Here is a 144,179-nt window from a genome sequence, read left to right on the forward strand (position 1 = left end):
CGCGCCTTTACTTTTTTCCCTTTCTTTATTTAGCTTATCGGGCCTCTTGTTAGAAGAGTGGCTATTTTTGTAATATACGGCAGGCGAGTCACCTACTTCAGCTCACTTTAACGTTCTCTTTATTGTCACTCTAAACTACTTCGTCGTCTGCACTGTCGTATCGAAAACAGCTGACGCGGTAGCCTCACTGGCTTGACGCGGGACTTACTCTAACGGGCGCCGCTAGATGTTTTGCAAGAGGCGCTTTCTTTTTCGGCGACTGTCTCAGCAACCTCTAAATCCGGCGTGGCGAATAGGCACACAATTTCTTCTTTATTGGCTTTTCTTGTCTCTTTCTTTTTTTTATTCAGATCGTCGGTACTTCGTTCAAAACGCAAGTCGTAATGTTAAGGCGCTTTCTTCTAGCTACATTTAACATCGCTGTCGTCTTGCAGCTTCATCCATCAGTTTGCTGCTCCTGTGACCGTTCCTACCAGTCCACAGATTCGCACAACCTTCCTGAGGCCGCGTTCAGGCCGCCGATTAGTCAGTTTGCACGACATTTTCATTTTTCGCTGGCATACAAACAATGCCGTGGGCCGGAGTATACAGGCTGTCCCTGCTAAAGTTAGCCCAGCTCTTAAAAAAATAAAATATACGAAGACAGAACCATTGGTACTCTTGTCAGCAGTGACGTAGCGCACCAGGAGGATTTTCCTTTTCATAATTGAACTATCGATAATTAGATTAATTAACGAACTTCCTAATTACTGAATTGAAGGCGCCAATTTCGATAGAAAAGTAATTATTGTGTTTTAATGAACCCGATTCAGTTGTCTTCAGCGTGATATGTCTCGCGTAATTATTTTTTCCGCGTTATAAGGAACACGCGTACAATATGAAAATAGCCTCATTCCCCAACGGCTTCAAGGAGGCAAGAGGTGCTTAAATCGACCGCTGTGCAGATATCTTCCCATTCTAGGACAACATACTCCAGCGTTTCCCTAGCGTTATCGCAGCAGGCACATGCTTCTTGCTTGTAGTATCTCGCTTCATAAGTGCGTGGTCTAAAGCATCCTGATCTCGCTTGGGAAAGTAAAGAACTTCATTTCGGTTATAATAAATTGCTCCTTTCCTGATTCCGTTTTTTTCCTCTTAAGTAGTTACTCATGGCAGGTTTCTTTTCCATTGCCGCCACCCCTGAAATTGTCGCAGCCTCTCCGACTTTCAGCTTGACGAGCTTTGTCGCCATGCTGCTCACCATACCGGTCGCATACTTGATGGTAAACTTCCTAGTTCTTTTCCACCACTGTGAATCAACCTTTTTGCTGTACAAATACCTAACAATTCACCCAGCCCTTTTACTTTCTTCCATATTCCTCGGATACACGCAACAAGCCTCGAGCGACCAGTCACACGGCAATTTTGCGTGTATTCGCGGGCTTTTTTCCCGCGCGCAAAAACGCTTTTATGTAGTACGTGTTGAGCAGCAGAAAGCTGTATCGAGAGTTTTTCATGCTGCTCTACAATTTTCTGATTGTCACTTTTCATCTAGTTATCATATTGGAGTTGATTAAATTAATTAAGAGTAATTATAAAATTAAGCTGAATTATGAAATTAAGCGATGGAAAACAACATTACCTCGGTTCTGTCTATCTACGTGGTATTTGCATATTTTTAAAATTTGCCTCAAGTTACGGGGGACACACTATATATCGGAAGTAAATTTTCGACGAATGAGTGATTGATCTCAAAACACTCGACGAGGAAAAGACATGCAAATGGCGCCCAACGCAAGTGTAAAACCTGCCGCAACTTTCCATGGCAACCTCCACTGTAAAATAATTTACACAATTAAAATTGAATAACGGTGAAAATTATTTTACACTGCGTTCTGCTGATTTAACGTCAGGTGGATGAGATGGGTCTGCAAGTCGACACCCGCGGGCACTGCAAAGCTGAAAGCCCTGAAAATTTTATTTTGTGATATTACCAGATGGAAACATGGTGCTGAAGTCCCTCAACTAAAATGGGAGTATTGTATTGTACATGGATTTTCTTTTTTAAAAAAAATTATGGGGTTTTACGTGCCAAAACCACTTTCTGATTATGAGGCACGCCGTAGTGGAGGACTCCGGAAATTTCGACCACCTGGGGTCCTTTAACATGCACCTAAATCTAAGTACACGGGTGTTCTCGCATTTCGCCCCCACGGAAATGTGGCCGCCGAGGCCGGGATTCGATCCCGCGACCTCGTGCTCAGCAGCCTAACGCAATAGCCACTGAGCAACAACGGCGGGTTGTTGTGAGAGTTGTGTTCATGTTCACTGCACTTACTTAGCACACACGCTAGTTTACGTCAGAAGACTGAGCTGTGCCCAGTCTGCTGGGATTTGTAACATGTCGGACGGAAATGTGGCCGCCGAGGCCGGGATTCGATCCCGCGACCTCGTGCTCAGCAGCCTAACGCAATAGCCACTGAGCCACCACGGCGGGTATTTTCTTTCTTTTTTTTTTATCGAGAAAAAAGACCTTCTAAAGCAACAAAATAGGTGCTTTGTATTTTTTACTTGTGCTTTAGTTTCATTTCTCGAGACCATGCAGGCAATTATTTTACACCCACAACTACTTCGACGGATTACATTACCTAATTTTGACGGCATAAATCAATTTCGAGGCGCTTCACTATGCACATTGTTAAATTTAGGTTATACTGGAGCAGTGAGACTCACCCCTTAGCAGATAATTTATCTTTGACATTCCAAGCAGTTTTCCTTGCTTCTGGCGTTCCATACAGAATACCGGGGCTTTACGTGCCAAAACCACAAATCTGATTATGTGACACGCTGTAGTGGGGGGTGTCCGGATTAGTTCTGACCACCTGGGTATCTTTAACGTGCCCCAAAGGCACGGGACACTTGCGTTTCTATTGGAGCTCCAAAGACGCGATCGAAGCGTAAAACACGGTAGATATATGAGGCTGCTCTAGCCGTAAACTGAACTTTAGCTGTGAGAAATTAGCGTCGGGGTGATCGTTCGAGAATCGGCCCTTTGCTCGACCGAGGCGCGCATGTGCCGTACCCTACAGCAGCGAGCGCCGGAGACGTTACGGTGTCGGTGGTTGAGAGGCGGTACTTACGATACGCGTGCGACTTACTCGGGTGTTTGGGACCACTCTGCGTAGGCTCCTACGAATTTATTTATTTATTTATTTATTTATTTATTTATTTATTTATTTATTTATTTATTTCAAGATACCTTAGAGGCCCCACGAGGAGCATTGAGTAAGGGGGTCATCACAGCAAAAAAGTTAGTTGCACACGAAAATACCGCAAAGATGAGTATGAATATTTGATGTTTAATGGCGCAAGGGCCAGGTGTGGCCAAAGAGCGCCATGCTAGTGTTAATGAGTTCGCAGTGGACTGATGGGTTCTGTGATCCTAATGTGCCGTGGCTGTAAAGGGGCCTAAAAGAGTTGATGTAAATTCCATAAAATCTGCGTGTAATAAAATTATGGGAATGACTATTGACGTGTACTATGAACATTAGAATCCATTGAGAAAGAATGATGCAATATATAAAATACATGAGATGCTAAAATTGTCTAGAGCACTACTGCCTCACTAGAGCCCTTGAAACCCAAGGGCCAGAGGCCCTTGGGTAAAAAAAAATGATCCTAGCGATTCCTTTGGAAAGAGAGAGAGAGAGAGCAAATGATAAAGGAAAGGCAGGGAGGTTAACCAGGACTGAGCCCGGTTGGCTACCCTACTCCGGGGAAAGGGAATAGGGGACGGAAAGATTAAAAGAAGAAGAGAAAGTTTACTGAGGATATCGTTCGGTCACTCAGTCCAGATCACAGACGCTGACTCAATCCAGTAGCTTTCAAATATCGCAGCAGAGCTTTTGTGGCCTTTTGTAGCTGCGATATGCGAGGCCATGGTCCCAAGATGTTGTTCAAGGTGAACGGTGTTCTACCTAGCTGATTGAGAGCTGTGCAGAGGTCATGTCTTTCGTTTTCAAAATATGGGCAGTAGCACAGTAGATGTTCTATAGTTTCCTTGACACCGCAGGCATTGCAGTCGGCGCTATCAGTCATTCCAATCAAAAACGTATATGCATTGGTGAATGCGACGCCCAAGCGTAAGCGACACAGCATTATTTCCTCATTTCGCAGAAGCCCTGGTAACAGCCGCAGTTGCATAGAGGGGCCGAGGGAATTCAATCGTTCTTGGGTGAATTCAGGTGTGTGCCACTTCTCTAATGTCATACGGTGTGCTACCTTGCTTAGGTGTTGGGCTGCGTCGGTCCGCGATAAAGGGATAGAAACAAGGGTTGCTCCTTCGTGTGCTTTCCTAGCAGCTTCGTCAGGGAGGTCGTTCGCGGAGATACCGCAATGGCCAGGCAGCCACTGAAACACGACGTCGTGTCCTTTCGCTATCACACGATGGTGCATTTCTCGTATCTCCGACACTAGTTGTACACAGGACCTGCGACGAATAGATGACAGAAGACATTGTAAGGCCGCCTTCGAATCGTAGAATATTGTCCACCAACTAGCGGGTTGGTTGTTAATGTAATCAACGGCACCTCAGAGGGCAACAAGCTCCGACCCGGTCGATGTTGTCAAGTGAGAAATCTTGTATCGGATGCTAATTGATCGTGATGGTATAACCACTGCGCCGGTGGAGCTGGTCTGAGTGGAAGAGCCATCCATATATATGTGGACTCGGTCAAAGTAGAAAGTGTTCAAACAACCCAGAGCTGTTTGCTTCAGGGCCAAGGTAGGCAGGTCGGTCTTCTTTCTTATCCCTGGAACCGTAAGACGCACTTGAGGTTGTTTTAAACACCACAAAGCTGAGGTTGAACGTGCTGAGGGTGTGAAGCCCGATGGAAGACAGGCACGATGGATGCTGACCTCGTTGGAAAAAGACGCCTGTGGTCGTCGTTCTGGCAGGCAGGAAAGAGAGCTTGATTGCATGCGTGAAACATGGCGAATATGGGCCCTAAGCGTGTTGGTGCTAATGTAAGTCGTGATCGGATGGTCTCGAGCCACTGTAATCGTTCCTGCAGTTGAGGCGCTCCGCGGAAGGCCTAGACAAACACGTAGTGCCTGTGCTTGCACGCTCTGAAGTTCTCGAAGATTTGACTTGCATGTTTTAGCAAGCACGGGAGAACTATAACGTAGCAATCCGATAAAATGTGCTCGATATATCTGTAGCATGGAGCCCACTGACGATCCCCATGTTTTCCCGGCGATGAACTTGAAGACATGAACAATAGATGTGAGCTTCTTCTTCAAGTGGGCAACATGAGGGCTCCGAAAGAGGTCCCGGTCCACAATGACACCCAAAAACCGATTATTTCTCTTGTAGGAGATAGGCTGGCCATTGATGCATACTGGATAACGAGACATCGGTTTTCGTGTAAAACCGACTAACGCACATTTTTGTGTTGAGATGGTAAGGCCTTGTGTGTGAAGATAGTGAGATGCCTGTGTTGCTGCTTTCTGTAGCCTTGCGCGAACGTACAGACGAGTGACCGCTGATGACCAGATTCAGATGTCGTCGGCGTAGATTGAGACACTCACTGTTTCCGGTAGGGATTCGGCCAGCCCAAGAAACGCAAGGTTGAAAAGAATAGGGCTTAGAACACCACATTGACTTTGGAAAGAGATGTGCTACGAAATGAATGGGCTTGTAACATGTAGCACAACATCTTTCAAGAAAGCGAGGACTGCTTTGGTCTTAAAAAGCGGTTCTTCACTAAGAAACATAGCCGGATGCAGGGGAATACAATGGCGGTATGCAAAAGGGAAATGTTTCCTTCTGTCTCTTTCGGCTTCCCGGCACTCCAGGAAGACATAGAGGACGGTCAGGCTTTCGCCACATCTACCACAGGTTGCAGGCTCGTTACCGGTAAGGAGAGAGTATGAGTGCCGAATGTGTGTCCTATTCTTAGTCTAGTGAATAGGACGTCTGTTCTTCGTGTGTTCGTAGTTGGGAGCCAGAGACCTAACTTGGGTTTATTTAGGTGAAGCTTATTACTTGTTTCTGCGTCCCACAAGCGTTGCCAGTGGCTTCGCAGTTTGTTTCTTAGGAAAGGCTTCATGTCTGTGGCAGGGACTACAGCAGAACGAATGCCCTGCGATGCTATTGATTTGGCCATCTCGTCGGCAAGCACGTTTCCCTCGATTCCTCTATGGCCAGGAACCCAGCATATTACTACGTGTCTATGTGATAAGTAGATGTTACATAAGAGTGAGTAGAGTTCATTGAAGACAGGATTCGTATGCTTTTGTAAAGAAATGAGTGCTTTTACAAGACTTAACGAGTCTGTGAATATGATTGCTCTGTCAAGTTTCAGTTTCTTTATATGTTTTACTGCAGACAGCACTGCATAGGCTTCTGCAGTGAAGATACTTGTTAGTGGGTTTAACACGTCAGATTCAGAAAAAGACGGACCAAGAGCACTGTAAGATACGCCAACATGTGATTTTGACGCGTCTGTGTAGAATTTGCTGCAGGAGTACTTCGACTGAAGTTCAATGAAGTGCATAGCGATTTCGAGATCAGGAGCGTGCTTTGTGACCTCTACAAAGGATACGTCACAGTCTATCACCTGCCACTCCCAGGGCGGTAATAGATATGCTGGAGCCATTAGGCGATGTTCGAGAAATGGGGATTTCTCTTACACGCAATGAGAAAGGCAATCTCATAGAGGGTTTATTACGAAAAAGTGTTTGACACGTCAAGTCATTAACTGTTGTGAAACACGGATGTTCCTTATTAAAGCGCGCTTTGAGAAAATAGGTGAAGCTGATGTATGTTCTCTGAACATGGAGTGACCCCTCATGTGACTCTACGTATAGACTTTCGACAGGGCTTGTTCTAAAGGCGCCAGTGGCCAGGCGGATACCCAGGTGGTGGACGGGGCCTAACATCTTTCGCGCGCTCGGAGCGGCAGAGTGATGAACCACGGCACCGTAGTTCAGTCGTGATCGAACTAGGGTCCTGTAAATATTCAATAAACACGGTCTGTCGCTACCCCACGTTGTGTGGGATAGGATTTTAAGTAAGTTCATTGTTCTAAGACATATTGCTTTAAGATATTTTATGTGAGGAATGAAAGTAAGCCTGGAGTCAAGTGTAACACCTAGAAATTTGTGCTCTTTGTTGACAGGAATTTGTTGTCCGCCCAGTTCTACGCAAGGATCTGGGACCAGGCCTCTCTTTCTTGTGAAGAGACCACGAGAACTTTTGTGGGGGTTGACTTTAAATCCATTTTCGTCTGCCCATTCGGACACCTTGTTTAAGCCCTGCTGTACCTATCTTTCGCATACTGTGAGGTTGCAGGATTTGAAGCCTATTTGTATATCGTCTACGTATACGGAATAAAAAATGGCCGGTGGCAGTGAAGCACGTAATGTGTTCATCTTAACGATAAAGAGAGTGCAGCTGAGCACGCCTTCCTGGGGTACACCAGTTTCTTGCGTAAAAGGAAGTGACAGTACACTGCCGACTTTTACACTGAAGGTACGATTGGACAGATAGCTTTCTATTAGGTTTAGCATATTACCAAGGATGCCCATTTCTGACAAGTCTCTTAAGATTCCGTAACGCCACGCTGTGTCGTACGCCTTCTCCATATCGAGGAGTATGGATAACAAAAACTGTTTGTTACAAATGCGTCCGGGATATTTCCTTCTATACGTACAAGATGATCAGTTGTGGAGCGCCCTTCTCTGAAGCCACACTGATAGGGATCAAAAATTTTGCTCAGTTCAAGGAAATAAATAAGTCACCGATTAATCATTTTTTTCAAATACCTTACAAAGGCAACTTGTGAGGGCTATCGGGCGGTAACTTGCCACTGAGGAAGGATCTTTGCCTTGTTTCAAAACAGGGACCACAATGGCTTCTTTCCATGCAGTTGGAAGGTATGCTACAGCCCAAATGGTGTTGAAAATTGTGAGTAGTGTAACTAGGGTGTCATTGTGTAAGTTTTTGATCATTTCATACATGATTCTGTCAGATCCCGGTGCAGAGCTCTTGCATGCGCTCAAGGCAGCTCTCAACTCGGCAATACTAAAAGGACAGTTGTATGGTTCATTCTGTCAACATTTTCTTATGAGTGGCTTACATTCTTCTATTTGTTTATATTTCACAAAGGATTGCGAATAATGGTTTGAACTTAACACGCTCTCAGAGTGCTCCCGAAGTGAGTGTGTCTGATCTTGCTGTGTATTTACCAAAGGGAGTGAATATGTTTGTCGCCCTCTAATCCTATTAACCCTGTACAAGACTTCGGCCTCATCTGTAAACGAGTTAGTACTCGATAAAACCTCTGCCAACTTTCTCTTCTGGCCCTTCGGTGGGTTCTCCTGCCTTAGGACTTTACTTTCTTCAAGTTGATAAGATTCTCTGCAGTGGGAGAAGCGCGTAGCAACCCCCACGGTTTGTTCTGTTTCTTACGAGCGATCCTACATTCGTCGTTCTACCACGGCACACGCCATCTGCATGCCAAGCCACTTACTTCAGATATGCATTTAGATGCAGCATCTATAATGAAGGCTGTAAAATACTGCACAGCAGCATCAATTCTTAAAGAAGACATGTCATTCCATGAGATACATGTGAGAGTTCGGAATTTCTCCCAGTCGGCTGTATCGATTTTCCACTTAGGAGCCTGTGGTGGATATTCGCTTTCTCTTTATGTTCTTAGCAGTATGGGGAAGTGTCGCTCCCGTAAGGATTGTTCGGAACTTCCCATTCGAGTTCAGGCAGTATAGACGGGGAACTATGCTGAGATCAATTGAAGAAAAGGTTCTGCTTGCAAGACAGTGATATGTGGGTTCCTTCTTATCCAGAAGGCATGCACCAAAAGAAAAAAAGGAACTGTTCAACAAGACGACCTCGCGCATCTATACGAGAGTCGCCCCACAGGCAGCTGTGCGCATTTAAATCACCCAGAACAACATAAGGTTCTGGCAATTGATCCATAAAGGACTGAAATTCATGTTTGTTTAATTGGTAATGTGGGGGTATGTAAAGCGAGCTAATGGTGAGGAGTTTGTTTAGGAGAACAGCTCGAACCGCCACTGCTTCAAGAGGAGTTTGTAGCTGTAAAAGTTGACACGCAATGTTTTATGGATAACAATGGCAACACCACGCGATGATGCGACAGCATTATCGCGATCTTTGCAAAAAGTTATATACTGTCGGAGAAAGTTTCTGTATTTTGATTTTAGGTGTGTTTCCTGTAAATACAGCACTTTTGGATTGTGTTTGTGGATGAGTTCTTGCACACCATCAAGGTTTCTAAGAAGACCTCTGACGTTCCATTGAATAATTTGTGTATGCATATTGGAAGTAAAGAGGTGCTGTGTGTACAGAAACAGAAGTAGTAATTACAGAGATTAGATTACAGAGCTCTTTCAAGGCCCTGTAACCGGGGTTTTGCCTTTTCTGGAACGTTCGAGGGAGCCTCGCCGCTCCTTAGGCGCTTGGTGCGCCTGGAGGATAGGTGTAGTGTCCATTGCCTCTTGTGAGGCGCCGGACACGCGCTCTTGCGAGCGAGAAGTTTTCCGAGAGAGCCCTGCCTCGGAAGGCAAGACCTCTGCGCCCACCAGCCCGGAGGTCGATGGGGCTCCCTGAGGGATTTGGCTGTGCCGGCTCTTGCCAGCGCTGGAAGGGGCCGGGAATCTTGGGGCAGCCTTAGCTGCGCCAACCTTTGGGGTCGATGGTCCCTTCTGCTGGGTTGGTCGGAGCCGCGCTAGCTGCAACCGCCGCGGAGGCAGATGGCGTAACTGCCGACTCACTGCTTGAGGGTCGGACAGCCGCCGGAAGCCGTTGTGTCACTGCCCCCTGACGCGTCACTTCGGCAAAGGTTTCCTGGGCAGGTATGAAGCCCGCCTGCGTGCCTCCTTGAATGATATATTCTCCTTTATTTTGATCGTTACAATTTCTTTTTCTTTTTTCCAGGATGGGCACGACCGCGAGTATACGGCGTGCTCACCGTCACAGTTCACGCAGCGGAGAGTGTTTTCACACGAGTCAGCGGAGTGCTCATGAGCACTGCATTTTGCACAAGTTTGGCGGCCGTGGCAGTTCGGTGAGCTGTGGCCAAATCGCTGGCATTTAAGACATCTCAGAGAGTTTGGGACATATGGTCTGACCCGGATCTTCACATATCCTGTCTCAATACTCTCAGGGAGCACACTTGAACCAAAGGTAAGAATTAGATGTTTTGTTTTGATCGCTTTTCCATCGCGCCTTAACAGAATTCTCTTAACATTGATTACGTTTTGATCGCTCCAGCCTTCTAATAGTTCAACGTCCGTAAGCTCCATCAGATCATCATCTGAAACTACACCACGGGTGGTGTTCACCGTGCGGTGCGGGGTCACTGTTACTGGGACATCTCCAAATGATACAAGGTTAGGCAGTTTCTCGTGTTGGTTTTTGTCGCGGAGTTCCAAAATGAGGTCACCGTTAGCCATCTTTGATGCTTTATAGCCTGGTCCAAGTGCCTGAGTAAGGGATTTCGAAACAACAAAAGGTGAGATTGTTCGTGCTTGTTTTTCTTGTTTGTCAGAATGGATGACATGAAATCGCGGGAAAGCTTGTTTTTGGCGTCCAAAAAATTCAAAGATTTCTTCGGTGCACCCCCTCTTTAGGGAGCGATCAGGTAGTGTAGGGAAGGAACTAGTCATAAGTGAGAGCGTATTTTTCAGCAGCCACCCACCATGGAGCCCAACAAGGGGATGCTGCAGGGCCTGTAAGAACAGGGCCTACAAAGGCCAGCTATACGCTACCACTATAACCACATATAATACAACATAGCTTGGCTATTCACACAATGTTAACCCTTGCTGCCAGGAAGATCGGAAGTAATAAAGAAATGAGTAGGAGCTAGGAAAGATGTAAAAGCTAGAGAGAAAGACGAAGATTGGAGAGGAGGATAGGAAAAGGCAACTACCGATTTCCCCCGGGTGAGTCAATCCGGGGGTGCCATCTACGTGAAGCAGAGGCTAAAGGGGTGTGTTGCCTCCGCTGGGGGGGCCTTAAAGGCCCGAACACCCAGCATCGGCTCAACCCCCAGGATCCCCCTTTCCCCGGACACGGCTAAGCCGCGCACGGGTACACGCGGGATGGTCCAACCATCGTGTGCTAGGGTACGCGGAGTCGCAGCGCACCAAGCGCCTGCTGACGCAGCCGCCCGGGCAAACATGAGTAGAAATAATCGCTGCAAAACAGGGTTACAAATGCAGAGCTGCGGTAGTAAACAAACATCGGATAAGTTATATCACGCACATTGCTCGCACACATAATCAAGCATCGTGTAAAAAAAGTGTAGTGTAAAGCATGAAAAGCAGAAAAAATAAACAATACTAACAATGCTGAGACAAGCAGAAATCAAATTTAGGGGTAGCGTACACAACATCTGACAGATTTAGTATGCACACTGCTCGCGCACGTGATAAAAAGTGTAGCTTAAGGCATGAAAGAGGAGAAGAAAACCTGCGTCACGTTACACAGGTATACAGAACAAGGCGTAAAGTACGACGCTTTTTGATGACAGAAACTGCATCTATCCGTCTGCGTGAGAGTGCTCTCAGGAAGAGAATTCCACAATTGGGTGACTCGTGCCAAAGCTGACTGATTAAATGCATCCATGTTTCCGTAGATGCGAGTGATTGATTGATTGATGAATATTGTTTCTTGGCGCAAGGGCCAGAAATGGCCAAAGAGCGCCATGACATTTGGTGAAGAATGGCAATGAGTATCGATGAATATGGCGGTTATCGAGTGGCTGTATATTGGCCTAAAATATTCGCTGTAAATGCTGTAAAATATGTATCAATTAAAATAATGTCAATGAGAAGTGAGTCCTACGGTTGTAAAAGTACGTTGAGAACGATAAGATACTAAAAGATGTTAATTTATAGCAGCACCAGTGCCTCTGCAGAGCCCTTCAGTGCAAGGGCTGCGAGGCATGTGCTCTGTAAGTGATTTCATTGCAGCTACAGCCTCTCAGCAGAGGCTGTGCTACAAATAGCCTGGCCAAATGATTTCTATGGTATTAGTTTCTTCTAAGAACTTGAGTACTGATTTAAAATTAATTAGAGGGTCGTTGCCTAAAAAGAAAACTGGGTGCAGAGGTATATTATGACGGTATAAGGAAGGGAAGAACTTTTTTCTCTCCTCTTCTAATAATGGGCACTGAACGAGAACATGAAGGACTGTAAGTCTACTTCCACACCTAGTGCATGTCGGAGGGTTAGTTCCAGTTAGAATGTATGAGTGAGTGCTATAGGTATGCCCAATTCTTAACCTACAGAGCAGTACTTCCTTATGTCTGGTTGTTTTCTCAGAGATCCAGTTTCCTATTTTCGGTTTGATTAGGTGCAGTTTGTTGGGTACCTGAGTGTCCCATTGCCGTTGCCAATATTTCCGTAGTTTATGCTGTAAAAATGGTTTAAGGTCTGTGTAGGGTACAGGTATATTAATGTTTGCATCACAAAAAGGTACGGATGTAGCCCTTTCGTCAGCAGCTACGTTGCCCTCTAGGCCTCTATGGCCAGGCACCCAACAAAGAACAATCATTTGGTTAGACAGGTACGCTGAACATAGAAGGTTATAGACTTCATTAAGGATGGAGTTTTTGTGTTTTCGTATACTTGATATGCAGCTAACAACGCTTAATGAGTCTGTGAATATGACAGCCTTTCTTATACCTGTTTGTTTGATATGTTTCACAGCAGAGAGGATCGCGTATGCCTCCGCTGTGAAAATGCTGGTGTTTGGATTTAATGCACCGAACGTTGAAAACGAAGGTCCCAGCGCTGCATAAGCTACACCATAAGTAGACTTTGAAGCGTCTGTATAAAACTCTGCGCAGGAGTACTTCGCCTGGAGTTCGAGGAAGTGTGAATGTATATGCACCTCAGGCGCATGTTTTGTTATTGCGACGAAAGACATATCGCACTGGATAGACTGCCATTCCCAAGGTGGTGCAAGGTTAGTGGGAGTCATTAGGACTGTTTCTTGATGTTGAATACCGGTTTCATTAGCCAGTTGTTCTAAGCGCACAGATAGAGGAGCTCGAACAGACGGGCGGTTACGGTAAAGTCTTGCAGAAGATAAGTCAAGTACAGTTGAATAACACGGATGTTCGTCATTCGATTTACATTTTAAAAAGTAGCAAAAGCTTAGGTATGTTCTGCGTAGGTGTAGGGACCATTCGTTCGCTTCGACATACAGACTTTCCACAGGGCTTGTCCTAAATGCGCCTGTTGCCAGCCGTATACCTAGATTGTGGACCGGGTCGAGAATTTTGAGAGCACTGTCCGATGCGGATTGGTACACCACGGCTCCGTAGTCGAGGCGTGATCGTACAAGGCTTTTATACAGGCTAAGCAAACACCTCCTGTCACTTCCCCAGCTTGTTCGAGAAAGCAGCTTCAGCAGGTTCATAGTCTTTAGGCACTTGGCTTTAAGATATTTTAAGTGGGGAATGAAATTAAGTTTTGTGTCCAAAATAATACCTAAAAATTTATGTTCAAGACTGACCGATAGTCGTTCTCCGTTAAGGTCAATGGCTGGTTCCGGTGAAATGCCTCTCTTGTTTGAGAACACATGTACTTTTTTGAGGGTTAAATTTAAAACCATTTTCTTCTGACCACTTGGAGAGTTTGTTTAGGCCAAGCTGTAACTGTCTCTCGCAGATGCTAAGATTGCATGATCTAAAAGCTATCTGTACATCGTCTACATAAACCGAGTAAAAGAGTGTGCGTGGTATGATGGTATGTAAGGAGTTCATTTTCACAATAAAGAGTGTACAGCTCAGCACTCCACCCTGCGGTACACCTGTCTCCTGTACGAATGATCGTGACTGCACATTGCCAACTCTAACACGAAACGTTCTGTCAGACAGGTAGCTTTCAATAATGGTCAGCAGGTTGCCACGTATACCCATTCCAGAAAGATCCCGAAGGATCCCAAAGCGCCACGTAGTGTCATACGCCTTTTCCATATCAAGGAATACAGATACGACAAGCTGTTTGTGGATAAAGGCTTCACGGATGTACAGTCGCGGTCAAAAATACGCGGCCCACGGCTCCAGTCGGCGGAGCGGCCGCGAGCCGCACCGCGGCGCTCGCGTCGGCGCTGCGAGAGTTTGCGCTCTGACGACAGGTATCTCCCTCGCTCTCGGGCGGATACGTAACGGACGATACGTAACGGGCGGATACGTAACGGATACGGACGATACGTAGGGAGATACCTGTCGTCAGAGCGCAAACTCTCGCAGCGCCGACGCGAGCGCCGCGGTGCGGCTCGCGGCCGCTCCGCCGACTGGAGCCGTGGGCCGCGTATTTTTGACCGCGACTGTACGTTTCCATGCGGACAAGCTGGTCTGTCGTCGACCTACCTTCCCTGAAACCGCATTGGTATGGGTCTAATGTTTTGTGGGTTTCAAGATAGTGGAGCAAGCGTTTATTCACCATCTTTTCAAAGAGTTTGCATAGGCAGCTTGTCAACGCTATCGGTCTATAACTATTTGGCAAAGAAGGGTCCTTACCCTGTTTCAAAATGGGAATTATAATGGCCTCTTTCCAAACAGAGGGAATCTGGCCGGAAGACCATATACCATTGTAAAGAAAAAGAAGGGTTTTTTGTGTTTCAGATGGCAAGTGCTTTAACATTTCATATATTATGCGGTCAGAGCCTGGGGCAGATTTGTTGCAGCCGTTTAGTGCTGCTTGAAGCTCTGCTATGCCAAATGGTCTATTATATACCTCACATTTTGCAGTTTTTCCTACTAATGGCTGCCGTTCTATTCGTGATTTATGTTTTTGAAATGTGTCCGAATAGTGCGACGAACTGGATATGCGTTCAAAGTGTGCGCCTAGAAAGTTCGCCTGGTCTTCCATACTATCTCCCTGTGTATTTACTAAGGGTAGCGAGTAAGGTTGTCGACCTTTTATTCTGTGCACTCTATTCCAGACCTTTGTCTCATCCGTGTAAGAGTTAATTCCTGATATATAATTTTGCCAACTCTCTCTTCTAGCTTGTCGGCGCGTTCTCCTTCCCTGAGATTTGACATGCTTGAAATTAACAAGGTTTTCTGCAGTCGGAGAATCGCGGAGCAGCCCCCATGCTTTGTTCTGCTTTTTACGCGCGTTACGACATTCCTCATTCCACCATGGAACACGGCGCTTCTTAGATGATCCCTTTGTTTCTGGGATACATTTGGTCGCGGCATCAATCAGAAAAAAGGTGAAGTATTCAACCGCGGCTTCCAGGCTTAGAGCAGAAACGTCAGCCCACGATATGAGAGTAATTTTTCGGAACTGTTCCCAGTCGGCTGAATCAGTTTTCCACCGAGGAAATTGTGGGGGACATTCATTCGTCTTCGGTGTAGATAGAACGATCGGGAAATGGTCGCTCCCGTATGGATTTCTAATAACGTTCCATTTAAGATCAGGTAAAAGGGTGGGTGATGCAATACTGAGGTCTATAGAGGAATAGGTCTTATGTGCAGTATTATAATATGTAGGTGCCTTCCTATTCAAAAGGCATGCACCAGATGAAAAGAGAAACTGTTCAATCATCCGACCTCGCACATCGCAATGAGAGTCACCCCATAGGTTGCTGTATGCATTGAAATCTCCTAGAACCAAATAGGGTTGGGGTAATTGATCTATTAATGCATAAAATTCATGTTTATGGAGCTGATAGTGCGGGGGTATATACAGAGAGCAGACGGTAATAAGTTTGTTTAGAAGTATGGCTCGAACGGCCACTGCCTCTAGGGGCGTTTGTAGTTGTAGATGTTGACACGCTATACCTTTATCGAGTATAATGATTACACCGCCAGATGATGCGATGGCATCATCACGATCTTTTCAAAAAATAACATAATGACGAAGAAAGTTAGTGTGTTTAGATTTCAGATGGGTTTCCTGTACACACAGCACTTTTGGAGTGAGTTCGTAGAGAAGTTCTTGAACATCATCAAGGTTTCTGAGGAGACCTCTGACGTTCCACTGCATAATCAGCGTGTCCATAGTGAAGTTAACTTGGTGCTGTGTGTATGGAAATGGAAGTTATACCTTAGATTACAGAGCCCTTTCGAGGCCCTGTAATCGGGGTTTTGCCCTTTTTGAAGCGTTCGAGGGAGCCCCGCCGCTCCTTAGGCGTTTGGTGCGCCTTCAGGACAGGTGTAGTGTCCATTGCCTCTATTGAGGCGCCGGACACGTGCTCTTGAGAGCGAGAAGATTTCCGGGTGAGTCCCGCCTCGGAAGGCAAGACCCCTGCGCCCACCAGCCCGGAGGTCGATGGGGCTCCCTGAGGGATTTGGCTGCGCCGGCTGTTGCCAGCGCTGGAAGGGGCCGGGGAGCCCGGGGCAGCCTCGGCTGTGCCAACCTTCGGGGTCGATGATCCCTCATTCTGGGTTGACGGGGCAGCGCTAGCTGCGACCGCCGCGGGGGCAGATGGCGTAGCTGTCGACTCACTGCTTGTGGGTCGCACAGCCGGCGGAGGCCGTTGTGACGCTGCCCCCTGACGCGCCACTTCGGCAAAGCTTTTCTTTGGCAGGTATGCTACCCGCCTGCGTGCCTCCTTGAATGAGATATTTTCTTTCACTTTGATCGTTACTACCCTAGTAGATGGGAAAACGGATACGCACCCACACAAATGTGCATGCACACATGCACAAACACATGCATACAATGCCGCAGCATTGTTTGTGTACGTGTGCCATGTTAAGCTTGGCTGTGCGTTTAGATTTGAGGCAGAGATGTGCACAATGCAGGCTAGAACCCAGTTCCAGAAAAACACTAACAGGTGCAATGTTAGCGTGCAAATGCAGCACACACAAATATTACTTGTGTTATACAGTATATAAAGTATATAGTATACAGTATATGTATTACCCCGAGCTCGCTCCCCTCCCCCCTGTTCCTTTGCTCATGGAGGGAGGCAACACTTGTGTGTGAAGCCGCCATCTTTCTTACCCTCGCAGAATTTCACTCGCCCCTAAAGCGCCAGATGCGCAGGGTGTGATAGAATTTTATTGCACTGGGACTTTATACAGAACATGATGCAGTTTCACTTCGGCGGTCGCTCTTGTCATGCCGCGCACGATTTGGGAGGTGCGTTTTGTAGTTCAATCATTTGACCATCTGCATCCACGGAAGCTTAAATTTACTGTCTCGGCATTCCTTTGCTGCGAAAGCGAAATTTCGTTATACTGGAATTGCTTACAAACATACTTTGTTATACTGACGTTCTAATTACACAACATTCTATGGACAAGAGGTTATGAAGGGGAATGAAGTTAAATACTTCGTTATATCAAGAATTTCGTTATATTGAAGTATGTTATATCGACGTTTTACTGTGCCCTTACCTATTTCTGAATAAATAGACATGCTCCACACATCCTTTTGTGTTGTGCCCATCTCACTATGTTACATGGATATCACTTCTGGCATAATTAACTCTTGCACTCAATACTATGGTAGTGCGAGTGAACAATTACTCTTATATTATCTCCACTTCCTTCAGCCGTCACTTTTGCAACAACTTCTGGTACACCAAGCCTCTAGTACGCCTACAAACAATGTACTCCAGGTATGGTTTACTGATTCTGTACAAGTTAACACTTTTGCAAAATGGTTGATAACCAGGGTATGATGATATAGTTCTGAATTTTTGCCATCTGCTTTTTCTTCTACATTTACATTTTCCTTTAGAAATTGGCCTCATGTCAGAGCTGGCCTGGAGCTAAGTCTTCATCTTAACACAACTGTTCTCTACCATCAAAGAAAGACAGAAGGAAGTGAAAACGGCAATTTTGAAAGCAGTTGCTTAGGTGTTGGTCACCAGACAAGAGCTGCAACATGGCCTGGAGGTGGCACTGCTATACCTAGTGTTGTTTAGCTGTTGCTTAGTGGCAACTTCTCCGGAGCACATGGTTGCTTCTTGAACCATTTGACTGCACTCTATGAACAGAATTGCAACTGGCAGACAGAAAACAAATTCGCAACTCTGCTTACTTTGGGACTATATGCAATAACTCCATCTGATCAATACAGTCGATTTCTAACGAAATCGCCTCTGAAGTGAAGTGATGACGAATAGGCAGTCACCTAGCTTGCTTCAGGTTATCAAGATTTACTATATCTGCTGCAGTCTCGCATTTTGCCTATCTCTTGAAGTTATCTGTGCCAGCAGTGACCCTGGTTTTATCTCTTACCTGCTTTTTCTTTTCTTTCAAATACTCTAAATGTGTCTTGACTACCTTGATTGCACTGATCAGTTAATGCTCCGATCAGCTCTGCACCCCATCATTAGTGGAAAGTGAATGTTCCTTATGGTTCTCCTGCTCAATATTTTGACATTGCATTGCAGTGTGCCAAGTCTGGATATTTTCTGCAGCCTGCTTGATATGGTGGTGGTGCCATCTGGTGTGGCGAAAATTGATACTGATTTCTGTGAATGAACAATGTTTGCAGAGCATGATTATGTAGAAAAAAAAAAGGTTATCGTAACGACTGGCAGAGCATGGTGAGCATTGTTTCGTGCGACCGAAACTTCGAGCTCTGTAGGAACAGAGAAATGAAGCATTGGTGTTGTGAGTGCCCGGAAGTGGCAGCATTTCATATTCAATAACACCACTCGTAAAAGGCGCAATCTTTATTTGAAAACAATTTGCGAGAATGTCTCCTTCATACCTAACACACTCCACATTTTTTTTCTACAGGCATTGTGGGGCCCCTATGAAACGAAATGCATGAAAATGCACGGACGAATTTGCCTCAATACAAAATTGTGTGAGAGTGTGCTGTCAAAACTCTGAGCTATAGCACAGCCATAACTTTGAGAGCAGATGATAAAAAAAAATTGAGTTGCTACTCTGAACGCTTAGTCACAGGAGCTTGAGTCATTGGGATCTTCGCCAAGTTTCCTGGAAGTTAAGAAAAAAAAGATGGATTACAATGTTTTCTAGCACAGTTGAGAACAAATTATTACTTAAAAATTCTCTTTTATTTTCCATCAAATTCACAAGCTACATAGAAAAAAAAACTAGCAATAAAGGTACACTGCAACACTTTTTGAACATGACAAGGAAATATTTGTGATCTGCAGACCATGCTGCCATGAACAAGTGAGCCAAATAATATTCTGCTGCATGCACGAGGGAGCACCCATCACCTTGCATAGACGATTGGTCACTTTCTCCTGTGGCTTTCAAGGCTTTGTCTATTCTTTCTCCTCTATGGTGTCGTAGACCTGCGTGACAGCCCACAGGTGCCAGTCATAGAGCAATTTGTTCATGTCAGTGTGTTATTCCCAAGTGCAAGTATGCACGCTTTTTTTTTTATCGACCTTGATGTTTGCTGACATTGAAATGAGTGCTTTTGGAGTGTTTTGCTACATCAAGGACGATGGCAAATTTTTATTACCTAGATCTCCCACTTTGTAATTTCCACAATCCTTATCAGAAAAATTAACTGATTACTTTAACCATAGTTTAATCGCGCTTACCAAGAGCACATAAAAGACCAACTACACAGGCCTATGCTCCATACACACCCAGGCCTATGGACCAGGGACATGGCGTAATGTGAGCCAGCCTTTGCAACCCAACACTCCATGAAACCACCCCCTTAACCTTTTTACTCTTTTGCAAACCTCTAAAGGTCAACCAGACATGTGACCCTATGCTCAGTGTACTTGACCCAGTGCGCTTGATTCCCAGCAGATTTTCATCAATGTACACCTTGTTCATCTTGCCACCTTGGTGGGTGCCTTGCCAACGACTCTGTGTGCATTTTCTCCCAATATGCTTGTGCCACTTCAGTAGTTTGTTGCAACATATTGCAGTCATTGATTGCAATGGGCTCAGCTGCCAGTCATTTGGCAGAACATTGTAAAAAATGTGGTTGTGAGAGATATCTTGAAGACTGCGTGTTTTTGGAATGCTACAAAGAGCAACGTGCCCATTAGACTTAACGAAGATTTTCACATATACCAACATGGCAGTTCTTGTCTTCACGCGCCTTCTATATCTGTAGATTGTAGTGATGATGATGATATGTGGTGTTTAATGGCGCAAGGGCCAGGTGTGGCCAAAGAGCGCCATGACAAGTGGTGATGTTGACGATGTATTATGGAGATGTGGCTTGGCTGTAAAGTGGCCTAAAAATAGTTGCTGTAAAGTGCATAAAATCTACGTGATATAAAATTATGGCGATGACTAATGACGAATACTATGAACATTAAAATCCATCGTAAAAGAATGACATAGAATTGAAAATATATGAGATGGTAAAAATAGCTGGAGCACTGTTGCCTCGCCGGAGCCCTTGAAACATAAGGGCCTAGAGGCACGTGCTATACGAGAGAACTATCACAGCGCCATCCTCTGAAGAGAGGAGACGCTACGAACATGTGGGGCTAACAACATGCAATACAACATCTTTCAGGTAACTTAAGACTGCATTGGTGTCAAAGAGTGGTTCTGGACCAAGTAACATAACAGGATGAAGGGGGATGTGCTGCCGGTATGCTAGAGAAAATGTTTCCTTCTTTCAGATTCGGCTTCCCGACACTCCAGTAGAACGTGGAGGACGGTCAGCCTCTCCCCGCATCTACCACAGGTTGGAGGCTCGTTTCCCGTGAGTAAAAAGTTATGTGTTCCAAAAGTGTGTCCTATTCTTAGACGGCAGAAGAGGACATCTGTCCGGCGGGATTTTGTTACAGGAGGCCACAAACCTAATTGTGGCTTTATTACATGCAGTTTATTATTTATTTCTTCGTCCCACATGCGTTGCCAGTGATTTCGTAGTTTCCTTCTTAACAGAGGCTTCAGGTCTGTGAGAGGGACTGAAGCAGTAGGATTAACTGCATTCAGTGAAATTGATGTGGCCATCTGGTCCACTAGAACGTTACCCTGGATGCCCCTATGGCCAGGCAGCCAGCAAATAATCACATGCTGGTTAGATACATATGCCTTACATAACATGGAATAGAGTTCAATTATAACAGGATTTTTGTGCTTACAGAACGATATCAAAGACTTCACGACACTTAGGGAGTCTGTATATATAACTGATCTTTTGAGTTTTGATTTCCTTATATGCTTCACGGTCGATAATATTGCGTAGGCTTCAGCCGTAAAGATACTAGTTTTGCGGATGCAGTACGCCGGATTCCGACAAGGATGGACCGACGGCTGCATAGGACACCCCGTCGTGCGACTTCGATGCGTCTGTGTAGAACTCCGTGCAGGAGTGTTTGTGTTGGAGTTCCCGAAAATGCATTTGGATTTCAATGTCTGAAGTGTGCTTTGTAACTTGAACGAAAGATGTGTCGCATTGTATCAGCTGCCTCTCCCAAGGAGGTAGCAGCTTGGCTGGATGCATTAGGCGAAGCTCGAGGAGTGGAACTTGCATTTCTTCACTAAGCTCCCTCACACGCAGCGAGAAAGGCTGTCTTACGGAGGGACGATTGCGAAAGAGTGTAGCGTATGTCATCTCGTTAACGGTATTATAACACGGATGTTGAGGATTAGAGTGGACTTTCAAAAAATATGTTTGGCTGATGTATGTTCTCTGGATATGAAGTGACCACTCATTCAATTCTGCATATAAACTTTGTATGGGACTCGTTCTGAAAGCGCCCGTGGCTAAGCGGATTCCTAGATGGTGGACCGGATCTAGCATCTTTAGCGCGCTCGGGGCGGCAGAATGGTAGATCACGGCACCATAATCTAATCGTGACCGAATCAGGCTCTTATAGAGATTCATTAGGCACGTCCTGTCACTACCCCACGTAGTTTGCGATAGAAGTTTCAAGAGGTTGATTGTTTTCAGACATTTTTCTTTAAGATGTTTTATGTGTGGGATGAAAGTGAGTCTATTGTCAAGTATAACACCTAGAAATTTGTGTTCTTTGTTTACAGGTATCTGTTGTCCACACAGTTCTAAGCAAGGGTCCGGAACCAGGCCTCTCTTTCTTCTATACAGAACACAAGAACTCTTGTGAGGATTGATTTTAAATCCATTTTTCTCTGCCCACTGTGACACCTTGTTCAAACCATGCTGTACCTGTCTCTCGCAGACTGTGAAGTTGCAGGATTTAAAACCTATTTGTATATCGTCTACGTAGACGGAATAGAAAATAGCTGGTGGTAAAGATGCACGAAGCGTGTTCATCTTTACGACAAAGAGCATGCAGCTGAGTACGCCACCCTGGGGTACCCCAGTTTCCTGTTTAAATGTACGCGACAGTGCAGGACCTATTTTCACTCGAAATGTACGGTTCTCTAGGTAGCTCTCTATAGTATTTAGCATACTGCCGCGGATACCTAGCGCGGAAAGATCGCGCAGGATTCCGTACCGCCAGGTTGTGTCGTACGCTTTTTCCATATCCAGAAATACAGATAAGAAGGATTGCTTGTGCACGAAGGCATCGCGAATGCTCGCTTCGATGCGCACAAGATGGTCGGTTGTCGATCGCCCTTCCCGAAAACCACATTGAAATGGGTCAAGCATTTTACTGGACTCTAGGAGATGCACGAGACGACGATTGATCATTTTTTCAAATACCTTACAAAGGCAACTTGTCAGGGCTATCGGGCGGTAACTTGCCACTGAGGAAGGATCTTTGCCTTGTTTCAAAACCGGGATCACAATGGCTTCTTTCCATGTAGTCGGGAAGTATCCCGCAGCCCAAATCGTGTTGAAAAGTGTGACTAGTGTAACTTGGGTGTCTTTATGTAAGTTTTTGATCATTTCATACATGATTCTGTCAGATCCCGGTGCAGAGCTCTTGCATGCGCTCAAGGCAGCTCTCAACTCGGCAATGCTAAAAGGACAGTTGTATGGTTCATTCTGTTGACATTTTCTCATGAGTGGCTTACATTCTTCTATTTGTTTATATTTGAGAAAGGATTGCGAGTAATGGTTGGCACTTGACACGCTCTCAAAGTGCTCCCCAAGTGAGTCCGCCTGATCTTGTAGGGTATCGCCTTCGGTGTTTACCAAAGGGAGTGCATGTGCTTGTCGCCCTCTTATCCTATTGACCCTGTTCCAGGCTTTCGCCTCATCTCTGAACGAGTTAATACTCGATAGAAACTTCTGCCAACTTTCTCGTCTGGCCTGTCGGCGGGTTTGCCTGCCTTCGGATTTTACTTTTTTAAAGTTGACTAGATTCTCTGCAGTGGGAGAAGCGCGTAGCAACCCCCACGCCCTGTTCTGTTTTTTACGAGCGATCCTACAATCGTCGTTCCACCATGGGACACGTCGTTTGCAGGCCAAGCCTTTTACTTCTGATATGCATTTAAATGCGACATCTATTATGAATGCTGTAAAAAACTCGACTGCAGCGTCAATTCCTAACGAAGACAGGTCAGCCCATGAGATACTAGTTAGAGATCGAAATTTCTCCCAATCAGCTGTCTCAATCTTCCACCTAGGAGCGTATGGTGGATATTCGTTTTCTTTATATGATCTTAGCAGTATAGGGAAGTGGTCGCTGCCGTAAGGGTTGTCGGTAACTTCCCATTCAAGTTCAGGCAGTACAGACGGGGAGACTATACTAAGATCTATTGACGAAAAGGATCGGTTTGCAAGAGAGTAATATGTGGGTTCTTTCTTATTGATAAGGCACGCTCCAGAAGAAAAAAGGAACTGTTCAACAAGGCGACCTCGCGCATCTATACGAGAGTCGCCCCACAGGGAGCTGTGCGCATTGAAATCGCCAAGAAGAGCATAAGGTTCTGGCAATTGATCGATCAAGGAGTGAAATTCATGTTTGTTCAGTTGGTAATGCGGGGGTATGTAAAGGGAGCAAATGGTGATGAGTTTGTTTAGTAGGACAACTCGAACCGCCACTGCTTCAAGGGGTGTTTGTAGCTGTAAAGGTTGACACGCAATACTTCTATGAGTAAGAATCGCAACACCACCCGATGATGCGACGGCATCATCGCGATCTTTGCGAAACGTAACATACGTACGGAGAAAGTTTGTGTCTTTAAATTTTAAGTGTGTTTCCTGTAAACACAGCACTTTTGGATTATGTTTGTGGATGAGTTCTTGCAAATCATCAAGGTTTCTAAGGAGACCTCTGATGTTCCATTGAATGATTTGTGTATCCATGTTTAAGGTAAATTGGTGCTGTGTTTACGGAAACGGAGTGGATGCCTTATATTACAGAGCCCTTTCGAGGCCCTGTAATAGGTGTTTTGTTCTTTTTGAAGCGTTCGAGCGATTCTCGACGCTCCTTAGGCGTTTGGTGCGCCTTGGGGACAGGTGTAGTGTCCATTGCCTCGTGTGAGACGCCGGACAAGCGCTCTTGCGAGCGAGAGGTTTTCAGAGGGAGTCCCGCCTTGGAGGGCAAGACCCCTGCGCCCACCAGCCCGGAGGTCGATGGGGCTCCCTGAGGGATTTGGCTGTGCTGGCCGTTGCCAGCGCTGGAGGTGGCCTCGGAGGTTCGGGCAGCCTCGGCTGCGCCCACCTTCGGGGTCGATGGCTCCGTCTGCTCTGTTGGCGGAGCAGCGCTAGCTGCAACCACCGTGGGGGCAGATGGCGTGACTGGCGACTCACTGACTGTGGGTCGGACAGCCGCCGGAGGCCGTTGTGACGCTGCCCCCTGACGCGCCACATCGGCAAAGGTTTTCCTGGGCAGGTACGATAGCCGCCTACGTGCCTCCTTGAAACTTATATTTTCCTTTACTTTTATTGTTACAATTTCCTTTTCCTTTTTCCACGATGGGCACGACCGCGAGTACGCGGCGTGCTCCCCATCACAGTTTACACAGTGGAGAGTGTTTGCACAAGCTTCAGTGGCGTGTTCAAGGGCACTGCATTTGGCGCATGTTTGGCGGCCTCGGCAGCTCTGCGAGCTGTGGCCAAAACGCTGGCATTTGAAGCATCTTAGGGGATTTGGCACATATGGCCTGACACGGAGCTTGATGTACCCGGCCTCTACAGACTCGGGCAGAATACTTGAACCGAATGTGAGTATCAGGTGCTTTGTTTGAATTTCTTTTCCATCCCTTCTTATCTTAATTCTTCTCACATTGACGACATTCTGATCACTGAAGCCCTCCAGGAGCTCAGCCTCTGTTAGTTGGAGCAAATCGTCATCCGAGACAACGCCGCGGGTGGTGTTGAGAGTGCGGTGTGGAGTTACTGTTAGTGGAACATCTCCAAATGATACTATACTGGGCAACTTTTCGTACTGTTTCTGATCATGGAGCTCTAACAAGAGATCACCACTTGCCAGCCTTGATACCTTGTAGCCTGGGCCAAGGATATCAGTTAAGGACCTGGAAACTAGAAAAGGGGAAATGTTTCGTACTTGTTTGTCGGATTGTTCTGAGTGGATGACATGGTAACGTGGGAAGTTTGGTCTTTGACGTCCAAGGAACTGGAAAACTTCATCGGTGCGCCCTCTTTTGTGAGGGCGATCAGGAAGCGGAGGGAAAGAGGTTGCCATAAAGGGATTGAATTTTCGGCAATAACGCCAGCCACCCACCGTGGAGTCCTACAAGGGGACGCTACAGGGACTGTAAGAACAGGTCCTGCAAACGCCAGCTGTACGTTATCACTATAACCAAATATGAGATAACCTAGGTTGGTTATTCACACAAGGTTAACCCTTGCTGCCTGGAAAATTGGAAGTAAACGGAAGCTAGGAGGAGACAGGAAAGATGAAAAAGTAAGAGAAAGACGAAGATTAGAGGAAGAGAGAGACAGGAAGAGGCAACTACCGATTTCCCCCGGGTGGGTCAGTCCGGGGGTGCCGTCTACATGAAGCCGAGGCCAAAGGGGTGTGTTGCCGCCACCGAGGGGCCGTAAAGGTCCAAACACCCGGCATTGGCTCAACCCCCAGGATCCCCTTTTCCCCGGATACGGCTAAGCCGCGCACGGCTACACGCGGGAGGGTCCAACCCTCGTGTGCTCGGGTCCGTGGTGTCGCAACACACCAAACGCCTGCTGGCGCAGACGCCCCTGCGGGGAGATTGTAGTGAAATATGCTACTCATCGAATGTGTGATAGCATGTCGACAAAACCGTGGTAAGTGATGAATTGATGTTCTTATGATCTCTGCACAGATTCTCTTTTATAGCAATGCAGTTGATATGCAATCAACACTGGTTGCTGGTCAGTGTTGTCTTCACTGTGTCCCGTCATTTGTGCTGTTCGATTCCCATCTCAACATAAACATTCGTCATCCACATCACTAGATGCGTGTGTGGCAACCGCACATTGCAGTCGTGCATGTTGTTTTTCCAGAACAGCGTGCTGTCAGTGCGGAGTTGGAAGACACTTAGTTTCACTCATACCTCAAGGGTCGCAGAGGAACATATTTACATGAGGGGTGGGCAATGAACACTGCAGTTCTCATTTAAAATGTTAAATTGGGTATGATCTGTTAACATGGCAATGTGTGTGGGAAGGTTGTCCCAGCCCTCTACCATATGTAGAAAAAGGACCACTGGAAAGTCTTTGTACGGGTTCATTTGCAACATACAGAATTTGATTGGAAATGGAGTCTAGTCTGATGAATACATATCTCCTGATGACAAGGAATAGAAAAATTTATGATAAAGACACAGACATGCAATGTTACAATGGCAGGCAATAGGATGAACGCCAAGGTGAGATTTTATTGCAGATAAACTAATGTTGTTAGAGTAATTAAGTTAATGAATATGAAAGCATGGTTGTGGCCGGATTCAAGCATATTTGTAAGGTTAGTTTGATGATTCATAAAAGTGGCATTAGCAAAGTCAAGTTTAGGTCTCACAAGTGTTTTACAAGCTATTAGTTTTGTGGTGGTGGTTGCCAATGCTAGGTTACGATGAAGGTAACCCAGGACTCAATTAGCAGAATTAGTAATGTTGACAACATGTTGTGACCATGTTATATCACAGGAAAACCTTGTTACAATGAAGTTGAAGGGGAAGCCAGAATCGCTTTGCTATATTAATTGCTTCGTTATATCCATTACTGTATGTACTGCAATATGAACCTCAATGAGGATATTGAGGGGAATTTTACTTAGTTACATCTATTATTTCATTATAGCGAGGTTTGGCTGTACCAACATATTTAATGGTGTTAGTAGTGGTTAAAAGAGCTTTATGGGAGTGTGTAAGTGGAGGCTGTGTAATTATGATGCCAGTGAAAAGACATTACGAAGGTCTTGTTAATATTGATGGACATTAACTAGTTGCTGCAGCAGTCCTGTATTTTAAGATCGTTCTTCAAGTGGGAAAGACTGAGACGGTTGAACCACGGGCTGCACAGAACAAAGCCGTTGGCAAAAAGTCTTATGTTAGAATTGATGTTGAGCGGCAGGTCATTTATATAAATTGAAAAGAGGGGGAGGGCCTAATGCAGTACTTTGGGAAAAACCAGAGGCTACACAAGAGAATGGAGACCTACAAGAATTAGCAACAAAAACCTGCTGTCTATCAGCTAAAGAGTTGAAAATCTAGTTGAACATAGGCAGGTCTAAGACATGATAGCTTGAGCAATAAGCGATGGTGAGGAACTTTATCAAGTGTCTTTTCAAAATCAAGAAACGAGTGAATTTCATGAAGTAAAATAGTAGGCCATGCTTACTTGGGTGACAAAAGTTGTTAGAAGACAGGAAATGCGTTACTTCAGAATGCACAATACTCTCCATTATTTTGCAGCGTACATTGCACTCTTGTTGCACGCTGCATATTTGCCACACAACAATAATCGTCATCTGTCTTGTCCGCATTTCCTTTCTTTAACGTGGCGACCCTGGTACTTTCCAGTAATGAACGGCATGCACGTTATCAGCATGACATAGCATTCCCAACAGGAAAGTAACGGGCGCAGCATTTTCAAGAAAGGAAACGCAGGCAAGACAGATGACGATTATTGTTGTGTGGCAAATATACACTCCAAAGGTGTAAACTTTTCTCAGAGTGTGGTGGTGGATATGGGGTGACAATTAACTGGTGATGTCCAGTTACCTTTCTTAAAGACAAGAATGACCTTCCCAATTGGCCAGTCAACGGGAACTGTACTAGTTATATTTTAGCGTTTTCAGTACTTTAGCATTTATACTGTCAATTACAGCTGATAACAATTTTTTTAGTTTATCAATGGCATTAGCAATACTAATCGGGCAAAAGATAATACAGCACACGAGGGAATGCACACAGGATGGCAAAAAAAGAAAGGTTCTGAGTAGATTTGTGGGTGAAGACAGAGCTTAATATAGTATTTGATATTTAGGTAGGGTAGAACTTAGTATTACATAAGGAAATTTCGCTTGTGTCCTCAGGTTTAATGGTTTTCTAAAACCATTTGGGATTCCTGTAGCATAGATGATAGAGCGTCATAGTAAATGTTATTTTTGGTTTGCATAATTAATGCGATGTACTCGTTTACGGCAGAGTACTATTTAGTGCATGCGAAGTTGTATTTAAGATGTTTCGTAGAAATAAATAAAGTCGAACCCACTTGTAACGATACCAATTTTAACAATATATTGTTTATAAAAATGAGAGGCTGCTGCACTGTGAACTTTTGTAGGTTTTCGATGGTGAAATAACCCACTTACTAAAATGCCCCCATGCCACATTATCGGTAATAACATAGAAGTCTGGCTGCTGGGTGTCCTTGCCAAAAGGGGATGAAATTCAAGATCCTTGGAAAAAGAAAAAAAAATGAAAAAGAGAAATTCTATCTGCCGCACGATCGCCCACTGCCCCGACGGCAGCCGTGCACACCTCTCCCGTCGCCCTTCCACCCCTCCGAACAGGAATGGACTGTGCCACTGCACTGCTCTGCTCCTAGATTGCTCACTGGCCCCTCACTCTGCACAGTTTCGCCAACAGATTAAGTTACTTGTGCTTGTCTTTGTTGGTTGTGTTGAAGTCGAGCCTGGCCATGTGGTTTCTTAGCCTCGTTTGACTCATCGCTGAAACAGAAGATGGCTGACGCACGACGTTGCTGGTGAAAAGAAAGTGCACCGCTGTAGACTTGGAAACGAAGTGCTTCCGACCGATGAGGCAATTGTCGCAAACTAATTTGCATCAGATAGCGACAATGGTAGCGAAGATGCCGTAGGTCAGGCTGCCTCAATATTGTCCTCGCAGGAGGCCTTGCACAAGATTCAGTCCCTCTGGGGCTCTGTTTTTGCGAGTGACCTTCCGCTGAACTATGTGGAGCACCAGGATGCCTTGGAGAAGGATGAAAGCAAACTTCGTGTAAAGCGAGCAAGGTTGGTGGACATGGGGTTTTCTAGTGCAAGCTCGTGAGAAGTACGCGGCAAGATGCTTGTGGCAATCTCCTCCCAGCATTTCTTCTACATTTCTCAAGCTGACAGGCTGCTGCGTAAACCTTCTTGCATATTTTAGAAGGCCCGCTTTGGGGCCACAAAAGCCATGCCCTGGTGAAGCTCGCATGTCGCTTGCCGCCTGTGATCTCTCTCTGCACTTGTTACAGCAGTGACATTCTTGAACGCTGACCGCCATGGCTTGTTAGAAGCGCTCGGAGTGTGCAGGAAACAGAGTTAAACAGTTAAACAAGTGAACACAATCAGCAGCCAGATGGACGAAGGTGGTGGGGAGAGTCACTGGTCTCCCCACCCTTATAGTTTTCTCGCAATAGCTCAGCCATCTCCAGATATTTTAGAGTGAATCTGTATACGGCCACGATCTTGGGATTCCTTTATGTCCGTCGACAGAAAACTTTCATCACCAATGGCTTATACCCCCATAATCAAGCAAAAAAATGGAAAGGCTTCTAGCCCCGTAAAGTAGAGGCTACAAGCACTGAGCAATGTAACAGTGGTTACATTCTGTGCAATCATGCATACAACATACAGAACAGCACGTCAAAAATTATCATCACCAATGGCTCAAAGCCCACTAAGCAAACAAAAAACGCAACGGCTCTTACCCTTGTAAGGCAGACGCTCCAAACACTCAGCAAAGTGCAGCGAACAGTGCATACATTCTTTTGAATCATGCATACAACATACAGAGCAAGCTCAAAACAAGCATCCGAACCACATAATCGATAAGGTGCTCGTGATAGCAATGTGAAGCATGTAGCACTCCCCGCTTATATTTCCCTGTAAAGACTACTGCTGCACAAGCTTCTGCGGCGACGCCAACTTGAGGCATGGGGCATGACGCCCCTAGCCTTTCGTATTTAAAATAACCAGCCTAGCAACTGCTTTCAGTGTTGTTGTAGCACTGCTGTGGGCGGTGGTGCACTGTCAAAGGATGATTACTCCCGTTCATACCATTACGCTAAAACAGCACCACTACCATTACTCTAAAGCCATAAGGCATTGCCTCCACCCTAAGGAGTTGTAGTGGTGGTTTTCAGCAGCTTCGGTGGTCATTCACTTTCGCAGGGCCAGGACGGCGAGTTGTTCTTTTCTTTCTTTTTTTTTTTCATGCAGCCCGGTTATAATAATTTTCAGGTATAACAATGCAATTTTCGTGGCACTTGAATATTGTTATAAGTGGGTTTGACTAGTTTTTGCTTATTAATTAGGTGTTTTCAGTTATCATTAAACCACAGGGACTATGCTTGCTCATTAACAGTATAATAACTGGAACAAATATTGCTGTGAGTGGTTGCATTTCATTTTTAAACCGCATCCACTTTGTCTCGATGGAGTGCGAGTGTGAAGATAAACAAAAATCTTCTGTAAAAACAGTTCTTTCTACTGTCATAGGAACTGTGACATGAACATGTGTTGGGCCAACTTATTCTGGCTTCACTTTCATCATGTGAAGCTACCTCCTATTTTTTTCTGCTTTCCTTTCTCCAAAACTAAGGGACATCGATAACATGCATAAGAATTACTTTTTAGCAGTCATCATCCTCGCGGTGCAGTTCTTGAGCCAGGATCCCGCCGCATCACGAATGGCATAGGATGTTGCATTGTCATATGCACAGTTGCTCCTAATGGCCTCTGAAACATCGTATCACCTACTGAGTCTTGCATGTTGGAGCATCAAGAATTATTAAGCATTGCATGCACTGGGGGGATGGGGAGCTTCGAAGATTTCTTCAAAAGGGGCATTTTAACATTATACAACATTTCAGAATCTGACACACCTAACAAAACCAAAGTGAGAAGCAACAAATTATGTGATCAGTACTATACATGTTTTAGCTGAAGGAACGGCATTCACATGTGTGCAATGGCTACAGTGCCATAAAGTTATGAATACTATAGAAGACAAATGCAATACTTCAGTGATTCGCATATTTGCTGCAAAATGAACCACCACAGAGCAATCTCTATCATCATCATCATCAGCCTGGTTACGCCCACTGCAGGGCAAAGGTCTCTCCCATACTTCTCCAACTACCCCGGTCATGTGCTAATTGTGGCCATGTTGTCCCTGCAAACTTCTTAATGTCATCCGCCCACCTAACTTTCGGCCACCCCCTGCTACGCTTCCTATCCCTTGGATTCCAGTACGTAACCCTTAATGACCATCGGTTATCTTCCCTCCTCATTACATGTCCTGCCCATGCCCATTTCTTTTTAGAGCGCAGCTCTTTGGCGTCCGTTCCTGGGTTTCGCGTCGTCGTCGGCGTTGTCGTCGGCCTCGTAACCAGCTCCGCCCCCCTTTCATCCCCCCAGCGCTAGCAGCGACCGACTGATACCGCTGGATGCCGCTGACGCCGCTAGAGAGTCAAGATAACGTGACTGCATAGAACACCGTCGCCACCATGCAGAAAGAGGAGGAAAGGGTCCCCCCCCCCCCTGTTCTTGTGTGGCGGATAGGGTGCTCTTCAGTTGCCGACGCGCCGGTTATTTCACGTAGGCCCCGGCACGTCGACGAATACGTGACCACCTGCCCACGGCTAGACCTGGTTCTTAGCGCTGCGGAAGCGAGGGTATCATATTGTTTGTGTCGGCATCGGCGGCGTTGTCCCTGAAACCAACTCCGCAGCTGAGGTTGACTCACTATCGGCGTCAGCGGCATCAGTCAGTCGCTGCTATCTCTTCCCTCCTCCCTTTATCGTGTTGTCCGCTTGCTGCGCGCGCTTCTGCCCCCATCGTTTGCCGCTGGGTGTACACGCCGCCCCCCTCCCCCCTCTTCCTGCGAGTCTCCGGTTGTCAAAGCGCCGGCTCGAACTTAATTCCTTTCTTCGCTCCTCCTCCAATGCAACCCCTGTGCGGTGGCAATCAGAGAGCCAGATCGGTGGCGGCGGATCTGTATATGTGCACCGCCCGAGCCGAAATTGCCGCTGCCGTTCGCCACTGCGAAATTATCTGCCAGTTCTTTCTGAGCCATGAGCGAGACGACCGATGGAAGTCCTCCGTCTGCTGCTGGTGCTGCTGCTGCTAAACGAGCTGCCAGAGCAGAGGCCCAGCGCCGTCGCCGTCAGAATCCAGAGGTGCGTGCCGCCGAAGCAGAAGCTTACCGTCGCCGCCGTCGAGATGATCCAGGAGTACGCGTCGCCGAAGCAGAGGCTAAGCGCCGCCGCCGAGAAGACCCTCCCGTTCGCGCCGCCGAAGCGGAGGCTCATCGCCGCCGTCGAGAGCAACCAGCAGTAAGCGAGGCTGAAGCAGAAGCTCATCGCCGCCGCCGAGAAGACCCTGCAGTTCGCGCCGCCGAAGCGGAGGCTCATCGCCGCCGTCGAGAGCAACCAGCAGTAAGCGAGGCTGAAGCAGAAGCTACACGCATACATGTGTTGCTCGATTTCTTTGCCTCAATCTATCGAAAAGGTGAAACAGCTTACTTGCTGCGCTCAAATTTCGCATTAGGAAGTAACGTAATCGTCGGTAATTTTTCTTGATTTCGACTAAGATGTCATTAACCTGCATTTGTTTCCTCACCCAATGTGCTCTTTTCTTATCCCTTAATGTTACTCCCATTGTTCTTCTTTTCATAGCTTGTTGCGTCGTCCTCAATTTGAGTAGAACCCTTTTCGTAAGCCTCCAGGTTTCTGCCCCGTAGGTGAGTACTGGTAAGACACAGCTATTATGTATAGACTTTTCTCTTGAGGGATAATGGCAACCTGCTGTTCATGATCTGAGAATGCCTGCCAAACGCACCCCAGCCCATTTTTATTCTTCTGGTTATTTCAGTCCCATGATCCGGATCCGTGGTCACTACTTGCCCTAAGTAGATGTATTCCCTTACCACTTCCAGTGCCTCGCTACCTATTGTAAACTGCTGTTCTCTTCCGAGACTGTTAAACATTATATACTTTAGTTTTCTGTAGATTAATTTTCAGACCCACCCTTCTGCTTTGCCTCTCCAGGTCAGTGAGCATGCATTGCAATTGGTCTCCTGAGTTACTAAGCAAGGCAATATCATCAGCGAATCGCAAGTTGCTAAGGTATTCTCCATCAACTTTTATCCCCAATTCTTCCCACTCCAGGTCTCTGAATACCTCCTGTAAACATGCTGTAAATAGCATTGGATATATCGTATCTCCCTGTCTGACGGCTTTCTTTATCGGGATTTTGTTGCTTTTTTTGCGGAGGATTACGGTGGCTGTGGAACCGCTATAGATATCTTCCAGTATCTTTAGATATCGCTCATCTACACCCTGATTCCGTAGTGCCTTCATGACTGCTGAGTTTTCGACTGAATCAAATGCTTTCTCGTAATCAATGAAGGCTATATATAAGGGTTGGTTATATTTCGCACATTTCTCTATCACCTGATTGATACTGTGAATATGGTCTATTGTTGAGTAGCCTTTACGGAATCCTGCCTGGCCCTTTGGTTGACAGAAATCTAAGGTATTCCTGATTCTATTTGCGATTACCTTAGTAAATACTTTGTAGGCAACGGACAGTAAGCTGATCAGTCTATAATTTTTCAAGTCTTTGGCGTCTCCTTTCTTATGGATTAGGATTATGTTAGCGTTCTTCCAAGATTCCGGTACATTCGAGGTCATGAGGCATTGTGTATATAGGGCGGCCAATCTTTCTAGGACAGTGTTCCCACCATCCTTCAACAAATCTGCTGTTACCTGATCCTCCCCAGCTGCCTTCCCCCTTTGCATAGCTCCCAAGGCGTTCTTTACCTCTTCCGGTGTTACTTGTGGGATTTCAAGTTCCTCTAGCCTATTCTCTCTCACCTTATCGTCGTGGCTGTTACTGGTACTGTACAAATCTCTATAAAACTCTTCAGCCACTTGAACTATCTCATCCATATTAGTAACGATATTGCCGGCTTTGTCTCTTAACGCACCCATCTGATTCTTGCCTATTCCTAGTTTCTTCTTCACTGCTTTTAGGCTTCCTCCGTTCCTGAGAGCCTGTTCAATTCTATCCATATTATAGTTCCTTATGTCCGCTGTCTTACGCTTGTTGATTAACTTAGAAAGTTCTGCCAGTTCTATTCTAGCTGTAGGGTTAGAGGCTTTCATACATTGGCGTTTCTTGATCAGATCTTTCGTCTCCTGCGATAGCTTACTGGTTTCCTGTTTAACGGCGTTACCACCGACTTCTATTGCGCACTCCTTAATGATGCCCATAAGATTGTCGTTCATTGCTTCAACACTATGGTCCTCTTCCTGGGTTAAAGCCGAATACCTGTTCTGTAGCTTGATCCGGAATTCCTCTAGTTTCCCTCTTAGCGCTAACTCATTGATTGGCTTCTTATGTACCAGTTTCTTCCGTTCCCTCCTCAAGTCAAGGCTAATTCGAGTTCTTACCAGCCTATGGTCACTGCAGCGCACCTTGCCGAGCACGTCTACATCTTGTATGATGCCAGGGTTCGCGCAGAGTATGAAGTCGATTTCATTTCTAGTCTCACCATTCGGGCTCCTCCACGTCCACTTTCGGCCAACCCGCTTGCGGAAAAAGGCATTCATTATCCGCATATTATTCTGTTCTGCAAACTCTACTAATAACTCTCCTCTGCTATTCCTAGAGCCTATGCCATATTCCCCCACTGACTTGTCTCCCGCCTGCTTCTTGCCTACCCTGGCATTGAAATCGCCCATCAGTATACTGTATTTTGTTTTGACTTTACCCATCGCCGATTCCACGTCTTCATAGAAGCTTTCGACTTCCTGGTCATCATGACTAGATGTAGGGGCGTAGACCTGTACAACCTTCATTTTGTACCGCTTATTAAGTTTCACAACAAGACATGCCACCCTCTCGTTAATGCTATAGAATTCCTGTATGTTACCAGCTATGTTCTTTTTAATCGGGAATCCGACTCCTATTTCCGTCTCTCTGCTAAGCCCCGGTAGCACAGGACGTGCCCGCTTTTTAGCACTGTGTATGCTTCTTTTGGCCTCCTAACTTCACTGAGCCCTATTATATCCCATTTACTGCCCTCTAATTCCTCCAATAGCACTGCTAGACTCGCCTCACTAGATAACGTTCTAGCGTTAAACGTTGCCAGGTTCATATTCCAATGGCGGCCTGTCCGGTATAATCCACTACAATCGCCCTTAATTCCCTTTAATCCACCCGAATCCACATTCATCTACCTTAGTCCACCCAAATCCTCCTTAATCTACCCTAATCCTTCTTTATCCACCCTTATCCTTCTTCATGCACTTTAATCCACCCTAATCCACTATAATTGTCTTTAATGCACCTCAACGCACCTTTATCCACCCTAATCCATTCATCAGCCTTAATCCAACCTAGTCCTCCTTTATGCACCTTAATTCACCTTCATTTACCTTAATGCACCTTCATCGACTTTAATCCACCTTAATCCTCTTTAATACACCCGAATTCATCTTAATCCAATCACTAATCAATCATTACTTTGCTAATCATTAATCATCTCATTACGCGGCTGCACATGCTTTGGTTCACTTTCCGCCTTCCTTCGGTCACGTGATATTTTCTGTAGCTCGCAACAGGACCTTGAAACAGGGGTCTAAGGCTTTCGCTTAATAAGCCACACACAAAGGGATGTGTCACAAGTAATACTAGATCAGACGAACGAAGTAAAGCATCTGATCATGTGGCAGAAAAATTGTCTGGAGTATAGAACTCACCTCAAAGCTCCCTTTACATCGGTATACCCCGTTCATATGGCATTAAGAAAAAACCAACTTCCGCATAAACGTTGCCTCCAGCATTATCGATGCTGTTATTAGCATTTTTCAAAATTTTCAACCCCACTGGGGCGCGCAACTGGCCCCAAATAACACGTCTCCATAGAATCCTGCGGCCCGTACGTGGGAGCCCAGGAGGAAAAGCGCGCCGTGCGCAGCCGGCGGGTGAGGAGAATCGAGGAGGAAAGTGCCGTGAGGAGGAGAGTGTCGCTACTTTCAAATTATCAAGGGGCTTTAGGTGCACTCCCACAGCTTGCCATGCAAGGATTGCGCTGTGTAGCAAAAGGAGGGGTCAGGGAATGCCTCAGTGTTGGCCAGCGCTCCATGCCATAGAGTAATGCAAAGCCAGATTGCACGTGTTAACTAAATTTGCAGAAGTAACAAAGATCAAAGGAATAACCTTTTACAGTAATTGCTTACTTGCTCACCTTCTTGCGAAAAGAACTGAAATACATACTTGCACAATTTAAATTGAAATGATACATTGGAAATAAATGCATGTACTTGCATTTGATTATTCGATAGTCAGGCTAAGCATTCACATTCAATTTGTATTAAAGAAACTTAGCAGATACCCATACGTATGCTTTCAATGCAATATATAAGAACAAAGAAACTCCTAAAGGTATACTATAGAGCAACACGCAGTCAGCTTGAAACTGGTAAATTATTTTAAAAATGTAATGCCCTTCATTTTCTACCCCCCCCCCCCTAAAAAAAGAAAAAAAAGAGGAAGGAGTTCTAGAACAGTAAAAAGGGCTTAAGCCTCTTGGAAAGTTTAGTGCCGAAGTCTTAGCACCTGGTTGTCACTGAAGCCGCAAATTTCAAAGCATATTCTCTTACCTAAGGAATCTTGGCATTGGAGAAGTCTGAAAAATGGTAGTTCAAGTCTTTGGTTTCTTTAGAATGCAGATTTTCTTCACCAATGAATGTGTAACTATATCTAAGTTAATGCTGTTTAAATCTAAGGTTCCAGGACACGCTGGTACGGGAATTTGAGAACAGTGTCACCAACTGTCTTGTTTTTTGTTCTCGTCTTTTATGGCGTATGAAACCTCCTTTCAGGGTAAAAGGTGTCTTTTTTTACGGGTATTACAGAAGAAAATTTACTAATACACACCTTAACTTAACACAGTAGACTTCTGGTAATTCGACTCTGGTTAATGCTGGCCGTATTTCTATGGGCCCAAGTTTTCGTTACTTCTATCCTAAGATTAGCCTTTGCCAGATAATTTGAACTTGACCAGTCAGTATGCATGCGCCTGACCCCTGTGGTGACCCCAATACCTTTAGTGGCAGCGGCTGTCTCGGCGGAGCTTAAGGAACAGTGAATGTGTTGAAAGCATGTGAACTTCACGTCAAAAACACTCGTTTTCGGCAATACTCGTAGCTCACAATGTCTGATTACGGTACTTATCCAATTGTAACACGTGGCTCTTTTTTTTCTCTTTCAAGAAATTTGAGCCTACAATTGCCTGCGCGGGGCAGTCAGACACAATACCAAAACAGCCTTCGCGACGTTTGTATGCTTTGCCGCATTACGATCCTTTTGTTGCGGCGAAGTTGACTTTAAGTAACTGATGTTGTGCAACACATAATAGTATTAGACCCTTGCCTAGTTTTGTTAAAATGTCAGCTGCGCATTAGATTTATACTTTGTTTAGGAGCTTCAATTTCATTTCTACTTTATTTTTGTACATTGGGCACGTGTTTGATTTGGAGGCATGATAGAATCGGGGGAAAATACTGCCAAATGAATCAGCGGTGTGTTTTGGAGTTTTTTTCCTGCATCTTGTTTAATTCGACCCGCCGAATAAATCGCTCAATTTCCTTGCTGCCGTCAGGAATTAGGAAATGGAAGTTGACTGTATTCCTCATTGGTGTCTTCTGAACATCACAGGTGCCAACTTTTCATTTAAACACTGGTGTCATGCAGGTCGTGCTGGACTGTTCGAACAGCTAGCATCACTGCCACTCACCCCATGTAATATATAAGGCGTAATATAAGTCCCAATATTGTATTTGAATGGCTTACGGTGTGTTGTTCGATAATTTGGACTCCACCTGCACATTTGTAGGCTGATTTGGCCAGAGACGAGCAGAAAAGGCAGCGTTTTTGTTTTGACACGTTGCTAGTGCCACCTCAAAACTGAAAGTATTGAAGGATGCTACTACTATGGATGGCTATGGCTTAGTTGATCTAGTATAGTGATGAACTGCACCCAAACTATGAGACAAGCCGCTAAGTTATCAAGGATGCCTTTGCATATTCTGCACATCCAGTATATGTGTTAAGTTGCAACACAGTTACGGGTTATTTTGTTGCATGGTGTTGGAAATCCTTGTCGCTCAGAAATACCAAGCGGCTCATGAAGGCTCCAACTCTACCCTCGATGTCGGTGCCCACATGGGCTGTGATGAAGCGAGCAAAGTGTCAGATATTCATTCGGCCAACAGCATATTGTAGTCAACCTCTATTTAGTTACAAGGGCACATATTGACCACACTCTATTTGTAGTGACAGCATGAAAATGGCCGAAATACAGACTGACCATTTGACTCCTTCAAGTGCCGTGTACGCAACTGTGGTACACAACATTTTACATGTTCCGTATCCACCCCGTTTTTCTTTCATGCCATGTTTGTTTCTTGCATTCCTCGATTACGACAGAATGAACAGGTTGCAAGCAAACATACGTGCATGCAGCAATGTACTATTGAAAAGCTTGGCTGGTCATCTGTAGAATAAAGACACTTCTGATGAATGCATTTCTTTGGACTCGCAATAATTCATACTTTTAAGTGGTCCCTGATATATCCAAAATATTGGTCGGCGACTGTACCAAGTTGCTACTGAACATGAAAACTTGAGAAATGTAGCATAGCTGTTTCTTCAAAATGACTTCTGCATGGATATAAACTTACGTTCAATGACGCTGTAAATAACCATATCTTTCAATCTTCTCTTCTTGCGTTGCCCAAGCATGCTGAACTGCTGCCCCACGGCGTCACTGAACAGAACGCGAAGGACACCGGCTACGAACGCCCGTAAATTGGAGCCTCCAACAAGTGAAAGTCGGTGTGTCTGAAAAAAGAAAAAAATACACGACAAAGAGAAAAGGAAGACATATTAGCAGAGCAAACCTGAAAGTACTGTTTTATGCACAACCCTAATGATTCATGAAGGATAATTCACTAGGCACATTTAGAAACATCACCGTCATGATTCCTATTTTATGTCCGCTGCACAGGGCAATGGCTTTTTCCACTAATGTTTACTTCACCTTATTTTGTTTTATCCGACTTTAGTTACCCAGCTGACTATTCCATGCTTGCGAATTCCATGCCTAATCACTTGCCATCTTCTAGTAAGATTGCCTTCCCTTGACACCTATTCTATTACTCTGATTGACTGCCAGTTGTTTTCCACATCCATCACATATAACCTGCCTAACTCTGCTCCTTCCTCTTAACCTTATCTAGAACACCACTGACTCACTTTTGCTCTTTAATCCATATCATATTATGCAGCTGAATCTAGGTAATAATGAACTTGTACTCGACACCTAAAAATAGCTTCACATATTCAATATTAGTAAGCATTCCATAAGTAAGCATTCGTTATGCTCAAAGATTGACAAGAAAGTTTTTAGATTTGCTTGGTTATATTCGAGTTTGTTACGCAATAGAGGTCCAGTATAGAGTCTTTAGCAACCCTTGAATTTCACTGATATATATTTTCCAAGGTTTGGTCCCATGAGTTAGTAAGATAGAGTAATTATGCATTTTGTTTGCTGACAGAAAACAGTAAGGTGCATTCAAGGCTTGAGTGTGCTTGCAGAATGCACTGGTACACATTTTTATCTTTCTGCAAATTTCACTCCCATGACTAGGGTGCATTGTGACTACTTGGCCAAGATAAATACATTCTTTCGCAGCTTTTACACTAAGACTGTGAGAGTCATGTCAAGCATAGGGACACATATTTAGTTGAACCTCCTTGGTATGAATTTATACAGTACTACAAAGAATAGACCTTTTTGAAAAGTGGTGTGCACCACCAAGTAGCTGCAGCGATGCATTTTGGGAATGTTGAGGGACAGTGCTTCGTCATCTACTTCTCACATGGCCCAGCACATAGGTGCAGTAGCAGGACCAGCTTTTCGCCTACTATCATAATAGATCGTCCAGTAGTGACAGGATATGTGGTGACACATGCATAAAGGGCTCAAATGCATGCTTTTGGAATACGGAGAAAGTTTTATTGTCATAGTCTTTTCTTTCTCTTGCATGGCTTCTGCAATAAAAAGTTTCGTGATGGTGCAGCCACCAGCCTGTAGCTGCATGCAAACAAAGTGCCTCTGCACCATCTCACTGTGGTATGCATACTTCCCCTACAAGTATGAGTTTTCTGTTTGAACGCTGCGGTATTGAAAACTTCTAATGGTGCGTCAGCACCGCATCAGGCCTGGCAGGGGCTGAGAAGCAGCAGAAAAACAATTTTGCCAGAACTCGTCTCACGATGACTATCAATGGTAATCCAGTTAGCACTCGAGGAGTGTAGCGACCCACCGTATTTCTGAGGAGACGTTTATTTACCATCTGTAGTGGTCATTCACTGAAGTAATGAAAATTGTAAAAGGACAGCATAACAAAAACGGTACAACAACAAATGTGTGATGACGATGGCACAATGAGACACAGATTTCCATATAAGAATGACGACGATAGAATGACTGTGACGGTACAGTTCGCTCTCCTTACAATGGACCGTGATAATCCGACAAAAAACGTCAGTTTTATCCAAAGTCCATAATATCCAAAACGCCTCACTTCCGAAACTTTGGTCGCGATGTCTAACAACATTATTGCAAAGAGCGAGTGACAAACCTCCAAAAAGAAGTTCAAGTCACAGTTTTGCCTGAAAGGCGAAGCATCGATTGCGATAGCAAATTAGTAGACAGCTACGTGAAGTAATTTTATCTCGCTCAATGACCGCAGAAAGTAGCTGTCAAAATGTTGGAGTAGAAGCGCGGAAACAGCAGCAAGTGAATTGACTTTCATGTTGTCTCTCGCATCAGTGCGAACTAAACATCAAAAGAACAGCGCATACGAAGCTACCGGCACTGGGTGCACTTTGTCCACATCGCAGATCGCTTGGGCTACTGAGTATGTGGCAATGTGTTCATACATCGCACTCTTTAATGAACCCGTATTACGCCGACATGGGTCACTGTAGATGCAGGACTGGTTATGCGCCACTCAGTTCATGCTGGTCTTCAATTAACCTCTTTGATGCCAACTTTGGTCAGTGCATACGTGCCAGTGAGTGTGTGCCACTCCTTATTGAACATTTTTGATGCCAACTTGTGTAATTAGGTATGCGCCACTTGGAACGTGCCGCTCTGAAATGATGAAAAGATTCCTTAAATTTTCTTTAATGTTGAGCCAATGTAATGTACTCCAATGTAATGGGCTCCATGTTGCAAGGGTTCCTCAATACATTAGCAGGCTGTGCCACGAATGTGCTGGGTATGTGCTGCTCTTCGATTAACCTCTCGCCAGCTTGAGCCACTGAGTATATGCCACTGTGTGTGCGGCAAGTAAGGGAACAATTCTCAGCATTCACCGGCATCGGTGTGCCATGCCTCTCGTCTTGGAGGCCACACGATGACTTCTCGACAGTGCCACTAGATGGTGCACTGTGTCCATAAAGAAGCACGAGAGAGGAGCCTGGTTGCCACATGATGCGTTTCTCAGTGTTCGCATGTGCTGGCGCGACATGCATTTCGGAGGTCAAGTGCAGGCTTTGTGGCGGCGGTGTCTCATGGCACCGAGTGTTTTTAGGGAAGTGTGAAAGCGGTCTCCCACTGCTGTACAGACCTCATACACAACTTGTTTCGATGGCGACAATATATTGTGTCGCTATACTGATTCAATGCCAACCCATTACTGTAGATGGTCATTGTGAAATGGGTTCCGCCACTTTTATTTTGCATTCCAATAGCTGAAAGCCCTATGGCTTGAAAGAAAAAATTTTCATCCACCTGACCGTAGAATGAAGCTACGAAGGAGATCATTCCATGAACTTTCCTCCTTCTTGCGGGCTTCCTAGAACTGATATGCCATATTCAGCGTCCCTGTTCTTCGCATTGTCAAGTAATCTGCCCTTGCTCTATGATCTACTGGTATCCTGATTAGCTCAGATGGTAGATGTACTGCCCCAGAACAACATTGGTCCTGGGTTTGATCCCAGAATGAGGACAAATCTTTCAACACCGAAGCTTTTTTTCTAAGAAACCCATTTGGGTTTCCTTCGTAGCTTCATGGGACCCTGAAATGATTTTGCCGATGTTGTACAAATGTACTGAGTCAATAGAGTAGGTCCATCTAATCATTAATTGATGCATCTAAGTGCTCCGCATAAAGCGTATAATTTATTATAAGGTTTCAGAAATGTACATCGCTGCCAATCCCAGCACACTGCTCGACGGAATTTTCAGCCACCCCTACCCACATGATGTAAATCACCCAATTGACGTCAGTAGGGCGAGCTATCCGATTGGCTGCCCACGGCAAGTCATCGATAATTTTTCCACCTTTATAGTCAACAAGTGATGATCCTAATAGTTCGAATGTGAGTTAATTTGCTTCTATAAAAAGAAAGTAACAGAAAGAAAGCGCACAAGAATGAGTTCTTACTACTCACTACACTTAGGCACTCCCGGCACACAGCAAGCGTCGTCTGCTTGTGTTACAATGTGCTCCATTTTGACGAGAGTTCTGCGGTCAGAGTTGGTCTCAGTATTTTCGCGAGCACTATGATTCGACTGTTTCGTTGTGGACTGCAAGCATAGCGACTAGAAATATGTCAAGCTGCGGCATTGTGTCCCTCTGAAAGGCAGCAGACGAGCGGACTGGCTGCAGCACATCGGACTGCCGCTATCCAGTCGGCGCCAGGATTTGCACGTTTACGGCCGTCACATTACACAGGAAGATTACTAACGCAATCGTGTTTCGCGAGTCCGGTATTAGGGTATATACAAACGCAAGGGAACAGGGCCTGGCGGTTTGACCGTGTTGTTAACGGGATGAGCAGAAGCGCAAACGTGAATGGACTGCACAGTGCAGCCACCTGGTGGCACAGAGCTCAACCACATACAGTAGCAGTAGCGAAATGTATTCTTCTTTGCTGCTGGTGTGAATTTTTCACAGGACTGTAATCATTAACACATTGTTTTTGTAAATGTTTAAGATGTTTTACACTTTGTTAGAACAATATTAGCTCTTTGTTTGGTTGGTTAAGCTCTGCGCCAGCAGGTGGCTGGACCCTGAAGACTGATCAGGCAGCTCACGTACGTCTACGTTAATGTTCCTTCACCAGCTTCAGTTTATGCCTCCACCGTTCTGTCGAAATGCCCAGGTCGCCTGTGGTTACTGGAATGCCAGACACGTTCGGCGCTGTGACAGAATGTTCGTAATGCATGCTGCTTCGATAGCTCGCGCTTGGGGTTGACTGCCAAGCAGCTCGCGGAGTGTTTAGAGAGGCTTCGCACGCATGCTCCTAGTGAACCGAAAGTCGACGACACGACATGCCACCATGACGTGGAGCCAGTGAAGGCAGAGCTTAGCCCTGATCACTCAGCGAAAGAGTTGAGGAGAAAATGCATCACTATGGAGGAGGGTAACTTGTAATCGTCCGTAGCTCTCTTAATATGAGACATTTCACACAAATTGTGGTGCGAATGATAAACTTTAGCTGTACCTTACGCACCTACAAAATGTGTCCGAACCGTTTCAGGAGCTCTTTCATGCTATATTTGGGTGGATGACAATTTTTTCTTTCATGAACCTCCCTCCACCTAATGGGCTTCTGCAGAATGGTTTGTTATGCCTTGAGACTTGTGTATATGCACAGAAATGAGCACACACTTTCTCTATCAATGACTTCGTTCTAAAAAGCAAAGGGTAGTGCTCCCCTACCCTCTTCTCAAGCTGGACAACTGTCCACTCTCTGATCTCAAGATTCTTGAACATTGGCTTTGACTGAAATTAGCGCGAGCGGCTTCAAGGGTACTGCTGTTCTCTTATACACGGGATAATGTGGAGAAACTGAAGGTGTTACTGTATTACTTCAAAGAGAACAGATTGTGCACCAGACTATGGCTACGTGATACTGTGCATTGTATGTCATAAGAAGCCAACAAACAGTGTCACCAAGGACAACATAGGGGAAATTACTTGTGGTTAATAAATGAAATAAACAAAAGATAAATTAATGGAAATGAAAGTGGATGAAAAGACAACTTGTCGCAGGTGGGGAACAATCCCACAACCTTCGCATTTCGCGTGCAATGCTCTACCGATTGAGGTACCACGGCGCTGTTTCCCCGTCCACTTTCTTGGGTATTTATGTTTCTTTTTGTAGAACCTTGGGAGTTTTAGCCAGCGCCACCACTCACAAACCTTGGCGGCGGATGCAGAACATATTTTCTGCCGCAGGCACCACGAGAACGTGATCTTTTTGGGTGAACGCAACCGGTCAATAAACCCGCACATGCTACCTGAAGGCATCAATGTTGCCGGATTCGAGACCCTCGTTATGGTCAGTGTTTGTTGGCTTCTAACGATATGACTAATAAAATTGGGCCCCTCGGTTAACCCCCTTTCTTCTCGTTTTGTGCATTGTATGATAACATAGGCCTCTGTGTCACAAAACTATCACTGTATGGCTGTGTGACACTTTGACAGAGAATGTGTGACAGTGCTCGAACATAGTGTTAGCCAGTCCCTTGTAAGTACTCCTTTTTTCTCTCTCATATTTAGTACCCTTTCCCAAAACAGGATAGCCAACTAGAGGGGCCTTCTGATCACATTGCAGCATACCTTTAAAGATGGTACGCTACAAATGTTTAAGAGAAGGTATATGCGCTCAATATACTGAAATGGCTTTTTTCTCTTGCTGGGAGAACTACCATTTATTGTCTGGCGTCACTGCGGATGACACACAAGGACTTCAGATTTATTCTGAACAAAAAGGGCAGGCACTCTATATAAACCCACATATAAACAAAATAGACTTCGAAATGCAAAGTACGAGCATGAATAAGGTAGTGGTTTAGTCAAAGTAGTCATATATACGCGTCTTCTTTATGTACGGCATCCTGCATGTTAAATGCTGGAAGCCTAGTTGGAACAAACACACAATGTCCCAAGTCCTGCTGTTAAACAGGATCACAGTGCAGACTTGCTTGCTCAACATTGAGAATAATATGAAGCATGTACTTACAAGGCAAGTCCGAAAGACTGGATCTGTTGCCAACTTTAATTCCAAGGCATCCAGGCTGTCTATGTCAGCTACAGGCAGCTTCATTTTGCCGAGTTCCATATTGTCGTTTTGGTTGGTTACACCAAGGGCTGCCAGGATTTGTTCATTTTGCTGCTTGATCGTCTTGAGCTCTCTCAATATCATACTCGCTATATCTGTAAAGAATGTACCGAACACACTTAAAACAGATGACACACTGTCTTATAAATTCATCATGTATGGGTCAAGGGCTAACAGATGTAGAACAAAGCTTGTCCTAGAACCCATACTAGTGGTAAAAGGCCATCTATTAGTACTACGCTATCAATGGTGCTCCAGTGTGTGTCTTTAACAGTTACAGATGGCGCCACCATTTCCTTGTTGAAAGAAAGCTTTTAGTATGGCATTGCTACTGATGACGCACAGGTCATTATCATCATCAGCAGCAGACAATTTTTATGTTCACTGCAGCACCAAGGCGTTTCCCAGCGATCTCCAATTACCCTTGTCTTGTGCTAGCCGATTCCATCCGATGCCTACAAATTTACTAGATTTTTCACATTGTCTAAAATTTTTTTTGTCATTGATCGCACTTCCCTTCTCTTGGTAATCATTCTGTAGCTCTAGCAGACCACTGGTTATCTGCCCGACACATTACATGACCTGCCCAACTCCATCTCTGCTTCTTAATGTCAACTAGAATATATTCGCTGTAATCCACATCACTGTCTTCTTGCCTCTTAACATTCGCCTAGAATTTCTCGTTCCATTGCTTGTTGTAGTCTAACTTCTTCTCAGGATTCTTTGGTAGCCTCCAAGTTTCTACAAGAACTGGTAGAATGGAATCATTGTACACTTTTCTTTTCAAAGACAGTGGTAAGCTGCCAGTCATGATTTGGTAATGCCTGCTGTATGCATTCCAACTCACGATCAGAGTCCTCTGTGAGTAATTGACCTAGATAAATATAATTTTGTACAGATACTACACACTGATCGCAAATCATGAAAAACAATGAGTCTGCTTGAGCAACACCTACTTTGTCTTCAATTCAGAATTGGGTTGGAATCATACGGCCGACACTTCCAGATCCGGACTGGAAGCTGACCACTATCATTGAAAAGAAAGGTTTACAATCAGTGCATTCTACCGGTGCTAACATATGGGGCAGAAACTAGGAGGTTGACGAAAAAGTTGAGAACTGTGCAAAGAGCGATCGAACGAGGAATGTTGGGCATAACATTATGAGATGGGAAGAGAGCAGTCTTGATCAGAAAGCAATGAATGAAAGAATGTGTGTGGTTTAGTGGCGCAAGGGCCAGATATGGCCAAAGAGCGCCAAGACAGTGTTAGTGATTTCGCGGTAGAATTACGAGTTCTGTGAAGAAGATGTGACTTGGCTGTAAAGTGGCCTAAAAATAGTCGCTGTAAAGTGCGTAAAACCTACGTGCTATAAAATTATGGCGATGACTAATGACGAGTACTATGAACATTAAAATCCATCGTAGAAGAATGATGCAAAATAGAAAATATATAAGATGGTAAAATTACTTGGAGCACTGCTGCCTCGCCAGAGCCCTTGAAACACAAGGGCCTAGAGGCATTTGCTATACGAAAGAGCTATCACAGCGGCATCCTCTGAAGAGAGGACCCGCTACGAACATGTGGGGCTAACAACATGCAAGACAACATCTTTCAGAAAACTTAAGACTGCTTTGGTGTCAAATAAAGGTTCTGGGCTGAGTAGCATTACGGGATGTAGGGGGATGTGCTGCCGGTATGCTAGAGAAAAATGTTTCCTTCTCTCAGATTCGGCTGCCCGACATTCCAGGAGGAGGTGGAGGACGGTCAGCCTCTCCCCGCATCTACCACAGGTTGGAGGATCATTTTCTGTGAGTAAAAAGTTATGCGTTACAAATGTGTGTCCTATTCTGAGGCGACGGAATAGGACATCTGTTCGCCGTGATTTTGTTACGGAGGGCCAAGAACCTAACTGTGGCTTTATCACGTGCAGTTTGTTATTTACTTCTGCGTGCCATATACGTTGCCAGTGGTTTCGCAGTTTCCTTCTTAAGAAAGGCTTCAGGTCTGTGACAGGGACCGAAGCAGTAGGATTAACTGCATGCAATGAAATTGATGTGGCCATCTGGTCCACTAGAACGTTACCCTGGATGCCCCTATGGCCAGGCACCCAGCATATAATCACATGCTGGTTAGATACATATGCTTTACATAAGACGGAATAGAGTTAAATTATAACAGGATTTTTGTGCTTACAGAACGATATCAAAGCCTTCACAACACTTAGGGAGTCCGTATATATAAATGATTTTTTGAGTTTTGATTTCCTTATATGCTTCACGGTCGACAATATTGCGTAGGCCTCAGCCGTAAAGATACTAGTTTTCGGATGCAGTGCGTCGGATTCCGAGAAGGATGGACTGACGGCTGCATAGGACACCCCGTCATGTGACTTCGATGCGTCTGTGTAGAACTCCGTGCAGGAGTGTTTGTGCTGGAGTTCCCAGAAATGCATTTGGATTTCAATCTCTGGAGCGTACTTTGTAACTTGAGTGAAAGATGTGTCGCATTGTATCAGCTGCCACTACCAAGGAGGTAGCAGCTTGGCTGGATGCATTAGGCAAAGCTCGAGGAGTGGAACATGCATTTTTTTATTAAGCTCCCTCACACGCAGCGAGAAAGGCTGTCTTACGGAGGGACGATTGCGAAAAAGTGTAGCATATGTCATGTCATTAACGGTATTAAAACACGGATGTTGAGGATTTGAGTGCACTTTCAGAAAATATGTTTGGCTGATGTATGTTCTCTGCAGATAAAGTGACCACTCATTCGACTCTACATATAAACTTTGTATGGGACTCGTTCTGAAAGCGCCAGTGGCCAGTCGGATTCCTAGATGGTGCACTGGGTCTAGCATCTTTAGTGCGCTCGGGGCGGCAGAGTGATAAATCACGGCACCATAGTCTAGTCGTGATCGAATGAGGCTTTTATAGAGATTCATTAAACACTTCCTGTCACTACCCCATGTAGTCTGGGATAGAAGTTTCATTATGTTCATTGTTTTTAGACATTTTTCTTTAAGGTGTTTAATGTGGGGGACGAAAGTGAGTCTGTAGTCAAGTATAACACCTAGAAATTTGTGTTCTTCGTTTACAGGTATCTGTTGTCCACGCACTTCTATGCAAGGATCTGGGATAAGCCCTCTCTTTCTTGTAAAAAGAACACAAGAGCTTTTGTAAGGATTGATCTTAAATCCATTCTTGTCTGCCCACATTGACACTTTGTTCAGGCCATGCTGTACCTGTCTTTCGCACACTGCGAGGTTACAGGATTTGAAAGCTATTTGTATGTCGTCCACGTAGACAGAATAAAAGATGGCCGGTGGTAATGAAGCGCGAAGCGTGTTCATCTTCACGATGAAGAGCGTGCCGCTGAGCACGCCTCCTTGGGGAACACCTGTTTCTTGCGTAAAAGGACGTGAAAGTACATTGCCGACTTTTACCCGGAAGGTACGATTGGACAGATAGCTTTCTATTAGGTTTAGCATATTCGCATGGATGCCCATTTCTGACAAGTCTTTTAAGATTCCGTAACGCCACGTTGTATCGTACGTCTTCTCCATATCGAGGAATAGGGATAACAAGAACTGTTTGTGTACAAATGCGTCCCGGATGTTTGCTTCTACATGTACAAGATGGTCAGTTGTGGAGCGCCCTTCTCGGAAGCCGCACTGATAAGGATCAAGCATTTCGCTCTGTTCAAGGAAATGAATGAGTCGCCGATTTATCATTTTTTCAAACACCTTACAAATGCAACTTGTGAGTGCTATCGGGCGGTAGCTTGCCACTGAGGAAGGGTCTTTGACTTGTTTCAAAACAGGGACCACAATGGCTTCCTTCCATGCAGTTGGAAGGTACGCTGCATCCCAGATGGTGTTGAGAAGTGTGAGTAGTGTAACTTGCGTGTCATTGTGTAAGTTTTTGAGCATTTCATACATGATTCTATCAGATCCCGGTGCAGAGCTCTTGCATGCACTCAAGGCAGCTCTCAACTCGGCAGCCCTAAAAGGACAGTTGTACGGTTCGTTCTGTCGACATTTTCTGATGAGTGGCTTGCATTCTTCTATTTGTTTATATTTCAAGTAGGATTGCGAATAATGGTTTCAACTTGATACACTCTCAAAGTGCTCCCCAAGTGAGTCTGCCTGATCTTGCATTGTATCGCCCTGTTTATTTACTAGAGGGAGTGAATGTTTGCCACCCTCTGATCCTATTAACCCTGTTCCAGGCTTTGGCCTCATCCCTATACGAGTTAATACTCGATAAAAACTTGTGCCAACTTTCTCTTCTGGCCTGTCAGCGGGTTCTCCTACCTTGGGACTTTACTTTCTTAATGTTGACAAGATTTTCTGCAGTGGGCGAAGTGCGTAGCAACCCCCACGCTTTGTTCTGATCCCTACGTGCGATTCTGCATTCATCGTTCCACCACGGGACATGCCATTTGCATGCTGAGCCACTTACTTCACGTATGCATTTAGATGCGGCATCTATTATGAAGGCTGTGAAGTACTACACAGCAGCATCGATTTCTAAAGAAGACATGTCATCCCATGATATACTAGTTAAGTTTCGGAATTTCTCCCAGTCTGCTGTGTCAATCTTCCACCTAGGAGCCTGTGGTGGATATTCGTTTTCTTTAAGTGTCCTTAATAGTATGGCGAAGTGTTCGCTTCCGTAAGGATTGTTCGTAACTTCCCATTCGAGTTCAGGCAGTATGGACGGGGAAACTATGCTCAGGTCAATTGAAGAAAAGGTATTGTTTGCAAAACAGTAATAAGTGGGTTTCTTCTTATTCAGAAGGCACGCACCAGAAGAAAAGAGGAACTGTTCAACGAGACGACCTCGCGCATCTATACGAGAGTCGCCCCACAGGGAGCTGTGCGCATTGAAATTGCCAAGAACAACATAAGGTTTTGGCAATTGATCTATAAAGGATTGGAATTCATGTTTAGTTAATTTGTAATGTGGGGGTATGTAAAGAGAGCTAATGTTGACGAGTTTGTTTAGGAAAACAGCTCGAACAACCACTGCTTCAAGAGGCGTTTGTAGCTGTAAAAGTTGACACGCAATGCTCTTATGGATAACAATGGCGACACCGCCCAATGATGCGACAGCATCATCGCGATCTTTGCGAAAAGTTACATACTGTCGGAGAAAGTTTGTGTGTTTGTATTTTAAGTGTGTTTCCTGTAAACACAGCACTTTTGGATTGTGTTTTTGGATGAGTTCCTGCACATCATCAAGGTTTCTAAGAAGACCTCTGACGTTCCATTGAATTATTTGTGTATCCATGTTGGAAGTCAATAGGTGCTGTGTGTACGGAAACGGAAGTTATGCATTAGATTACAGAGCTCTTTCGAGGCCCTGTAATCGGGGTTTTGCCCTTTCTGGAGCGTTCGAGGGAGCCTCGCCGCTCCTTAGGCACTTGGTGCGCCTTGAGAATAGGTGTAGTGTCCATTGCCTCTTGTGAGGCGCCGGACACGTGCTCTTGCGAGCGAGAATTTACCAGCGAGGGTCCCGCCTTGGAGGGCAAGACCCCTGCGCCCACCAGCCCGGAGGTCGATGGGGCTTCCTGGGGGATTTGGCTGCGCCGGCTGTTGCCAGCGCTGGAAGGGGTCGGGAACGTTGGGGCAGCCTCGGCTGCGCCTACCTTCGGGGTCGGTGGCCCCGTCTGGTGGGTTGACGGAGCAGCGCTAGCTGCAACCGCCGCGGGGGCAGATGGCGTAACTGCCGACTCGCTGGTTGTGGGTCGGACAGCCGCCGGTGGCTGTTGTGTCGCTGCCCCCTGATGCGTCACATCGGCAAAACTTTTCTTGGGCAGGTATGAAACCCGCCTGCATGCCTCCTTGAATGAGATATTCTCTTTTACTTTGATCGTTACGATTTCTTTTTCTTTCTTCCAGGATGGACACGACCGCGAGTACGTGGCGTGCTCCCCATCACAGTTTAGACGGTGGAGAGCATTTTCACTAGCTTCAGAGGTGTGTTCAGGGTCACTGTATTTTGCACAAGTTTGGTGTCCTCGGCAGCTCTGCGAACTGTGGCCGAAGCGCTGGCATTTGAAACATCGGAGTGGGTTGGGCACGTACGGCCTGACACAAGAGCTTAATGTACCCGGCCTCGATTGACTCGGGCAGGACACTTGAACTAAAGGTGATTATTAGGTGCTTGGTCTGGATCTCTTTAACATCTCACCTCATCTTAATTCTTCTGACATTGATAACATTTTGCTCACTGAAGCCCTCCAAGAGTTCCGCTTCAGTAAGCTCAAGCAGATCATCATCCGACACAACACCGCGGGTGGTGTTCATTGTACGGTGCGGGGTTATTGTTATGTGGGTCTCCCCAAATGACACTAGTTTCGGTAGTTTCTCATATTGTTTCAGATCACGGAGTTCCAAGAGGAGGTCACCGCTTGCCATCCTTGACACCTTGTAACCTGGACCAAAAACATCAGTCAAGGACTTTGAGACAAGGAATGGTGAAATGTTTCGCACTGCTTTGTTTGGCTTTTCAGAATGAATAACGTGGAAGTGGGGAAAATTCTGGGTTTGGCGTCCAAAAGACATCTTCGGTGCGCCCTCGTTTCTGAGGGCGATCAACAAGGGAGGGGAAAGAAGTTTCCATGAAAAAATGTATACATTCGGCAACAGTGCTGACTGCCCACCACAGAGCCCAACAAGGGGACACGGCAGAGCTTGCATACAAGTCTGCACGACGCCAGTCGTACGCTGTCACTATAGCCGAATATGGTGTACCCAAGGTTGGATAGCCACACAGGGTTAACCCTTGCCACCAGGAGAAAGGAAGTAAAAAGAATAGAGAAGGAGACAGAAAAGGTCAAAAAGTGAGAGATAAAGACGAAGATTCGAGGAGGGAGAGACAGGAAAAGGCGATGCCGATGTCCTCCACGTGGGTCAGTCTGGAGGCGCCGTCTATGTGAAGCCGAGGCCGAAGAGGTGTGTTGCCTCCGCTGGGGGGCCTTAAAGGTCCAAACACCCAGCATCGGCTCAACCCCCAGGATCCCCTTTTCCCCAGACACGGCTAAGCCATACACGGCTACACGCGGGAGGGTCCAACCTTCGTGTGCTCGGGTACGTGGTGTGGCCACACACCAAACACCTGCTGACACAGATGCCCCTGCGGGGCTGATCAGAAAGCAAACGAGGATAGCTGATATTCTAATTGACATCAAGAGGAAAAAATGGAGCTGGGCAGACCATGTAATGCGTAGGTTAGATAACCAGTGGACCATTCCAGTTACAGAACGGATGCCAAGAAAAGGGAAGCACAGTCGAGAATGGCAGAAAACTACGTAGGGTGATGGAATTAAGAAACTCACAGGCACTAGTTGGAATTGATTGGTGCTGGACAGGGGTAATTGGAGATCACAGGGAGAGGCCTTCATCCTACAGTGGACATAAAACAGGCTGATGATGATGAAGAATTTACACGCAAGTTCTTGGCACAGCCATGTCTCGGTTACCTGTGCCAACATAGCCCTGGAAACCGCAGAGAGCACAGCTGTGACTACATCTGGGCATCCGCTGAAGTTCTCCGTATGCCACGTAGATGACTGTTTTGGTGTGGTGCTCCGCTGTGACGCGTTGCCTTTCATTGATAGCCTGAACTCCATTCAACCAAGCATTCAGTTTATGTTGGAGGAGGAGGAGGGCAATGGTTGTATGTATTGCATTCCTGGACATTGCTTGTGGAGTACGCACCTGCCAGCTTTGGCACGTCTGTGTACTGGAAACGTATGCACACAGTACACAGTACACAGTTCCATGGGTTGTTACGAGTCAAAGCTACCTCAGCTTCGACTCGTAACAACCCATGGGCCACAAGCACACCGTGGCGGCGTTCTTATTTAACCGAGCATTTCGACTGTGCCCAGGGCAAAATTATCAGAAAAAAGAATTGCAGAGGATAAGGAAGGATCTCGCAGGCAGCGGTTACACCTGTCAGCTTCTGGGGAAATAAGTATGCCAGTTAGCCCTGGAAAAATAAAAAGGAAAGCATGTGCCCATTCCATACGCACCTGGAACAAGCAAAATGCTGGAAAGAATATTTAAAGATCATATTGTTCAAATTGCACGTGTGCCTTCAACTAAATTGAGGGGCAGTCTTGTTTGCACAGACTATGATTTGGAAATGACACATTTCCCAGGAGTTGCTTACGAGATAGAGGGCAGAGACTGTAAGGCATCATAAATCGGTGAATCGGGAAATTTTATACTGTGTCTCAGACAACGCATTGGCTGAACATTCTTGCTGACACGGGCTGCACCAGAGACTGGAAATCAGCACAAATCATTGCCACCGAAAAATCTAGAATCTAGATTGCCTTTTACTAGAATCCGTCTACGTACCATCTACTGATCATACACTAAACCAGACACGTGGATATATGTCAGAAGAAACATGCACATTCTTGTCCCTACTTAAAGGACGGCATTCTGTGTACGAGACCCACATGGGTCTAGAAACGTCAACTTCTTAAAATGTTTCTTTCGTGCTTTTAGCAAGTGTTCATTTTTTCTGATAAGGAGAAAAGAATTTCTGTTGCCGAAACGTTCTCTAAAAACTAACAGCAAGTTCTATCAGCACTGAGTTAAATATAATTTACGTATGAACTGATTGTGCTACAAGTTATGAATATGATTTTTTGCTTGTTTTATTGTGCAGCTTTGGTATGGCTACCACTGCACCACTGGCTCATAATGTGAGACGAGTAAAACTCTCAATGGCTGTTGGAAACTGCCAAGTGGCAGCAACACAACTCCTTTGAGTTTAACAGAATTTGGTAGTTTCAAAGGCCTTCGACTCAAGGGCCTTTGAAATGGGCCATGTGGCTCAGGTATAAGGTCCTCAATAATTTGATGCCATTCATCACTGGTGTTGCTAAACAGGACAATGTCATCTGCAAACTACAGGTAGCCGAGATATTTGCTGTTGATCCTGACTCCTAATCCTTCCCACCCTAACAGCTTGAATACTCCTGAGCATGTAGTGAATAGTATTGGGGAGATTGTCTCTATACTTGACCCCTTTCTTGATAGGTATATTTTTTTTTACTTTTCCTGTTGAGAATTAAGGTAGCTCTGGAGACTTTGTAAATATTTGCCAAGATATTTGTAGTATAGTGTCGCCCCGTCAGATCTCTGTGTTATCATACATTTATGTTTCATAGTAGTGTAGCTAGATGGCGCACCCCCCTTCTGTCATGTGACGAGCTGGTACCAATCAGGAGGTGTCATCTGGCATGTGAAGTCCTTTTTAATAATAAACGGCCGCGGGTCAGCTGAGTCTTCGTTCCGGTTTCCATCGGGAGCAGTTAGCTCCGTGTCTCCCTCTCTGCGTCGGCGCTCGCCGCGCGTTCGCTGGGCATGGGCCCCCACTTGCCTGCCGCTGCCGACACAACAATATTCACGTATGCTCTGTGTACTCCTTGATTATGCAATGCCTCAATGACGGCTGGTGCCTTTACTGAATCAAATGCCTTTTCATATTCTATGAAAGCCAGGTAGAGAGGCTGCTTGTACTCTGTAGAATTCTCAGTTACCCGACTGATGACATGGTGGGGGCCGTCGCATGCAAACACTGTAGCATTAAACAAAATACACACCTTGAAATTCTACCTGTGTGCCGAGGTATTGGCATAAGTAAGCTAACGGTTTGGCTGAAGAAGACATTTATAGATGCCTTCGTTATTTATGCAGCATCCTGAATATTGTGTGCTGGCAGGAAGAGAAGCTGGCATAAGCCTGTGAAGTGCAGAGGCAAGTACCCTGCTGGCGGTAACGCACCCCGAATGTCGCTATATTCCAGCTCCGAGCCCTACGTGCTGGCTAACTAGCCTACATTACTGTTAAAACAAACAGTCGAGACATGACTGTTCATAAAAGAGCTTTATCAACAGACTACCTAAATAGGTTGCACCTTTGGGCAAGTTGGTAACACATAAATAGCAAACGTTTTAGTGTAGAAGAGTTGGGGACAAAATCGAGAAGGCACGCAGGCACTTATACCATTTCACTGTTTATGAACAGATTATTTGGACTGATTGGTTGCTGGGGTTGGACAGCTCAAACCAACAGGTGCGCAATGAGAGATGACATAGGGAAGGGCTCCTGGTAGGTTTTGAACAGCTGGCGTTCTTGAACACATACAGAAGGAATGGCACGCAAGCACATTTGCACACAAGCACATTTACACCCAAGCCTAGTTGAAACACAAGTTTCTCAGGGATGGGAATTGAACTCACAACGTCATACTCGGCAACAAAGTGCCAGAGTCACGTAGGAACCTCGATGTGTATGCTGCTTTCAGATGCCTCATGACAAAACGTCCATCATGCATCCTAATCCTATGAAGTACTATAGTAGCTCCCGGCTTCTACAGCCTGCAGAAGCCTACAGAATAACCAATAAATGAACATCCTTCTCTGATGTTGTTGCAAGACCTGTGCCCGTTGATGCATTCATTAAATATGTGTTAACACTATACTTCTCCTTTGCAGTTAGATTTAGTGATACATTTTTCTTTTCATTCATGTCTAATGCCAAGTATTCTGAAACATTCTGGCCTCAAGAGAGTTCGATCAGATTTAAATATAGTACCACAGAACCCTTGACGTATGGTCCTATATTCCCCTCCACCTAGCCTACTCATGCACCAACCACTCAATGAATGCGGACACTGATTCAACCGAACGGTCACAGATCATATAATTAATCTTACACAGAAAAAAGAAGAAAAGCAGTGCACATCTCAGTGCATCTGCGTTCCTATAATTAAACACAGAATTTATGTGCAGCATGCGGCCACTAAGGGTTTATCTCAATTATACCTGTTAGCAGAACTGAAAAACAATTCATCAGAGTTACACTTGGCACTTGAACAGGTTCATTAGGTCGACAGCTTTTCTAAATCGAGGCTTCCATCCTCCATGATTTACTTGTGCAAGTGATTTTCGAAGCTCCAGCAACATCCCAACCAGCGTGTTGTGAACAAAATGGCTTCAAGTAAGGACAACTTCAGCTCACAAACCTCAAGTAATTCTGAGTGCATGTAGGCACTGTGTGGACAATTATATTCAATTATATCATCAAGAGCAACTGCACTGGTGAAAATAGTGATATTTTAAAAGTGTTGCATACATCTTCAAACACTTCTGATTGGACCTGTGCTGCAAGTTTGAATAATAAGTGTGAAGTCTTATAGTAAGGTGAGTTAGGTGCTAGATGGCTGGGTGTTTGATCACAGTGTGAGTACATCGCCACATGGTGGGCTCCTTTCCTTCATCGTTTTTAACAATGTTTTACATCAGGCATATTTGTCAAATGGCTGGACAGGTGCTTCCCAAGTATGCCAGATATAAAATAGCTGCCGTTTTCATATCTGATGTTCCTGCGGGGAGTTCCCACATGTGAACATGTCATTTTGTGAACTTGACAAAGCTCACTAAAGAACTGAAAATTTCCAATCTGTTCAGCATAATCTGCAAGCTTGTGATGATCCTGAAGGTGCATGAAATGCAATGAAACTAAATTTTCAATATACAGAAATAGCTGCCTGAAGGGTTTTATTCTTTTAAGCTAATTTTGGGTATCGGTCGTCGCATATCTTTTGCTCCCAATTGTCCCCGCCTGTTATACTTGGCTGCGGACAAGAAAGGCTTACAGTAAGATGGAGACAATATGACCAAGAGTGGTCGAAGAAGAGATGTCGCAGACTGGAGCCAATGACCTGACAAAGAGAAGTCTGCATGTCGAAATGTTTGCTACAGATTGAGAAATCCTTTGTTTGAGCACTATTGCTTCCTATATATAGTGCTGGAAGTTATAGATAGATAAAAGATAAAATTAACATTAATGCTAGAGTAAATCCATTACAAAACAGCTGCTATAGCCTGTTGCAAGTTTGTTCATCTGGCAAAAATTTCATCATCACCCAGTCTAGGGTGCAGTTGCTACGCCTTTCATTGGCTGAGCCCAGAGCGCAAGGTCATGGGTTCGAATCTGGACCATGGCCGCTGCATTTCAATGAAAGTAAAGTGCAAACACCCTCGTGCATTCAGACGCAGCTGCTCACGAAAGAAACCCAGTCAGTCATTCAATCAACAAGCCAACTATATTAGTAAAATTTCAAGCTTTACAGACGACAACTGCAACTGAGGGAACACATACAAAGGTTTGAAAGCTGTGCAGCTCATATCAGAAATTGTCCTTAAAATTGGCTTTGACCCTTATTTAAGCCAAATGAAATGACGCAAATTCTACCAAATTGCCCAGAACGTTCTCCGACCTCTGGTGCACAGGCAGCCGTCTTTAAATAGCCCCTTTACAGGCCACATTTCAAATTTCGGTTACACAGTGGAAGCTGTAAAATGCCATCAATAAATGTTTTACCACAAGAATTTTTCAACTTGGTTCGTTATTGAAGAGATCGAAGATATTAACTGTCCTGTTACCCCGATGACAGGAGGCGGGCGTCACTGCCAAGGAGACACTCTCTCCCCCTGCATCTGGTAGTGTCCCCAAGCAATGTTTCTTCCCTGCGTCCTTCCATATGCCGAAGCCGAGGAATGTACCGCGGTGTCAAGCCCCGCCTCCTTTTTTGCAGAGTTGCACCTTCCGCATTGGATGATTAATCATAATGAGTGGCGAAACAAGCACTATGAAAAGCCATTTATGCATGTGACCATGACCCTCTGGTTGGGAGCGGGCTTCCTAGAGAGGGGAGGAGCGTGGTGTTCGGTTTGAAATTTCAACTGTTTTCTGGGTGACACGCAATCCCGTAATACTTTGTAGACACAATCGACAGTGCATCATGCGTATGCTATGCTTGTTTGTTAAATAAAGCCAAACTTCGTAGAGGCCTTCTAATGCGTTGCATTCAAGCCACCCATAATAAAGAGAAAAACTATGCACACAATGCCACGAACACTGACAAGCACCACCAGCTAGTGTTGAAAACTACAAATGTAAGCAAGCTGACGGATATACATCTCATCATCAGTTCACACTGCAAAGTGTTTTCTCATGACTTGTCATCGACTAATCAGTAGGAATTCCAGTGACAACTATACTCTTCAGCGGCAAAGAAAGGGTCAAAAGAGACCTTGTACACGCTGCAAGGAGTGCAACCTTCTAAGTGTCACACTATAATAAGTACAAGCCTGGCCGTCAATGTACACTCCTGGCTGAGCCCAAGATAATTTGTGAACCACAGACATCTATACACTCGTTGCGATAATCTACTCGGAAGTTGATTGGAGCAAGATTTTATAGGTTTTTTTTTAAACAAATGGCATGACAAGACTTATCGAGTGCTTGTGCTGCTTGAGTCTCTAATTTTCCAACATAGCAAATCAGTGCAAAGAGCCTGCGTGCTTTTTAAACCATGCAGAAATTTGAGAACTCCTAATGAATTCTGATTTAGAAGACTTCAATGATGATTACAAGGCTTTAAGGGGCAAATGATAATGATGAAGACGCTATGTTTCCTGAGGAACATTAATAAGCCTATTTAAAATTGTTACATACGTTTTAGTTTCAGCATGAATTTTCAGATGCAGAAACTGTGCAGGATGCTTAGCAACGTATCACCAATAACATTGCATTTGAAATTATAGCGTGCTAATGTGTTACTTAGACAGAAATTGAATTTGTGGCACCTAGAAAAAACACATGGCACCCAAAGGGGTAAAAAAGTGCAAACCTTGTTCTTCAAGACTGGAACTATTTGCTGTTTCGTCTGCTTCCTCAAGCTCCACACTTTCCACAGCCTCAAAGTGCCACATTGATTTTCCAGAACACCTGTCAACATTCTCTTCCAACCTTGGACTCGTGTCCTTGCTCAAAGTGGTGCTGGTGTCGGCAACACTTTCTGGCGATCGGACGCTTTCACTCTCGCTGCAGGCAACAATCCTCGACTTGCAGACGTTCAAAAGGGATGGGCTGCGACAGCTCTGTGAATCCTCTTCGCGGGCATTTCCCACAGTGTGATTTCCTTCGACCACTGTGTCCATTTGTTGGCTGCAACTGTCATAACCTGCCAGGCGGTGAAGCCTCACTGTGGGTTGGATATTCAAGGCTTTGTTCCTTGGGGTAGACGTGACACCGTGGGCAGTTTTCCCCGAGCTTCAAATTGGAATAATAGAGACAGTGACATATAGTATCAAGTCACGAAAATGTATTGCAAGAGAATCTAGCAACAGTATGCAGTGGAACCTTGATTATACGTTCCCCGGTCATGCGACGACCTTTCGAATTCTGACGAAGAATTGGTTTGGTCTTGGCAAAGTCCTTATAGAAATGATGTACTAAACGCTTCGATTATACTAAGCAATTTTATGCCAACCCCACCTCGTACAACTGTCTGAGAAGAAAAAAAAAAGGCCTAAGCAGATGCAGGCTGGCAAATGAGCACACTGCAGCTGGCTGATAACGGGTGTACAATGCCGTATTTAGTTTGTTGTAAAGCGAGTTATTTTTTCATGATTTTCGTTGCTTGAGGTCGACCCATGTGTTACACTCGAATAACGTCAAAATTCACAATTTTAGAAATCCTAAATTCCACGGTTTTTAGCATAATGTTGGCAATCCCGTACCTTTACATCTTGATCTAATCCATAGACACTTTAAACGAAGTCGAAACTTGTTTTTGCAGCTGCTCCTATAATTAAACAACTGCAATATTCGCCACAAACCACCTGCCCTTCCCTTTCCCTTTCCGCCTTTCCAATTGGTAGCGCCACTAGCGCCCCTTACAGTGGATGCTTGCCACACACCAGCCCCTGCGCTGCCGCTACCACTAAAATTCGAGCAGACGACGACCGCACTTTGTGGTCTATGCATAAGTACACATAATTCATGCTACTCCTCGTTCACTCAGTTCACCACCGTACATTTTACTCAGTAATGTACTACTGCAGCATACTGCAATGCTCACACAGTCGGAGAAAAACAGACCCGGGCGTGTCTTTCCACGAGATACCTTCCCATAGCAGTTTGCGTGACAAGTGACTAAGGCAATATTGAGTAAGGAGTGAGTGCTACCAAGTTAACCTGTAGTCCTCTGCAGTGTGCAGTCAGCACTTCCGCACTGTAGACTTCAGGAAAGACTATCAGAGAGGCAGCTGAAGCCAGTTAATGTGCCCAGTGTTTTGACAGTTTTCGATCAACTCGGGCCTCACTAGACTGTGGCCTCTTATGTCGGCCATGAGCACAGAAGCTACCAATCTGGCCTGCCTAAATGCGAGCGATTAAGCTGTTTGCGGAACTTCACTGAATGAGGAGCCAGCAAGCAATCTGGGAGCAGCGCAGTTGGCATGGTCCAGTTGGCGGCATAGAGCTATGGGCACAGCCCATTCGTGTTTGGAGGGGCAGAAGGGTGACGGGAGAGAGGAATGCGCAGAAGGCTGTAAAATGAGCGCACGGCGGCTGGCAGGGCCATCGTTCAGAGGCTCGAATTTCTCGTTCTTTCTTTTTTTTTTAAGGATTTTGCATTTCAATACTTTTCGTACGGACACCCAGCAACCAGATTTCATCATTATAACCGATAACACAGCATTGAGGCATTGTAGTAAGTAGGTTATTTCACCATGGAAAACATACAAAAGTTGACGGTGCAGCAGCTTCTCAATGTTATAACCAATATAATGTTAATGCTGGTATCGTTATAAGTGGGTTCGACTGCATGTTAAAGATAATTTGTACATTATGTTTCATGGACATCACTACAGTCACAAGCAGCACTCTGAAAGGACATATCTTCCTGGTTTTCCTCTCTAGTTCTATCTCTCTTCAAAGGACATGCTACCCATTAGAACAGTAGCATCATACTTGTGTATCTGGGCAACATTGTACAAAACTATTTAACCAAGGCTTTCCTTGCTTGATGCATATATTTATGCAGTATGCTTTCATTGCTCCTGCACCACCTGAAAGGCATGCGGGTGTTACTGACTGCATCATTTCTCTCACATTTCACATTAAAACCTCGGCAAGCTTTTTGTTGTTGTTGTTTGTTCATTGCCAAGGCCATCCAGGTCCATGTCTGAGGGTGGCTTGACCTATAAACAGTGGGGTATTTGTACGGTGCATTGAGAGGTGTATTGGTTATTTTTAGAACTGACAGTTCAAGGAAACTTGATCAGTTAAGCATCACTGTATGTACCATGAAATTCAAATTCTGACGCACTGTAGCTTGTCTCGTCATGCTCCATCTCATTCTCTCGCTTATGCAATGTATGTAGACCACTTCCTGTAGACAGAACTGTCTGTGACATCCCACACTGAGTGCTTACACAAAGTCCACGCTTCGTACATACTGCATGCATTAATGCAGTGAGGTAATGTTACTCCTGGAGCATGCTCGACCAGGATGCCAAGTGTGGTATATCCGCAAACAGCTGTGTGTAATTGAACTATTGGACTGACCACTAGTGTCCATGGTACCACTTCCATGGAATGCCTTGATCTTCTTTTGCAGCAGCAACAAAATTTCGTTACATTGAAATCATAGACAAATACACTGCATTACAATGGAGTTAAAAATACATGCCGATCTATGCACATGAAGTTATGAACGGAGATCCTTTACACTTTGGATTTCATCACGTTGAAGATCATTATATTAAGGTTTAATTGTATTTGCTCCGGAAGAGTGTTGCTCATTTTTCAAGGAAGCCCCCAAACACTAATTCACAAATTATATATGGTTTCTCTGTGTATATGACAATATGTACGCAATGTATCTAGTACACTGTTTTGATTGTGCCAAATTTTTGGTAGCTTAAGTAGCCATCAAGCAGCATTTTAGTTGCTGCAGATCACATCGTAGGCAGCAATAAGTGGTACTGGAGATGCGCATTTATAGATTTAGCATTTTGCATTTTGTGGGCAAATCAGATGATCTCACATTTGAAAGTTTTTTGCAGGGAAGTTCTGGTGCCCGCAAGCACAAACCTACTGGACTCATCATTGCTCACTTTATGCCCCATGTTTTGTACACAATTCCAGCTTACGTCTGATAGACACGTCTGATAGACACCACACTTTTGCACGTCGTACAAATGAACATACCGGTGAAATGCCAAATGCACCCGTACACCCCATGTCGTTGCCTAAAAATGAGGCATACCAATACCACGTGTTGGTTTTGTTAACATGTTGACAACTTGCAATGGTGGCACTCAAGTGAGCCTTTGAAAGAGGCTACAGAACACACTAACTATATGTAACAAGACAGATACCTGGACTGCTTATGTGGCAAGTCTTTCAACCTGTTCTCTTCACCTCTGCCACCTGATAAGGCCATCCTGGGGTACTTGCTATGGCTCACGCCTGCAAAAAGAGGACGATGAGAAATAACGATGAGAAATCAGCAGCAGTAACTCTGCTGCTACCAAGTGGAGAGAAGCTATAGAAACTTGAAGATATTTCACGAATTTCGGTACCTTCAATGCAATTTGCACTGCAGTACTAATCACTACAACATTTACGCAAGGAATTGTTGGCATGCACACTGTAAAAACAAACATTACGCCCTCTTTTTTCGTGCTGTTGGCATGGATAAAGAACTTGCAAGTGTTAGCCATGAGGTGATGACATGAAGGAAACCTTGCAAAATTCGATGAGCAATTGACGAGCATTTGATATGCATCTGCCAAGCACACACCGCAAGCGTAACCAATGACATTAGAGTATTACACGCAAATTTCACACCTGCTGCTGCAGTTGTTTGTGGATGGTTAACGAGACTCTCAGATGCTCGCTTAACGAGTTTTTCATACACCTCCCATCGCCACGTATCACAGCCACTCTGTACCTATGTGTCTTACATATTGTAGGTGCCTATTTTTGTTCGTGTTGCTCTTCTTGACATAGCAAAAGCAGAGTTCATTGGAGAGGCTAAGGGAGGCCGTACAAGACCTTTCATACTTTTCACCACAACAGTATTACTATAAAGGTAACATGTACAGTACTCAGTGGTTGAAATGTGACACACGAACTACATGTCTGCTGGCAATTTTTTCGCGCCACCGGTGAGTGCTAGGCGATCGCTGAGGAGCTGAATGCAGTCACAATGCATCGCGATGGTTCTTGCTTTAGTGTGGCACAAAAATCCATCAGGTCGGCATCCACTGGCGGCAAAAAAAGTGCTGGCAGCCACACACTCCGAATATCGGTGTTTCAATTGCTAAGCACTGCACTATTAGCAAGCCAACAACAGTAAAATGCATTTGATGGCTAATTTACAGGGTTTGCCAGCAAGCATTCCTTCTCAAGGGCATTTGTGTTCACCAAACCACATCACGTCTACTCTATAGTTTTTCAATGTAGCAAAGACTGCAGGGAAACTTGGTACGGCGATACTTTCTTTAATGCCAAATGATTCGACATGCCGCAAGGGGCGACATTACACATTCACTTCATGTGTCATTGCTGGAACACCTGGCTTTTGTTCAAGGGCCACTGTGTGTGCAAGCCCTGAGTACCTGCTCCCTTCAGTTTATTTCACTACAACCAGCAACTGCCAGACAGGGTCCGGTCTTGAACATCTAAGTGCCAGTCAAGTATTTCATAAAAAGATACATAAGCAATACAGGAAGTCTCAAGGTGATGAAAAGATTGAAGCTTCAAATGTTTGCATAGTTGGAGCACATGCCCATGTCTGGCTGTAATTTAATGTTTGGTATAGATGTTGCAAAGCTCATGCAGCCTGCTTCGACAGAGGGATGCCCAAACATACTGATGACAAAACAAATGATCGCTCATGTGCAACAAAAGCGCTGGTGTGCACGCTTTTCCGAAACCTAAACGCTTCAGTTTCACTAGACAGCATTCACACTGTCATATGCAAATTTTAAATTGTGGTGTTTAATGTCCCAAAACTGCTCAGCGAGGGCATTGTGAAGCAATCCATAGTGGAAGGCTCCAGCCTAACTCTGGTCACTCACAGATGAGAATTGAACCCATGAACTTGTGCTTAGCAGCAGAACGACACAGTCATTGAGCCAGGTTTACAGGTTTTCTATCAAAGCTGTATGAGCAGTAATGTTCTACCCTTGATTATGCAAGGAGCTGAAATTGCAGAATGAAGCAAGACACTTCAGTGCTTTGAAAAGACTTTCCATGCGTGTATCTGGCAATTGCAGCCAACGCCATGATAATGGCAGCCATGGCAATTGCAGCTGTAGCATTGTGTAAATTGAGCATATGAGCCAGTATCAGCTCGAAGACTATTCAACTTCCTCTTTAACCACAGTGAAGGGGCACGTACCTGCCCATGCACGGAAAGAAAACAAAAGTGGGCCACTTTAATTCTGCACGAGCTACCTGTGGTGTGCCGAGAAAAATGGGCAGCGTCAAATGAAAAAAATCCTGGTAGCCTGCCGCACAAGGGAGCAAGCGCACAGGTGAGTGTGCAAATCACATAAAGAGGGAAATTACGGTGAAACAGTGTAAACCAAATCGTGGATCGTAACGTGATCTAAAACCTGCACAGGGAGAGTAATTTTTTGCTTAGATACATTGATGCAGTGCTTAAAATTGTATTTTGTGTTCTGTTGCTAAATTTTCTTTGCACCATATAGTAGTTTCTTTTTTATTTTTCAGTTAGCACGTGTTGGAGAGTGGTGCTGCCTTCGGCAAGATGAAAGGAATGGTGCATCTACGGGTCCTCAAGTGTAGCAGCCTCTTGACATGGTGACACACAACGGTGCAAGGAGCATTGTGGGAGTGCTGTGAATGTCACTGTCATGTTCAGGATGTCGAAAAAGCTTTGCGCTGTTAAGGGGCGCCGGCATTAATTAAAATTTCATTCTGAAGTTTTATGTGCCAAAGCCACAGCATGACTGTAAGGCACGCCTTAGTAGGAGACTCTGGATTAATTTTGACCACGGGGGATTCTTTAATGTGCACCAAATGCACGGTACACAAGTGTTTTCGTGATTGCCCCCATCGAAATGTGGCCGCCGTTGCTGGGATTCGATCCCGCACACTCTGGCTTAGTTAGCAGCGCAATGCCAAAGCCCCGACGCCACCACGGCAGGTCGTGCTGACAGTGTCACAACACCAGTATAGGCATTCCTTACCAGAATGCACCTACTGGACAGTCACAGAAAAGGCTTGGATTTCAGCAGCAGCGCTAACAGAAAGATAAATGGTATACAGATTGCACTTGTGGGAAACACATGAGATCGCAGGTTACCAAGAAAAATAAATAGTACTCATTAATGCAACAGATTACGTGTAGAGGATAGCACTTAGGGTCATAAATTCAGTGTTTGACACAAAGTATCCATCCCTACAAGAACCCCGTGCACTTCCAAATTCCCCCCTTTACCGGCATGGCATTGCCATTATGTCCAGTAGTCTGTGCTGCGGGTGTGCGTGCACTGTCAAGAGACTACACAGATACAGAAAGACTGTTTGAAAAATTTCTACTTCCTTTCAAAGAAACCACTGGGGCTTTACATTGCGCTACAAAACATGAGATCCTAGAAAAAACGCCAGACAGTCTCTGTAAAGGGCCCCTCACCAGGTATGGCCATATTGAGCTGAGAAGCGCAGAGCATACAATGTGTGCTAACGACCATGCTTGCAAAAAATTACATCGCTATGCGCTGTGGAAGTACCCGATATTTCAATCCGAACACCGTTTTCCCTTTCCCTTGCAGCGACCGCACTCCAAGCTGGATGGTGACGTAGTCGTGTCTCTGCGCCTACGTAATCGTGTCCGCAGTGTGACATCGCTCGTGGTGACACGTGACTTCGAGAATTATTCAAGGCAACATCTGTTATTTGGGTGATCTGTTCCTTGAATGGACAAACTGAAGTTTAGAGAAATAAAGAACACACATATATTGGAGAACGCAGGGAAGGAATTTCGCTTGCAGAGGCTAGACGGGTAAATGGAGAGAGTACTTCGCTATGCAGTGGAGCTCGCCTTCTGAAATCATGGGTTCGCGGCACTGAAATATTTCTATGTCGGCTATTAATGAGCCGATTTAAAGATTTTTTTTTCGGCAGAACACTTCCTAGAGGACACGTAACAACTTCCAGCGTATAAGCAAAATTTGCTATGGGGCCTGGTGAGGAGCCCTTTAGAGACACCTTGCGCCTAGCGAGGTCTCCTGCTTTGGTTGCGACCTTGTTTCCACATGCTGACTTCTTTTTTTTGTTCTTTCCCTACTTTTGTTGTTTTCAACTTTTGTGTTTTTTCAGGTTGCAGCTCGCAAGTGTGAATGTTGCACACGGCAAACATAACAGGAAAGCACAGCAACAAATGGCAAGAAGAAAACAGTCCACCCCAAAACTGTGTGGACCACGGGCTCTGAGAAAATGTTGAGTTTCTAAGCAGTTTGCGACTGTAGCCAATAAAACAGTGCAACAGTATGTTGTTTGCATTTACTAATTCGAATACTACTAGACTTCCTGCGCAGTCTGCAGAAATATACAGTTTTTCCTCGGTTGTCTGTAAACTTTACAATTGACTGCACATGACTGACGTTGTTGCATGCTGATATGGTATTAGGATGGAAGACAAAGTGTGCAACACGCGTGAGGAAACAACGAAATGGGATAGAGACGCACCAGCTGCGAGAACTGCTTGTGCACTACAGATGCAGACACTACAGCATGACTCGATTGCACTGACTTGTACTCACTTCAATCATTTCACACGTGTAACATAGAGAGTTAGTGAGTGATGAAGAGTGACAGTAGACGTGAGTACAGCATGAACAGGAGTGAGTGCCAGCTAATACGAGTATGGACATAAGCCACTGGGTGCACGTTTTAGTGCATGCAAGCACGAACCTGAGTGACTGCCTGTGGGGGTGAAGGGACGCGAGTATGTATGAGAGTTAATGCCAGCAAGTGGATACGACTATGACTGAATGCGAGTGATGGTGAGTGCGACTTGGTGAGAGCCGGAATGTGAGTATAGGTACCAACGAGCATGAGTGAGTACATAGCCTGCATAAATATTGGTGAGTGAGAGCGAGTGGGTATCCACTTATTCTGCTGACCTATGGCGCAACGTGTCTTGTGCTGCCATAATACAGCTGCACTGCATGCACATAAATCATGGTTATAACAGACAAATCCCCACACAGGTCACAATGTAAAACCCTTTAATTTTTAACGCGAGGATTTTCTTGCCTCTTCCTTCGAGTTTCCGACTGCTGCTGCTGCTGCTGTCTGGCACATCGCGTTGGGGAGGTGGTTCAGAGTGTGTGTATAGATGACAGGAACAAGTCAGAGAGGAAAGGTGATGCAAGAAACTCATTTGGACCCCACGGCGTCGAATGTGCACAATGCCCTCTGGAGCTCCCTGGGTGTTGCCACATTAGCCTCTTGACAGCTGTAACTATATGTAACCCCATCTCAAAAGCATTGCAGAAATTTCAGTGCTTCCCTTTCCGCTAACGTACGAGTACAGAGGGCACATAGATAGAATTTTAGAGAGGAGGGGGGAGAAGAAGCAGTTTTCATACAAGGGGGGGAATGTGACGTGAGAAGGCACGGAAGCCCTACTACTATACAAGAGCAATTGCAGGGAAACTGGACAAGCTGAAGTTCAAGGTACGGTACAGTACGTTCCTGTTATTTCTGAAAAATAAACATTCAGATATGTCAACCAAACAAATTATGCAGGGCGTGCAGAAGCAGAGCCGCATGAATTAAAGTGTACCGCAGGGTCCAGGCGATACTACGGAAGCAGTCAACCATCAAATCAACACTTCTGTGCTCGCCGCAGTAGCTTTGCGGCTATGGCATTGCTAAAGGTCATGGATTTGGTCCCGACCGCGGCAGCCACATTTCGACAGGGGCGAAATAGAAAACTCACGTGCACTTAGATATTGGAACACGTTAAAGAACACCATGGTGTCAAAATTAATCCAGAATCCGCCACTACAGCGTGCCTTATAACCTGATTGTTGTATTGGCACGTAAAGCCCCAATTCAAGTTTAGTACTTCTGCTATGATGCGATGTCCCATGTGACGCAATGACAATGCTCAACCCTCTCAGAGGTTATGAAATATGGCACACAACAACGCCTCAAGCAAACACCTCTCCCTGTGTGTTCTGTGTACTACGCAGACAAACAGCAATGGTGCACGGAAGGTAACATTTAACATCAACTCGCCACTCTCATGCTAGACTAAACATTGAAGGAAGTAAGCTTTCACCATCAACATCACTGCTACTTATCATTAATCAAAGCAACCAGCACAGAATGCTTTGCTTACATCGATTCCCACAGTTCATGGGAACTGCATAATTCTTTTTCCACTCCCCAACTCCCACTGGCACGTTGCTAGGCAAAAAAAAAGTTATAGAAAAGAATAACCAAATTTATAATAAACAAGCAATGGCGTTTTTCTTTCATTTCAGAGCTATAATGGAAGTGTATAAAAAGTCAGTACCGTCACCTTTGTCAGTGGATGCTTCAACCTTGTCTGCGTCCTGCTCAGCCAACCAGGTGCGTGCCTTGTCATATGAAGCTGCACAATTGTTCAGGAAAACCAGTGGGTAACACTAAACACATAGGTTCCCCCAAACAGCAAATGTGATGTGTTGAGGTGCATGTCTGAAGTAGACACACTGACAATTTGCCCACGTTATCAACCTTCTTCACATGCACTAGTGCGACAACATGAATCATTATCCTCATCAGCCTATGCATTTCTGTCCACTGCTTGGTTATGAAGGCCTCTCCCAGTAAACTCAAATCACTCTTGTCCTACATCAGATGAATCCATTGTAGGCCTATAAATTTCCTTACCGACTGGCTCCACCTAACCCTCTTGCAGTCTTGACGGCAGTTCCCTTGCTCTTACACTCATTGCATTGAGAAATGACCAGCAATGTCTGATCTCCAGTAATACCTGATCATATGACGTGCCAGGCTCATCAACCTTTAATCTTGTCTAGGATATCAGTTGCTTGCATTAGCTATGTAATGCATTTTTGTCTTTCAGCTTGTCATTTTCTGTACCATCACTCAAAACATCTAATTAAATTGCGGAGTTTAACGTCTAAAATGAACTCGTGGATTAAAAGGAATGCAGCAGTTAGGGGCACAAGATTAACTTTGAACACTTGGGGTTGCTTTTCTATTATGCACCTAAACCTAAATAAAAGAAATACTGGGCAAGAACTTAGCATTGTTAACTCTCTAAGTATGTGACAGCATGCTTAGGTTGTGACATCTTGGCAGCCGCACCAACGTGCCTAACAAGCTACCTTGCACACTCTCATTTGTGAAAATGGCGTTTATATACTTTGTACCTCTCACAAACCTGCGAGTCCATGCACACCGTGATGTGCTTGTGTATGCTCAACACAGCTAGACTTTTCTGTTAGATACACAATCAAAACGGGGAAAGTCCGCCTTTCCCCGTTTTACATACCCGCATACATTTTGTTCTTTTTCTTGTTTCTACATTGTTCCACTGTATTTTCATGATGTTCCACCCCCTGAGCAATGTACGGGTAGGGGCGCCTTTGTCAGGCAGTTGGATCTGCCTTTAGCCCCTACCTCCCAGACAATGTATTGTCTAAATAAAGCATTCATTCATTTATTCATGATGCTATGAAGAAATACATGACCAATGGTGGGATCGAATTTGTGTTCCATCACAGCAGCCCAATGCTCTGTTAGTCCACGATCGCACGCATACTGCTCTCATGCCAAAGTTGCTCTTTAACGCGTCTGGTGCGTGCTTCACCTGCCAGGTTCCCACATTATTCCCTTGTGATAGCTAGCACTTTGAGACACTGCGTTGGACTGCAATGCCTTGAGATTCGACCCATATTTTTTTAGTCAAAGGAATCTGATACTTCCAAAACGGATGCAGTCCACCTATAGTGCTATTAGAAGAGTTTTTGCATTCTACTCCCATTGGAATATAGCTGCAGTGGCCGGGAATTGAACCCTCAACCTTGCGCTCAGCAGCATCACCATAGCCACCGAAATACCTTGTGGGGGCTTCATCATTTGCTGCACCGTCATTAGCTTTATGAGTCTTATTGTTATTTGTAGGCTTTTGGTCCCACAGATTAATACAGGCACAATGCAATGACTATATATTTTAACAGTACTTAGGCTGCCCTTTACGGCTAGGCAATGCCTGTTCAACCCAGCTTTAGCTCCATCATTAAAAACGATGATGGCAGCTCTCTGAGTCACACATGCACCATGTTACTGATGACTGTCTAGCTTTGTCAGTCTAGAAGGGACGCCAAAGGCAGACCTAATCTAAAGTAATACTACAGTGACAAACTACTGCTCCAAAATGCCACTTCTGCAAAGAATGCAAGCTTCGTATGTGAAGGAATGATGTTCATATGGGATGGGAAAGGCACTGGCGCTCTGAAAATAAGCTACCAGCTACCATGATCACATGATTAGCAGTGGTGAAACAAGGAATGCCTCAGGGAATAGAGCCAACATTTCGACAACGAGACCTGTCTTCGTTAGGATGAAGACAACAAGCCTTCTAACTGAAATATTGGCACTGGCGTGTGACACATATGCCTTGTCTGACCTCTGCTGACTACATGAAATCTCCATCATCCCATGAACCTGTCTTGTTCAGATCGTTTGATGTAACATATTTCATTTACAATTGGTAAACCATATTTCATATATGACTGGCGAATTGTTCTCAACCAAGTGATACAAAAGAAAATAATGTTCATTACAGCTTAACCCTTTAAGGATGGTGAAATTTTTTTTAAAAGACAACAACACCTTGCAATAAAGACGTTTTCTTTTTTCCTTTTGCAAACTATTCTTTTTTATCATATAAAGCAAGAGCAAGTGATAAGTTTTTTGGCAGAAAGGCAAATTTTACAAGAGAAAAAGTGTTGTAGACTGAAACATACGTGGGCTTCGCTACAGACAGACAGGTTTCAATGCAAGTTGTGGCTTTTCCCGTTTACATGTTTCAACACAATGCACTGTATCGCAAGATCGTTCTAATTTGAAGTAGCTAAGCTCTCCAAATCATCCGGCTTTGGTTTTTTTTCCAACATGACTCTAAGAATTTACTCGTCACTTAGAAGATGCCATTTTGAAATGCATGGCTGGCAACACAAAAGCTAAACAAAACAGGTCAATGTTCACAACTTCACCCTTCAGCAGCTTTCTTGCACCATCTGGTTTTGTTTACAACAAGCACAGAGCAACAAACGAGGTCAAATCATCGTGAGGGTTGCAGGAAAAATACAACAGCGTCAAATGAGTGCGGTTCGTCTGTCATTTTTGCAAGTACATGCTTGACGCATTCACATCGTCCTCCATATAAATATGGTTAACAAGAGAAGTTGAATGCAGTGTGCCAAATGCTCTTGTATTTTCCTGCAAGCATACTCGACATGGCCACGCTGACACACAACATTGTTGGCACTATTTGCAAGAATGTGGTGCCCCCTGTGTGAAGCCCTCTGACTAAAAACAGGGGGCAGTGCTAAGCAGAGCATGAGCTCTGAAACTGCTGGTGAAGAATGGGCTTCTCATGTAAAGGACACCATGCATTGGAAGCAACTTGGGTTGCAGATGAACTTGGCAACCTCTTCAGCTGCCATTTTCTCTGCAACAAAGTTGGCTCCACTGTCATCAAACAAACATTAAGAGGTTTTAGAAGGGTGGTAATTTAGCAATCCAATTTGATTTTCTGTTTTCCCTTTAGTGTATCTTTAGGCTGAACTTGTGGATTAACGCATATCTACTCCTCTGTGTTCATCTTAAAGGTTTTCCAGTGTTTTAATAATTACTCTAAAACTGTACAATCCCTTATTACCACTTCAAAAAAAGAGAAATTGCATAATTTGAAGTTACTGCTATCAGCAGTGTGTCAATAAAATTACTACTTTTGACAAGTACTGCAGACTTCAGGCTGCAGTGCAGTGTGGTAAGAGTGAAGTCAACACAGCCAGCATACTTATCTGATAGGAAATGAATACTAATATGGTATTATCTAACAGCAATGCCACACCCCCTTTGCAATCACCAAACCAAACATACGTACACTCAATTCTAAGGATGTGGATGTTGCGGCGCATAAAAGAGGAATCTGGGATGTCGGCATGTTCAGCAGCCTCAGCAATGTCTTGAGGCGCCAGTAGGTGTGGCCACAAGCACTTGCTTCCATCTATCCAGTCCACTGGGACCACAGCAACTGATTTGTCCTTTAAGAAGCGCACTGCTGCAAACATCTACAACATTGGAAGATAACACGCAGTTTGTAGAACTTTCTGTGGAACAAATTCGAGGGTGCTCACAGACTTTGAAATTGATTACAAGCTACGTTCAAGGGCTACAGACACTGCCTTCAACAATGAGTAAGCTATTTTTTATCATAAACAAGAGCAGCACAATAAAAGACTTTTGTGAAAGAACCAGCCATGACAAAGTTGGTAAACGAATTGGATTGGCTACTAAGAGTTAAAGAAAACTTAACTTTTAAAAAGATATCTCATAACAATTTCTGAAAAGGTTCTAGAAGGTCCATGATTATTTTTATTATAACATTGCACTGTCAGAGCAAGGCTACACTTTAAAAGCTGGATAACAAACAATAAAACTTGGTGCTGGGCTAGTTGGTGATGCATTCTTTAAAACTGATGGTAGCGCGAAAAGGGATGAACACACGGTGAAAAGACGACACAATGACGAGGAAACGCTAGCATTCCCTCTTCGTCATGTCACCCTTTTTACGCTAGTATCAGCTTTAAAGAATGGATATCTAACTCATATCTAACTTAAGATGGCTTCAGGACAGGTTTTTCATAAGTAGACATTCGCTAGACATGCTTAGGTTCTTCAGTTGATGCTCCTAAATAATAAACTGAGGGTAAGGCGGCAGTAGAACGTGCCATAGACTAGCATGCTTGTCTAAAAATAACTGTGCGGACACTTATCACAATATTATTTGATAGTTACAACACTGCACCGATTGCTAACAAAACAAAAAAAGTGTGGCATCTGGTACGTATAAATGGCTGCCTAAATCCAGTGTGACCTCATGTCGTACTGGATTTTTATACAAGACAATAAAGCACTGTAGTTATGGCTGCTGTACCACGACCTAATAATACATGACGTTGCAGTATTTTGAATGGCATAGACTGTTGCATTTTTAATGCCAGAGTCGTAAGATAGCACATGTTAACAGCTCAAAATCTTGCTTCTGTAGACAAATGACAGTAGCAAACTACATAATATCGTCGCTCAATGTTGTTTTTTTCATACTGTCAGGCTCTGTGCACATCTAAAAGAGAAATGCTCTCACGTTCTGGGCATGCCATTTAAAAACAGGGTGCTACCATATTACAAAGTTCTTGAAATGCCTGATCAAAGAAAGTGCTGCAATGTAACTGTCACCTACAGAGCCGGTGAAGAAGCTGATGCCTGCATGTAGCAACATGTGGAGCAATATTAAGAACACGCTAGTGCGCACAGCCTGAGTGGCTGCGGTTACATGTCTTTCTCGAGAGCCATCGGTACCATGGCTAGGTGGCTTAACTAAACCATGGCCGCGGCAGCTGCCCCTTCATGCAGCCTCCCACAGCTGTGGTAGCAAATTCAGGGTGTGTGCAGTATTCCCAGATGATGTGGCTGACTATCTTCCACATGTGGTCACTGATAGCTGAAATTTGCAGCATTGGCATGAGTCCTCACCGATATATCATCTCAATATACCATTTCCCCCCCCTTAGCTCACTATGTATAGCTGTGAATGAACTCTTAGATAAAGAGAGCAGTGGGTGCAGATTATCTGAGACGACAAAATACAACTGACAATGATAAACACAGCATCTGTCACAGCAAATTCCCACTGAAACCCAGAAATAAAAATAACCTTAAGAGAATCAGTACATTGCTGCGAGATGGTGTAGGAAGATGCTAGTTTCTGTAATACTGTAACTATAGTTGCCGACAACTTTCTGTAGCAATGGAGGGAAAGCTACAGGGGTGTAGCTTCTGCCCCTGTGTTATTGTGCCAAGTAGTGAGGCAGAGTTTGACAGCATTATGCTGTCAGGTAGCTCGGAACAGATAGTGAATCGGAGTAGCTTGCACAAGTGATGATTTTGCATATGCCCAATTGTGGCAGAGAAAAAAAAGATAAGTCAAATTTAACACTCAGTGGTGTACTGGGTACATGAGGTAGTTAAGGATATAATGACAACTTCACAAATAATTTACAATACTTTAAACAAAAAAATCCATTAAAAATTTAAGATGTAAAAATTTTCACACTATTTTACCTCTATTTTCTAAGGGTGTTGTATAAACCCTTTTGAGGCTCAATTGTTGACAGAATTCTGTTTTGATAACAGCTGTACGTTCGGATCAGATAGTATGTGTTGATGTTGAGTACTGCTTCTATAGTAGAAGCCTTTACAGAGTTTTTAGGACCCTGTGGGTGTTTGTTACGCTCCCTCTTAGTGACGCCCTACATATGTATCGACGTAAAAGGTTTATATTCAGAATAAGGATGCCACATTGAGGGTGACGTGGCCAGAGACATTCACGGCCACCCACTCTTTATTGGCATAGGCCATGTGGGAGCAAGCAAATCAATTACTTAGGAGTAGCACCTGGTGACATCGGGTACAGAAGTCATCGCTGTTGGCCTTGCCAAATTAGGCTGCTCTGCAATTATTTGATTTGGCTTTTCATGGTTCCCACTCATCATGGCCTCCACTTGCTGAAGAAACAGCCGCCTGAATGGCATCTGACCACTGGCAGCACTTAATTTCTCCCCTATTTCTCTTAGTCTTAGGTGATAATTGGCCGTAAACTGTTTCACCCCAAAATGAAAGGACTTGGAAGCATCCACGAAGGTGGCAATCTCAGAGTTGCTGTGGTCAGCGTGAAAGGCAACTAGGACAGCATACGGATTCATCTCCTGTGTCCAGCTGGAAGCTCATACCCCGTATATAGATGTGCTAGATTGGTGACAGAGGGGTTGTGGAAGACAAAGTCAAGCGTCTAGGCAGATAAAATGAGGATGTCAGTATCTGTGGCGATACGAAGCTGATCGCTCAAATACCTCATGCACCCGGTATTTTGTCTCATTTCACTGTTGTAAATAAGATGTTTATGTTTTCTCTGCACCAGCTTAAACTATATATATAGCATGAGTGAGAATGTGGGACATTTTCCAGGAACTTTCTTTCTTGTGCACACTTTGCTTCCCTAGCTTTCCCTTTGTTACCACAGAAAGTTGTCCGCCAGTGTACTTGGAGATAAAAGTTCTAACCTGTGACTTGCACAGTGCTTAGCGAATTAAATTTTATACTCAAAACGTGTGGTTGTCGTCACCTTTACCAGCACTGATGGAGGCTGGAGATGACGAGCTGTTGCATTTTTGTACTACATATCACATGAAAGTGAGAGCCTTTGTGATGCATCATGACTATGTTCAGGCCCTCAGCGATCACATAGCACTCATCGGTGGTGCAAAGAGAGGGCCAGCTGGCATGCAGTTCGAGTAACGTGCTTGAATCGCTGCGCACTGTACATGCAATAAAGAGAACAGGAGACATGCCCAAGTTTTGTGACATGTAAAATTTAGAAAATGCAAGCCCGCAGCAAGTCAGAAAAAAATTGGGTGTAGCTATTTCAAGGTGAACTTCAACGGGCAGCTTACGGTCTGAGCACGTCTCTTCGAGGCCACCACCTGGCCTAGCTGTGGTTGCAGGATTTCTTTGGACACCATTCCTGGCTCTGTTTTAACGTTCTCAGCTTCCACCGCTGGTGCATCACCTGACACAGGCTGTTCCAGGAGACTCTCTACCCCTGAAATTTTTCAAACAGCTAGGTAAGGCTGCGAGATGCGCACTAAGATGGGTGATGGTGATCTACAACTGCTTACCATCAATTGAAAACGGGAGAGACGATAGTGGTTGAGCAGCTTCCAAACTCATGCGAGCAGGCTCCGCCTGACTACAGTCCATGCCATCTAGGTCAATCAGAATGCGATTCAAGTTTATTAGTTTCATAACAGAAAACAATATGCAAATGTATATACGAAAGGAGGTCCAAGGGTACACAGATGAAGGGGGTTTCCTGTATCAAGTCTAATTGAGACAGCCAAAAAACAAAAGTGCCCCAAATTCTATGAACCATCTACAAAACAAGGTGGTCAATTCACTTTATATCTACAAAATCCAAGAGGAAGGCAACAGGAATACATGCTCAACAGGAAATGACTGCAACATAGGCCTACAACTCGCCTGCCAAGACAGTTTCATGACGGCATCCTTTAACAGCACTCAGTTGCAGAGGTGCCAACTTGACATTTCACCCGCTAAATTCGGCCCCTTCCCCCCCCTCTTTTTTGCAGGCTTTAATGAGGATGTTCTTTTGTGGGCAGTGGGTGTCTTGGTTGTTTGCAGGCCATATTAGTTTCTCTTTTGATGGTAGGGCAATTCTTTATACTTACTGATACTTGATGTGTTGCAAAGATGCTGTTTTACTCATGCCTTCTTTAAAGTAATTGTCAATGTAGCCATTAAATGGTAATTGATTCATCACATTGCTTCCTCTATATGTCGACACATTACAAAAAGAACTGCACCAGCTATTCCTGCAGTTTATAGAGTTTAGGTCCGGAGCACTTGCCCTTGCTGTTATGTTCAATGGCACACCCTAAGCAATTCATCATAACGTCAGCATAAATGTGACAGTGACACAGAGAAGAGAAACATATAGGACAAGTGCTTGACCTGTGTGTTCCTCCTCTCTGTTTCGCCATCCCAGTTTGCACTGACATTAAAATAAAGGTCAACCAAGTCGCCCACTTTTACACTATACCGCAAGCAAGTTTCAAATGGAAGATTAAAGTGAAATACATACATAATTCAGAACAAGAATGACTGCAACAACACACTGGAAACTGGTTCCTGGAAGCTCCAAGTGAACTGAGATGAGTCAAGTCATGCATTGTCAAGCAGAACATCTTGAAGAGCAAGGGATAACACGTTTTCGCGGCTTGTAGTGAGATGAAAAAGTATGCTGACTAGCATTATTGTTTTGTAAGATTATTCCTGCACAGTCACCATGTTTACATGGTAAAGTCACACACATGAGAATGTACATACAGCATATTTACACTTAAATAAGCACTGGCTAGAATAAGGAGGTCAGCTTGCATTAGGCTCAAGTACAGTACTTCGTCTTCTTGATGCTATAGAACATCCTTATTAGAGAGTTTTAGAATAGGGGCCCCAAACGTTTTGGGGCCCCAAAGAAATAGCGTCGAAGCCACTGCGCATGCGCGAGACGCAAACTACGTTTGGGTTTTGCGTTGGGAACGCTATTTCACCGATTAGCGGGAGCCCAAATAGCGGTCCCAAAAGCTTTGTGTCAACAAACATGGCGGCACCCATCGAAGCGACGGCTCTAACCTAGCACCAAACTGGGTTTGATTCGCGGTAACGTGTAAAGTTCGCAAGCTAGGAGAAGTGACTGCGGTTATCGCTTTCTGTCAACTAGCGTGTGTTGTGAAGATTGATTCATTAGACGCCGCTGATTCCGAATTCGAGTGTGGATTTTACGGCTCATAAGCCTAACACGGCTAAGCTTGACTGGTGAAGACACGTAAAGCTGGGTTTGTTGCTGAAAACTAAGCGCAACTAATTGTTTGCTGCTTGAAGAATAACCTCTAAATTGTAATTAAACGCGCATACAAGCAAGTCAAACTTACTATTCCTATCATAAAACGGTATATTTTACTTCATTATTTCTAATAGCTTCTCTTAAGCTCCGTAGTGGCGCTGTCAGCGCAAGACGCTATCCGCCAACGCAAAGCCCTATTCTAAAACTCTTCACGCCTGCGTGCCCCAACGCCAACACCCGCAAAGCTCTTTGGGGCCCCAAAATATTGGGGCCCCTATTCTAAAACTCTCTATTGTCGACTACACCATGAAATATTCCTAGCCAAATTGCCATGTCTATTGCTTATTGTTTTCTGATGAGGAGACAGCTAGCTTCTGAGCATCACTTCTTCAGTTGCATGCTACGCAGGTACAATATCACAGCTTGAGTGCAGATTTCCTTTTTATATTATTATTTCGGGAGCCCCAAATTGTGAGCTTTAGCGGGTTTCACAGACTCAACTTGCATGTCTTAAAATTTTCTGTTGCCCCTAAAGTTTATTTGAACAGCCTTAGACCCATATTCAGAAGCTGCTAACAAAGCTAGTTAGCAACTTGCCATAATGATAGGGATGCGTAATATGCTCCTAAAAGTTGGCTTCTATACAAATAAAGCAGCGCTGCAAATGAACACATTGATAAAACGTGCGATTCCTGTGTTGCTCATGTATGTAAAAGCCAGAGCCGAGTTTTATGTGAATGTGGAATAGGTATAGTTTTTCAAACTCCAACATCGAATGGATCATTTGCTCTGTCCACATACATACCGTATGTGGACAGAGCAAATGATCCATTCGATGTTGGAGTGCAATAAAGGTGCAATAAAGTGCTCCTGAATACACCTCAATCTCCAGCGGATATACAAAAAGGAGGCACAGATGTTGGACTGCTAAGACATTGATTACCGTTTGAAATGCTGCCCTTTGGGCAAACTGTGCATCTAAGAAATTGCGCAATTGTGGAAGAACAGCATGAATCAAAAAAAGGTATTGTGAATCATGTGAAAGTGGGCACATGTGGCATGAACAAAAAATATTTTGTTGGTTAATTGCACACAGATCCCATATGCAAGCAAGAACTATACCTCTTTTCTGCCGTCGTAAATTATGAGCCAATTCAGCTTACATATTTGTGCAATACAATTTAAAATTAGTTACCGGCCGTTCCTTCAAAAGTTAATTGAGTTGTCTATAAGCTATGCACACACGCTGTAGTGGTTCGATCCATCCAGTGCCTAGCTTAGCGCCTGCACATATAGTAAGTAACCAATTAGAACGCTGAACAGCTCTTGGAATGAACAGGTTATATAAAGGGCAACTCACCAATACGACTGTGAGAGACTGGCGGGTGGCTGCAGTAGCAGCACCAACCGCACTGGAGCGTCGCATTCTGCGAAGTGCACACCTCGGAGGACTGCGAGCGCGCGTAGCCGTCGCACTCGCAGTTACTGACGGAACACGGTCCCCGTGCCACGCCACGGAAGTCGAAGTTTGTGAACATTGCTCAGGCGAGCGCAAGCGCGAACAAAATCGTCACTGCGAGCGTCTGAGAACTATAGATCTGATGCACGCAAGTCTTCGTGAGCGTAAACCACACGCGAAACCACACGCGCGCTTCACGCGCTAAGTAAGTGACCGAAGATCGTCCACACGATGTATACTATAGCTTTACACCGCTGCTTCACAACTTCTGGAGGAAAACGCTATGCGCGGCTTACAAGACGTCCTCACGACGTAGCCATACATGCGCGCGATCGAACGACCATGTGTCTTACGCCAGTGTTGCCAACTTCTATGCTACGCCTGTCCAGATTTGAGGCACTCGAATAATAAAAAAAAAAAAAGTGGAGCAACAATTAACATGCGTTCGTCTGCTGTGCACGCTATTATATTCTCGGACATACCCCCACGAAACACAATAACGACGCAGAGCCCGAAAGTGATTATTGTGAAAACGCAGCATTGGGAGAACAGTCGTCTAGAAGTCATCTTAGCTGAGGCACTATTTAGACATCGCACTTCAGTTTCAATCGTTTCAATACATCCTGCGGATGCATTGGTTTGTTGTCTTTCCTTTACTAAAGCTCCCGTTTACTTGAGTCTTGCACTCTGTGTTCAGTTGAAGACTACGTGTGTTTTTTGCCATTATGTAATTTCTGCCGTCCGGGCAGAGGGTCGGCAGCAGGCGTGCGCGTTTTGGAAATATTGTTCGAGCAGAGGCTGAGAGTACGCCGACCCCGCAATTACTTTGCTCCAACTTTGCTCTACATACGTGTACGACGTCCCTATATCTAATAAACTTTACTTCACTTTTGCACACACGCTGTTTAAGCAAGCGCGCAAATATCGGATAACACTCATTGTACTTGCAAAAGCACTGACATTGCATTATGAATATTGCACTGATTTTGCGGTATGAACGCACGGCCACAAAACGCTACAAAATGTTTGGCAAGTTTCAGATCATCATAAACAATTTGCCATAATAGCGCTTTACGAACCAGTTTCGGTTTCATTTCTCATTAGTTGCATGTCTCCTGACGTCATGACGCATGACTGGTCACGTGACAGCAGGAAACTGGGTTGGCCTAAAAGCCTAGTGTCCCCGTATATGTTCCCGCAGAGAGCATGGTTGCGCATACGTTCGCCGGTATGTTCTAGCACTGCAGTGAAGCCACTCCTCGCGCGCGCAGGAGGCAAATGCCGCGCTGTGTTCCATTTGTTTTATTTTTTCCTATGCTGGTCCTCCAAAGGGTGCGTGCGGGCCTTAGTAAATAGGCCAAACCGGTGTGGCTTAATGTGTCGCAACATCATGGATAATCCCTATATCTGCATCGGAACCTAAACTAGTTCACAGAAAGAGATTATGTTCCAACTTTTTTAGAGTATACGCTAAGAGATGACATTTTCTATGGTTTTGAGAGCTCGGCGTACGTTTTACCATAGAGCACAAAAAAAAAGAAATCGATAGGTGAATCACCTGCATGCACGTACGGCCCATTTAGTTAGTGATGAGCTAGTTACAATGTATAACGAAATCAACTACGCTAGAGCTCACGTTAAATATTGATCTTCGTTGTTATAAAATTTGTCATTATTCTAGTCGCGTGTTAGGCAACGTTTTGTTTATTTCGGCCCGCCTAAAGACGAAGATATCGCACGAAGGATTCTTTTGTGTGCGATTCTATAGTACCAACCAAAAGGACGAGCATGTTTATATATAATTACAAATATTTATTTCCATATCTGCCACGTAAACCTATTTCTTAATTAACATGAACGTTATACTTCCCGCTAATTTACTTTTCTGTTTAGGTTTTTATCTCTTCCCTTCCCTTTAACCGCCGGCTTCTTGGCCAAACCCCGTAGGGGGCAAGCAAGCAAGGCAAGCCAGCAACGCAAAGCAAGCAAAACTTAATGAAATGCGTAGATTGACACCAAAACTTAAGTGCATCGAATGAAATAAAATTAACGTGACGATTCATAACTGACATCACCGCCCCTTCCACTCCGCGAAGATGGTCGAACAGCGAAGCTGTGTTAGTTACACCGAGTTATACGCCATGCAAGTCAAACTTCGCAAGCTGTACGTCTATATTGTAAATGTTTTGTTGCACCATTTGTTGTTGCATTTTGTTGCATCTCATTTTTGCTTTTGCGTGCTTCGCGTGGCGAGCATGCTTTAGGAGCGCTGCCGTTTAAACCCGGCATCTCTGCCACACAGCTCGGGGTATGCCCTACGACGACGAGCCAACTCTCGCTGACGCTCGCAGTAGGCAGCTTCTTCCTCAGGAGTACGCACTACTCGTGGTCTTCCCATAGTTGTAGCTGAGATATGGAATGTGCGGAAGCACAAATCCAAAGCTCCGTATATCGGACGCAAGGCACACCACTGGAGATGCGGGCGCTGCATTCGTTTTGACAATTGGTTGGATTGGTTTGACGATTGACGTGGCTGCAGCCGGCACTTCTTGCTGGTGCAAGAAGTGTCGGCAGCCACGCTCCTGGTGTCGCGTTTCAATCGCTGGGCACTGTTCGTTGGCTGCAAACTGCCAGCATAATATTTGTTTCTTTCGCGGCAGGGTGGAATCAGTCGCCGATAAATTCGATGCCGATCTGGCTCGTCCACCGAAAATGCACCGTGTTCCAAACCTACAAGATTCCCGTATAACATAGGTTCTCACAAGGAGAAAGGGGTCACTTGAACCCCTTTCCCCCTGTTGAGCTCTTCCTTTTCCTCTCCCGCTAGGTCACGTGGCCTCTTTTTAGCGAAGTTCGACAACGAAGGCACAGGGTCCGCATAAACAGCTTCGCTGTGGAAACAAAGCTTGTTGCAGTCAAACAGATTTCAAGCTATAGGCTAAGACACACGTTATTTCTCACTTCGCCCCATGATATAGCACGGTAACCATCTGTCGTGTGCGACAAGTTCTTGCCGTTTCTATGCCATGCATATCAGAAACCTTTCTGTTTAGCCCGTTGCATTCCCAACAGCGGCCGGTTGTGGTTGGTCATGCTCTCTCGGATGAATAGCTGGTTGTAATTTCCCCTTAGTTGCTTTCAAACCACTTGTGCCTGACTTCTTGTCTCTCGTTTCTGACAATTAATTATTCCCTGAAGCTTTAATTTTGCTACTCCTAAAAGAACAGACACTTCATTTACCTTTTCAATGAGGTTTCCGGGATGTGAAACACGAATTCCATCGAATTCCATATTTAACTTTCGATTTCTAAATTCAAGCTCGCAGTTTAACTAGATCGTCGTCATTTCTATCAGTGATTCCCTCCAATTTTTTCAGCCTTTTTTTCAATTGACAGTGTTGTTTTTTCTTGAGTGGCTTGTCTTTAAATAATCTCATCACATCTGTTTGACATTGAGCACATAGATAATTTAGTTGAAGGAAGGCAGAGAGGTCGGCCTGAGCTAACGCGCTCTAGCCTGCTACTCGATCTGCACAAGGGGACGGGGAACAGGCGCATAAAGGTGTGATGAGGGATGATGATGACATAGAAAGAGGGATGCGCAACGGTGAAAGCAAGTTCAGCATTCTGATAATAAACATTCAGATAGTTCATTCATGAAACCGCTATCTGGTTCCGCATCTAGTCAGTAGTCACCGATTCAAGTGAACTAACTTAAAGGCACTAGGACGGAGCTGGTGTGTGGGCCTCCCCTGCGTGAGCAGCACAAGCGCCAAACAAAAGATTTATAATATGTAAAGAGCTGCGATAAGCGGCTCCAGCACGGCAAGCACCTACAGGGCACTTTTCGCGGCCGGATTCTCGAGACCACTGAGAATCACGTGCGTTGAGTCTACCAGGTGCTTCAGCATTTCCTGTACGCTCTCCTTCTCATTGTGTCCATCTCCTTGCTTGCCCGTAGTGCCACCGGTTTCATTGGCCCTATCATTCTTGGCTTCATGGCGCATAGGACCACTAGGGCCCGCTGGCATGGCCGTGGGCCTAGAGGGCAACAAAGGCCATTCCGTGTGTGTATCAGCCGGTGGAGGTGAATTTCTGCCGCGTGTGGTCATTGATCTTGAATCAGCAGTAGGTGCCGTTACCAACCTCGATGCACGCACAGGCAGGGGTGGACGTGGCGCCTGTGCCCCGCTACGTAGTTCTTCTGAAATGGCTTTGTGGCGCTTTTTTCGCGAGCATTGGTCACTTTGGCGAGCAGATTGAGCAGCCTCTTTACGTGAAGATTCGTCTCTTGCCATTTTTCGAAGAATAAAACTTCTTGTTTCATCTTCGGTCATTCCTTCGAAGTCACTTCGTGAGAGCCAGTACAGTTGGGACATTTAAATGAAGACGCATCACAGTCTGTGGTATTATGCTCTCCGCCGCAACGCGAGCAGATGGCTTTACTCCTGCAAACAGCGCTCACGTGTCCTATCTTTAGACATTTCCTGTACTGAACAGGCCTCGGAACGAATGGTCGTACACGGTGTATCACGTAGCCCACTTTGACAGACGCTGGTAATGTCGAAGAAGCAACCGTTAACTTGATACATCGGAGTTCCCCAAGCGGTGAATCTCAAGAACGTGCAGCGATGAACTGAAAATACTCTTGAGGTCCGCATGCTTGATGTCAAGCTCCACGTCGGAAATCACACCAGTCGTTGTCTCCTTCCCGTAAGTAATGAAGGAGCGGACGGGGATTGCGCTTAACTGCGGAATGATCTTTAACTTCTCCAGTATTGCGGAATTTTTCACATCTATCGTCAGGATGTTCTTGCGAGCGTTGATCCTAATCTCGTCGATTTGCCCAGGGGCTAGACTTTCTAAATATTCGGTTACAAACTGCCTGCTGAGGGAGTTCATGCTGTGTGACGTCGAGAGCGGCACGTAAGAAACCATGAAGGATTCCTGCTCACACTGATTCGAGGAAGTCGTCTCAGTCGACATACGGCGCATTTTCTTCATACGGCGGCCCATGACTATGGTGTACCCGCTGTCAGAGTCCACGGCTTCTGGCGTTGAGCTCTCCCAGGAATCGAGCTGGTCCGAGCTTCCAAAGGCACATCGTCCGAAAGTCAGTGATGAAGCAGATGACTGACCTCGTTCAGGTGGTCGTGGGAACATCTTCTTGCTCATCTTTCATGAAGTGACTTTCACGAAAATGGCAAAAACGTAAGTAAGAATTCGATGCCAACGATCGATCGATTGGTTCGTTGAAGTTCACCCCCACCGTCGGCGTCCGAGACGCACCGTCAGAGACGGTCTGCACAGGTGGCTCAATGGGTGACTTAGGTTCGAAGGGCAAAGACGCTGAAGTAACGAACGAACAAAAACTTGTATTTACAGATAAAATTACAAAGTTCGGTTACAAGATTGCATTGTTTCAGGAGTACATCGATTACAAATAGTTACACTGGTTTGGACCACATAGGGCGACCCTATTTCGGCAGAGCCGATGGTGCTTAGCACCGAAGCCAGGTCCAGAACTCTCCATCGGAGCGCTGCGGCCGCGTTTTGTAGACGCAACGCTCACAGTTCACAGTGTAGAATCCTCACCCGAAATACACAATATACAACAACAAAGGGGTGAGGGGCATGCCAGCTGTACACATCGCAAGTTCCGAGCAACGGCTCACGAGCACAGTCGGCGCAACAAGCACTGACCAACAAAATACATTCACAAAACCCAAGAGCCTGGGAACGTCGGGACCATGTTTTCAGTGCTCGAACACGTGCGCGACGCGACCGGATTCCAAGAAACCGAAGGCCATACGGCGCCATAAACAAGCAATTGTTTGCAAGCCAAACTGTCACAGAGGAGCACGGGATAATTGTCCACCCGCCAAGGTCGGCCTCGTGTCCGGGCCGTAAGCCGAAGAAGACGTTCCCACGGCGCCTCGGAACCGAGACAAAACCGCAGGCTCTTTTGCGGCTCAAAGAATCCCTACGCCGGTCAGCGCGCGGTGCAAAGCCATAAAAAGTAATGAGGCTGGCGCGCCTGCTTGATGCCGCGCGATCTCCGTTGCCCGCGGCCAGACCCGAACCAAGCACTCTTCAAGGGCACCCATCAGAGCACCGCGGAAGTCAGACGCGCCCGCCCGTTACGGCGTTTGACGCCCATTCGGGGAGATCCCAGCTGTGAACGAGTTCACACCCGCCAGCCCGCCGCGCGCAAGGAAAACGCCTGCGGGGATTCCGAGGAAGCGCAATGCGACGGGGGTCCGAAGCTCCCTTTGTACTGTGATGCGCGACCGCTACTGTGGCGCTGGCGGTCCTCTCCGCTCCCCGAACTGTGCGGCAGCCGTGGGCGCCGACAGCGTGGTTACTCTGCTTGCCTGCATGGCCCCGCTCTGTGTCAACCGTTGACAGCCATTACTCAAGTGTGCAAACAATCTCGCCGAGACGCATGCCCCTGCCCAGATGGCCCGCGCCGTCCTTCTTGGGTTTGTTTTGCCGCTGCCCGTAGCGGGGCTTACAACGTAAAAAAGTTGCATAACAGCGAGAGGCTCAGACCACCAGTGAGCTTGTCTTGTCTTGTGTCCCGGACAGTGGCGCGTACCCACTATGGGGGATTGGCCAAGAAGCAGGCGGTTTTCCGTGTGGCTAGAAGTAGAGAGAAACTAGATTGTATAGTGGAGCGTGGGACGATAGTACTGTAATTTAGAAGTGTAATTAAATATTGTTGGGAATTCCGATAAAATAAGTAAACGTAAAGAAATGAAATAATATAAATTATGGATAATTTTTGAAGTTCAGCAAGGTACTCTTTTTGTGTCTCTAATAAAATTGTAAACTGCCAGAAAAGCATCCCTGTGGCTGCATCCCAGTGAAGTCGCCCCAAAAGAAAGAATGGTTGGTGAGGTTAGCGAGAGGCCAAGTTTGGTAAATGAGTATTCTAATAGTTTTCTTTGTCTTAGAAAGCGGCGGCACGAGAAAAAGTAATGTTCGATAGTTTCAGGTTCACAGCAAAAAGAACATAGAGGGGACACTGCGAGACCAGACCTGTGTAAGTAAAAAATTAGAGGAGGTATGCGACCTCTCAATTTAGACCGTAGAAGCTCTACTGTCATGCCCATGGCATGACCGTAGAGCTTCTTTTTCTAAAAGTATCAGAGGTTTAATTTTGTAGGCGGGGCCACCGGAAAATATTACGCAGCCGAATTCTAATATGGGCCGAATATACATTTTATAGATCATCAGTAAGGTATCCCTGCGTAGTCCAGAGCGTCGGTGGCTGAGCCGGCGGAGCATAGCTACGACTCGTTCTGCCTTTGTTTTAATATATTGAATGTGACTGCGCCAGGTGAGTTTGCCATCCTAAATGACACCAAGGTACTTGACTTCGTCAGCTTGGGGAATGATTTCCTGTCGGTATTGTAAAGATATATGCACCTGGGCAGTTAATGGGAATACTAATACCGCACTTTTGCTAATATTTAACGACATACATAACCTCTCTAGCCATGCCTCCAGCATTCCTAAGTAATTCTGCAACGACTATTGTAGTGAATGTATATTATTTGCGGACGTAAAAAATGCGATATCGTCGGCATAAACATAAAGACGTACTTCCGGAGACAATGGAATTGTGCTTAACAAAATGGTAAATAATATAGGGGAAAGGACGGAACCCTGTGGCACACCTCTTGTCTGCTTGTGTTTGGAAGTCGAAATACCGTATTGGTAACAATAAAACTCTCTATCTCTTATAAATTCATGGATACAAGCGGTTATATATTTAGGGAAATTCGTAGACTGAAGTTTACCGAATAGAATACCATGTTCTACAGAGTCGTATGCTTTCGATACATCTAGCGTCACCAAAGCTGCGCACTCTCGTTTGCGGTGAGCAAGTTTAATGCGGCTCTCTAAATCTACATGGGCGCACCATATGGAGTGCCCGGGACGAAATCCAATCTGGCAAGGACTGAGAAGGGTATCATCCTGCATACAGTTTGTTATGCGGTCGTGAAGAACTCTTTCTATTAATTTGACGACATTGGAAGTAAGAGAAATCGGTCTTATGTTGTCTAAGTCAAGTCCAGCTGATTTTTTCTTTAATAATGGAAAAATTTTAGCTATTTTCCACTCTCTTGGAACCCATGCATTTTTGAGAGAGAAATTTATTATCTTTAGGAGGTCCTGAGGCGCATAATCAAATAAAACTTTTAGCATTCCTGTTGTAATTCCATCTGGGCCAAGGGCTGACGTCGGTAAGGAACTAATAATGCCTTGAAGCTCTGTCGCTGTTACTGTTTCAAAGTCGTCTCCCAAGGGAGGTTTCTGTAGGCCTAACGGCAATTTATGTTTGAAACGTTGCGCAAGTCCTTGAGCAATTTCCTCAAGTGATTCCGATACTTCTTTTGTTGTTAAAACGACAGACTCGACATTCACGGGCGCCGGTATAACTTTACGAGATCGAAGAAATTTGAACAGGGCCTTTTTATTGCAAGATTTCGAAAGGTATGTGTAGTGCTTGGAATCATAATCCTCCTTAGCCTTTGAGACTGTTCGTTTAAATGTAGTAGCTATATACGTATAATCAGCCCAATTAATAGGACTTTGGTTGTATAAAAGCTTTTTCCGTGCAGTTTTCTACGTCTAAAATCTCGGTCGCATTCCGAATTCCACCTGGGACAATATGATCCACCCTTAGTAGATTGCACAATAAATTGAGCTTTTTTTATGACTGTTTTAGAATTGAACATAGGCTCATTGCTTTAATATCCCTCTCCGTGCCCTTCTGAGCGTATAAAGCTGAATTTTTCGTAATTAACAAAAGTGCGCACATTACTATGTAAACTTGTCAACGGGATAAGCAGTTCAAAAATTATAGGGAGGTGATCACTGTTAGTTCCGGAGTCTACAGTCTTCCAGGAGGTGACAAACATGCTCGAGGTAGCGAACGTAAGATCTAGGGCAGATCGCGACTGACCCCGTACGAAAGTATGTGCTCTCGAATTTAGGCAAGAGAAATTATTCCTTAAGACCCAATCCCACAAGCGTTTTCCACAAGTGTCCGTTCGGAAACCCCACGACACATGATGAGAAATAAAATCTCCCACCAGTTTGATGTTCTTCTGACTGCGAGCAATAGAGATATCCAGATACCGGGTATCTTGCACTCCAGCGGGGAATTAAGTACGTGTTAATTATAGAAAAAGGTGTGCACCCAGGAAGTATTATATCCAGTGCTAAGATTTCACAGTGTGGGGACATTATTTGGTATGCTATAGTAGCTCTATGGCAGATTTTTGATGAGACAAACTGAACCACCGCCTCGGGATAGGCGATCCAATCGAGAACATCGGAAATATTTGAGATGAGAAGTTTGACCAGCAACAAGCCAAGTTTCCTGTAAAATAATAATATCTGGAGAATATTTAGAAAGAAAATATAATAAATCTGTTGCAGCGGAAAGTATGGAACGACAGTTCCACTGAATTACTGTTAAGGTTCCTATTGTGAATAAATCCGAGCAGCAGAGACTGCTTGGTCTAAAACGCTCTCTTTTAAGAAGTGCTTCTTAGTCGGAATCTCTCTAACGTACTTTTTTGCCTTGGAGTTGGTGGGAGAGCCAGGTTTTTTCTCTGTCGGTGACCTTGTTCGTTTAAGAGATCGGGGGTCCATATCTACATCTTGATTTTTCATCCCATCTGTGTCGGAGATACAGATTTGGTCGACTCTCTGAGAAGTTGATGGTTTTGATGAATCGTTATTTGTGAATGTCTGCGTGGTCGATTTTTCGATTGGTGGAGTCCGCGGTAGACCCGACACCAGATCCTCAGTATTGGCTTTATTATTTAGTTTAAGCCACGGAGCTAGTTGTGAGGACAGCACCTGAACAAGGGAGTCGGTGAGATTTGTCATAATGCGCTCCATTGCTTTCTCCAGCGCCTTTTCTACGGAAGCTGCCACAGCCTCAGAGATTGAGTTTTCCGTACACAGCGTTTGACGGGCCGTTATACCAGCATACTCCTGAGTCCTGCTCTGAATTTCTCCAATGGCCTCACGACGAGAGCATCGACGTCTATCAATTATTTCAAGGATTGGTACTTCTTTCGACCTTGCAGGGCAATTAGGCTCATCTGCTGGGTGGGGACCACTGCAAAGGCAGCAGGACTCATTTCGGGAAGAACAGTCATTTCAATGATGGCCTTCTCCACACATTCGGCATCGTGTGTTTGACCTGCAGCCTATTATGAAGTGTCCGAACCGCCAGCAGTTTAGACACTGAAGGACACGAGGTGATAGAGGCTCAACTCGGTATATAAGTGGCCATGCCTTGATTTCCGATGGGCGGTTAATTCCAGAAAAAGTAGCAATGACTGTTTCTGTGGGTATGCGCTTATTGTCAACGACACGGCTGCAACGATACACAGAAATCACGCCTGCCGCTGAAAACATTTCCAAAATTTCTGCCGGACATAACATGCTGAGTTTTCAAACGTTAACTGTGTGCCATGCAGTTTTCAGTTTTCAGGGTTTCAGGGCGGCATCTGGTGTCGACTGGATGACAGTGCAGCCTTGCTGACCAGCGTCAAGGCTCCACTTCCATTAAGACCTATTACAGATGCATGGCTTGGAAGAATGAAAATTCCGCAGAAAGTGTGCTGGAAACATCTCGAACAACTGTGCAAACACATTCATGAAGTGCCCTAACTGCAGTGGTTCACGTGCTGCCTGCTCTGACTCGTGTGGTATATTCAAAAAAAGAAAAAGAGATAATCCAGCTAAATCTTCGAGAAAACATGTATTACCCCAAGGTGTGGAACCCGCTCAGGTTTCAAACGTAAACTGCGCCATGCAGTTTGCAGGGTTGCAGGGTTGCATCTGTTGTCGACGGAATGACAGTGCAGCCTTGCTGACCAGCGTCAATGCTCCACTTCCATTAAGACCCGCCACAGATGCATGGCTTGGAACAATGAAAATTCCGCAGAAACTGTGCTGGAAAGACCATAGCACCTCCTCCAGCACTAAGACCAAGTTCACTGAGCTCTGCTCTCTTACTCCTTGTCAAAGTCCAAGTTTTCCCTTGTAGAGACAATGCGAAGATTATCTATCATTAAATTAAAATGGGTCGGCGAGGAATCGTTCCCTAGCTCTTTGCTAGGGCCTGTGGCTTTAGCATCTGGCATATCAGCCTTGGGACCGAGAGAAAAGCAAGCTCCCGAGAGTGCCAACACAGACAGGCTGCAATTAACTCCTCCAGATAATTATTCCGCTTAGTTTGAGTACAAGCCATGTATGACAGTTACTTTTAATTCTCTCACACCTTGCATTGGCAACATGAATATCACAATATAATGTTACAAGTCGAAAGTCTTTATGAGACTTACCCCAACCTGAAACTTACTGATTTATTAAAAATGATCACATGCCCATTTCACAGGTGGAGTGGCAGTTGCTCTATGAAGTTCCATATCTGAACCTCGATATGTCATTGTGCTATAGTAATTTGAGTGATTTTTGATAACGGTGATAACAAACAGTGTGCTCATTATTCATACCACCAGATCACTAGCTTGTAGGCTGTTTCGGAAACCACGTGGATTGGCTTCCTTCCCCATGTGTTTTTGTCAGAGACGTAAACACTTACATCTCGTGGGTTGGGTTAGCATTCGATACTAGAGGCAAATTTATTGAGACTTTTCAATTGTCCTCCTGTTCAAATATATTTAATACAAAGGAGCCTAGTTTTGCATTGGCTGTATTTCTGTTTAGACAAATACATTTTCACTGTATCATAGTGTAAACGGTGTTGAAGGTCTCCTATTGGAAGAGATTTCTTAAACGGCAAAAACACAGACATTCTAGATATGCTGCATGGCCAAGCGGGTACTGCCGTCTTGCGCACGACGATGAAAAAGCCAAGAGAAATATGAACACTACACGCAGTCCTCACATTTAACTGAATGTGTCTGCCCACGAAACACATTGGAGCATTCCTCAGCATTCAGAGACACTGGACATTTCAAACCCGATATGTTCCAAATCCCAGCAGACTGGGCACAGCTCACATTCTTCTCATGGTAAACTAGCGTGTGTGCTAAGTGCAGTGAACATGAACACAACTCTCACAACTGTGCGATCGCATTCGTCAAGTGCCTTAACTCGCCATGGTCCACAGCTGACTGATTCCGTGCACTTGTCATTTTCAGAAAAGGAAAGGAGATAATCCAGGTACAAGTCTGAAAAAAAACTTATATTTCTCCAAAGTGTGCACAAAGCACGTGCAGTTTTCAAGAATTAACTGTGCCGATGTAGCTCGCAGGGTTGCGAGGTGGCATCTGGTGTCAACAGGATGACAGTAAAGTTTTGCTGACCTGGCCCAATTCTCCAGGCACTGTAAGCCCCACTGCATATGCGCGGTTTCGAATAGTGAAAATTCGACAGAAACTGTTGTAGAGGGACTAGCCATCTCCCCCAGCTCCCAGCTCTGCAACTGGTCTACCCAAGCCCATGGAGGTAAGCTGTGTTGATTAATGCCAAACCGCAAGATCCCTCTTGTAGAGATAAGGTGAAGATCACCTAGCATTGCCTATTGAAGATAGTGAAACCTCGTTACTACGAACACCGCATTAAGAAACTTTTTAGAAATCCCCTGCTGACTTTTCAGAATAACGATCGTTATTCAGTTTCCTAGGGATAATGACACCTCAGTACTACAAACTAATAATTCGAAATCTGGGAATTCTTCGATTTCTATGTATCCTTCACAGCAGCCAAAACCGTGAGCTAGCAGTGAGCGTGAGCTGGCAGTGAGCTAGCAGTGAGCTAGCAGTGAGCAAACCGTGAGCATTTCTATAACAAATGTTTATCAGCAGTTTGCGTTTTGAACTAAGTGTTAAGGTCCATGTGCTTACTCCATTTCTACATTGGTACAACTACAGTACTGACAGTTCTGCTAGCACTAGCGCTTCAGCTTTCTCTAGTAATATTTATTTGAAATGCCTCAAAGATACGTTTTTTTATTAATAAAGGTAATTAGATGGAATTCATGCACAAAAGAGAGCTTACTTTCCTCATTTTAAATAGGATATTAGTTTCTGAATAGTTTTTCTGATTATGTGTATGTGCACTCTCTGGAAATGGGAAGTGTGCAAGGCTGTGGCTCAACAAGAAGCCTACGAGTGATTTATAATATCTGTTGTATACAGCATAAACAATATATTAAAAATTCAAAAAACTCCTTTTCTTCCAAGCTGCATCATTTAAATAAAAGAGGTAGACACAAGCGTAGTTATCAAAAGCATTGATAATTGGTATCCTTAAATGCACATGAAGAAAATGGCTGAAAACTACAAATTACAAATTCCAAAACCATTATAAAATATGAAGACGCCAACTCAACGGACACGCACAAGAGAAGAGAACGGGACAGGGCGCCACTCGCAACTGTTTTATTTACAGAACGCAGGCGCATATATACCGTCAGTCAACGCCGCATGCGGACAGAGCAAACATTCATTCACGCATCTAATCAAACATTCATGACGCACCACGCTCAAGAAACCTAATCTCGGCCTTATATGATGATATCGAAGTATCGCTAACGCACAAGCTGCCTTTCTTGCCTATGTGATAGTCTTCAACCAGTTCCCTTGCTCTAGTATCTTTACTTCGGGCAAGAATCCGCACATCTGAAAAACGTGGTTCACAAGAGCGTGAGGGACAGGTCCCGATGTGCTTAGGCAAATTTGGGCCCTCTTTCATTTGCTCAACATTTCTTTCATGCTCCCTGACACGCTCATTAGCACAGCGCCTGGTCTGACCTATATAGGAACGACCGCACGAAAGGGGGATCTCGTAGACAGCCCCTTCGGCACACTTCATGAAAGGTCGCCCATGTTTGGTTCCACAGCCTCTTTCAGTTCTTTTTTCTTTTCTTTTGGCGATTTGGGAGCAAAGGCTTCCGAGCTTCCTTGGGGCTGAAAACACTAGCGGGGCGCCATGTCTGCTCGCTACCTTCTTCAGATTGTGGGCCACCTTGTGCACATACGGCACAGCCACCGGTCTCACCTCTTGCCGAGGGGCCTCTGCTCCAGCTCTCATCGCCTTTCTCTTCATTTTTCGTAAGAGGCTTTCGGCTACTCCTGTTAGGAACGAACCAGGGAACCCAGCTGAAGCCAGCCTAGCCAATTGATTGTCGAAACTGAATGCCATCTTGTGAACACACGACTTCCTGAGCGCGGACTCAAGGCAGTGACACAATTCCTCTCTTCACCAATTTCGAATGCGCTGAGTCAAATGGCAGAAGCCCTTTCTTTGCACGTGGAGCGTAGCACGAACAAACATGATCCTTACCGAACTCAATGCTAAGATCTAAAAACTCTAAAATGTTTCCTTGCGGCAGTTCATGTGTAAAATCTAAGCCTTTTCCATGTTATCTAAAAAGGGATAAAACATTAGCCGCAACGCCTGCGGAGTTTAGACTCCCGTCCCTAGTTAAAATAATTAAAAAATCATCTACATACTTAAACACTTTAGAAACGTTGTTAGCTGGTAAAACATGGTATAATACTTGGTCCATTTGTGAAAGAAAAATTTTACATTACACAGGGGCGACACAGGATCCTATGCATAACCAGCTTTCTGCAGAAAAAACCGCTGGTCAAACATTATGAAAGTAGACTCCAGGTAAAACTTTAAAAGGGTTAAAAAGTCGTCAATGGAAACACCGGCAGAGTTCTGAAAAGAAATAGGATCATTCCTTTCAATGCACTCCCTAACCGCAAAGAACAGAGCATCATGGGGAGCATAATAAAATAAATCAACAATATCCATAGAAAAGGCAAAGCCCACACTGCCTTCAGTTTTCAGGAATTCACATACTTCATCCGATCTTTTCGTTAAAAACCGATCTTGTACATCTAGTTTACGCAAATTTTTTAACAGGTAAGAGCTAAGTTGCTCCTGCCATGCCCCTTTTTCCGTCACTATTGTTCTGAAAGGCAGGTCTTGCTTGTGCGTTTTTACTGAAAAGAACACCTTCAGCGCATTACTTTTGCTTTTGTTCATTTCTTTCGCAATACTGGCCAATCCCAGCCGCTCACACATTGCTACAGCTTTGACTTTTGTCGATTTTACTGGAATAGGTGAAAAATTCTTTTTAATCGCCTGAGCTGCCCTTATCTATAAGTTATCATCCGACTTGACTGCAAATCCGCCTTCCTTATCGGCTTGAAGAAGCGTTAGGCCATTCTCGCTAGAGAAAGACACAATGGTTCCGGTTGACATGACCTTGCGCCGTGTCCCGCTAGTGTTTTCAGCCCCAAGGAAGCTCGGAAGCCTTTGCTCCCAAATCGTCAAAAGAAAAGAAAAAAGAACTGAAAAAGGCTGTGGAACCAAACATGGGCGACCTTTCATGAAGTGTGTCGAAGGGGTTGCCTACGAGATCCGCCTTTCGTGCGGTCGTTCCTATATATGCCAGACCGGGCGCTGTGTTAATGAGCGTGTCAGGGAGTGTGGTATCCTGTGTTCACTTCTGGTTTCAGTTTTGGGTCGTTTACGTCAGGGCGCCACTCAGCGCGAAACACTGTAAGTTGCCTCCTGTTTCCCCTCGCAGAAATAAATGAGCATTCTTTGTCTGGTCCCCGACCGAAGCAGTCCGGCTCTTTCTTGCGGCGCTGCGCGCCCCGGCCGTTTAGGCCTCATGCCGTAAATCCTCCGGCCGGCCGGCCCGTCGGAGCTACAACAGGGAGCATGAAAGAAATGTTGAGCAAATGAAAGAAGGCCTAAGTTTGCCTAAGCACATCGGGACCTGTCCCACACGCTCTTGTGAACCACGTTTTTCAGATGTGCGGATTCTTGCCCGAAGTAAAGATACTAGAGCAAGGGAACTGGTTGAAGCCTATCACATAGGCAAGAAAGGCAGCTTGTGCGTTAGCGATACTTCGATATCATTATATAAGGCCGAGATGAGGTTCCTTGAGCGTGGTGCGTCATGAATGTTTGATTAGATGCGTGAATGAATGTTTGCTCTGTGCGCATGTGTTAGCTGACGGTATATATGTGCCTGCGTTCTGTAAATAAAACAGTTGCGAGTGGCGCCCTGTCCCGTTCTCTTCTCTTGTGTGTGTCCATTTAGTTGGCGTCTTTATATTTTATAATGAACAGCTACCAACTAGCCCAACAAGAAGTGCCAAAACCGTTGTATCCTCTGAATTCTTGTACATATACACACAAAATTTGGCTTAGATTGAGCCACGCTAACTATTAAGATTGTTTCTTTTTCTACAAGATCTAGTAAAAACAGTGTAAGATTCAAGAGAAGGAGAAAAACTAAGTTTAAAGTTGATAAAAATTTTATTACTTTTGCATATGATCCATCTGCATGAAATTTGCCGAGAATGCAGAACAGTCTCTTCCAGTTTAACATTTTCCTACTACGTCGGTCGTATCCTGATAATCCTTCTGAGCTTCCCTTTCCAGCCGGGCTTTCTTTGGTGCTCTCTGATGAAATGATTTAGCTTCAGCTCTCTGTGTTCCACAGAATTATTTCATCCTTCTCTTTTCTCTTTGGTTTCCCAGAGCTAACAATTGCTTAGGTATGATAACCAACTCCTGTAGAACCTCCTCGTAACCTATGTTGTACAACAGTATGGCTTTACAAGTGCCTATCCCCACAGCATAAAGCCAATTGTTTGTCGCTGAAATAGCTAGCCGCGTTTTGGAGTTTGCCCTGTATACAGTGAAACAGCACATTCTCTCATAAGCCTCTCATGTGTAGGAAGCACAGCCTTCGCCTGAGCATTGGTGAGAAGTGAAGAATCAGCTGGTGTCGACTCGACCAGGGCCAGTGCTCGTTTGTTGTTGCACCAGGGAAACTCGTGATGTCGTCAATAGCGGTGGTTGTTGCGAACCCTATCTGTAGAGAATGAATGGAATTATGAAGCTCTTACAGCTACCAGGCGCCCAATAGATTAATTTTCTGCAATATTCTGGCTGGAGAAATGTCTTAGCATTCTTGCATGTATAAACACGATGTTGAAGCGTAAATATGGCATCAAAATCGAGAGACGTCATTTTCTAAAACAAAAATAATTTTTCGGCTTGTACCTCTCTTTAATCAGCTAAGTCATACGATGGTATAGTCGATGGAGTTCCAGAAAAACACCTCAAACATAGTTTACGTTAGGTTTGACAATGCCTGTGGTATTGGCAATAGTATACTATGGCAGGTTATTAGTTGCATTGCCCAGAATTAACTGAGTGCGGTGCTTGCACAGAGGTGAGCCAGCTCATACACTGCAAGAAGGCATTTTGGGCGTAGTTTCTATGTAAGGTTAGCGTAGTATTTTTCTTAGGTTTACATTATTTACGAATGCATTTGTTAGCGTCATTGAGATCTTTTGGGCTTAGCAATACAAAATGTCTTGTAGCGAAACAGCTCAAATTATGAAAATGTACACTGACAGTGTTGGAGTAGCATCTAACCATTGAGCTTGGTTGTGTGTTTAGATTTTGGGCACAGATGTGTACAGTGCAAGTAGAACCCGGTTTCAGAAAAGAACGCTGTGACAGGTAACCCTATTTTGCAGGCAAAAAGTTTAGTTTGCTGTGCGATGTATAGTAATTAGCTCAGAAAACTGCTCTATGACCACCAATAAACCACGAAGTATTTGTAACGAAGTATTACGCTCTACATTAAAATGCAGCTCACAACTGCATGGCGTGTAGCAATGTTTGTGGGGCTGATACCTATGCTATGCATATGCTTCAGATTTTGTTCATTGTTGATAACACTAGCTCGTCCTTCTCTATTTAGGCGTACGTGTGTCACTGGTCGACGAAGAGCGTCATGTTGTGACCCCATCGTCTGCCATCTTGATAATAAGCGATGTTACTTACATTGTAAAGCTTCCTGCATCTTCCTGACTGGTCCCTCCAGTAGTGTTCTTTCTTTCTTTCTTTCTTTATTCAATACTGGAAACCTTGTACAGGTCCAAGCAGTGTGGGTCAAATGACGACAAAACAATAAACAATAATAACAAAGAAAAAAAACGTCAAAGTGTGGCGAAAGGCAATAAGGAATCATTCCAGTCGGTTATCGTGCGAGGGAAAAATGAAAACTTGAATAAATCTGTTCGCGCAAAATATGCGCGGTTTTGTACACAATATGATTTTATCTTTTTCTGCTAGGCTCACATATTTTCCCCTCTAGGTTCCTTATTGGATCGAGTTATCTTTCATTATTATTCTCTTTCAGCCTTCTCATTATGTTTGCATGTAGGCATTTCTCTTAGTAGTAATTCAGTGTTCAATGTTGATTTTAAAAATTCAAAAGTTGAAGTGTTTAGTGAATGTATGTGCATTTTTAATTCTTGTTGATGTTTTAATTCTCGCACTTGTAATAGGTAATCTGTTGGTATAATTAGCATTTTATTGTTTTGGGTGCTCCAACAAAAGTTGAGTTATCGCATTTGGAAGTTCACTTATTAGATGCAATAAATCCTAATTGCACAACTGTTTTAAAAAAACCAGTCACACAAATTGGTATCCTGATAGATATATTTTAATTCTATATGTTATAGCTACTATTTAGTTTGCCTTCTTTGATACCTTTGCAAGAATCCTCCTCCTCTTTCTATTGTTTTAGTACTGAGGGATTAATTTCAGATTGAAGACATCGTTTATTTGGTCTCTGTCGCACTGGACATAGTATGTTTTGGTTTTGCTTTGTTTTATGAGACACGTTTTATATATACATACTAAAAATGCCTATTAGATAAAGTATATTTATTGTTGAGACGGCAGTGCTGGGGCACTGGATGCAATTAAAGCCGTTTTATGCCAACTTGTTCCAGCTTTAATTCTGTAGATTACCTTTTCTGTTTTGATGTTGTTGTTTTTTTTTAATTTCAACTTTTGTTGCATTTGTTGGTGCAGAACAGCCATGTTTTTTAGACAGCAGTCATTGAAGCTGGGTGTTTCATACTTTGCTGTTTTCGTTTTTAGTGTTTTGCATAATCCGTGTGGTTTCTATTCTTGCACACACACGCATTTGCATGGCTATTTCCTGCTCTTCGGCAACTGAGTGTTGCAAGCTTCTGATTATTGTGTTCATTTGTTGCACTGCTTGTCTTGAGTTAAACTGTTTCCTGCACAGCAAAACAGCACATCTGGATCAACCTTCTTGCAAAGTTAGCATCATTGTCTTAATTGGACACTTTTTATCTGTGTATGTGTTTTATGTGTGCTAGAATGTGTTAATTGAGATTGCTCAGATCTTTTATGCTTAAGAAAAGAAAGTATAGCAAAATAATGTAGCCGAAATAATGTTTGTGAGCAAGAGCGTTGGTGGAGCAACATCCAAACCACTGTATGCAGTTCTTATGATCGTTGCATGAATATTGGTGTGTTTTCTAGATGTTCCAGATCACAAGCAGAGGTGTTTGCGATCTACTATTGAACCCCGTTGTAGTAATGTATCTAACAGCCGCTGCCCACGATGCATGTTCTGAGAAGAGAAATATTATTTTACAGGTTGTTATGCAGTAATAGCGGAGAGAATAAATACTTTCCTTAAAACGAGAAAATGGTAATAACATTGTGCACTCAACCAAAAGTGACTGGTATCAGTTCAAAGCTGCATCCTGCTAGCATTCTCATCTGTCGAACGTATACTGCGTTGCTTCTTGCATTTAAAAAGCAGTCGTTGCTCTTGTATGGTCCTATTTAAAACGGTCACCTCAAGTCTATGTGCTTGTGAAGCCAGCATCTATGTTTTTTACTGATTGGCTTAGGTACCCGACTTCTTGTTTTGGCATTGAACTTCCAGTTTCTTAACGAGAAAAACTGAAAACCCTGCAGCAGCAGCTTACACTGCAGTAATACTACACTCCCTGCCCTCTCACTTTATGATGTTATTACAATTCAAAATTTTTTCTCGGCAAAAATATGCGTGAATTTTACCAACTCGGTCATAGAGCAATCACACGTAAATATATCAGGCAAATCATGAATGGTCGACCAGCTGTGCTCTGTTTGGTCTCATCTGAAATTACCTTCAATACTTCTTAAATTAAGAAAAAAAGCAATCATTAGTATTAGTGTCTATCTTGTGTTTTTTCGTTGGCGTTTCATAACTACAATTTTGTTTTCAAATGAAAAGCATTACTATGGTAACCTGCTCTAATTTATTTATGCAGCATCGAGGCCTTGCAGCTGCCAAGCTGTAACTACAATAAGTGAGAGGTCACATAAGGGATGCTGCTACCACTGTAACTTCTATCACTATAAGAGTGATAGAGTGTCTCATCTGAAAGCACACACCATGGTCCATACAGACGAGCAGCCGTTTGAATGCCATTTGTACCCTCAGAGATTCTCACTACAAAGCAATCTCAAGGTACACCTGCGCACTCACAATGGGAAGAAGCTATTTCAGTGCCCTTCAAGCCCCGAGAGCTTCCATCGAAAGAGTAACCTCACTGTACACCTGCGCACTCACACAGGCGAGAGGCCATATTTCACTGCTCTTGATACCCTCATAGCTTCCAACAAGAGTCATCTCAGGCACGTACCCAGGATTTTTTTTCGTGAGGGGCCCAGCCCAAGGTAACTACTATGCAAATGAGGGGGGCGGGGTACTTTACTAGTACAAATGTGAATAACGTGCGCCATTCGCCATAAAAACGCGTAAACCCGCAAAAGAGAAATGAAATAAGGTGTATTTTACAAGTATGCCTGTGCGATACACCTTTCCTTGGCAAACAAAGAACTACATCAAATGGACCTGCGCATGAAGAACACTGCCAAGGACAAGTAAAGAAGCGAAAGTGTAAAATAAAGATTACTTTAGTAGAATACAACTTAAAGAAACAGCAGTTGGCAACCAAGGCACATAAACCACGCGGAGTAGTGTTACTTCGCCAGCCAATCACAGAAGCAAACAAAATCGTTGTCATGCGGCCTTTTCAAAATGGCGTCATACTTGATAGCTCCGGAGCATCTGCTATTCTTGAAGAGTCTTTTCATCGGTGGAAGCAATGAGGTGTGCAACAGACATGGACAAAGTGTATGGAGTCCGAGCATTTCACTCTTCAAAAGTCTGCGGTGCCGTTCATTTCACTGCTGAAACAGTTTTACTCATGTAACTTCACTGCCAACTGAAGTCAAACTTGACAATAAAAAGTTACAGCAAAGCAAGCATGTTATTCAGTTCAATAAAGAATTAGGCTTTGGCCATACCACTATAATGAAGTGAAGTGCCACAGCCGACTCGTATTGTTATTTGGGAAGTTACGTAACGATGCGTGGCTGCCAGTCCCGTACAACCACGTAGGGTGCAGGACGGTGCGATTCTAGACGTACTACGCACACCGCGAAAGGTTAGAAAAACACCTACATAATCAAGGCAGAGAAGTGGATACGTTAGGCGGTTCGAATGATAACTGTAGAAGTGTCATTCAGAACACACGGAACTGTTCTCCACTTCCTTTTTCTGTTCTACTTCCTTTTTTAATAAAGATATGTTGATCCATAAATATTTTTATAAACAACTGGTAAATTTGTTAATTTTCGCTTTCCCTTCCTGTTTGGCTGTTGCCTTGGCTCTCTCCCTTAGTAGATCGCCGCATTTGTCAACTATTAGCGACTATTGCTTCCAGTTCGCAATTTCGCACGAAAAGAGCCATACAATTAGGGAAAAACTAAACGAGTTAACAGGTGACAGTCATATTGTTTATGAGTTTAAGGGTTATTACAGGGTTTGATGATGGACGCTGTCTTGTATTATTTTATTTTCCACACCCATATCGCAGGTATATGGTTGCGAGAATTTGTCAGCGTCGCGGCGAGCCGTTACTCGAGGAAATAATCAAGCAAAAGGAAAGGGTAAACGCAATTGGAGTTTTCTCTGGCCGCAACTCGTTCCACGTGCATACAGACCAGCTCACCACGAACCGAATCCCTTTTCTGGTCCCTGGATAAGTCTAAACAAAGAAGGTTGAACTAGCGAAGCAACAGCGATGCGCGTGACCGTCGAAAAGACGGTGACAACTGAATGCATCTCGAGCTAATCGCGTGGGCACCGAATCGATGAGAAAACTGGCACTTTACACCCCAAAAAATGCCGATAGCTACCTCTATTCTAAAGGAGTGAAAAAGGGAGCAAAATGCTGACCGTAGAATAGCTGACCAGTTTCAACATTGATTCGGCGGCGCTTTAGGAATGTGTGGGAGAAGTGGTGGCGTTGGCGGGGAGGGGAGGGGGGGGGGGGCGGGCCCCCCCGGGCCCCTCCTTGGGTGCGTGCCTGCAGTCATCTCAATGCACACCTGCGCACTCATATAGATGAGAGGCCATATCAGTGCTGCCCGTGTACTTAAGGCCTTTTCACATAGAAAACAGCGAAGTAGGCACCTGCGCCACCACAAGTGAAAGTGTCTATTGGAGTGATAGATCTTGTGTGAGAGCTTTTTCTAACAACTCCTTTGACTGGTCATTCCAGGGCACCTTTAGAGTGCAAATAAAGTCATGTAAGGTAACTCTAAAGCCGTAGGTCCAATATTATAATGATATGGCTTCATCATTACTGCTGAAGACTTCTATGCATCTAATAAACTGCTGCAAAGTAGATTGTGCTGTCAGTGCGCTTGTTTATGCTTGCACGGAGTTTTACTTGATTTTACTTGTTTGCCTGATTTTGCTTGTGCTTATTGTCTGACGGGTTTTAGAAGATAGCTGCCACAAAATAAACGATTCTTGTTCTGGCATTCTACGTTTGGTGTGTCTTGGATAGTGCGTTCTCAGCCCTCGGCATGGTGTATCAAGGGCGATGAGAGACGTACCCAGAATTTGAAAAGCAAGGTCTTCACTGCTTGTTCAATGTTGTGCCAAGTTCCGCCGGTTGACGATGGAAATGACAAGTATACTTCACTTGTCATTCGACTTGAGTCCTCCTTCTAAGGTAACAGCACTGCGGAGGATGCACCGAACAGAACGCACCTTAATTGTCTTCACTCTCGGGTCAAAGTGAATTGAAGTCCCCAGTAGGTGTTGTTCTTCTTATAAGGTGAACCAGTTCACCTACAAGGAGGCGGTTGACATTCTGGAAGGCTTCTAGGACCCGAAGCCCAACAAGATTTTCCTGCTGTGTTGGCGGTATCCTGATATCCCTTTATGAGCTTCCCTCTCCAGCCGGGTTTTCTTTGCTGCACTCTGATAAAAGCATTTAGCTTCAGCTGTCTGTGTTCGGGAGATTGTTTTGATCCTTCTCTGGTTGCTCATAGATAAGAATTCCCCACTTGGCAGGATAGCCAACTCTTATATAACCTCCTATGGCCTTTGCTGAACAGCGTGGCTGTAGAAGTTTCCATGTGCACAGGAAGAAGCAAATTGTTTTGTGGTCCAGCGACCAAATCTTGCTGCCGAAATGCTCAGCTGTGTTTTGGAGTTTGCCCTGAATGCAGCGAAACACCACATTTTCGCTCATCAGCCTCTCATCGCAGGAAGCACAGCCTTTGCCTGAGCACTGGTAAAAAGTGAATAATCAGCTGTAGACTCAGCCAGGGCTAGTGCTTGTTCGTTGTTACAACAGAAAGCTCGTGATGTAAGCAATAGTTGTGGTATTTGCGTGCCTCATCTGTGGAGTACAAATGGAAAAATAATGACCCTAGCTACAGCTACCTATGCCTCAATTATTCTTCACGATCTTCTCGCTGGAGAAATGTATCAACCTTCTTGCACGTAGAAGTAGGTTGTTGAAGCATAATTATGGAATCAATTAAAATATAGAAAGATGAGTTTTAGAACAAAAATTTCATTCTTTGACCTGCATATCCCCTAATATGCCCTGTGACACAATGAGATAGACGATGGAGTTCCAGACGAACACCTCACAGATAGTTTACATTAGGCTACACAATGCCCGTTGTCTTGTATCTTTTGGGGGTAAGAGGGCAGTAGTATAATATGGCAGGTTATCATGGCGTCAGGTAGGGAGATACGATCTCTCCACAATGCTACCCACAGCGTGTTTACAGGAGGTATTCAGAGACCTGGATTGGGAAGAATTGGGGATAATAACTAATGGAGAATACCTTAGTAACTTGCGATTCGTTGATGATATTGCCTTGCTTAGTACCTCAGGGGCCGACCAACTGCAATGCATGCTCACTGACCTGGAGAGGCAAAGCAGAAGGGTGGGTCTGAAAATTAATCTGCAGAAAACTGAAGTAATGTTTAACAGTCTCGGAAGAGAACAGCAGTTTAGAATAGGTAGCGAGACACTGGAAGTGGTACGGGAATACATCCACTTAGGGCAGGTAGTGACGGCGGATCCGGATCACGAGACAGAAATAATCAGAAGAATAAGAATGGGCTGGGGTGCGTTTGGCAGGCGTTCTCAGATCATACAGCAGGTTGCCATTATCCCTCAAGAGAAAAGTGTATAATAGCTGTGCCTTACCAGTACTCACCTATGGGGCAGAAACCTGGAGGCTTACGAAAATGGTTCTACTCAAATTGAGGACGACGCAACGGGCTATGGAAAGAAGAATGATGGGTGTAACATTAAGGGATAAGAAAAGAGCAGATTGGGTGAGGGAACAAACGCGAGTTATAATGACATCTTAGTTGAAATCAAGAAAAAGATATGGGCATGGGCATGACATGTAATGAGGAGGGAAGATAACCGATGGTCATTAAGGGATATACGACTGGATTCCAAGGGAAGGGAAGCGTAGCAGGGGGCGGCAGAAAGTTAGGTGGGGGGATGAGATTAAGAAGTTTGCAGGGACGACATGGCCACAATTAGTACACGACCGGGGTTGTTGGAGAAGTATGGGAGAGGCCTTTGCCCTGCAGTGGGCGTAACCAGGCTGATGATGATGACTGTGGTCAAGAATTTTTGGCAGCTGATCTTTCGTGCAACATAACTTGCCCTGCAATATAGTAGTTCAAAGCACTACTGTTCCTTCTTTCTTGTTTTTCTTTTTCCTGGCACTCACAAGGTGCATGCTTGGGATACTCAGGAAATGTATGGCGTAGGGTTTCAGGCGTGTTTTATCGCGGGGAATCTCGTGGGCAACGCCGTTCACGGTGATATAGAACGCACGCTGGACTAAACTGTTTTCTAAATGTTTTTTTCACAAACCACAGCAGTTGGTGCCAGCCTTCTGTCCGTTCTCCTGGTCATTCTTGCCCATTCTGCTACCGCTTCGTATCAGATGGTGGAGTGAACAAGGATAAGCGCTCTTTGTTCCAGCGGTAACCGCTTCTACACAACGGCACAAAGCAGGTCCTCTCCTTGCCTTTGTTCTTCAACTCAGGGCAGGGAAGTATTGGCGAGGTTAGGCTTTCCCCTGAGACCCCAGTATTGCGGAGAGGAAACGGCACAGATAGACCGCAATGTTCGATCGCACATATCGCGGTGGCCCCAATTCCCCAAAACATGCACCCCAAGTACCATCCCGGACGACGCAGAGCAAGGGCAAACACCCTTCACAAACGTTTCGGCATGGGACCGGGGGTGTATTATACGGATGCCAGTCGAGTCAGCTCAGACACTTTCAGCATAGTCTCTACATGCAACAACAACATAACAACGGCATCCTTCAAAACCTCCTCGGCATGCGTGGCAGAGGCTGCAGCCATCGCCTTAGCCATTCAGGACGCCGAACGCCAAACCAATTCGGCTGTCATATTATCCGACTCACAAGCGGCTTGCCGCCTGTTTTTACAAGGAACGGCACCCAAATCAATAATCAAAATTTTAGGCACTCAACTAGAGGGGCACCACACTATCGTCTGGTGTCCGGCACACGAGCGACTGGCAGGAAACGCTAGGGCAGACCGTATTGCTCGAGGTTTGAACGTCCGAGCAACGGCATGGCCTAGCGACGTCTTTCCACCGAATTCTCGTGACATCCTCCTACAGCAAGGCAGGAGCGGAGACGTTTTGGACATCCTCACTCCGATTTAAACAGCGAACAGGAGAGGGACTGGCGTCGTATTCAGACGAATACATACCCCAACCTGCACCACCTACACAGAATACACCCCACGAGGTTCACTGACGAGTGCCCGTGGTGCACAGACACACCCACACTAAAACACATCACATGGGAGTGCCCCAGGAGGCCTCCGCACATAGACAGTCCCATATTACACGGACATCCACTAATATGAGGAATAGGCAGTGGGATGCATGGCTTGCGGACGAGGGTCGGGAGAGCCAGTTGGCTCTTCTGGACCAAGCCCAGCGAGCCGCTCGTACCAGTGGGGCCCTGGAATAGGGGCTCCAACCATCGTGCCTTATTTTATTTACATTGAATAAAGTTTTACTCTCTCTCTCTCTCTCCTCTCCTTGCACTCTAGCTTCGGCATTTTTTCACCGCCGCCGCATAGTTCTCGTAATGACAAGCACACAAACACAGCAGCCACGCACTCACTCTTTGACAACACCAAGAACAAACACGCAACGCTGTAATAAGACAGAAAACGCAAACATAGAAACCGAGGCAACCGCTGCGAAACTGATGTACAAAGCAGACGACACGCGCAGATTGCACCCACCCGTATGGCAGCGACATCTGCCGGCCACCGTTGGCATTCATTGCAGGTGGCGCCACGCTCCTCCATTGAAAATAGCGGGTGCACGGCGCACTAGCCAGTATATTCTGGCGAAGTGTCAATAGTGTCACATGTGAATTCAGCGCGCGATACATGCTGAGGTTTTACGTGCGATCCGTCGTGCGATGCGTCGGAGTTTGACTTGCCGCATACCACGATTCGCGACACATGGTAAGAACATTGCTTCCTGTATTATTTTTAATTCAAGTGTGTGTGTGTGTGTGTGTGTGTGTGTGAAAACATTTATTGTAATGAGGTCCGGAGGCTCGACTTCTTAAGCCAAGGCGGGCCGCTCTCACGTTGGCACTGTCAGGCCAAGCCTCTTAGCGACATCATGGGCCCTCTGGACGGCCCTTAGTTGGTCCTGAAGCAATGGGCTTTGAATCCTTTTCTCCCACTGTGTCCGTTCTTCAACGAAGCTGGGGAGAGTCGCGGGACAGCCCGCCAGCATATGTCTGATTCCAATGATGCCGTTACAATCGTTGCAGTCCATCTTAATTTCCCTCTCTGGATATATTTTATTAATGGTGTACGGTGTGGGATATGTACCTGTTTTCAATAAGTACAGTGAAACTGCCTGAGCCCTGTTCAATTTTGAATGTGGCAATGGGAATTGCCTGCGTCCTAAATAGTAGTGTTTGGTAATGTCATTGTATGTTATTAAATGATCTCCAGTGCAATAGCTCGCTGACGTCCGTAATGACATGTCTCGCTCCGTACGGAGCGCAGTGCCGGTGCGCGTATACCGTGAGTTTTTTGCAGCCAAAGACATTTCGCGCAAAAGAGGCTGGTCATAATGGGCATGTCGGTGCTCATACACTGTTTGCAGGGTTAAATTACATTAATTTAGCTCTCGCACACGGCCTCCTGTCACCGCAACTTCTCGGTGGTCGTGCGGCCTGTCAGCCGCTCGGTGCAGTTAACGCGATAGCGTAAGGAGCCTGTGTCGCAGAAAATCCCGTGTCGACGTTGGGCGTCCTATCAGGAGGAGGAGGAATAAACGTTCGTTTTTGAAACAGTATTCCTAGGTAAGCCTCAGTTATACTTTAGGTGGGAGGTCTCATTCCAGGAACCCTCTGGCCTTCGCTGCCTCCTTGGCCCTGGCGACGAGGCGTCGTCGTTGCTCCAGGTCCTCGGAAACGAGCTTGGCCTCCCACACTTCAATAAGGTCTTCGCTATCTTGTCTGCGTTATATTCTTTCGGTGAAGGCGATGCGTCTGTATCTAGATGCCATGGAAACTCGAGGATCAGGTGCGCCAAGGTGTCCGGTACACCGCACACTGGGCAGTGGTATCCTTGTAGCGTTGGGTATAGTCTGTGCATGAGCATTCTGTGGGTGTAAGTGTTACTCTGTAGTCTTCTAAGTGTGGTACTTTCCTTTTTGGTGAGCTTTAGGTGAGGTGTTGGGTACACCCTGCATTTCAGCCTGTGATTTTGAAGGATCGCTGAGTAGGTGATGGGTACGGTCTCTGCCCCCGCCGATGCAGACCAGGCATCTCAAGAGTAAGAAGGGTTGGCCCAGCAGGTGTGGCCTCGGGCCACGGCGTGTGCCGCTTCGTTCCCCTCCAGCCCCTCGTGCCCAGGAACCCATGTCACGCAGGTGTAGGGGATCGGAGTGCTGCGGTGCTTCAATGTGTTCAGTGCGTGTTTCTGTCGACACGTGACCCTTAGCGTAGTTCCCGACAGCTGCTTCAGAATCGGAAAAGACTGCAGCTGCTTCCATGCACGTGGTAGTTGCTAGCGCAATCGCAGTCTCTTCTTTAGTCAGGGTTTTGTGCACGGACTATGGCAGACGCTAGCTCTCTGCCCTGAGAATCTACGACGCTCAGGGCGTAAGCATTTCTTTGCGGGTATTTGGGCTGTGTCGGTGTATCTGGCGTCCGGATCTTGCCTGTGTCTTCGCCGTATGGCATCCACTCGGGCTTGTCTTCTTTCCTTGTGGTACGTGGGGTGCATGTTGCGTGGAATTGGTGCTATGCACAGGGATTCGCGGATGTTTGGAGGAATTCTTTCTTTTCAGACCGTGGTGGTTATAAAGCTTTCACCGTAGCTCAGCCGTTGCTGCACTCATCTTCCAGTGGGCGTGAGCTTCAGTCGTTCTGACTGGCTTTATGAGCTTCAGCTAGTTCTTGCCAGGTGTTGTGTACGCCCATCTTAAGAAGTCTCATTGTTGAAGCCATAGGTGGTAGGCCCAGGGCGATTTTGATGGCTTTGCGTATTTTAATGTTAATTTTTTCTACCTCTGCATTCTTGAGCACGAGGTAGAGTGTGCCGTATGTTATTCGACTGCTGAGGAGTGCTTGCGTCACGCGCAGCGGGTCATGTTCTTTAAGTCCGCTTCTATGGCTTGCAACTCTCCTGACGAGATGCGTGAGCTGGGATAGTGTTCGCTGTAGTCGCGGGAGGGTGGCCACCCCGGACCCGTCCTTGTGGATGTGTAGCCCTAAAACTCGTAGGGTTTCCACTTTTAGAATGGGCGTTCCATTGAGGTTGACATTGGGACCGGGTTCATCGTAGCCGGGTGGTCTGTCTTTCGTTCTTGGCTAGAGGACGAGGTGTTCAGACTTCTCGGGAGCACAGCGGAGGCTGCATTTGTGCAAGTAGCTCTCGATCGTATCTAGGGCTTCCTGTAGGCGTGTTTCTTGCGTTCCGGTGTTTGAGGCCCTTCTCCATAACGTGATGTCAACTGCGTAAAAAGCATGTCTTAGCTCTGGTATCGCGTCGAGGAGGCTGGGTAGTTTGATCATGGCGACGATGAAGAGCAACGGCGATATGACCCTACCCTGCGGGGTGCCTTTGCTCGGTTGTTGGAAGCTGTCGCTGCGCAGGTTGTATATTCCAACTGTGGCCGTGCGGCCCGTGAGGAAATGCCTGACATACTCATATGTCCGAGACCCGCAGCCCAGGTCTTCGAGGTTGCAGAGGATAGTTTCATGACTGACGTTGTCAAAAGCTCTCTTTATGTCGATGGCTAAAATCGATTTGCTTCTGGTGCTCAGGTTCTTGATTCTCTGCACTTGAACTCACATTTTTTGCCAGTCTTGCTCAGAGAAACCGCTGGCTCTTTTGATGGCGTGCATGATAGCAACATTGTTCCACTTTCCAAGCTCGAAGCCTGCTTGTGGGCGGAATACAACCTTGTAGTCGTCGACTCGTAGAGGTGGCATTCGGGGCTTTTGCTGTTGCGGTGGTGGTGGCTTTTTATTCGTTTGTTGCTTAGCTGGGCTGCTTTCTTGTGTTGTTTGATTCTCTGCACCCTTCTTGCCTTTTCTGCCCCTCGTAATCCAGATGCTCTCTCGTTCAATAGTTCTTCTGCTGCTTGCGTCATAATTCCAGGCATTTTCTGCGTTGTTTACTTCAGTTGGGTCCATCTGCATTGTGTTTGTATTGTCTAGCTGTTCTCTTGGTATTTTGATTGCTTCTACTGCTGCTTTGCTCATCTCAAGAACTCTTCGTTGCTGCCTGGGTAGGCGCCTGTGCTATGACCACAGATACGCTCGATTGGTGCCAGCACGCGCCACGGGGTTACAGTGGCTCGTTCGGCATCAGGCTTAGCCAGGCGAGTGTGTGGTGAAGTGCCTCTGTATTCCACGGCCCCCTAGTGGCATTTTCCAACGTCCCATCAGCAAAAATATTTTTGAGCCGCATATACCCAGGTCCTCTATGTGATGGAAGGAATTTACTGAATTCGAATTTCGCGAAGTAAAATACATGGAAATATAGTAAACTACGACTTAGGCGCAACATACAGACATGATAGAATCTTGCATTTTATTGTGACTATACGGGAAAATGTAATTCGCTTACGCGAAAACTCTAACCCCTTTCGCAATTTTTCTAGAACTTAGACTGCCGACCGCCATTTGCACGCGCAGACTCGGGGATCTCACGGAGACCACATAGCAGCGGGCTTGCTTCCTTAAAACAAAGATGGCGCTCGCCTCTGCCAATCTTTAAAGCACCTTAAATCTTCGTAAAGTAGCAACACTCTCCTCCGTCTTCACTCCTCCTCTCTCCTCCTCGACAGCGGCGCCGCCTACACCGCTCGAGTGTAGCAGACAGCCTTTCGCAGAGTGAATGCACGCATGGCAAGGCAGTACGCTTTAAGCATTCGCGTTGGCTTTCTAGCCCCGAGTAATTTCATGTACAGCATAGAATTTCTAAACCGACGGTTATGCAAATTCAGTGACGGCAGCTTTCTTTTTCTGTTTTCATAGCTACTCTTTAAAGTATCTGAACGAGCGCTAATGCTGTGTCATGACAAGTCGTGATGTAGAGGACGGTTGCGCTCGCTCCAAATAACATTTGCGAGATATGACTTTAGTGATGTGATGACCACGCAAAGAATTGCTGCGCTATGACATGGCCGATATTGTGGTACGTGACATGATGTAGTCATTCATATTGAGGCACCATTTGTTGTCTCATTACGTGTGTTTCAGAGACATAGTGTTCGAACGAGCTAAAAGTTGAACGAACGAGTAAGCAAACAATTAAACGAACCAGCGAATGACGACTAAACCAGCCAGCGAGCGACCACACGTTCTCTTTGCAAGTGCTCCACTGCCGCATCTTAACCTACACACACTTCAAAGCTGACAAGAATTACTGTGTATGTCTCGTAAACTTATGATGCTGTCATTCGGTGACGAACGCATTTTGGGAGAGCATGCACACTTTTCATTTCTATTGCAAATCCACCGGGCGACTGCCAATGATGAACACAAATAAAAGAGGCGAATAAAGCTATTTGCTCTAAAGAAGGCTAGTGAGTAACCACAAAATGCAGAGAGTTCCTTTCCTCAGATGAGTTTTCATGCTTGAGCCTCAAATTTTATCAAAAGGAATGCGCTGAATCCTAAAGGCTTCGTAATCGCGTTTTTGCATGCAGTCTCGCGTGCCCTAGAATTCAAGCTTGCTGGCGCACCAAATGCAACCATGTACTGCTTAAATCAACAAAGTACACATTATGTAGGAATCGTTTTAAAGCGTGCAGACATATTGCAACCTCCTCAGTGAGCTAACTGCAATGTTTACTACGTTATGGCTCGCAACAATATTACGCAAGCCTGACACATACTATACTATGAGAGACTCTCAGCTACCTCTAGAGTCGTGTTGAGAATGTTGGTCTGAAGTTCTCCCTCCCAATTCAATGAATCCATGTCTTTTTTTTCTTTACCCGTAGCGCTTACCGGATGGTATAGAGAGCAGCTTCTTGTTTTTGCTGAAACTATTTTGGCATATGAAGGTGCAGCAGGTTATGGTGATAGAAAATGCCATGAAACGACGTTGCACTTGCCACAAAACTTAGTCCAAGGCATTCGCAAACCAAAACAACACGGAACAGGAAAGGCACCATCATGCACACCTCACCCCTACGTAGATGCTTCTCAAGTAAAAATGTCACTGAAGTGCGGCTGTAAACAAACGAAGCCGGCGCCAGGGCTCAAGTGATGCCATTAAGCCAATAGTAACGCGGCGTCGGCGTCAGCCAGAGTGCGCGAGGAGGAGGCGGCATTCTTCAAAGCGTGGCGCTGCTTTACGAAGTTTAAGGAGCTTTACCAATTTTGGTGTGAGGTTCTGTGGCGAATGGACATGATTTTCAGGGCTCTGTGGCAGTGACGAAGTCATGCTTTTTTTTTTTTGCCTGCTTTGAGCTTGCTTCTGTTTTTGATTTGCAGATTTTTTTAGCCATCTTTTTTAGAAGATGGAAACAAACTGGCACGGGAAGTGACATTAAATTACATCTGAAAAATAGCAGGCAACTTTTTCCAAGGCAATGACAAGCGTGGATTTGAAGAAAGAGCATGAAAGAGAACCAGATGGAAAATGAGTTGGTGCTGACAAATTCCAACTGGAAGAAAGCCAAACAGAAAATTTCTAATTGCCCAGCAACAGGGATAGAGGAGGTTGCCTGAGGCGGATTAATGAACTAGGACCAAAAAGTAAGGAAGCTCTGGTGAAAGCAGTGGAAGAAACTTTAAGATATAGACGAATAGCAGACAGTTGGCAACAAAGTAGAATTAATTTAATTTATTAAGGTAAAGGGGAGAAAAATAGAATTCACTTGTCTAGACCATTGACCATTACATCGGTAATATACAGGCTAGCAATGCAGGCAATCAAATTAAAGCTGCAAGCATGGGCAGAGAATAATGGCATTTTGCGAGAACTTCAGAATGGCTTCAGAATAGGTAGGCGTTTAGATAACTTATTTGTTCTTACTCAGTGTATTGAAATATCAAAAGTAAAAAATAGACAGTTATATGTGGCCTTTTTAGACATTACAGGAGCCTATGACAACGTAGACCGCAACATGTTGTGGGATATTCTGGAATGGGAAGGCTTAGGTGACAATTGCCTACAGCTTTTAAGAGAGATTTACCTAGAAAATACCACTTGCATTGAATGGGAAGGGATGAGGAGTGAGGAGAAAGTTAATATCAACAAGGGACTGAGGCAGGGGTGCCCTTTATCCCCACTGCTGTTTATGATGTACATGGTGAGGATGGAGAGGGTGTTAGAGGGAGGTAATATCAGGTTTAATCTCTCATACTAACAGGTAAGTACAGTAGTAGAGCAGCAGCTTCCAGGTTTATTTTATGCAGATGACATTGTGTTGCTAGCTAACAAGTAAAGTGATTTGCAATGTCTGGCTAATATCTGTGGACAGGAAGGCAAGAATTTAGGTTTGAAATTTAGTGTTAGAAAATCGGGTGTTATAGTATTCAATGAAAGCAGTGAACAGACAGTGACAATACAGGGCCAGGAAATACCTCAGGTAAAAGAATATAAATAACTTGGTTTATGAATAAGTGAAGGCAATAGATATATGGAAACACAGGAAATGTACTAGCAGTAAAGGGGAAGAGAAATACAGCCATAATGAAGCACTGGTCATTATGGCACTGTGGGGATACAATAGGTACGAGGTACTCCGGGGTATGTGGAAAGGTGTAATGGTTCCAGGACATACATTTGAAAATGCGGCTGTTTGCTTTAAATCAGGGGTACAATCAGGACTCGACGGGAGCCAAAGGTCAGTGGGTCGCCTCACATTGGACGCTCACGGGAAGACTACAAATGAAGCTGTGCAGGGGGATATGGGCTGGACTAGTTTTGAAGTGAGGGAAGCTCGCAGTAAAATTGAGTATGAAGAACGACTGAGGAATATAGAAGAAAGTAAATGGGCTGGGAGGGTGTTGAGGTATCTGTACAGGAAAAACATTGATTCACAGGGGAGGAAAAGAACTATGAAGCCTACCAGCAAGTATGCGGCCTGTAGGGTGGGGCAACACAGCAACAAAGAACGTCAAGCGGAAATTCAGAGAGGCTGAAATAATCGCATGGGCGGTGGCAGTGAAAAAGAAACCTGCCATGAGTAACTACTTAAGAGGAAAAAAACGAAATCAGGAAAGAAACAATTTATAACTGAAAGGGAAGCTCATTACTTTTCGAAGCGAGATCAGGATGCCTTAGAACACGCACCTATAAAGCGAGATATAAGAAGGAAGAAGAAGCATGTGCGTGCTATGGTAAAGCTAGGGAAACGATAGTGCATTTTTTATTAGAATGAGAAGACATCTGCCCAGTGGTTGATTTAGGCATAACTGGCCTCCTGAATCCCTTTGGTTCAGCGGGAGCAGTGGAAAAGTAAACATGGCCACAATATATTAGTAAGGGGTGATTGGAAGATTGGTATAAGAAAAGTAGGGAAATGACAAAAAAAAACGGAGACGTACAAAAGCAAAGTTCACAGTAGGGGGGTCAGGAAATTTGGTTGGGGGAGTCATCATGTTTTTTTTTTTTTTTACATAGGTGGGACATTAGGCAGTATAATAGCAAGAGCTTGGGGGCGCAACCCATCATCCCATTCCAAAGGGGACGGTCATAACATCCATCCATCCATCACGGCCCACGCAAGTGGACGGGTTTCTTCCAGAAAACCTGCATTCGGGCATAGCATTCTCCACGAGCGTTTCTCGGTAAACATTATGGTTACATACGCTGCAGTTGCCGGGAAGCATGAGAAGCAGTCGGGGATCTTTGAATGCTATCGCATTCTGCTCCTAAAGGCGAAGGGTAAGCGTCCTCCAAAATTTTCTTACTGTGCACTTTGGGCCTATCTTACATAGTTCAAACCTACTTTCTTACTTCACCTATGGTCTGTACCCCATAGCTCTCACAAATATTGACGGAGGGAGTGCCTAGGCTTATTAGATCGCTCGTTTTCTCTTTAAACTTATAGAGAGTGTGAAACTGCATTCACATAGATGAATGTTGCATTTTTCTTGCGCAACCATTCAGAGGAAAAAAAAAAACAAAACAAGGAAACTGCATAGAGCTCCTGTGTTTTTGAACTTCGTTTATACATAAAAGCGCATTTAACATCGGCATTCAGCTATCGCGTACTGATGCACTCCATCTCATTGACAATTTATCTTCTATCACTCTGACAATCATTTGCGGTGAGAATGAACTCCCTTCCAAAAATCAGGGCCCTAATCAGCTCAAAGATTACAATGCATATTTGTGCATATGGTATCCTATTATGAATAAGGGCAATCTCTTTGAGTGCAAAATAATATAGTAGAACAATAAGTTGTTCTGAAGGAAAAAAAAGATCTACCAAGGCGCACAGTAAAAAACCAGTCCCGTCTTTTTTTTTTTTTTTGTCAATGGAGGTCCCTGGCACATGTTTTACTTCCATGTTCTTTGAAGTCATTTGCACCCACGTGGCATAAATGTATACACAACCTCAACTTTGCATAACTCAAGATCAAGAGCTCCTCTGCAGACTCGCTGGGCTTGTGGCATGTCTTCACGGAAGGGCGCACCATTTTCCCAAATATCAGTCACAGCCTTCAAAAGGGACCTCAAGTGAAACAAGCTCTCAGTTCAAATTATCATGCTCCTGAAATGCTCTTCGCATGGTTTCATTGTCAGCATAACATTCCCACTTGGATATGTAAAGTTGTACAAATACATATACCTTTATTTCAACATCAGGGAGTTAGGGGTGCACCCAAAAAGCCTATGACTGGCTTGACAGAGGGGCGCACCCCCGTACATAAAGATTGGCAGCAACAGTACACGGACAGAACAATAGTAATAAAAAAGACTACAGTGCATGGGTAAACATCATATTCAATAAATATTAGTGAACATCCTCTTGCAATAACAAATAAATGAAGGCGGCAGAATTAACACGAAACGCTCAGGAACACTAAAGAATGCAAAACGAAGAATAAAAATAAGAGAAGAAAAAAAGAGGATGGAGGCGCAAACTTGCAGTAAAAAACACCCATATCGTTAGGTTTTCAGTGCTCATTGCGCCAATTAAGAAGAGTTGGAATTATATGTCGGAGCATTTGACGACCGTAATTAGTACGAAAGGATGGCACATGCCAGATGTCGTTGTTACGTGTTGGGTAGTAATTAGCTTTGGGCCTTAAGTTAGCTGTGTCATCAAAGAATGCGTCATGATTTTTCCGTTTTCTTTCATATCGTTTACTTAGCAATAAATTATATAGGTCATTAATTGGTGTTACTTTTAATGATGCGAAAAGAGGTTGAGTGTGAGCAGTAAACGGGGCATTCACAATGATACGAATGACCTTTTTCTGTATTTTCTGTAACCTATATGTATTTGACCATGTTGTTGTACCCCACACCAGATGACAGTATGAAAGGTTAGATAAAAATAGTGCATTATAAACTAAAAGTCTAACACTCAGAGATAGTAGAGAGCGGACTCTGTATATTATGCCTGTGCATTTTGCAAGTTTTTTAACCAGATTGTCGATGTGTATGTCCCATGAAAGATTGCACTGCAGTGTCACACCTAGACACTTTACTGACTTCGCTATTTCAATGCTTTGAAAACCAAGCGTTGGTGTAGGTAAATGTTCTAGTGGTTTGTTCTTAGGTCTAAAAAGTACAGCTTTAGTTTTGGTAGCGTTAATATTCAATAAAGATTCAGTACTCCATTCGACCAATTTGCGCAGAGTTTCATTAGCGTTTAATGTCAAGTCATTAAGTGTTTTAGCCCTAAAAAATATGCTGACATCATCTGCATACATTATACATTTAGCGCTGTTGTCAATATTCACAATGTCGTGAATATAGATGTTAAAGAGTGTAGGTCCGAGAATACTGCCTTGTGGCACCTCAGAATGAATGGATCTAAAGTGCGATGAAGAATTGTTAATTACAACCCGTTGCTGGCGGTGCTCTAAATATGTTATTAAAAGCTGAAGGAATGTGCCGCGAAATCCATAGTGTTCAAGTTTAAGGAATAATACTTTGTGATTTATGGAGTCGAATGCTTTGGAAAAATCCACGAAAACCTCGAGAGTTAGTTCTTTGACTCATATAATTCCTTCATGGTTAATAATGCTGTTTCTGTTGATTTTCCTGTGACAAAACCAAACTGGGAAGCTGATATGTCTTTGTGTTTGTTAATAAAGCTTGTAATGCGCACTAGTAAAAGCTTTTCAAAACATTTCGAAAAAAACTGGTAAGATCGATATAGGTTGGTAGTTGGAGAAATTATTTTCGTCTCCTCCTTTAAAAATTATGGTAATCTTGGCAACCTGTAGCTTTTTCGGGAAAGTTCCTGAGGAAAATGCCAAGTTTATTATGTATTCTAATATCGGTGCAAGCATGTGCGATGTGTACTTCGCTGGCAATATTTGGAGGTCGTCAATGTCTTTACTTTTACTGTTTTTCAGCGATTGTAGGACCTACAGAACTTCGTTAGTTGTAACAGGGGTTAAAAACGCGGTTTCGCTAACCTTTTGACTCATGCTGTTTAGGTATTGGTTGGGCTGCGTACCGTCTGCGATGGACACGAAGAAATTATTGAAAGCATCTGCTAGTTGAGAACCGGATAAGTGAGTGCCATGTGTGACTATTTCATCTACTACAGTCTTCTTTTTTAAGTTGAGCAATTTATTGAGCCTCCCCCAAACAATATTGGAGTGCTGTATTATTTTGTCGTTAAATTGGTTACTCATATAGTTTCTTTTGGCTTGCCGATTAATACAGCTAGCTTTATTTCTCGCAGCCTTAAACTTCTTCAAATCGTCAATATCTTTTGTTTTTAGAAAGCGCTTAAAAAGTATGTTTTTAATTCGTACGGCCTTTAAGCATTCCTTGGTTATCCACGGCTTACGCGCCTTCGAAGCTCGCACTCTTGTTTTGTATGGAAAAGACTCACAATGCAGCTGCTTGTAGGTGGAAATAAAAGTACCATAAGCTTCATCAACATTGGTTTCCTCATAGACGTTGCTCCAGTTTACTTGCGACAGTTTATCATAAAACGTTTGTAAAGTAGTCTGGTTTATGTCTTGAACACGCATAGCAAACTTTGTTGTAGGTTTGTTAGGGGGAACTGTGAGATTTGTAATTAAATAAATTGGTAGGTGATCAGTAAGATCAGCTGCCAGTGCACCGGATATTGACAATTCATCACATGCATTAGTAATGAAAGTGTCTAGTAACGTTGATATTTCGGGCGTAATGCGTGTTGGTTGATCTATGATATTGAAAGATGCGTTGCTCTCTAGTGTTGAAGTGCTGACTTTTCAAGCAAGTTTATGTTCAAGTCCCCACCTAATATTAGTGTGTATTTATTACCATTTACCCAGCTGAAGTACTCGTCCATAAAATGAAGAAATTTGTTACTGCTTCCCCTGGGTGAGCAGTAGGTGACAGTAAAAAGCAAGGAATTAGACTTTAGGGTAAGCACCTCGTAGTCGTCGGTTACAACACAGAAATTTTCAAGTAAATCGCATTTTAAAAACGTTTTCGATAGCATCGCAACCCCCCCACCTCTCTTAGAGCTCCGGTTAAGGAAAAATGTGGAGTATTCAGGCAGATTAAGGACAGCAGAGTGGCTTTCGTACCATGTCTCAGAGATCATGACAACGTCAAACGTAAAGATAAAGCTGGAAAGAAAGGCACATATATCATCGCTTTTGTTTCGCGCTGATCGAGCGTTCAGATGCAGAAACAAAATGTTACCGCTTTTTGTCTGATAACGTGTGCTCAACTCGCAAGGTGTCAAGAGATCATAACTTGAAGCGTTCACTGAAGCCATGATCTCGGAGAAGCGGTATGTTGCAGTCTATTAACGATGGCCACACGAAGAAGCCAGAAGAGCTTATAGAACGAAGCTTTGAAAAAGAAATGCCAAGGTAAACTGCAATGGGCATACTTATAGCATGTCACAGAGACAATTTTTTTCACCACGTCTGTGCACAAGTTGTATACTTTACAGGGCACGGCATAAGAGTTAGTAAATTTTAAATCTACATCGAGGAAGAAGGCATCTACAGACTGTTTTAGTACAGTCATCACACAGGTATTTACAAACCTCATTATTGGTTAGTCTAGCATCGCTGGCAGAAACGAGGGTTAAGATGACGAAGCAGTAAATAGCTGTTTTTTTTTATTTAACATACTGTTAGTCCCACTGGGACTGTTACAGGAGTGGATTTATCAGCAAGATACAGGAATACAGTGCAGTACAGTAATACGCCAGTTACATGTCAAGCGGGCAATAATACAAACAGTATACAGTATAGTAATATGCCAGTTACGCACCGAGTGGGCAACAACACAAAATCAATACAGTCTGAACGTGATCATCAGGTCTGGATTGTTGTCAAGACTGACAAGGCAGCGAGCTCAGCGAACTTTTTCAAGGAGTCCTGCGCAGTTATAGATTTATCTAGGCCGTTCCATTCTCTTATGGCTCGAGGGAAAAGGGAAAAGTAATATGTGTTGTTAGCACAAGAGTATTCATTAATCGTAAAGTCATGCTTGTGACGTGTTTCTCTAGAACGATTAAAACTAATGTAAGTAGCAGGATCCATGTTAAATGCGTTATGAATTAATTGATAAAGAAACTTGAGCCTATGGAGCGTGACGCGGCTTGATAAGGTGTCTAGGCTTGCGTTGGAAAGCAGCTCTGTGGGAGAATCAGTGCGCCGGTATCTATGGTAGATAAAACGAACAGCTTTTCGTTGAACTGATTCGAGCATGTGTACATCTTTTTGCATATATGGAAACCAGACGACGTTTGCATATTCCAAGATTGGACGGATAAGGACTTTATATGCGAGTAACTTGGTATCTGAAGTCGCAAAGCGCAAGGTGCGCTTAAGGAAGTATAAATTGTTCATTGCTTTTTTGGTAATGTTTTGTACTTGGGTTTTAGAGCTGAGATTATCCGAAATAATCACACCAAGGTATTTCTTTTCAGTTACTGTTCTGAGAACGCCGTTGCCAGTACCGTAAGGGAAATTAAGTTTTGTTTTCTTATTTGTGACAGACATCACTACAGTTTTTTCCATGTTGATTGCCATTTGCCATGTATTGCACCACTTTATGACGTTGCCGAAAGCTGTGTTTAACCTTATTTGGTCTGCATGAGTGTTTATTGTTTGGTACAGCACGCAGTCATCCGCAAAGAGACGCACCTTCACATCAACGTGGTATGTTATGTCGTTTATGTATAAAATGAACAAAAAAGGTGCTAGCACAGAGCCCTGCGGCACGCCAGAAATGACCGGAACGATATCAGAAGCATGGTCATTGTATTGCACATATTGTCGGCGTTCCGATAAGTAGCTGGCTATCCACCTCGTAACGGGACCATCGCCAAGTATTTTGTTTAGTTTGAAATTCAGTTTAGCATGTGCCACGCGATCAAAAGCCTTTGAGTAATCAAGGAAAATTATATCAGTTTGACTTTGATGATTGATTCCCTCTGCGAGGTCATGAAAGATTTCTGCCAGTTGGGTAACAGTGGACAACCCTGCTCTGAAGCCATGCTGGTTTTGGTGAATGATGTTTTTAGTCTCAGTATGTTCTTTAAGAAATTTTAACAAGATGTGCTCAAGAATTTTACAACAGGTACATGTGAGGGATATAGGCCGGTAATTGGACGGGGACGTTACGTCGCCTGATTTGTGAATAGGCACAATTTTTGCTACCTTCCATTCAGCGGGCAGACAGCTGTCCTGAAGTGACTTAGAAAATATGAGGTAGAGATATTCACTGATTGGTTCGGCATAGCGCCTAAGAAAGCAGTTTGGAATTCCGTCAGGACCACAACTCTTTCTTTCATCTAGGTTCAACAACAGAGAAAGAATCCCAGGTACACTTATGGCCGGAGCGCCAGAAAGTTGTGTAGACTCATTACTATAGCACGCTAATGTTCCTAAAACACCGTTATCGGCGGTGAATATCGACTGGAAGTAATTGTTAAATGAGTCAGCTTGCTGCTTTCCACGTGTAGGCGAACTAGCAGTAACATTCTTTCTGTTTAAATACCTCCAGAACTTGGCCGGCGAATTTTTAATGAAGTTGTTAAGTGTATTGCCACAAAATCGTTTCCTAGCTTCGCGTACTTTATTCTTTAATTGTTTTGTTAGCGAAATTATGTTTACCTTTAGTGCTGAGTTTGGTCGTTGCCCATTTCGTTGCCTTAACCTATTAATTTTCCGTTTCATGTGGATTATTTCTCGAGTAATCCACGGATTGTGCTTGCATGTTACCTTCTTTTTCAAAGGGATAAAATTTGTGATGCAATGCATCACGTGTTGTTTAAATTGTACCCACAAGGCGTCAACAGTTACGGTACTCTGAACATACAAATCATAAAAATCATTAAATTCATGCATAAGATACGTCATAACAGCCGCGTCGTTCGCTCTGTTAAATGCGCGCACATATTTCGTCGGACCGCGCTGGCGACCCAAGTTTGGCAAGAACAGCGTACACAGTACCGTTTCATGGTCAGAAATTCCTTTTGACACTTCAACTTTACAATCATCTATTCTGAAGTAGTTACTAACAAACACCAAGTCTAGTATAGAATTGGATGATCCTTGCTCACGAGTAGGCTCTCTAACAATTTGTACAAGTTCTAAAGTGAATAGGATACGATACATGGCCTTACTTGTTGCATCAGTTGAGCTTAAAGTATTCCAGTTCACTAGCGGACAATTAAAGTCGCCCGCTAATATGATCACAGAGCCATAGACATATTTATACATGTAATCAAACAGAAGATCCAAATACACAGTTTCAGCATTTGGTGGCCTGTAGACCGCGCCCACATTAACAGATTTACATTTCAAATGAACTTTGCACCAAACGGCTTCTACACCAGGAATGTCAGGCATTTGCGTAAAGGGTAGATCACGTTTTAAGACCAAGGCCACTCCCCCACCCCTAGATTCCCTGTCTTTGCGAATGATGACATAGCCCGGGGGAACGATTTCATGATCTCGAACGCCAGAGTGCAGCCAAGTCTCAGTGATCACAACGATATCTGGATTAAAGGCGAGAAGGGTAGCTTCCAAGTGGTCAATCTTATTTAGAAGGCTGCGCGCGTTTATATTTAATAGGGTTATCGGTAGCTGCGTGTTCTTTTTGATGGATTGCTCGCATTTCCGTTTTTTTCTATTTTCTTCTCACTTTTTTTGTTTATTTCGACCAAGTCGTTTATTTCCTCATCCCATTTGAAAAGCTGGCCATTGATGCTTACTTTGTCGTGCATTAAGAAGACCTTCTCCTTTCTGTCACGGTTTGTTTTAGTTGCGTCCCATAGTTTCTTTCTGATTTCCCTGAGAGGACGTGAAAAAGTCTTCGCTGATAGAATATCCTGAATTTTTTAGTTTTGAGCAGCATTTGAAGATCTTCACCTTATCACGATAGTCCAAAAGTTTCAACATGACTGGCCTGTTTGTTGTTCTGTCACTTCGCATTCGCCCCAGACGATGAATCCTTTCAATGCCTTCGACTTCAATATGTAGTATATCCTGAAAGATGTTTCTAGTTACAGACCCACGGAGACTTTCAGTGGATTCACCCTCTTCTTCATCCAACCCATAGATGATGAGGTTCGACCTACGACTTCTATTTTCCAGTTCGTCAACCTTTTTTGCCAGAAAGGACACATTCTCTTCAAGTGCAGCTATTTTTTCATTGCTCTCAGTCACTTGTTTCTCAAGCATTCCGATCTTTTCCAGTTTTTTGTCGATTGCATTAAGCTTTTGGTTAGCCGCTGCTTTACCTTTCTTTATTTCTTGGATATCTTTCGCAATAGACTTCAGCTGTTCTGCAATGGTCACATCATCTGGGCCCGGATTTGTTTCAACGTCCCCGCTAAGTAGTAGAAGAGTTTGAAAAAGAGCATGCATCGAGTACACAAGATCGATCAAGGGCCGTGGGCACGGCAGCAGGAGCAGACAGACGTTGTTACTACAGTAAACTTTTCCATAGCGTTTTCTTACCTGCAGAAGGTATAGAAACGGGTTGGTCTGCATAGTAGCACCGCTGCCGCGCCCACTGGTTGACGGCCTGTTGCAGGTTGTATTTATAGCATGGCAGTATGACGTCGACGATGATCCGCTTTCCGTTTCCGATGTTGATAGCGTGGCTCCTGGTGGCACCGCAATGCTGATGTCAAGCAGGGCTTTATCATTCTGGCTCCCAGTTGTAGATCCGAAGATAGGCGGCAGCAGATCCAGCGTAGAAATGTTCGCTGTCGGTCCCGATGGCACAAGCAGCAAACTGAGTGAAACCTGCAGAAGGTATAGAAACGGGTTGGTCTGCATAGTAGCACCGCTGCCGCGCCCACTGGTTGACGGCCTGTTGCAGGTTGTATTTATAGCATGGCAGTATGACGTCGACGATGATCCGCTTTCCGTTTCCGATGTTGATAGCGTGGCTCCTGGTGGCACCGCAATGCTGATGTCAAGCAGGGCTTTATCATTCTGGCTCCCAGTTGTAGATCCGAAGATAGGCGGCAGCAGATCCAGCGTAGAAATGTTCGCTGTCGGTCCCGATGGCACAAGCAGCAAACTGAGCGAAACCTGCAGAAGGTATAGAAACGGGTTGGTCTGCATAGTAGCACCGCTGTCGCGCCCACTGTCAAAAATGTCAAAGTGTCAAAGTATTTATGCCGAAGTACACAAACAAGAGAAGTCATATTCATATGTTTCCAGTTGTTATACTTGTCAAGTAACATTCTATAGTGGTGGTCCATGTGCTGTAAGTAAAACGCATAAGCAATCCTTCGCCAGGTCATCCTCACAGGTAACATGCAGGATTGAAGAGTTCTCACTTTTGCGCATTAAAATCTTTCCTTGCGATACCCACATGTATTTCCAATTTTTCTCCTTTTTGAGCTTTCGAGCTTTACCCAGCAGCATCTTGTTCTCGACACACAAATGCTCATTTATGTACACGAGGTCACTTGTGTCAAATCCCAGTCTATCTGCTTTGAGAGTTTTCTTCCGAGCAGCTGACAGCAACTTTTCACGAGCAGTTCTTGAGACGAACTTTAACACAACATTAGGTTTCTTCTTATCTTTCGAAGGCACACAATGAACTACATCAATGTCACTGTCAGTAACACTTGTGCCCAGACATTTTGCAGTGTCCGCAACAGCCTTGCCTAGGTCCTCATTAGGTGCAACTGGAAGTCCTTGAATTTCAAGGTTCATGCTTCTGCTATATTGTTTCAACCCTATTATCTCCTTCCTTGCCTGTTTAAGCTCCTCCCTCAGCTCTTCGTTCGCCGCGCGGCATTCCGCAGCTTCAGCCTTAGTTTCAGCAAGTTCCTCCCTGTAACGTTCAATATCCCTCTTAAATTCTTCAAAACCATCATTCATAAACCCAGTGGAGCTACGAATGCCACCAAGTTCAGTGTGGGTTTCAGTACTTGAAGCATCAACCTTCGCTACATCTTTTTTTATTTCTGTGGCGAATGCATCTAGCCTGACTACGAGCTCGGTGAGTACCTTGACAACTTCTTTGATAGTGCTAGGTTGCTTTTCCAGAGCCTTTGCAACATCCCCCAGGGCACCCTGCTCAGTTGCCGACATTGCCAAATGGCAAAAACCAACAGCGAAAAGAGCACACTGAAGAAAATTCTACGACATCAAAGTGGACAGCTGTGGCAGCAGCAGCGACGAGACTGTCAGAGTTGTATATAGGAAGCTTTATAAGTAAGATTTCAACCACCCTGAAAAATTGCAGGAAGCTAGTTAGGTCCAGTCCGTACGCCGTTGCCGCTGCTGCCAGAATGACCAAAATGTTCCGGCGAATACACCGCCCCCAGAGGAAGCGATAACAGTCCGCTGATTGCTTTAAACTTGCGTAGATTGCATGTGCGTCGATTCAGTCACGTTGAAGTCATCGTGCAGAAGGCAAGTCTGCGATGCGTTGATGATAAATGCCCGATCCTCGAGCAGGCAGCAGCACGGTCTTGGTAACTTGCCGCTCACTTGAGAAGCACAAGCCTCAAACCTGAAAAATTGCAGGAAGCTAGTTAGGTCCAGTCCGTACGCCGTCGCCGCTGCTGCCAGAACTGCCAGAACCACTTTCTCGTCTGTATTTTTTAAGAGTCATGCGTGTGCCCGCTGTCACCTCAGTCTAACAAGGCAGTGTTGCACTGCTCAGATCTGGCAACAGCTGGCAGCATCCCTCTTGAAGGTAAACCGCCGACGTAGGATAGGATATTGATTTGTTTCAAGTTCTTCAATGAATAAAATTTCAGAGGCATCGATGACATTGCCCCCACTTCACCACACTCTTGTTTACCTTTTGACATGTCAGTAAGGTACTGCCCAATCTTATTGATCCATTGCAGTTTTCTCTAGGATTTTGTCGGAAAACAGTAAAGTTTCCAACCACTTATGGAGTTCTTTGTGCACATGGGCACGCAGCAGCCAGTCATTTCACTGAAAAAGGGAACAACCAAGCAACCGCAGCTTCTTCCTCGCACTTGTTGCCTTGCGAAGTGATACACGCAATGTCCTCCTAGGGAATAACTGGAACTCTGATTAATGTCACAATCATTGATTGTCCCGTTTCATCGACATATTGTTTCTTACAGAAAGAACAGCCAAGCATATAAATTACGTTGGAACTAGTGCAACTAAAGCTAGTTTTCACTTTGTGTTAATAGCCATTTGTGGTGCTTTTAATTTTAACGTCACTTTGAAGGTGCTTGCAGGTTTTGCACCTGGGGCGACAACATGCTTTTAATAATGGGGAATGATGTTGGCTGACTTTAGCATGCACCAACATATCTTCGAAGTTTCTGTTGCAGCGATAGGTAACCCTTGGTACATCCGGAAACACTCATTCGGTCATTCGACTGCAGGTCATTCGACTGGTCCTTCCAGAGCACTTTTAGGGTGTAAAGAAAGTCATGTAAGGTAACAATAAAGCTGTGGATCTAGCATTGAAAATATAGCTTCATTATTACTTCTGGAGTATTCTTGTGCGCCTAGTAAACTGTGGCAAAGTAGTGTGCTGTCAGTGCGCATGCATAGCTTTGTGCTATCCTGTCATAGCCCTTGTTTGCATTTGCATTGAGTTGTATTTCATTGTACTTGCTTGTCTGATTTTGATTGGCAGATATTACAATATAGCCGCCACAAATAAACAAGTATTGTTCTTCTGGCAGCCTACATTCGGTGCATCTTGGATGCTGCGCTCAGCCCCCTGGCATGGTGTAGCAATGGCGATGAGAAACGTACCCACATTTTGAAGAGCAACAGATTGGCTGCTTGTGCAATTCCATAACAAGTGCCACCGTTTGACAGCACCTGTCCATCTCTATGTTAAAGCAGGAGCCGTTCCAAAGTTTTTCAAGGTGTGACCACTGTTGTACGCAATGCAAGGCAAGTCGATTAAAGAGCTGGAAAGGCTGGTGAAGTCGGGCTTGCATTCTCTTGTCGCTCACTCAGTGGGCTGAGCCGATTATGCTAGCACCGAGAAACAACGGATCTATGACAACTGTGGCAACTACAAGCTCACCGTAAATGCAGCATGTGTCATTGAACAGTGTCCACTTCCAGTCATCTATGATATTTTTGCAGCACCGTACAAGGGAGACGTCTACAGCAGCTTAGACGTGCCCAACGCCTGTAAATAAGTTCCATTGGATGAAGAGTCAAAGAAGTTGATGACCATCGCTACATACAGAAGGTTGCTTTCCTTCAGCTGCGTACCTTCTGGAGTGTTGTATGTACCAGCTATCTTTCAGTGCGCCATCGAAAATATGCTTGACTGTCCAACAAGCGTACAAGCATATTTGGATGACTGTCTGGTGGCAGAATGGAAACTCAACAGTGGATCAATCTCAAGGCGTCCTCCAGCATTTCCGTGAATGTGACATCAAAATGCGGGAGAATAAGTGTTCCTTCGTAAAGTCGGAAGTATCGTACCTAGGACAAAATCACCAGCGGCAAACTTCAGCCGCTGGAGAAGAACCTGAAAGCTGTGATGAATGCACCAAGTCGGGAGAATGTGAGCGGGCTACACTCTTGCATAGATCTGCTCGCTTATTAGAGCAATCTTGTTCCAAGCATAGCAATGACGCTTGCTTCGTTGTGCGACCTTCGGAAGAAGAATTGCCATTCGAAATGCTCTTCAAAGCAGCAAGAGCTCTTTCAACAATCTAAGAAAGCGTTCCATCATGCCAGAATGCTCATGCATTTTGATGTGACCAAGTCGCTGCGCCTCGAGTGCGGCACATCTCTGCGTTGTACAAAAGTGTTTTTTTCCCTTCGCATTGCCGCCATTGACAAACCTATGGGGTTCTGTCTGTAAACACTTAAAGGTAAAATCAGACATCCACCCAATTGTAGCAGTTGCTATAATGGAAAGCCATATGGGTTCCTTGAAAGAAAAGCCTCGCAGTTGAATGAAAATTTGTACTAGTTGCGGACTCTAACCTGGGACCACCGCCTTTCCATGGAAGCCGCTCTACCATCTGAGCTAACCAGGCAGCTATAGGGCGAAGTCGAAGTCTCTTCTTGGAGAGAGAGTTCTTAAACGGCCTTAAACGGCAACGACGCAGACATCTTAGATAAGCTTCATGGCCAAGCAGGTACTGTGGTTTGGCACACAACGAAAAAGCCAGGAGAGATATGAAAACCATACCTTGTCCTCACTTTTAACCGAATGTGTCTGTCCACGAAAGACACTGTAGCTTTCCTCAGCATTCAGTGACACTGGACATTTCAAACCCGATATGCTCCAAATGCCAGCAGTTTAAGCATAGCTCACAGTCTTGCCATGGGAAACTTGCATGTGTGCTTAATGCAGTGAACATGAACACAACTTGTACAACCACGCGAATGCATTCGTGAAGTGCCCTAACTGGCAGTGGTCCACATGCTGACTGCTTTCATGCACGAATAATATTCATAAAAGGAAATGCGATAATCCTGCTACAGCTTCAAGAAAACATATACATAAACCTCAATATAAAGAACTTTAACATAACAAAAATCTCTATATGACAAAGTATATAACAATCATGACCTCCTATTTATAGAACACCATGTATTTCAAACCTCAATATAACGAAGTGTGTGTATACTATTTCAATAAAGAAATTCCACTGCCGCCGCAATGGAATGTCGAGACAGTAAATAGAAACTTCCGCGGACACAGATGGTCAGGTTATTGAATTACCGTATTTTCCGGTGTATAAACATTTTTTTTTCTGAAATTTTAGTCAGTGAGTCTTATACACTGCTGGGACTTATATATGGCTTTTTTTAAAGGACTGCTGTCAAGATGACATTGGATACTATGGCCTCCCGAAAATGCACTTGGCTGACCTCCTCTGGCAGTTGCTACAGGTTGTGTGCACACAATGGAGGTACGGGGGTTTCCTTGTGATCAAGTTGCTGAGTGCAGTGCGAGAAGGACGGAGCAGCACTGTGGAGTTGAAGTCGTCGCATCTGCAGATCGCTGTCAAGATAAGGCATGCATCATTGCACAGTCTAAGCAGTTGCTACCCGAGTGTATCCCGTGCTGCCACTTTCCTGTTTTCCACACTTGTGCACGATTCAGCTTACCATGGCACGCGTTCACTCGCACATACAGTATGTGCGGCGCGCGTGGACAATGTTATCGCCCTTGGACTTTGTCGGTACATAGCGGCCACCACGATGGCAGAAATGTGCCTGGGGTGTTCCTATCGTTGCTTGCATGTGACTCGCGTTCACAAAGTGAAATGTCACTATTTTTTTTTTCAAATCGCTTACCGAATGAACAGGTGCCTCTTATACACCGGTGCAACCTATATATGGCTGTTTCTTGGAAATACTGCCATTTTGAGGGTAGTGCGACTTATAGACCGGAAGGTGAAGTACAAGCGGCTTCTTTCAAAACTGACTTCTCAAGTCACGTGCCGCGCAACAAAAGGAACTGCCGAAGTCGAGCCACATCAAGCTCCGTACTAAGTCCAAGTGCGATAAGATCCTATCGCTCCCCACACACTGTTTGCTTTCAAGGGCCCCTCTCCAGGTCGGGGCATTCTGAGCTGGCAAGCACATTGCATACGTTGTGCGCTAATGATCTTGTCTACTAAATATTACTTTGCTTTGTGCCACGGAAAGATTAGAAATTTCAAACCGAACGCTGTTTGCCGTTCCCGTCGCGGCCGCCATGCTTCAAGCCTGAAGGTGACATACACATACTAGTGTGGCTACGCACACGTGTTTGTGCTGTGAAGTCACTCATAGGGACACGTGACCTCGAGAATTATTCAAGGCAACATCTGTTATTTGTGTAATCTGTTGCTTGAGTAGACGAATTAAACTTTAGAGAAATAATAAAACACACAAACTCAATGTTTGTGTTTTTTTTTGTTTTACTTTGCACTGCGGCAAGAGAGATTTACTTCCATTTCGTCTGCTTGTTCCCACGTCATGGAGCCGCGCGCAGACATCGAAATTGTTATTTTCTACTGTGTTGCAGCGCAATGTTGCTCTGTGATCCGCTTGTGTCTGCCTCAGTGTTCGTGTAGCACTTATTTATACCGCTAGTCGGGTATGCTCGTGGACAGCATGAAAAATCGTGTGCTCCACAAAATGAGACAATCACTACAGCTCGCGTGCGACGCCATCAGTGGAAGTGTGCCGCACCATAAAAATGTGACGAGAAAAAAAAATGAAGGCAGGGCCTGTGACGTATACGACATGTGTTTCTTGAGCTCTGGCATGTGACAACACTGGGAATTAATTTTGCTTGCGGAGGCTAGACAGGGCAAGTGAAGAGAGTGTGTCGCTTGGCAGTGGCGCTCGCCTCCTGAAATCGTGGGTTTGTATCACTGAAGTATTTCCATCTCAGCTATTAATGTGATAGCGTTAAGGGCCCTGTGCGACAGAAAATCTGGCATCGGACGTCGGTTCGGCAAAAAAATTCTCGAACCACACATACCAAAGCCCTCCTTGTGGCCCAAGGAAGCTACTGAAATAATTGAATTTCTCAAGCTAAAATACATAGAAAAATCATAATGTACGACTTACACACAATGTACAGACATGATAGCATCGGATTGTCATTTGACTACACTAGAAAAGATAATTCCGTTGGGCAAAAATTCAATGAAACCACTTTTCCAGCATATTTTCCATTCATTAGACTGGCCACGGCATCCGCCATGTGCACGCGAAAGTGTGGCTGGCTTCGTTTAATTTGTACCACTGACTTGAAGATGTCATGGCATGAAACCGTATCGTTCATCACAGACTCCCAAATTCATCAAAATGCGCTCGTCCTGTCAATAGCGCTCGTCCCTCTCATTTCTCAGCATTGACCTTGTGTCTCCGTGCAAACTTTTTCAGTATTCATCAAAACGATTTGTTTTCTCCTTCAAATTTACTTTTTTCTTTTGCGCGATAATATGCATAATTCTGTGCCCCCTTTCCATGCAAGAAAAGTCTTGGTGACTGTACTTATTTGCATAAAAGGTAGTTTCAGTACCATGAAATTTCAATATAATGAAGCACATTGCCAATTTTAACGACTTCATTATATCGAGGTTTAACTATCTTTCCAAAGTGTGCACAAGGCACGTACAGTTTTCAAGCATTAACTGTGCCAATGCAGCTCACAGGGTTGCGAGGCAGCATGTGGTGTCCACAGGAGGACAGTATAGCTTTGTTGACCTCACCCTATTCTCCGCCCACGGTAAGCCCCACTGCATATGCATGGTTTGGAACAGTAAAAATTCCGCAGAAACTGTAGTGGAGTGACCAGCCATCTCCTCCTCCAACTCGCCAACGCTCCCAGTGCTCCGCCCAAGCCCATGGAGGTAAGCTGTTTTGACTCATGCCAAAACCACAAGACCCCTCTTGTACAGATGAGGTGAAGATCATCTCGCATTACCTACTGAAGTACAGTTAAACCTCGTTACTACAAATACCACATTAACAAAGTTTTCAGAAATCCATGCTGACTTCTTATAGTTTCAATGTAAAATATTTCAGTACTCCAAACTTCAGAATACTGAACTTTTCAGAATAACTATCATTATTCAGTTTCCCTGTGAGGTTAACAATGCTTCATTCAGTACCATGAGCTAATATTTAGAAATCTGAGGATTCCTGATTTCTTGATTCTTGATAATGAGAGGGAATAATCTAGAGGAGTTTGACATCCCACAAGTAATGCCGGAAGAAGTAAAAAAAAAGCTTTGGGAGCTATACAAATGTGGAAGGCAGCTGGGGAGGATCAGGTAACAGCAGATTTGTTGAAGGATAGTGGGCAGATTATTTTAGAACTGGCCACCCTGTATACACAATGCCTCATGACCTGCAGCGTACCGGAATCTTGGAAGAACGGCAACATAATCTTAATCCGTAAAAAAGGGGACGCCAAAGACTTGAAAAATTATAGACTGATCACCCTACTGTCCATTGCCTACAAAGGTAGGCAATGGACAGCAAGATGATGAGTAAGATGACAGTAATGACATTAAGATGGATGACAGTAAGATGACAGTAAGGTAATTGCAAATGGAATCGGGAACACCTTAAGGCTGTTTCATATGGTGCAATTGAGGCGAAAAAAATCGTTCTGCCGCGCGCGTCATAGAGTGATTTTCGCTGACAGCTTTCACATGCGTTTGCGGCAGCGCGATTACCGTCGCAGCAATGCGCAAGGTTGCCTCCTGCTCACGAAGTATCCATGCCTGCATCGTCCAATAAAAACAGCATGGAAACTAGTCAAATATTCGAATTTTCCTATTTTTGTTCGGTAATAGAATAAGTACACCATTTTTAACGTTTAAAAGCATTGAGACTTTACGACAGCTTGCAGATACGGTGAGTGAGGAGCTGCACAACACCGCAAGTATTATGAGCGTGCGGCTTGTGCGGCGTCGGTGGGCTGGTTCCGTTTAGTACACTCTAGTTTCGTTGTTACTATGAAAGCCGCAATGTTTTTTCCTGGATGAGTATTTGCTTTTGGAGAAGAACAAACTACTGTTAAGTGTGCATGCATATAAGCAGCTGGCGCAATTTGTAGGGATGAAGAGGTTGAAGACGGCGGCGATCAAGTGTGTATGTGTTTTGTGTTGAAGCGGCGTCCTTCTCCCGACCTGGATAGCGTGCAGCTTCTTTCAAACGAATTGTGTAAGTGGAAGTAAAGAAAAAATGTTTATGAAGCTCCTAAACCGCAAAAGCTGGTGGGTACACTCTAAATATAGCTAGAACTGATGCGCGACTATGCTCCACAGAGTTAACAACGCACGGTAAAACACACCTTGCCCCTCCCACATTGCACCGATCATTGCGACTGAGCGACGGCGACCAACTTGTTGGAATCCAGTTGTGGAGAGCCTACGACGTTGTGGCGGTCGCTGAGCGACTGAATTCGCTGTGTCGCTGACTGAAAATCGAGCCACGTGAAACAGCCTATAGACTTCTGTCAACCAAAGGACCAGGCAGGATTTTGTAAAGGCTACTCAACAATAGACCATATTCACACTATCAATCAGGTGATAGAGGAATGTGCAGAATGTAACGAACTCTTATATGTAGCTTTCGTTGATTACGAGAAAGCATTTGATCCAATCGAAAAGTCGGCAGTCATGCAGGCATTACGGAATCAAGGTGCAGATGAGTCATATGTAAAAGTACTGAAAGATATCTATAGTGGCTCTACAACCACCGTAGTCCTCCCTAAAGAAGCAACAAAATCCCAATAAAGAAGGGCATCAGACAAGGAGATACAATCTCTTCAATGCTATTCACAGCGTGTTTGCAGGAGGTATTCAGACCTGGATTGGGAAGAATTGGGGATAAGTTAATTGAGAATACTTTAGTAACTTGCGATTCGCTGATGATATGCCTTGCTTTGTAACTCAGGGGACCAGCTGCAATGCATGCTCACTGACCTATACAGGCAAAGCAGAAGGGTGGGTCTAAAAATCTGCAAAAAACTAAAGTAATGTTTAACAGTCTCGGAAGAGAGCAGCCGTTTACGATAGGTAACAAGGCATTGGAAGTGGTAAGGGAATACATCTACTTAGGGCAGATAGTGACCGCCGATCCGGATCTTGAGACTGAAATAGTCAGAATAAGAATGGGCTGGGGTGCATTTGGCAGCCGTTCTCAGATCATGAAAAGCAGGTTGCCATTATCCCTCAAGAGAAAAGTGTATAACAGCTGTGTCTCACCAGTACTCACGTACGGGGCAGAAACCAGGACGCTTACGAAAAGGGTTCTACTTAAATTGAGGACGATGCAGGGAGCTACGGCAAGAAGAATGATGGGTGTAACATTAAGGGGGGGATAGGAAGAGAGCAGATTGGGTGAGGAAAGAAATGCGAGTTAATGACATTTTAGTTGAAATCAAGAAAAAGAAATGTGCATGGGCAGGGCATGTAATAAGGAGGGAAGATAACTGATGGTCATTAGGGATTACGAATGGGACTCCAAGAGAAGGGAAGCATGGCAGGGGGCGGCAGAAAGTTAGGTGGGTGGATGAGATTAAGAAGGTTGCAGGGACAACATGGCCGCAATTAGCACATGACCTGGGTAGTTGGAGAAGTATGGGAGAGGCGTTTGCCCTGCAGTTGGGGTAGCCAGGCTGATGAAGATGATGATTTTCATATATCTTTCACAGCAGCCGAAGCAGTAGGCTAGCAAACATGGCGCAGAGAGCGGACGTAGCGGCGCATGATTTCGGAAAACCTGAGAGGGTGCCCAAGAAAAAAAGAATGTGGGTGAGCGGAGGCGACTGCGCATCAGGTTTTGCAAGCGCTTGCTCCACCCAGAAAAGTGTTGCCTAGCAATGGAACCGCGTCTCTTCCTTCTTTCACCTGTCTTTCTGTGCACATTTCTTTCATGCTTCTTTCGGTGGCAATGCTAGCCATGCACGCGGTGAAATTTAACCTTCGTAATCGCGGGGATGCCACAGAGTCACACTTTGCACTTTCCAGACGTGCTTGTACTTTGACATAGTTCAAGTGTCTGCCTTGAGCTAGAAAGTTGCGGTATACACCGCAAGAAATGTGAAATATAAGCAAAAAGCAAGAGACATTCCATTTCGGAGGTGACATGAAGCTACCTTTTTGTCAGTAGTTTTCTCAGCGTCAGCATCTGTTTTGCACACGTCACTCTTATTATATTGTGTTTCGGTGGTGCGTGGCAGCGGAATCCATGGAAAATTGCAACAGCGCGTGTTCAGACCCAACAGCGACGTTTTCGTGGATAGCTCATATGCTGACACCTTGTGAACTAATGGGCTGATGGGCGGAATGGTTAATTTTGGGGCTTTCACTATAACAGCCTTTCAGAATAATGAAAAAATTTATCACAGTGTCCTGAAGTTTGAAATCTTAGATGTCTTATTAAATACTGACAACATTGAAGTGCTTTTATTCCACATTCCCCAGATGTAATGGCAATTGCTGTACAGTCAACATGGGAGTATCCATATGTCACTTGAAGCTGTATCCATACGAGCTATTTTATTTAACAAGACAATAACTGTGTGTTCTAATATACACCACAGATCACCAACTTGGAGGCCATTCTGAAAGCCTGGTTTGTCCGCGTCCTTCCCCATACGTCCTTGTTGGAGACCTGCACTTAAACCCGCCGTGGTTGCTCAGTGGCTATGGTGTTAGGCTGCTGAGCACGAGGTCGCGGGATCGAATCCCGGCCACGGCGGCCGCATTTCGATGGGGGTGAAATGCGAGAACACCCGTGTACTTAGGTTTAGGTGCACGTTAAAGAACCCCAGGTGGTCGAAATTTCCGGAGCCCTCCACTACGGCGTGCCTCATAATCAGAAAGTGGTTTTGGCACGTAAAACCCCATAATTTAATTTTTCTTTTAACCTGCACTTAAAGCTCACTGTGGGGCAGGTTGGCATGTGCTATTATTGGTGAACTTATTGAGAATTTTCAGATGTCCTATGGGACAAGTATAAGTAATACAAAGTAGTCTACTTACTTCTAGCAGTGTATATAATAGTTTCTTCTAAAGAGTCGTCACATCCTCTGCATGCTCACTTCCTTGCATGCAATGGCTGATGATTAAAAAGCCTCTTAAGAAGTGGTAATGTCCCAGTGCTACTAGAGGGAATTGAAGAGTATGCATGTCCCTTATGTTTAAAGCGGTCGTGTCTGTGTGTTTTGCAAACTGGGATAAATTCAAGCAGCTTTCCAGCCTGACACCTCCATGAACATAACTCTTCATAGGTGAAATGACATGCGGCATACTTTGAGCTGCACGCAAAATTGCCCCTCGATGTTCAAGCACTCAAGTCAACCCGAATCCTTTGTTAGGTGAGGAATGCAAATTGGCATCGCAAAGAGTAGAATAAGACCTGGGTTTTAATTTAGTGTACCCAACATTTAAAATTCCAATTCCTTTTAAACAATGAAGAGGAACTTTGAGATGTGTGCGTCTGAAAGCAAAAAAGGAGTAATTGGTCAAGGTGCATTTAGTCCATAAACTCGCATATATTCTACAAACTGTAGCACGCTGTGCAGAGTAATACAGCTAACACCCTCACCCTTGTTTATGTCACGGGCTATATACTGCGAGAGCAAGGCTAGATATTTGGCGCACATTTGGGTGGATGTCTAGTTGACAACAGTACTGGAAAAAATTTCTTGCACACAAGCATGACTGCTGAATTAAAATCAGTTTGACCATTCCCCATGTTAGGACCAGTGAGTGTTTCTTTGTCATTGCAATTGTATTTATTTTAACCATGGGACATACACATTTTGTCCCCAAGAGTGTTTTTAAGAAAATCTTTGTCTTCTTTTTCTTTTACAGTGAAGCTGTTAGCATTTCGGTGTCTGTCCTTGAGCATAAATTATCATTGGCAATGGCTCATCCCCCGCGTAACGCAGAGGCTACAACCACTCGGCAAAGTGAAGCGATCAGTGCAAACAATCATTGAAATATCTTGTGCAACAAACAGAACAGCATATGTTTAAATAAAGTACAAGCTCAAAACAAGCACCTCAACCATAAATTAAGCTTTGCATAGTGCCCTTAGCAGTTGTACCGGTGGTTTTGTAAGAGTTTCACTGGGCATCCATTTCCTCGGGGCTTCTATAGTGAGTCAGTTTTCTTTTATTCTGGACTTATACACCAGCATGTTCAGTCTGCTTTACTACATGGATTATCTGTTTGTTTTTATCATTATCTTGAGCCAACCAATCACGATTATCTTGTCCCGCTATGGCCTCAGTAGGATTTGTGTCATTAATTCCCTAAATCATTATCGCCATTTAATGAACAATATTTGCTGGCAGATTATTCATGCCTGAAAAGGGTCGTGAAAATGTTAGTATAGTTAAGAGTCTGAAAAATGTTTTTACAAAAACCTTATACATACCTTGCTGCCCATGGACAGTTAAATTTGCCATTGTGGTAGTCTGTACACCTACACTTTCAAAATGCAGGTTGCTGTGCTTCAGGCTATGTCAAGATGAAAGTATAGTCGCTGCCAGCACTGAATGTGCATTTGGCAACTTTCATACGGGTGGTATGCCGTGCTTGCAGTCCACCTCAGCAACGAAGATTAGTTACAGCAGACAATTCTGAAAAATTGCCCGTGATGTATAGTCTGAGGCTTTATAGGGAAGGAGGACTCTCTCTTTCATGGTCAACGCAAGATGGGCACCTTGTGTATATGTTTGTGGGGTTCCTAGCTATGTTATTCAGAGGCTTATTCTTGCCAAGTGCTTGTTTTGGTATTGTATTGGGAACACCGGCTGCTGCGTCCTTTTGATCAGGGCACATTCTCTTATATTTATGTTGCCCTGTGGCATTCATTGTCCTGAAGACCACAAAACAATGAAAACTGGGCACAGGCGTAAACTACGTATAACATCTGCCAACATTGGATGCAGACAGTTTTGGTCAAGTTTGTGATATAAGAAAATAAATATGCTAAGCAACTGACAGTATTGTAGATTACTTTGTTGCAGTGCGTATACAAGCATACCTTTATCTGAAAAATATGAAGTGTGTCATCAAAACATTAGTGGAAACATTACACTTTGCAGTAGTGGCTGTATGGCCGAATGCTACACACCAACTCAACTCGCTTTGCAATTTTAAAGCACAACTCGCTTTGCAATTTTCTTTAGCAAATGCTAAGTTGCCTGCTGAAACTCTGGTGCAAAAGGAAGCCTGAGTAGCTTGTTATAGAGAATCTTGCCAAGCCCATAAGCATGCCAGGATCAAAGGTACTGCAATTGCCATCGTAGTTCAGCAACACAACGAAAAATAAGGAGAAGGAGACGAAGCCATCAATTTCAGCAACAGCACCCAGGAAGCTTGACTGCAGTTTCCAGGTTTCACTGACTTTTACGGACAACCTGTTCCACAATGTGTGTAACATGTGTGAAAGAATTAACACGGCAAGCTGGGCGAGTTGGTGATTGAACAGGTTCCTATGGGCGGGCAGCACAACCCGGATGAAAGATGAGAGGAAGTATACAATGCGAGCACAATACAAGCGTATTGTGTACTTCCTCTCGTCTTTCATCCGGGTGGTGCTTTCCACCCATAGGAACATGTGTGAAACACTGCGGCCTAACTTCACGAAAACACTATATGCATAGTTTTGGCAAAACGAAGCCAACCAGACATTTTGCTTGTGATGACTAGGTTTACAAGAGCTGAACCTTAGCCAATTTTTTTGAAATATACAGCCAAAACCTATTATAGCGAACAACCTTAAATAGCTTGACCTATCAGGTGATTTGGTATACACAAACTCACCTATAACGTACCCAGATAAGCTTTTTTTGTTATGCAATTCTAAAATACCGATTTGTTCTTAACCCTTTGGGGGGCGATTTTTTTTCGCCAAATGTGACTACCCAGGGTCGATGTTTTTTATTGCAGATTCCAATTCTCTTTAGAAACTTACTTAAAAAAAAATTACCGTAATGTTTTTAGGGTGACCATAAAGTGAGGAAAAAGTATTTTGCATTGGTATATTATGTACTCTTAATTCATGAATAACAACAATAAAAAAGGAAATAAACTTATAAGAAAGAAAGATTTGATTCATTGTTATACACATTGTTAAAGGCTTTGAAAATGTGCACGTGAGAATATTTCGCAAGACTCAAATGTTCCTGCTCTTAAACTAATATGTACATCCATAGCGTAATCGAACTGCGTAGGTGCGCGCACTCAAGAAAACTGTGTGGTTGTGTGCCCATCAAAAAAGCAAAACATGTGACAAACTTCCGCCAGTTTTCATCTTATCGCCAACCAGAGGCAATTAGTTTTCGTGAGTGTCCAAAAAAACAAAGCAACAGAAACACATGCACCCTTGTGCATGCATCCTTCCTATGCACATCCTTCACATCATTCCTGTGCACACCCTTGTGAGCACTAAACGAGCGAGAAAGAAGCTGTAGCCCTTTGAGTGATTAGTAACGAGATAGCCATCAGTTTTGCGAGCGAAAGACGCCGAAACCGCCTGCGAAACAAAAGCCAAACCGCCGCCTGCCCGCACGAGCGGTAGTGTATTGTCACGTGGTAGTGACGGTGAAGAAAGCAGCCAAGCTGGGAACGATGAAACTAGCGTTTTATTGGGCAAGCTTGTGCCCTAAAAAACAAGCTACACTCCAAGAATGGCAACAGCGCCAAACACGATCGGTGATCGGTGAAAATCTGATGAGCGAGTCAAGCGCGTCGACTTTTATAGATCAGTCGTCGAATGTTCCAGAGTAATCTCTGGGACCCGCATGCCTTCCACATATTTCTAAGACATTCGCGTTGCGCATGCATGCAATCAGATTACACAAGGTTTGGCGACAACAGACAGTGAATAGAAGTATTGATAACATTCTAGAAACTTCCAATACATGTAGACGCGTCCTACGCTGAGCGATAACATTTCTTAGACTGGTAAAAGCACTCACCCATAAAAGATAAACGAGTTCCCGTGTCAATTCCTCCCTCTCAAAAGGCAACGTCCCGCTGCTACAAACATAAGGGGAGGTGAAACAAAAAGTGCACTTTTTAATCAAAGTAACAAAACAACAAAGAAACAAAGTCCAAGGTGACACAGTCCAAAAAGAAGTCCAAAGTTCGGCTATGCGACGTCCCCAAAGTTCGTTAGTGCTGGTGGAAGGCTTAAGTCGCAACACATGAACTACTTCAGGTCGTGAGCGGCGCCGCTGTGAAAGTGAAATGCCGTCTGGCACGAGCTCGTAGTCGAGTGCGCCAATGCGTTGGATGATCTTGTATGGTCCGAAATATCGGCGTAAAAGCTTCTCGCTCAGTCATTGTTGGTGTATAGGGGTCCAAACCCAAACACTGTTGCTGGGCTGGTACTCAACGTAGCGTCGTCGAAGGTTGTAGTGTTGGCTGTCGCTCCTCTGCTGGTTCTTGATCCGCAGGTGGGTGACGTGTTTGGCTTCTTTGGGGCACTGGAGATAGGTGGCGACGTCAAGAATCTCTTTGTTGCAGATGTGCAGCAGCGTGGCGTCAAAAGTAGTCGTCAGATTCCTGCTGAAACCAGTTTGAACTGCCTGATCGGTGTTGTTCCTTGCACCGCCGTGTTGTAAGCGAAGGTTACATACGGCAGGACGGCATCCCAGGTCTTGTGTTCGACGTCGACGTACATTGCTAGCATGTCAGCGAGGGTTTTGTTCAGCCCCTCCGTGAGACCATTCATCTGCGGGTGGTAGGCAGTTGTCCTCCTGTGGCTTGTCTGGCTGTATTGCAGAATGACTTGGGTTATCTCTGCTGTAAAGGCCATTCCTCTCTCGGTGATGAGGACTTCTGGGGCACCATGTTGCAGCAGGATGTTCTCGAGGAAAAATTTCGCCACTTCGGCTTTGCTGCCTTTCGGGAGAGCTTTAGTTTCAGGGAAGCGGGTGAGATAGCCCGTCGCCACGATGATCCACTTATTTCTGGATGTTGACGTTGGAAACGGTCCCAGCATATTCATCCCGATCGGCTGTAGTAATCCTGCTGGCCATGTCGGTGGTGTCTTGCGTCGCTGACACTCTTGGAATGTCTTGAAGTAACGGGCAACGTTGGCAGTCAGACGCGGCCAGTAATACCTTTCCTGTATCCTCGACAGCGTCCGGGAGAATCTGTGGTGCCCAGTGGTCGGATCGTCATGTACGGCATGGAGTACTTCTGGATGCAGCGCTGATGGAACAGCAAGAAAGTAGCTGGCGCGGACTGGCGAGAAGTTGTTCACGAGCAGGTTGTTTTTTAGCCTGAATGAAGACAATCCGCGCTTAAATGCCCTAGAGACAACGTCGGTGTTCCCTTCAAAATACTCGACGAGGCCTTTTAGCTCCAGGTCTGCTCATTGCTGTTTAGTGAAGGCTTCCGCGCTTATTATTCTGAGGAAGGCGTCTTTGTACTCGTCGTCTTGCGGCAGAGGATCGATGGGGGCGCGTGATAGGCAGTCGGCGTCGGTGTTTTCGTCCGGACTTGTAGATTGCCGTGACGTCATATTCTTGCAGTCTGAGGCTCCACCCCGCCAGCCGTCCTAAAGAGTCCTTTAACTTAGCTAGCCAACACAACGCGTGATGGTAGATGACAACTTTGAATGGCCTGCCATATAGGTAAGGGCGGAATTTTGCTGTAGCCCAAATGATCGCGAGGCATTCCTTTTCAGTCGTAGAATAATTGCCTTCCGCTTTTGACTGCGACCGGCTAGCATAAGATATTTCGCCCGTTCAAATCCGTCTTCTGGACTAGGACGGCGCCAAGGCCTAGGCTACTCGTGTCAGTATGGATTTCGGTATCAGCGTCTTCGTCGAAGTGTGCAAGTACCGGCAGTGTCTGCATGCGTCATTTGAGTTCTTGAAATGCATTTGCCTGAGGTGTTTCCCACTTGAACTCGACATCACATTTGGCTAGATGTGTTAGTGGCTCAGTGATGCGAGAGAAGTCCTTGACAAAGCGCCTGTAGTAGGCGCACGTGCCAAGGAATCTACGCAGTGCCTTCTTGTCGGTGGGCTGCAAGAACTTTGCGATGGCAGCTGTCTTCTGCGGGTCGGGGCGTACTCCAGATTTGCTGATGACATGGCCTAGAAACAGAAGCTCACCGTAAGCGAAGCAGCACTTTTCCGGCTTCAGAGTGAGCCCTGATGACTTGATGGCCTCTAATATTGTCGCAAGCCGCCGAAGGTGATCGTTGAAATTTCCGGCGGAGACAACGACGTCGTCCAAGTAAACAAGACACGTCTGCCACTTCAATCCTGCTAACACAGTGTCCATGACGTGCTGAAACATTGCAGGCGCCGAGTATAGTCCAAATGGCATGACCTTGAACTCGTAGAGGCCGTCTCGCGTGATGAAGGCGGTCTTTTCGCGATCTCTCTCGTCGACTTCTATTTGCCAGTAGCCAGACTTGTAGTCCATTGACGAGAAGTATTTAGCGTTGCAGAGCCGATCCAATGCATCGTCTATCCATGGAAGAGGGTGTACGTTGTTCTTCGTGATCTTGTTCAATCGACGATAATCGATGCAGAAATGTAGTGTTCCGTCCTTTTTCTTCACCAGGACTACAGGAGATGCCAACAGACTTTTCAATGGCTGGATGATGTCGCGCAGCATTTCGTCGACATGATGCCTAATAGCTTCACGTTCTCGCATCAAAACTCTGTAAGGGCTCTGGTGGAGTGGTCGAGTGCACACTTCGGTTATTATGTGATGCTTTGCAACTGGTGTTTGTCGAATCCTTGATGATGTGGAAAAGCAGTCTTTGTATTGTCGGAGAAGACTTCTGAGCTGTTGCTGTTTACTTATGGTGAGACCTGGATTTACGTTGAAGTCTGGTTCAGGAACTATGGTCGTCGGGATAGAAGCGGCAGAATCTGAGAGGACAAACGCTTTGCTGGTTTTGAGAAGTTCCTTGACGTACGCGATCGTCGTGCCCTTGTTGATGTGCTTGAACTCCTGGCTGAAGTTTGTCAGCAACACTTTCGTTTTTCCTCCATGCAGTCGAGCCATCCCTCTTGTGACGCAAATTTCATTGTCTAGCAGTAGTCGTTGGTCACTCTCGATGACCCCTTCTACGTTGGCAGGTGTTTTGGAAATGACAATACTGGAGCGGGGCGGGATGCTGACTTGATTTTCGAGCACGATCAAGGCATGGTGGCTACCAGAGCTCTCCGGTGGTATCGCTTGATCTTCCGACAGGGTTATCGACTTCGACTTCAGGTCGATGACTGCGCCATGTTGGTTAAGGAAGTCCATGCCGAGAATGACGTCGCGTGAACATTGTTGGAGGATAACGAAGGTGGCAGGGTAAGTCCGGTCGTGAGCAGTAATTTTTGCCGTGCAAATTCCAGTCAGCGTGATGAGGTGTCCTCCAGCGGTCCGAATTTGAGGGCCTTCCTTCCCATGCAGTCTTAACTTTCTTTAACTGGGCGGCGATGGTTCCACTCATTACGGAGTAATCTGCTCCTGTGTCTACTAAGGCGGTGACGGCGTGGCCGTCCAGAAGCACATCGAAGTCGGTGGTTCTTTGTCTTGCGTTACAGTTAGGTCTTGGCATCGGATCACGGCTGCGTCGCATTGACCTGTGGCTGGTACGTGGCGTAGTCAGGTTGCCTTTCATCGGTGTATTCTTTGCTTCCGGACTTCGTCAGGACAGTGGTGTGTCATGTCGTCGAGGTAGTCTCTTTGGCGTCTTCGTCGGTGGCGGAGGATCTTCATCAGTTCGACAAACCGCAACCGCACCTCCATCGGTTGCTGCTTTTAGTTTTCTGGATATGGGCTCGCAGAGCGGCTCCGGGCTGGGCCAGTGTATGGTCGGCGCTGCCGTGACAGGTAGCAGCCTGGTCATGGCAAACAGGGCGGTCGTTGAGGGCTCCACTGAGTAATGGCGAGGTAGTCGGCAATATCGCGAGGTTGTTCGCCAAGCTGTGGTCTCAGTGCCTTAACGGCGAACCCTCAGAGTCCCATCTCCCGGTATGGGCATCGACGGTAGATGTGACCCGCTTCTCTGCAGTGGTAGCACAGTGGATGGTGGTCGGGGGCGCGCCAAACATTAGTCTTCCTTGGAACGCTGCGTGAGGTGACGGGTTGGCGTGCTGGTAGTGGGGGTGGTGGCGGACGACGGAACTGTCTCGTCACTGGGCCCTGCCATGGGCGTGGAGGCAGAACATGACGGCGGGCTACATCGGCGTATGTCATTGCTTGCAGCTGAGGCTGCGGCAATTCAGGGGCTACTCCGAGTTGTTGTTGGAGCTCCTCACGGACAGCGTCGGCAATTGAAGCCTCTTGAGGCTGTGATGAAGGGAACAGCTTCTGTAGCTCCTCCCAACCGCTCAGATAGTCTCGACCAGATCGTCAGTGGCAAGTGACTGAACTCCAGTGTAGCTTGTCGAGTTCATGCGGCGGTTGAATTGCCTGTTCTGCTTTTCCAGTGTCTTCTCGGTGCTGGTGGCCTCGCAAGAAACTCGTCGACTGTCTTCGGTGGGCTTCATACCATACCGTCTAAAAGTTCCTCCTTTACACCACGCATCAGTAGGCGGACTTTCTTCTCCTCGGACATTTCCGGGTCGGCGTGGCGCAATAGGTGGCTCATTTCTTCTGTAAAAATCGCGGTGGTCTTATTAGGCAGCTGCACTTAAGTTTCTAGTAGTGCTTGGGCTCGTTCTCAGCATACGACGCTTGTGAATGTCTGCAGGAAGCCGCTTCGGAACAGGTCCCACGTCATTAAGGCGGGTTCTCGGTTCTCGAACCACATCCTGGGGGCGTCTTCCAATGCGAAAAAGACATGTTGAAGTTTGTCGTCACTGTTCCAGCTGTTAAATGCAGCGACCCTCTAATACGTCATAAGCCAGGTTTCCGGGTTCTCGAATGTTGAACCGCGGAACGTCGGAGGCTCCCTTGGCTGCTGCAGCATGATGGGGGACGTTGGGGCTGCCATTGGGGCTGACTGGGCAACAATCTTCCTGGTCGTCTCGGGCAAAAGTCCGTGCTCTGGGGACAGTCCTTGCAGCCTGCGGCTACCTCGCTGGTTCTTGGCGACGTTGGTCTTGTCTTCCACATTTGGGCTTGGATCACGGCTTTGTGGGGGCGTCCAGTACATGAACACAAAGCACATCCACCAGATGTCACATGGTAGTGATGGTGAAGAAAGCTGCGAAACTGGGAAAGACGAAACTAGCGTTTTATTGGGCGATCTTGTGCCGTCAAAAACAGGCTACACTCAAAGAATGGCGACAGCGGCGAATGCGATTGGCAGTCATCAAAAATCTGATCAGCGAGACAAGTGCGTCGGCTTTTATAGATCAGTCGTCGAATGTGCCAGAGTAATCGCTGGGACCCGGGTGACTTCCACAAAGTTCTACGCCATTCGCATCGCACATGCATGCAATCAAATTACACAAGGTTTATCGACAACAGACAGCGAATAGAAGCATCAATAACATTCTAGAAACTTCCGATACATGTAGACGTGTCCTGCGCTGAGAGATAACATTTCTAACATTTCTTGGACGGTAAAAGCGCTCACTTGTAAAAGCTAAATGAGTTCACGTGTCAATATAGATGCGCTGCAGCAAACTAGCTCTAAAACAAACCATGCAACGAAAACTGAGAACTGAGAGAACCAAAAATTCGCTGTATTCCCACATAGTGGCAGCACATGATAGAAAAGAAAAAGTTATAAATTTCGTGCGCTTCTTAAA

At 44.9% G+C, this 144,179-nt stretch overlaps 1 protein-coding gene and 1 long non-coding RNA gene across 7 annotated transcripts; one reads left to right on the forward strand and one right to left on the reverse strand.

Moving 5' to 3' along the window:
- Positions 1–18,667: 18,667 nt before the first annotated feature.
- LOC126544285 (uncharacterized) lies at positions 18,668–80,270 on the reverse strand. Of its 6 annotated transcripts, none has more exons than XM_050191546.3 (12): positions 79,467–80,268; positions 76,362–76,448; positions 76,137–76,285; positions 72,509–72,695; positions 68,900–68,977; positions 62,715–62,805; positions 59,177–59,598; positions 45,356–45,549; positions 38,992–39,151; positions 30,868–30,976; positions 19,202–19,279; positions 18,668–18,953 (listed from the first exon to the last, which is right to left on the reverse strand). In XM_050191546.3, the coding sequence occupies exons 1-11, from the start codon at positions 79,642–79,644 to the stop codon at positions 19,264–19,266; spliced, it is 1,671 nt and encodes a 556-aa protein (XP_050047503.1). In that variant the 5' UTR covers positions 79,645–80,268; the 3' UTR covers positions 18,668–18,953; positions 19,202–19,263. The 6 variants fall into 6 exon arrangements, with proteins under 6 accessions (XP_050047503.1, XP_054918492.1, XP_054918493.1 ...); XM_055062517.2 differs by lacking the exon at positions 19,202–19,279 and adding an exon at positions 77,345–77,447 and having other exon boundaries at positions 79,467–79,621; XM_055062518.2 differs by lacking the exon at positions 30,868–30,976 and having other exon boundaries at positions 79,467–80,270.
- Positions 64,559–66,852, forward strand: LOC140213548 (uncharacterized). Its single transcript, XR_011890412.1, has 3 exons — positions 64,559–64,880; positions 65,080–65,182; positions 66,691–66,852. It is a non-coding gene; the product is annotated as an uncharacterized lncRNA (long non-coding RNA).
- Positions 80,271–144,179: the final 63,909 nt, after the last annotated feature.

The sequence above is a fragment of the Dermacentor andersoni genome, chromosome 10, assembly GCF_023375885.2.
Source record: "Dermacentor andersoni chromosome 10, qqDerAnde1_hic_scaffold, whole genome shotgun sequence".
NCBI lineage: Eukaryota > Metazoa > Arthropoda > Arachnida > Ixodida > Ixodidae > Dermacentor > Dermacentor andersoni.

What these genes read in the sequence shown, in the direction of transcription:
- LOC126544285 (XM_050191544.3), bottom strand. Translation starts at nt 79,644, where the DNA reads ATGTTCACAAACTTCGACTTCCGTGGCGTGGCACGGGGACCGTGTTCC. An exon ending in CGAAGAGACGTGCTCAGACC is followed by an intron (nt 72,696 to 76,136) that starts GTAAGCTGCCCG and finishes CCAATGTTGTAG; the next exon opens with ATGTTTGCAGCAGTGCGCTT. An exon ending in ATCCACTGACAAAGGTGACG is followed by an intron (nt 62,806 to 68,899) that starts GTACTGACTTTT and finishes CTCTTTTTGCAG; the next exon opens with GCGTGAGCCATAGCAAGTAC.